General features: G+C 38.9%; 6 protein-coding genes, 1 non-coding gene and 2 pseudogenes across 14 annotated transcripts; 3 read left to right on the top strand and 6 right to left on the bottom strand.

Moving 5' to 3' along the window:
• Positions 1-11,372: 11,372 nt before the first annotated feature.
• LOC143854609 (HMG1/2-like protein) lies at positions 11,373-13,625 on the bottom strand. The gene is made up of 8 exons (XM_077364649.1): positions 13,484-13,625; positions 13,344-13,401; positions 12,391-12,507; positions 12,242-12,299; positions 12,127-12,171; positions 11,977-12,057; positions 11,784-11,873; positions 11,373-11,651 (listed from the first exon to the last, which is right to left on the bottom strand). The coding sequence occupies exons 2-8, from the start codon at positions 13,391-13,393 to the stop codon at positions 11,634-11,636; spliced, it is 459 nt and encodes a 152-aa protein (XP_077220764.1). The 5' UTR covers positions 13,394-13,401; positions 13,484-13,625; the 3' UTR covers positions 11,373-11,633.
• Positions 13,626-17,965: 4,340 nt separating this feature from the next.
• On the top strand, positions 17,966-18,037 carry TRNAT-CGU (transfer RNA threonine (anticodon CGU)). Its single transcript has one exon. It is a non-coding gene; the product is annotated as a tRNA-Thr (tRNA).
• Positions 18,038-22,216: 4,179 nt separating this feature from the next.
• On the bottom strand, positions 22,217-23,866 carry LOC143854536 (metallothionein-like protein 4B). The gene is made up of 2 exons (XM_077364554.1): positions 23,721-23,866; positions 22,217-22,636 (listed from the first exon to the last, which is right to left on the bottom strand). Exons 1-2 carry the CDS (start codon positions 23,804-23,806, stop codon positions 22,471-22,473), a joined length of 252 nt encoding a protein of 83 aa, XP_077220669.1. The 5' UTR covers positions 23,807-23,866; the 3' UTR covers positions 22,217-22,470.
• Positions 23,867-25,560: 1,694 nt separating this feature from the next.
• LOC143854571 (TRAF-like superfamily protein) lies at positions 25,561-32,963 on the bottom strand. The gene is made up of 3 exons (XM_077364602.1): positions 31,998-32,963; positions 28,198-29,134; positions 25,561-26,083 (listed from the first exon to the last, which is right to left on the bottom strand). The coding sequence occupies exons 2-3, from the start codon at positions 29,116-29,118 to the stop codon at positions 25,967-25,969; spliced, it is 1,038 nt and encodes a 345-aa protein (XP_077220717.1). The 5' UTR covers positions 29,119-29,134; positions 31,998-32,963; the 3' UTR covers positions 25,561-25,966.
• An 18,867-nt stretch (positions 32,964-51,830) lies between these two features.
• LOC143855002 (phosphatidylinositolglycan-like protein) lies at positions 51,831-62,165 on the top strand. Of its 2 annotated transcripts, none has more exons than XM_077365161.1 (6): positions 51,831-52,089; positions 58,108-58,330; positions 58,556-58,640; positions 59,655-59,709; positions 61,144-61,282; positions 61,799-62,165. In XM_077365161.1, the coding sequence occupies exons 2-6, from the start codon at positions 58,154-58,156 to the stop codon at positions 61,898-61,900; spliced, it is 558 nt and encodes a 185-aa protein (XP_077221276.1). In that variant the 5' UTR covers positions 51,831-52,089; positions 58,108-58,153; the 3' UTR covers positions 61,901-62,165. The 2 variants fall into 2 exon arrangements, with proteins under 2 accessions (XP_077221276.1, XP_077221277.1); XM_077365162.1 differs by lacking the exon at positions 51,831-52,089 and adding an exon at positions 52,511-52,658.
• Positions 62,166-64,503: 2,338 nt separating this feature from the next.
• MLH3 (MUTL protein homolog 3) lies at positions 64,504-88,719 on the bottom strand. Of its 6 annotated transcripts, XM_077363909.1 has the most exons (26): positions 88,583-88,719; positions 87,048-87,184; positions 86,309-86,360; positions 86,167-86,214; positions 85,305-85,459; positions 85,132-85,189; positions 81,309-81,366; positions 80,915-81,007; positions 80,629-80,794; positions 80,515-80,530; positions 80,215-80,438; positions 77,439-77,517; positions 77,246-77,320; positions 74,922-76,334; positions 74,724-74,820; positions 74,588-74,640; positions 74,396-74,487; positions 73,902-74,102; positions 70,689-70,733; positions 70,557-70,610; positions 70,007-70,113; positions 69,836-69,884; positions 67,357-67,416; positions 65,817-65,889; positions 65,596-65,681; positions 64,504-64,901 (listed from the first exon to the last, which is right to left on the bottom strand). In XM_077363909.1, exons 2-26 carry the CDS (start codon positions 87,171-87,173, stop codon positions 64,728-64,730), a joined length of 3,654 nt encoding a protein of 1,217 aa, XP_077220024.1. In that variant the 5' UTR covers positions 87,174-87,184; positions 88,583-88,719; the 3' UTR covers positions 64,504-64,727. The 6 variants fall into 6 exon arrangements, 5 of the variants coding, with proteins under 5 accessions (XP_077220024.1, XP_077220027.1, XP_077220026.1 ...); XM_077363912.1 differs by lacking the exon at positions 67,357-67,416; XM_077363911.1 differs by lacking the exon at positions 70,557-70,610.
• Positions 88,720-96,401: 7,682 nt separating this feature from the next.
• On the bottom strand, positions 96,402-102,492 carry LOC143854304 (uncharacterized). The gene is made up of 4 exons (XM_077364187.1): positions 102,199-102,492; positions 99,578-100,360; positions 97,530-97,577; positions 96,402-97,455 (listed from the first exon to the last, which is right to left on the bottom strand). The coding sequence occupies exons 1-4, from the start codon at positions 102,379-102,381 to the stop codon at positions 97,135-97,137; spliced, it is 1,335 nt and encodes a 444-aa protein (XP_077220302.1). The 5' UTR covers positions 102,382-102,492; the 3' UTR covers positions 96,402-97,134.
• Positions 102,493-103,767: 1,275 nt separating this feature from the next.
• LOC143854843 (uncharacterized) lies at positions 103,768-133,273 on the top strand (annotated as a pseudogene). Its single transcript, XR_013237603.1, has 13 exons — positions 103,768-104,296; positions 115,956-117,463; positions 118,869-119,084; positions 119,581-119,810; positions 121,329-121,403; positions 124,054-124,125; positions 127,512-127,610; positions 127,767-127,838; positions 127,938-128,052; positions 128,350-128,418; positions 129,293-129,620; positions 131,357-131,474; positions 132,329-133,273. The product of XR_013237603.1 is annotated as an uncharacterized LOC143854843 (transcript).
• A 4,113-nt stretch (positions 133,274-137,386) lies between these two features.
• On the bottom strand, positions 137,387-139,674 carry LOC143854842 (amino acid transporter AVT3C pseudogene; annotated as a pseudogene).
• Between the last annotated feature and the right edge of the window lie 4,505 nt (positions 139,675-144,179).

Raw genomic sequence — 144,179 nt, 5'->3', positions numbered from 1 at the left:
GCTTATTTAACTTCTAACTTCTAATGAATTTCTAATTTTCATTGGTTCTCCAATTTCTATTGGGTTTCAAATTTCCACCTACATCCCCTTAACCTTGCTTTATTATTTAGGGAACCAAATTCCCTCAACCATACTTTATTATTTAGGGAACCAAGGTGACAAGTTCATTTTTTAGAACACAATCAAATTCTCTTGTAAAAACAAATATGGCTTCCTTGTGAAACGGTGAGTTACTGAACCGAACTAATGAAACATACCCAACTGAACTAGCAAACTAAAACGAACCATAGAACTGAAAAACCAAACAAGGTTAATATCTAAGTAGTCAGACGCAAACCCAAAACTGAACCAAGCAAACCAATGACCCAGGTCACATAGTGGGATGTTGTTTTTTTACCTATCTGTTGGAGATGCTAATGGGGTGCAGGCGTTGGTGGCATCATCTTGGACTCAAATGGAAGGACCACTAATGTTTCAGGTTCGGCTGGAATTTGCAACTCTAACATGGCTGAAGCAAAAGCACTGCTATGGGGGTTTAATGGTATCTAAATGCTCGGCCTTGCCCACTAAACATTAAAGGAAACTCATCTAATGTCTGTCCAGGGCGACCGACAAAGCGAAAAGCCCATGGAAACTCTCCAACATCACTATATAAATTAGGGGCATGGCTCGGAAAGTTGAATCCCAAATTCAACATGTGAGGAGATCAGCAAATGAAAGCCAATGATTGGCATGTGGACCAATACGATGGTAATCTTCTAGGAATTGACATTTGTCATATGCTTCCTCCGAGCTAAGGCTACCATCACTTAGACCTTCCAAGATCTCAACTCTCTAGAGAATGTCCTCCCCTCTCTACTCCACATCTCCAAAACATTCTTTGCCCAAACTTTAAGTTTAGCTTTAATAAATCTAAGTTTCTGCCCAAAACTGAAAGGGGAGGTGCCCACGATCCCATCGTTAATATTTTAAACATGAACGAATTGTCAGAAGTGCTTTTCAATTCTGACATCAACCATGTTCTAGATCCAAGAACGCTTCTTAAGATTATTAGTATGTTGTTTGACCCAACCTATTATCACCCGCAAAGTCTTGACATTCATGAAATAATCAAATAATGATCATACAGAGTATTTCTTTTCTTTTCTTTTCTTTTTTCTTTTTGAAATGGTCATAGAGAGTATTTCTTACCATTTAGCTTGAACTCTCTAGCCTTAGGTTGAGAACCAAGTTTTTAAATCGACAAGAAATCCTTACAACAGTCCGAAAAGATGTTCAAACCTGTGAGCTTACCCAAAAACTTTTCAAAAATTGTTAAAGAATCCTCAATCTTCTTCTAATAAAAACCTGTGAGCTCTTTGGAACTGTCTTATACATGAGGATATCCCAATCTTCTGTCCTTTGTCCATGACTTAGCTCAATACCTGTACTGTTGAAGGACTAAACAAGTTGCTATCCCACCTGATGGAAATCAAAGTACGGAGAAAAGACAGAGAGATTACTTATGAAGAATCAAACAGGGTGAGAAAATTCGCAAGAAGAAATTTCAGAAGAGCAGTGACAAAAACCCTAGAAGAAGTGAACAATCTGCTATCAGATACAAAGGCATAAATGGAAATGATAATAACTCTAAATAAGAGGTTAATGAGACAGATCTGCCGTTGTCGGATTCCAAGTGTTAGGATTTCAGACCAGTTGCTGCTTCTGGTTCTCTGTTTCTAAAAGTTTTTGCTTCTGATTCTCTTGTTCATAGCTAAACTTATGTATGCCACTCTGAGTATTTTCAACAGTCCTAGATTAGAATTGACAGTGTCCAGTGTAGAAATCGAGCACAATTTCTAATTTCATCTCCTCTTTTTTTTTTAAACTATTAGTGATGTTTATAGTTAGAAAGCAAAAACAAAAATTACAGTAGAGCAAAGATATAAAGTTACAGTAACACCATTAACAGTGTGTTATTAGCTGTTGAATCGTAACCTCTCAGGATAAGGGCCTAAATAAGCTAATCCCTTTTCGCTGAATATAACAATCAGAAAAGACACAATGAAAAAAAGCCCCGTCCACGTAGAAAACCCATTGTTACTGTAGCCCATTCTGTTCAGTTATTGGAAATGGTCATAGCTCTCTCCTCTTCATCCCATCACTGCATCAATTACATCTACCCTGCATTGGATTTTCAGTTACTCCATTTACAACATTTTCTCGTTAACACATCGGCGGGCTCGAGATGGAGAGGTTGGATAAGATATTACTTATCTTAGGAATGCATCTGGATCCTTGTGAGCAGATCGTCTAACTGAAAGCTTAAGTTTTGGTTAGGCAGTATTTCCAACTAAAAGCTCTTTAGTTGTCCTGAGGTCTCAGAAGCTTAAAAACCTCAAGCCAATCCTCTGGAGCCATGAAACATTGAAACGGTTACATGGCAACATGTGGGAGTGAAAAATTTATAACCTCTAATGTTATGGGAGTTTCACCTTGATGATTTTGAATTGAAAATTTTGAAATGAAGGAGCTTACAAGATTGCTGGTTTGAGTGGCAGAGACTATCCCCAATGAATACAAGATTGCTGGGTTGCGAGGCAAAGACTAACCCCCATTTTAAAACCTCTAACAGCTTTAGTTTTTGGAGTAATTGGTTGTTTCACATGGTATTCCCTCACGGCAGGTATTGGGGGTTCAAAAACCCAACAACTCCTTGATATTAAAAATGCACAGATCTTGGGTTCGAAACCCAACAACTCCTTGATATTAAAAATGCACAGATCTTGGGTTCGAAACCCAACTCTTTAATTTTTAAAATCCAAAATCAACCCAAAAAGAGGGGCTACATGTGCCACATGGCCAACCCAAAAAAAAAAGAGGGGCCACACAGGCTACATGCACTCATGTGTACAACCCAAAAAAAAGAAGGGTCACATTTGAGGGGGAGTGTTGAAGTATAAATGATAAGCCTCAAGCTCGATGGTAAAGGCTTTGCTTTCCTACCTAGTGGTTAGAGATTCGATCCCAACTTACCTACCAAAAAAAATGTAGTATAAATGATTAAATTACACCAACACTAATAGCTTAAGCTTTTGGAGTAATTGTTTGTTACACAAAATTTATGTATTCAATCATCGAAAGAGTGGGGAGAGAGGTAGTCACCCTCGAAGAAGAGTTACATACTCTTACCAAGGCAATCCTAAGTAATCTCCCTAAATACTACGCCCATTCCTCTTCCATCGCCCTATCTTAATGAATTTTTAGAATTGAGCAGCTTAAAGTAATCACCTAAAGGAGGCATTAGCAACCGACAGTTAAAATTGAGAATAGAGTCGCAAAAGATAGGCTGATTCTGCCCAACGGAGGCCTACAAAGTTTACTAGGAAGTTTAGTGCTAGTTTTCTAGCTAAACTTCAAATTAGAGCCAGAAATGAGAAAAATATAAAATTCTGGTCAAATGAATGGTGCCCCAATAATCCTTTGGCAAGCAAAAGAAATTAAAGCAACATCATCCCGATTGAATCATAGTGCCTAGTTGACTATGGACTCAAATTGTTTAGATGGATTTTGTTAAACTATAATCTTGTCAAGTAAAATTCTTTAATCTCCATTCACTGCATATTTGGTTATAAATGAAAGCAATCTCTCTCCCTCTCTCACCAAGATAGCGATGCCGCTTTCATCGAGCGATCATACGCCTTTGATGTATCAATTTCATTGAAAAAATACCGTTGACCTTTTTCAATAATCCTTTTAAATGGAACACGATGTCAGTTTCACATGAGATTAACACTAATCTGAACAATCATAAGTCTTGATTGCGCATAAATTACCCCAAATGAGAGTGGGAATCGAAAGGCAGGAGCAGCCTCACTGCACAACCACTCTACATTCAACAGGAGTGGGAATCGAAACCCCTCCCACAAGAATGATGCGTGGTGTTAAGCCTAAAATCGGTAACAGGTACAGCAGTGATGTAAGAGCTGACAGCAGTGATGTAAGAGCTGAGCTGGATGACTAGGGGAGCTGAGTCCTGCTATGAGGGCTGAGTCCTGCACAAGGCAAGCGATGTCAGAAGACCAGACCGGGTTTTACTCCGGACAGGCTCTTCGACACTCAAGTCAGTATGAGCAGGAGTGAAGGGGAGATGTCTAAGAGTTTAGGGAGAGAAGGGATTTTCGCATTACCCATTGGTCTGAGCTTTGATCCTCTATTTATAGGAAAATCTGGTGAGGTGTCCTGGACAGGTGTCCAGGACAGGTGGCGGCCTGTGAGAGGCTGCAGCTCACCTACTCTGGGACAGGTGGCGGCTTGTGAGAGGCTGCAGCTCACCCACTCTAGGACAGGTGGCGGCCTATGAGAGGCTGGTGTTTTCACACCCCATCAGTTGCCCCCCAGTTTCCCAAGTCATTGAGAGACTTGGGAAAGTGTGATCAATCGATTCTCTTAACGGGTAGGCATTGTCTAGGAATGAGTCAGAAAACTAAGTTCAGAGATCCAGTCCGGAGTCCGGCTGGAAGTGGAGTCCGGAGATCCAGTCCGGAGTCCGGCTGGAAGTGGAGTCCGGAGGTCCAGTCCGGAGTCCGGCTGGAAGTGGAGTCTGGAGATCCAGTCCGGAGTCCGGCTGGAAATGGAGTCCGGAGGTCCAGTCCGGAGTCCGGCTGGAAGTGGAGTCCGGAGGTCCAATCCGGAGTCCGGCTGGAAGTTGAGTCCGGAGATCCAGTCCGGAGTTCGGCTGGAAGTGGAGTCTGGAGATCCAGTCCGGAGTCCGGCTGGAAGTTGAGTCCGGAGATCCAGTCCGGAGTTCGGCTGGAAGTGGAGTCTGGAGATCCAGTCCGGAGTCCGGCTGGAAATGGAGTCTGGTCGGCTGGAAGTGGAGTCCGGAGATCCAGTCCGGAGTCCGGAGATCCAGTCCGGAGTCCGGCTGGAAGTAGAGTCCGGAGGTCCAGTCCGGAGTCCGGCTGGAAGTGGAGTCTGGAGATCCAGTCCGGAGTCCGGCTGGAAATGGAGTCCGGAGATCCAGTCCGGAGTCCGGCTGGAAGTGGAGTCCGGAGGTCCAGTCCGGAGTCCGGCTGGAAATGGAGTCCGGAGATCCAGTCCGGAGTCCGGCTGGAAGTGGAGTCCGGAGGTCCAGTCCGGAGTCCGGCTGGAAGTGGAGTCTGGAGATCCAGTCCGGAGTCCGGCTGGAAATGGAGTCCGGAGGTCCAGTCCGGAGTCCGGCTGGAAATTGAGTCCGGAGATCCAGTCCGGAGTCCGGCTGGAAGTTGAGCCCGGAGATCCAGTCCGGAGATCCATTCCGGAGTCTGGCTGGAAGTTGAGTCCGGAGATCCAGTCCGGAGTCCGGCTGGAAGTTGAGTTCGGAGATCCAGTCCGGAGTCCGGCTGGAAGTGGAGTCCGGAGATCCAGTCCGAAGTCCGGCTGGAAGTGGAGTCCGGAGATCTAGTCCGGAGTCCGGCTGGAAGTTGAGTCCGGAGATCCAGTCCGGAGTCCGGCTGGAAGTTGAGCCCGGAGATCCAGTCCGGAGTCCGGCTGGAAGTGGAGTCCGGAGATCCAGTCCGGAGTCCGGCTGGAAGTGGAGTCCGGAGATCGAGTCCGGAGTCCGGCTGGAAGTTGAGCCCGGAGATCCAGTCCGGAGTCCGGCTGGAAGTTGAGCCCGGAGATCCAGTCCGGAGTCCGGCTGGAAGTTGAGTCCGGAGATCCAGTCCGGAGTCCGGCTGGAAGTTGAGTCCGGAGATCCAGTCCAGAGTCCGGCTGGAAGTTGAGTCTGGAGATCCAGTCCGGAGTCCGGCTGGAAGTTGAGTCCGGAGATCCAGTCCAGAGTCCGGCTGGAAGTTGAGTCCGGAGATCCAGTCCGGAGTTCGACTGGAGTTGAGTTCGGAAATCCAGTCCGGAGTCCGGCTAGTGTTGAGTCCGGAAGTCCAGTCCGGAGATCCAGTCCGGAGTTCGTCAGTCCGGCTGGAGAAGAACTGGATTTTGTCCTGTAGCGCTATCCAGTTCGGCTTGAGATGAACTGGATTTTGTCCTGTAGCGCTTTGCGATATATCCAGTTCGGCTTGAGATGAACTGGATTTTGTCCTGTAGCGCTTTGCGCTATATCCAGTTCGGCTTAAGATGAACTGGATTTTGTCCTGTAGCGCTTTGCGCTATATCCAGTTCGGCTTGAGATGAACTGGATTTTGTCCTGTAGCGCTTTGCGCCATATCTAGTTCGGCTTGAGATGAACTGGATTTTGTCCTGTAGCGCTTTGCGCTATATCCAGTTCGGATTGAGATGAACTGAATATAGCGCAATCAGCTAAAAGACGAAATTGAATTTTGTCTTGTAGCGAATCTCACCGAGTCCTGGTTGGCTTGAGATGAACTGGATTTTGTCCTGTAGCGCTATCCAGTTCGGCTTGAGATGAACTGGATTTTGTCCTGTAGCGCTTTGCGCTATATCCAGTTCGGCAGTCCGGTTGGAAATGAGTCCGGAGATCCAGTCCGGAGTTTGAGCCAGTCCGGCTGGAAATGAGTCCGGAGATCCAGTCTGGAGTTCGTCAGTTCGGCTTTTGGAGTAGTCCGGAGCTTATCAGTCCGGATTTTGTCAGTCCAGAGCTTGGAGCAGTCCGGATTTTAGGGCAGTCCGGAGCTTATCAGTCCAGATTTTGTCAGTCCGGAGCTTGGAGCAGTTCGGAGTTCGGCTTCTACCAGACTGATTCTGACGTTTTGTAGGACACGTCGTATTCAGTCCGGAGTTCGGAGTCCGTAGTTCGGCTTCGACCGGACTGATTCTGACGTTTTGTAGGACGCGTCGTATTCAGTCCGGAGTTCGGAGTTCGGCTTCGACCGGACTGATTCCGACGTTTCGTAGGACGCGTCGTATTCAGTCCGGAGTTCGGAGTTCGGAGTCCGGAGTTCGGCTTCGACCAGACTGATTCTGACGTTTTGTAGGACGCGTCGTATTCAGTCCGGAGTTCGGAGTACGGAGTTCGGAGTCCGGCTTCGACCGGACTGATTCTGACGTTTTGTAGGACGCGTCGTATTCAGTCCGGAATTCGGAGTACGGCTTGCACAGGACTGATTTTTTGTCGTCTTGCGCCCAGTCCGGTTCGGACCGGACTGCTTTTTGTCGTTTTGCTGAAACGCGTTATATCCAGTCCGGCTGGGGCCGGACTGATTTTTGTCGTCTTGCGCCCAGTCCGGTTCGGACCGGACTGCTTTTTGTCGTTTTGCTGAAACGCGTTATATCCAGTCCGGCTGGGGCCGGACTGAATTTTGTCCTGTAGCGAAACTCGTCATATCCAGTTCGGCCTGAGATGTTCTGAACGGCTTAGGATGACCAAGTTTTATTGAACTTGGGTTTCCGGGCAGCGAGTACCATAGTTTTAGCGAACTGGGTTTCCAGAGTACCCGAGTTTTAGTTAACTGGGTTTCCAAGCGGCGTTGGTTTTTGCGTCCGGGCTGGTTCCGGACCAGGAGTGAGCTCCCGATCTTTGCGGAGACGAGCCGTGGCGATCCAAGCAGCGAGTACCCAGTTTTAGCGAACTGGGTTTCCAGAGTACCCGAGTTTTATTGAACTGGGTTTCCAAAGAGTACCCAAGTTTTATGAACTGGGTTTCCAAAGAGTACCCAAGTTTTATGAACTGGGTTTCCAGAGGGTACCCAAGTTTTATGAACTGGGTTTCCAGAGAGTACCCAAGTTTTATGAACCGGGTTTCCAGAGAGTACCCAAGTTTTATGAACTGGGTTTCCAGATACAAGAGGGAGACTGAGTCTGCAAAAAGATTATATTATTCATATTAACATAAATTTAATTCACAAAATCACCTTTCATGCAGGACGATTTGACTTAGTGAGTTGGTGCTGAGTGCTGCTGCTGCTGAAAGAGGAGCCGATCAGAGCGACTTTCTCACTATCTTCTGGGCATAGCGGGATGGAGAGGAGGTCTTCAGTGGGTTGAGTCCCCTGAGCTCGTCCCTTACATCAAGCAGTTCGATTGGCAGTGATTCCACTGCATTTTTACCTTTGAGTGCCATCGCGTAGCACTCCCTGGATTGAGGTTGATCTCCTCGAACTTCATCCACGCCGTTGGGGGTTATGAACTTCATCTTTTGGTGATAAGCCGAAGGCACTGCACGAATCAGGTTCTGGCCAGGCCGTCCTAAGATAGCATTATAAACCGAAGTGGCCCTTACTACCAGAAAGTTGACCATGGCGAAAGCTTGACAAGGTGGGTCTCCGACAAGAACAGGGAGCTCGATCTGCCCCACCACTTTCACGACCTCTCCGGAGAAGCCAAATAAATCTGAGTTCGCCGGCTTCAGACGGTCGTCGCCTATCATCATTTTCTCAAAGGCGTGGTAGTATAGAATGTCCGCTGAACTCCCATTGTCTACGAGAATTTTCTTCACCTCCCAGTTGGCAACGAGCATGGTTAGAACCAGTGCATCGTCGTGGGGCAGGATAAGATTATCCAGATCTGCATCTGAGAAGGAGATCTCATTCTCCGTTCTCGTCTTTTTGCTGGTTGTGTGCACGGCGTTAAATCGCCGTGCATATGCTTTGCGAGCGGTAGAGGAGGTGCCCCCAGCGGCAGGCCCACCCATAATTGTACCGATGACCCCCCTTGGCTGAGATCGGGGTGCCTCAGGCTGCGCATTGGCCAGCTGAGGGGTGTTGTCCCGAGCAGGGGGCTGCTGTGATCTTCGAGGGCTGCGGCCCTGAGGGCTCTTTCCTCTGCGCTCTTGGTTGCGGCTGTCAGTTCAGATATACTTTTTCAAATAGCCCCGGCTGATGAGTTGCTCAATTTCCTGCTTGAGTTGCCAACAATCATCTCTGTCGTGGCCGTGGTCCTTGTGGAACCGACAGTACTTTGAAGGATCTCTCCTGTTTCCCTTGGAGATCATTATAGCAGGCCACTTCACGAACTCTTCTTCGCTAATCGCCGCCAGTATGTGCTTTCTGGAGGTGTTGAGAGGCGTGAAGTTTCTTCTCTTCTCTGAGGAGGCGGAGACTTCTCTCTCCTGGGAGGTTTATCCTCCCTGCGCTGCTTAGGGAGATTCTTCTCTTCAGAGGTTATCCTCCGATTTGAATTAAGAGCTGCCAGTGTTTCTTCCACCGTTATGTACTCTTCTGCCCCGGCCATAAGATCCGCTAGTGAGTGCGGATTTTGTCGAGCCACCGCTCGACGGAATTCATTAGACCTGGCGCCTGCGAGGAGCGCATTCATTGCTGCTGAGGGATCTAGATTTGGCACTTGAAGTGCCTCCCTGTTGAATCGGCGGACGAACACCTTCAGAGGCTCGTTATCGTCCTGTCACAAGGCCATCAGGGAAGCTGTTGTTTTCCTTGGCCTGCGGCTGCTCATGAAGTGGCGGACAAGATCCTCTCTAAAATCATCAAAATTGTTGATAGAGTTCGGTTTGATCCGGGAATACCAGTCTCTTGCCGCGCCATTCAGCGTCGTTGGAAACGCTCTGCAAAGAAAGCCATCGGAAGCTCCGTGGAGGAGCATAATTGTTCTGAACATTTCCAAGTGGTCCACGAGGTCTGTAGTGCCTTCATACTGAAGGACGGCGGGCATTTTAAACCCTCTGGGTGCTGGGGCACCCAGAACATCATCAGTGAATGGCGTCCTGGTTGAGAATGCCATGGAGACGGGCCGGCTCTGGTCCTTCGCCAGTTCCTCTATCCGATGATCCATCTCCTCCATTCTCTGTAGCAGCGGATCCGTCCTGTGGTCCAAGGACCTGATCCTTTCCACAGACTGGCTCGCCGCGGAGCCGGATTGGCTCTCCCGACTCATACGACGAGGTCGGCGCTTCGCTGGTGGCGCACGATCTTCATGAGCTCGGCGCCTCTGTGCGGAGGGGGAACGCGACCTTTCACGGTGATGAGGCTCTGTTTGGGCATGCCTCGTCACGGGGTGAGGGACTTATCTGGTGGAATGATGAGTTCGGCCCTCACCATGGTGTGATGACTCTCCCCTGTGGACGTCTGACCTTCCTTGGACAGATCACGGAGCCTCTGGGGGAGGTTGAGGGGGTACTTGAAGTAGTTGCTGGTACTGCCCAACGAGGGCTGTCGTCTGCTGAAATAGAGCTTGAACCTGCTCCGGGGTGGGCAAGGGATTCAGATGTTCTGAGCGAGCCGGGCTCTGGTCTGCTGTAGCAGAAGCTGCTACTACTAGTGATGCAATTCGCTCGCTCCGGGTCCTGCGGGGTAGCGCGGTTTGGGTAGTCCGCGCCCGCGCAGTAGGCATCTGCGTACTCTTGCGTCCTGCCATTTTTGTGAGTGGGATGTGTAAAGACAGCTTTTAGTTCTGGGGTCCCACGGATGACGCCAATCTGTTAAGCCTAAAATCGGTAACAGATACAGCAGTGATGTAAGAGCTGACAGCAGTGATGTAAGAGCTGAGCTGGATGACTAGGGGTGCTGAGTCCTGTTATGAGGGCTGAGTCCTGCACAAGGCAAGCGAGGTCAGAAGACCAGACCGGGTTTTACTCCGGACAGGCCCTTCGACACTCAAGTCAATATGAGCAGGAGTGAAGGGGAGATGTCTAAGAGTTTAGGGAGAGAAGGGATTTTCGCATTACCCATTGGTCTGAGCTTTGATCCTCTATTTATAGGAAAATCTGGTGAGATGTTCAGGACAGGTGGCGGCCTGTGAGAGGCTGCAGCTCACCTACTCTGAGACAGGTGGCGGCCTGTGAGAGGCTGCAGCTCACCTACTCTGGGACATGTGGCGGCCTGTGAGAGGCTGCAGCTCACCCACTCTAGGACAGGTGGCGGCCTGTGAGAGGCTGGTGTTTTCACACCCCATCACATGGCAAGAGTAGAGTAGAGAGGACTTCCACATTCCTCAGCAACATTCCTCTCTAAATAGCAAGGACAACCACTAGAGTTTGAGGAAGAGCTAAAGAGTTAGGAAATTGAATCAGAGGATGATATACAACTTTAATTATTAGTGTTTCTTAAGATACTTAATACTTCACTTTTCCTTAGACAATGCTTCCAAGGATAGGTCTTGTCTTTGTTCATCTGTATCCTATTCTTGTGATAGGGTTAGTATTTTGTATGGTGATGGAACTATCTTCTCATTCTAATAAACTGGCAGGGTTAAAAGAGAAGGTTGAATCCATCCCAATCATCAAGAGTTCAAGACCCAACCAAATAAACCTATTCCAAACAGACCCAACCAAATCACACTCCTCTAACATGGAAATTAGTTTGTGGGCAACAATCCTTCTCTATAGAAAATCGAAATTTTGTTAGGACCCTTTCCCCAGCTTCTCCTTTCCCGGTTCCAAGGAAAGAGAAGAGGCACAACAACCAAAAAGACTGGTACAGTAAAAAGAAAAATATTCATAAGCCACAACAAAGAAAACACATTAAACTACCACCAGAGAAAGAGGCAAAAACAAAAGGTAGTAGAGCTGAATCATTGAAACTTTAAGTACAAGGAAACTGTAAAGGCCGACAACTGATCGGCCATAGGAGGATTCTAGAAACATCTAGAAACCTCTTCAGACCCCCCAAAAAAAAAAAAACATATGTTTTTCAAGGTGAAATTAAAATGTCGATCCTAGAAACCTCCACAGCAGTGGCAAGAGCTCAGAAGTCAGAAGACTGCTTTCAAATTCAGAACTTTCCACCACCCTTTCCTGTAGGTTTCTACTCGTCATCTTCCTCCTGAAGAATACGAACAATTCAGAATAAATATCTCTTAAAGGTATTATTAAAAAAAAAAAAAGGTCAAAAACCCAGAAAGAAAATGTAAAGAGCGAGCTAGAAACAGCAAAAGGGTACTTTTTTTTTATATACCTCTGCACTCTCATCATCATCTTCATCATGTATCTCAGACTTGGACTTATCAGATTCCTCTTCATCTTCAGCATCATTTGGTCCTTCCGACTGATAAAATTTTTCAACAGAAAACAATAAATAAGGGAAATGGGTAGACGAAAATGGGGGAAAAAAAAAACTGAAGTTGAAGGGGAGGGGGGGGGGGGAATACTTGTTTTTTGTTATAAGCTGCAATGGTCTTGTTATACTCTGTCTTTTTCTTAGTAGCCTTTGCTACATAAGGTGCCTTGTCCTGAAATTAAAAAAAAATGAATTAATTGTTCGATTTTAAGAGATTAGAAACTAATGAAGAAATACTCACAGCTTCTGACATAGTTTTCCATTTATCACCAGCTGCTTTTCCGACCTAATTTTAAGAAAGAGATCAGTAAAAAAAACTTAAATACAATTAGGTATATCTAGGTGAGGAATATTACAGCAGCAACTGATTTGTTGTGAGGATTTTTTTCCTTGAACTGCTCTCTAAACTCCGCCCTTAATTTCCAAAAGAAATGAAACGAATCAGATGAACAGAGAAAAAATGTGAGAGAGAGAGAAAGAGTACTGCAGAAAAAACATAGCTTACATGAAGACGAAAAAGGCGCTAGGAGGCCTCTTAGGTTTGTTAGGATCCTTTCCAGCCTTCTCCTTCTTTGCAGGTTTTTTGCTCACCCGATCGCTCGCTTTCCTCTTCACGGAAAGCCTATAAATTATTTAAAAATATATTAGGAAAACAAAAATAATAAAATAAAATTTGCATTAGTTTCTGTAGTTCGGAATCGCTGACATCTACCACGGAGATGAAAAAACAAAATAAAATTAGGATTCGTTTCTCTAGTTCTGAAAACCTAAGATCTACACGGAGAAAAAAATGGAGAAAATAAGAAGTAAAAACACTCCGATTTAACGCAACGAGGTAAAAAAAATTGATTAAAAAATAAAATAAATAAAATAAAATCGACGTTATTTTTTCTAGTTCGGAAACTTTAAGATCTTACAGAGAGAAGAGAAAACAAAATTAAATTTACATTAGTTTGTCTAGTTCTGAAACGATAAGATCTACACGGGAGAAGAAAAAAAAAGGGAAAATAAGAAATAAAAACACTCCGATCGAACGGAAAGAGGTAGAAAAATGATTAAAAAACAAAATAAAATTTAACTTATTTTTTCTAGTTCGGAAACGCTGGGATCTACACAGAGAAGAAAAAACAAAATTAAATTTATATTAGTTTGTCTACTTCTAAAACGCTGAGATCTACAAGGAGAAGAAAAAAAATTGGAAAAATAAGAAAGAAAAACACACCGATCGGACGAAAAATGGTAAAAAAAAATGATAAAATAAAATTAACGTTATTTTTCTAGGTCGGAAACGCTAAGATCTACAAAGATAAGAAGAAGAAAAACAAAATAAAATTTACATTAGTTTCTCTACTTCTAAAACGCTAAGATCTACAAGGAGAAGAAAAAACAAAAAATAAAAACGCACAGATCGGACAGGAAAAAGGTCAAAAAAAAAGGAAAAACAGAATAAAAACTCACTTGCTATCGGCTTTTTTGGCTGTCTCGGCCTTAGATTTCGCACCTTTCATGGCAAGACCTGTCGAAAAATGATCAGATGAGTGAAAATCGATCGAAAAATCGGTTGAAAAAGAATAGATGACGAGGGAAAAGGAGCGTACCTAGGGTTAGGGTTTGAAGGGATAAAGAGAGAGAAGGGTTTTTTTTTTTGGTAGGTTGTGTGTGTGTGGAAATGAGGAGATAAGAAGAAGGCCAGAAGGGGTTTGTAGGGAAAACTAAAAGCTCAATAGCGAAAGAAAATGAAATCCGGGTTTGGGCGGGATTTGAAAATACATTGCCACGTCATCGATCCGTGTGATCTAATTTCATTCGCTCTCTTTCTCTCCTACTCTCCTCCTTTGTGTTTTCCTTTGGGTAGTCATGAATTCGCACCCCCTTTTGGATAATTCGCGCCCCTGTCAACGTGATTTAGCGTCAAAAAGCATCAAAGCCTGCCACAATTCACATTATGAAGGGGCTGAATTATCTTACAGGGGGTGCGAATTTATCATCTCCCTTTCGTTTTTGTGCTTGTTGTGTACTCTCTTCTTATGCATTGAAGAGGGCAGAGGAATCGCTTCTGATGGGCCTACTATAGCACGTTATGATCCTTTTAGCCTCCTCTTTTTTAAAATGACGGAAATATCCTTGAGTCGATGATTTTTATGTGACGATTTTTGCCCACGTTTTCATTAGGGTTGGGTATAAGAGTCATTTCACAATACCTTTCGGTCTCCTCTTGCATTGATTAGATACAACCTCCCTTACGACGGGACCCACTGTAATATCATTATATGATAGCTTTATCCCTCTCTTTTATTGGAATGTCGGATGTGTCCTCGATTTTTTGGGAATTTCTGGGTAGGACAATTTTGCCCGAGGGCTAGTGAGAAAATATGCGAAAGTGTATGGGTAGGATAGTCATTTAGGTAGTGGGTGAAAGTTATCAAAAGCTACTCGAGTGAAAAAACAATGGTGATGACTGATGAAGAGTAGTTAATGTATGTTATGCCTTGCTTAGGGATGAAGCACAAAAGATCTTCTTTGTTTTCTTCCACACATATTATTATGAGATACTTTATCATCAGAGTTCAATAAGATGCTTTTATTATTTTTGCCTAGTGTGACATCGGCTTGATCTGATCCGTTGATTTAGCGGGACTTATACATGGATATGCATGTAATTGATTGAACGATCAGGATCCTTTTACCAATGCGGGTGAAAGGATCATTCGATGAATGGTCAGGATCATGACATAGGTGAAGAACAAGTTACATGAGGAATAAATACCCTAATAGTAAGGCCACGAAATTTGGCTTCGAGCAGCACCCTTACTGAACTAGGGCGCCGTAGAATAGCCACCGAAGCTCCCTCGACTCTACTATTAGACTAAACTAGTATAGTCGGGGGAGAACTCATGATTCATCAGATGTATTTTATGAATGTCAACTAAATATTGTAAGTAAATTGATCTCAATTTTAATCATTTTGATAACTAGAGTTATTCTTTGATAAATAATCACTATGAGTCGGTCTCAATAGAATTCGATCGATCCTTTTTTGGTGTTGAGGTGGAGAATTGAACTAAGAATTCTCTTTCTTCATCGATAATCGAATCATGGTTTGTAATCAAGGATTCTATTTTCCCATCAATCCAATCATTGTTCACATTTTTTCCCTTTTCTTATCAATAAATAGATCTATTTACTTGTATGGCATCGATGTCTTGTGTTTTCTCAAACAAGTTGATTGGATTGAAGGGATTTGGTATGACACTTACGAGATTGGTGGTATCAATGAGATTGATATTTGAATGTTTCTTCTTAGAACTTACTGATTTAACCCCATAGGCCGGACAACAGTTATATTGAACAATCCATTCGGTGGACCCCAGTAAGTTATGCGATAAAAAACCACTTTGATCTAGGGGTGCGGGTCGGTGTTGGATCGGGTTGAGGCCAACCCTAACCCAACCTGAGCCTCGAGTTGAGGATGGTCAACCCTAACCCAACCCGCCTCTAAATCTCTCAACCCTAACCCAACCCATCTTACCTGAAATCGGTTCGGGTTGAGTCAGGCTGGTTTGGGTTCACCTTAGACCAAACAAAAAAAATACAATAATCCAAAGAAAATCAAGATAAAATTAGAGGATGGAGGTCGGGTTCGAGTCGGGTTGCCAAGGCCTCAACCCTAACCCAACCCAAAATTAAATCGGGTTGGCTTTTCCCAACCCCAAACCAACCCAACCCAAGCCAAAATCGGGTTGAGCCAGACCCAAGTTGCACCCTTACTTTGATCTTCTAATCCTGCAAATCGACGGACAAAACAAAGTGAATATGGACCATCTTCGACTAGTAATAAACGGATCAAATGGTTTTAAACATTTTTTGGGATGTGGGTCATACATAGTGGGACCTAGGGGTGCAACTCGGGTTGGGCGGGTCGGGTTTTGAAGAACCCTACCCTACCCGAGAAATATCTCGGGTTGGGTTTTTTTTCCGGAAAACTCACGATTCCCAAACCCGGCCCTACTCATGATAATTCTAGGGTTGGGTCGGGTTTTTCACGATGACGCATTGAATAAAAAAAAAACAAATCTTCACACCAAAAATCTCTGAATTTATGTAATCAAGTGTACAAATTTAAGAAAGAAACTATATTTCCACATCACAAACATGATCACCTCAATGAAAACAATTATATTAATATATTGAAAAATAATTTGCTATGCTATTCAAGAGAATTAAAAATGTCACAGTACACCTACATACACCTACATACGTCGGGTGGGACCATGCAAGTCAGGTAAAACCCGACCCAATTGCACTCCTAGTGGGACCCACAAGATAGCCATCATACATGAAAACCCCATTGGCTGGTGGCAGCATGCTTTTGAACATGTTAAAATTCCTCTATTTTAATGGAAGCCCAATTAAAGACACTCCGCATTTTGTCTATTGGCTTTGGTGAACAAGTACATATATATATATACGAATCCTTCTTGTCCTTAATAACTAATCCCATTTTGGTCTCACACTCTGTTTCCAAAAATCAAAACATACAGGGCCTAAGTGATAAAGGAGATAATAAATTTCTAGAAACAATGCTAGTTCTCAGTTTGAACAATAAGACAAGGGCGATGATTTTTTCGCCCCCACTGAAGGATATAGTGCCCCCCTTTTTAACGTGAATTGTGGCAGACTACGCTTTTTGACGTCAAATCATGTTAGAATCCTACTACTTTGATTCAAAAGGCGAACAGCCCCCCTTATAGTCGTATGGGGTGGGGTGCTTGTGGGAAGCTCTATGGATATGAGGAATTCCTCAAACAAAAGAAGGTCCGGTATTTGACGAAGATCTTTCTATCAATAGTTAGGAAAGGAATGAGTGTTCGATATAGCGGATAGGATCCAACTGCTCTCTCTCATAATGTATAGGCGATGCATAATCCTAAACGGGGACGGGGGTGAAAAAATCATCACCCTAAGACAAAAGAGATTACAAATTTATAGAGCATAATTAGAGCACCAACTGTGGCAAGATGAATTTTACTTCGCATTGGAGAGAAGGATAGTGAGGAATTGTTAAAGAAGTAAACCAAGGAAGCACATCATGATAAAAATCACCTTTTCCATTATGGAAGATAATCAAGGACAAAGTGAGACAGACGATTCCTCTAATGATGAAGCAGAAAACTTGTAAACGTGAAGATTCGGATATGGAGGAAGGAAACACAAGCAACCTCCGCCAAGCAAATTCTCTGGAACCCATCCATGATGAGAAGAGATGAAATACTAAATCAAAGAAGAGCTATGAAGCTGGGTCAAGAGATGATAGTCCCCTCCCATTAAGGGCAAACCACAAAAAATAGAGGACAAAACACAAAGAACAAATCACTAGAAGTTGAGGAAGAGCCACAGAATCAGGAATTGAGTCAGAAGATGATAGGCCTTCAGGAACATTAGGGCGTCAAAATCTTGTTATTTAGAGTTTTTCTTAGATCCTTTGAGTCATTTTTTTTTCCATATCCAAGGATAGAGATGATGATTTCCATTCCTATATGTATCATCTTTCTTTTCATTTAATAAACTAGTAGGGGTCTCTGTCGAACCCACCTTACCTCAAAAAAAAAAAAAAAAAAAAAAGTCACATGAATGCCATCAAATAACCACTATATCATGATATAAAAGGTTTGCATATGTCCATGTGAAAAGAGGAATTGAAAAAACTAGATAATTATGTGCAATATCATTTCTTTGCAGTGGCGGAGCCAGGATTTATTGATGAGGGGGGCAGGTTATACATAAGGCTGGGCACAATTGAGTTGGGTCTATAAAGGAGTTTGGCTCAACTCAAGAGGGGCAGCTGCCCCCCTTAAGCTACATGTAGCTCCGCCCCTGTTTCTTTGTGTTCTCTTGGGAGAAATTCACTACTATCTCTTGAATTCTCATCCGTAGGGTTTTTTATTTTTTGTTTGGGTTATGTAAGCTGGGATCCAAACCAGCGACCTCAAAGGTGGAGAAACAATGTATTGAACATTGAACTACAGGCCCGATCCGTCCGTAGGAGATTTATATATAATTAAAAAAGTCTTTGCTGCAAAGCTTCCGTAGCATAGTGGTAGTGCGTTCGCTTCGTAAGCGAAAGGTCGCGAGTTCGATCCTCGCCGGGAGCTTACACAATTTCTTTTGGAACTAAGTTCAACGAACACACACATCTATTTTCTCGTCCAGCACTGTCCAAACTGATATCTGCACCCCCTCTCTATATTTAAAGTCCTTTATATACTTTCCTGATAATCTGATATCCGTCCCACTCGTAGTATAACAGTCGGCCTGGGCCAACTGTCACACTTTCCAGCACTGTCGAAACTGATATCTGCAACCCCTTCTCTATATTGAAAGTCCTGTTTATCGTCCAACTCAGTATAACAATTAGCCAGAGCCAACCTAAGGGCTGCACATATGATGTTAATTTTGAAATCTGATTCCAACAATCCAAACACAACCATGTTTGGCGACCAGAAAATTATTTTTTCAATGAGTAGTTGGTGAGAAGTGGCTAAAAAACATAGGCAGACATGCGCTACAATTCTGATGGCTCCTTTTCTTTTGGAGCCTAGTGTAAAATGGAGGTAACATTCGTTTTACACTGAGCGGTGTCTGGTGTTAGGCTGCCAGAATTATTATTTTTTTCATGATAAATCGGTGCCTCCAAGTGGTGAGAGAAGGGTAGGGCAGTGGGAGAAGGAGAGAGATTTGAGAAGGCACGATTGAGAAGAGCCTGGGAAGTGTCTAAAAATCAGGAACAACTCGATCAAATTTCGAGTAAAGTTTTAGTTTCTTGATTTTTTTGCCACTTCCCATAGAGACTAGTTTCCATTTTATTTTTATGATTTTTAACCACTTCACCCACAACTCCACTTGGAGACCCCAATTTATCATGGTAGCCAAATGTGCCCTTGGAAAAGACAAATGAAAGCTTTGCCTGGTGAAAACAAAAAAACAAAAGGAGTTTGGATATCATTTCAATGACTGGTGAAAAAACTTATGTATCTTAAAAACCGGCCATGCAAATCCTAAACCGTATCTTTCATCTATACCTACCACAACAAAAGGCCCAAGCCAGGTTAGTATGTGGGCCAGTTCTTAAGCCCACATGACCTTGGCACCACACATAATTCCCCTTCTATACTGCCTACACTACATACATGTATCCATTAGGATCCCAACTCCGAAAATCTAGTTGAATCGGATCTGAGCAGAAGACGTTTTTCTTTGGATCCGAATGAGACATGCCTTTGTTGGGAAAAGCCCATGGATTGTAAACCAGCTGCCTAGAATCATACACAGTTCTAGTATAAAAGATTAAATAACACCATCTCCAACAACTTATGATTTTGGAGTAATTGGTTGTTTCATATGGTATTGGAGCAATTGAACAATTTTCCTAGGTTCACAACTCCTTGATAATAAAATTCCACATGTAATGGCCAATTCAAAAGAGGAGCCACATATAGACCAGCCCTAAAAAGAGGTGTCATACTGTCACGTGCCTAATTGGCCGTAACACATACAAACAAGAAACAGATAGAAATAGAGAAGGGAAAGAGGTTGATTTGAGGCAACCGGACCTCCTAATGGCTCGATTCGAGAGGAACCATGACTCTCCTAGAACAAAGTCTCCTTTGTGTTGTAAAATTATTCTCTTCTTCCCATTTCATAGAATTGCTACTACATAAATACAAGCAAGATGGAATCCTACATCACAAGCCCATTTTCCCACTAACAAGACACATCACAAATAACTAACCCCGCAACCCTAAACTACATACACACAACTACATAACTACTACGTACATTAAAACTACCCATAAACATAAGCACATATCATTCCTTCCCCCTTGCAACGACTTTGTCCTCAAGGTCGAATTATTGAATAAAATACTTTAATCCGCGGGGGTCCCAAATCGTAATGGACGTGATCATTCGAACTCCGCCTACAAATTCCATTGTGATCAAAGTTGGAAGGGAATAAGATTTTTCATGAAACCAATTCAAAATGATGAAATGATCAAGATGATCCTTGGTGGTGTCTTCAACAAAGCTATCTTTGTTGCTATCAATTATGGCATTTTTCTTCACATGAACATCAACACTTCCAAGGTTTACCTTTTCTCTGTCTTTATGCATTTCTTTGATCTCTTTGCTGATTTTTTCCCAGCCTTCTGCAAATCGCCGGTATTCTTTCATCATTTTCAAAAAAATCACTTTGAATTGCCGGAAATCATCGCACATAGATTCCAAAATCTCTGAAGGCGCAGCCATGGTGTAAGATCAACCTTCTCAAGATTCAACTTTTCTTCGTCTTTGCGAAATTCCTCAATCGTTCCGTTAATTTTGTTCAATCCCTCCAGAAATTGTCGTTGACCATCCATCAATTCCAAAACGAGTGCTTTGATCTTTCGAAAATCGTCATGCATTGAATCCAAAATCTCCCCTGTTATAGCGATGGCGCGGGATCTATGGCTTTGATACCAATTTGTTACATGCCTAATTGGTCGTAATACAAGCAAACAAACGAAAAATAGAAAAAGAGGAGGAGAGAGGTTGATTCGAGGCAACCGGACCTCCTAATGACTTAATTCGATAGGAACCATGACTCTCCTAGAACAAAGTCTCATTTGTGTTTTAAAAGTCTTCTCTTCTTCCCATTTCATAGAATTGCTACTACATAAATACAAGCAAGATGGAATGCCACATCACAAGCCCATTTACCCACTAACAAGACACATCACAAATAACTAACTCCACAACCCCAAACTACATACACACAACTACATAACTACTACGTACATTAAAACTACTCATAAACATAAGCACATATCACACACATGAGGGGAAGAGTTTAGCATAGAAGATTAAAAACTCTTATCTACATCAGCTTTAATCTTTTGGAGTAATTGGTTGTTTCACACTAGACAACTTGTGGAATAAAAACCTAAGAAACTGTACACTTCCAACGACTTATGGAATAAACTTAAGAAATTATTTACAAATATCTATAGGCTAATGATATTGGCACTATGATGTTTTGATAATTGCACTACTCATCTTGTTGTTTATTATTTAAACAGCTGTCAAAGGTTATCTTAGTTCCTTAAAAGCCTCAGTTAAGAAGCTGATAAAAAATATAAAAAAAAGTTGAGTTTTTGATATTTGCACTAAGCCTTGTCTTTTATTTATTTATAGAGCTGGCACAGGTTATCACAGTTCCCAAAAAGCTCTCACAGCTCAACTAAGCCTCTGTCCCAAACTAGTTGGTTCGGCGCTCTCACAACTCAACTAAGCCTTTGTCCCAAACTAGTTGGTTCGGCTAATGAATCCTTTAGATCTCACAGCTCAACTAAGCCTTCGTCCTAAACTAGTTCGTTCGGCTAATGAACCCTTTAGAAAATTTTCATGAAGAAGGTGAAAGGCTCTACCCGGCTCAAACTGACTTAGTCTAATCCTGACACTAGTTCGGTTCATCTACATGGATCATTTTCTTCCATTCTCTTCTATCCAAGGTCATGTTCCTAGCCATCAAGTCTTTTCTCACCTGTTTCTACGCAAGTTGTTTTCAATATGCCCCTACCTCTATTTACTCCATAAACTTGGCACGAGTCACTTCTTCTCAGTCTCACAAGAGCATCCAAAGGCCAACGTTGGATATACACAGACAATTTTAAATTGTCCTCTCATCTTCTCCTCAATTGGTGCCACCCCACCTTTTTTTACGAATGTCTTCATTTTTAATTCTATCTTGTGGCTGCACATCCATCTAAGCATTCGCATCCCCCTTACACTCATCTTATGCACATGCTGCTTCTTGGTAACCCAAGATTCTAAGCCGGGTAGAGCCTCAATTGGTGGCCTAAAAAGCTATGTTAAAAGGCATAATATGTACGAAAATACCTCATTTTATGCCTACTTTATGAGAAAAACAGAGCTCCAATTCTTAAAAACGAAAAAAAAAAAAAATACTCAAATAACGACCCGCTTTATATGCCTCTTGTATGAGAAGAAAAACTAGAGCTTGAATTCTTAAAAATGTAAAAATTCTTTAGTTTTTACCCTCAAAACTCAGGGTAAAAAACCATAGTCTTTAAAAATGTAAGGCGAAACACCATCTTTTATGCCTATATTTTCCCCTCTTATAATGCTTAAAAAGCAAAACATTAAAATGCTTAAAAATGTCTTACATTTTGTGCTTAAGGAAAAACCAAAGCTTAAAATGCTTAAAAATTCAAGGAACGCCATTTTTTTATACCTAGGTTTTTTATGAGTGGAAAAAAATAATCTAGGGCTTAAAATGCTTCAAAATGTAATGCCTTTAGTAGCTATACAGAAATTTACATTAGTTATATAACATCTACTGAGAAATTTACATAAGTTATGTAAATTTACAACCGAGGGAACCACATAAGCTTTCCCATTTTATTATTTACTATATTACAACACACAAACTCCACGGAGTTACTCACCGTAAACATTCTAAACGCACCATATGACTTAACAGCAAAACTATATGCTACGATTAACACTAGGTTATCTACGCACCCACTACTCACGTGGAGCATGGCACGCACGAGCATCCCTCGCCGCACTTGCAGAACGCCTTGCCTACACCGGTTGTCACCACCGCGGCGCACGTGCAAGGGTTGCACCCGCAATGGTCCCCACACATGCAGTACGCATGTTGTACTTCCACGTTTCCTCCGCGCGTGCTACACCTGCCACAATTTGTATACACCTGTTAAATGGTGTATATGCGAAATACAACCATCTGTTCACAATCGATGGGCAATTGGTGCATGTACATACACCATTGCGACAGATTGCAATCATTGCATATATACATCTTGGGTATGGCTATTACAAGCCCGTAAGTTTCAAAAAGTAGAGCACGACCCACCCCGTAGGATGATCCAAACCGTCCATTTGTTTGGCCACAACGTAAATAGATCGTGCCCCAAAAATCATTTCCATAGGATGATCCTAGCCCTCCGATCAACACAGCACATTACTCAATACGTCGGAGGGGAGGGCTAGGATCATCCAATGAAAATAATTTTTGGGGCACAATCTATTTACATTGTGGCCCAAGAAATGGACGATTTGGATCATCATGTGGAGAGGGTCGTACTGTACTTCTTGAAAATGCGGGCTTGTACGGCCGCCCATAATATAATTTCTCCTCACTATTATAATACCAAGTATAAATAAAGAGTGCCAATATCAAAACAAGGGTCTTAAGAGCTTTTTTGAGCGTTGGATATATATTTGTACCCCTCGGATCATGATCAAACTAGGATGGGAAGGTCACAACGATCTTACAACCAAAGGCCACCAAATGAACGGTTCAGATCAATTATAACCTACAATATCGTCACAAACCGCCTCAACAGATCACATGAAAGCCTAAATCATGGCGGGTCCCACATCAAGAAGCATTTCCAAGGGGTGATGATAAATTCGCACCCCTTTAAAGGAGGATATGGGGCAGGCTTTCACGTTAAAGGGCTGCGAATTTATCATCTTTCTGGGAACGGATATATTTGCCCCCAACCACCCAGACCACCTCATCCTAGCGTATTTATTAGTAGTCCTTTTTACACTACAAGGGGGTGTCCCGGGGAAGTAAAGGAGCAAATACATCATTTCCCTTCTATGAGCATAACGTGCTTCTGATGAAGGAGGAGGAGGCAAGATTAAATAAAGCTTTCAAAAAAGAGAGTTAAAACTCATATTTTATGCCCCATGATTTGATATGGGCACCCTCAAAGAAGTGATTTAAGAGAAAAGAATGAATCTAACTTGCAATTTTCGCCCCCTGGGCACGGGTAAGCGCACCCGCACGTCTCGTTGCAAACAGGAGCTTCTCCTCTGCCTGTATCAGCCATTTTCCGTTCCTTGCCGATATTTTACCCCTCTCGAATGTTGGTCTTCTTAAATAGAGATGAAAATCGTACCCATTTTCCGTATTCTCTTTACACGTGTCTTTTAAGTGCCACATAAGGATGCATTTCTTGCCACGTTGCACTAGTCGTGTCTTTCTACTAGGGAGCTCACTTTGTTTAATCTCTACCGTTGAAGAGAGCCACGTGGATGGCGAACTCGTATTAACCAAAGAACACATCACAAATTTTGGTGGCATCCAAAGAGGCCTTAGTTATTAGTTCTCAAAACTTTCATAATTTCAAAAATGTCTCCTTTGAATGTTTTTAAGACCATTTATCTGCTAATTAAGATTTATTTAAACTTAATCTTACTTGCAAGTTGCAAATGGGACATTAAGGTTGTGTTTGTGACACGTACAATTCCACTGACCTGTAAAAAGTGGGCTCAACCCTTGGGGATACGGTAATACTATCTGAGAAATTATTCCATCTCACGTACTCCCCCCCTTGATCCGGGAATAGCGATGAACCAAATGTCCTGTCCAAGCCAGGGAACTTACTCCGAAGAGTCCTGACAAGAATTAATAACTTATCTCGATCTGCCATGACGGTAATCGATCTTGTACCGTCTCTCTAGTTTACTTGATCTCTTATCGATCTTCTCTCTCTCTCTCTCTCTCTGGTTACTTAGATGGCAGTAGGGAGTAGAGACCAATATTGTTCCCCGGACTCTAATTGACTTAATACATTTAACCAACTACATTATCCAAATCTACTACCTACACTAATCATCCATATCTCAATGAGAATGAGTTGTACTGGTTACCCTAATACCCTTCAGTCATAACTTTGCTCAATGAATAACTTAAGTAATTTCACTCTTAATCTCATTCTTTAATCTAGACACTTGACCTTACAATGATTGCCCTCCTAAGATCTTACAAGGCAAGAGATTTTTCTTCTTTTTTAGGTGCAGTGGGAAAAGCTAAAAGATCCCAAAAATCTAGTAAAAGAATGAGATTCTTCGAAGCGATTCAGAGTCATTTGGAAGATTCCCACTAATGTGGTTCCGCCCATTTAATTGGGCCAGAACAAGAATTGAAATGCACCCTTAGACTCTTTGAATGCCATTTGCTATTAAGAGCATACAATGGAGCTCTGAATATCAGCTCTCTCAATATAGCCCACTTATCATCCCATGATTTTGCCCCTCAATTATCAAAGTATCATGTATATGAGATTATGAGGTAAGACTCCGAAATGATTGGGCGTACAACAATTGAAGGAACCAATTATACCGAATTTTCTCTTCATTCTTTACATACGCGTTCTGATTTTCTTCTCATTTGCAGTTTTTATTTGCCAAGGCCCTGTTTATCTTGGATTTTGAGAATCTGCGCCCAAAACAGATTATTGCACTCAAAATTTAAACGAAATCCAATAATCAGTTGGACATGCACAAGGGTTCTCAAAATCCAAAACAGATTAGGGCCTAAATGATATGATTTTTAAGCATCAATTATTAACATACAGCAGATAATTAAATCCACGAAAGAGCTCACACCCAAATACTAGTTGCAACAGATATGTAACAGAAAGTTTGAAACTTCTTAGCCCCTTGATTCAATCATCCCTAAAGATACGAAGGAACCCAAATCCGGAATCTCTTCTTTATGATGATAATGCCAAAATATTGAGGTCAACCTTGATCCTTCACAAATGAAGCTTTTCAGGAACATTGAACATGAAAGCTCCCATTAATCTGAATCAGGTAATGGATTATATATGGTGTTCATAAGGAAAAATAAGGTACAAGTAGCTCCTGACAATTACACAGAGCCATTAAATAAAACAAGAACTGGATGCAAACGTTATAACAGGAACCAAAGATAAGGGAAAATGAAGAAACTAACACATTTCATTGCCTCGAGGGAGATCGAGTTGTCTGCCTTTTTTCACAAGCTTATGACTTGGTTCGGGGTAAGTCCTACGCCCTTTTTTGTTTTAGATTTTGAGACCCGAGTTTAGTCCAAAACTGATTATTGGGCTCAAATTTACATTTAATTTTGATTCCAATAATCAATTTTGAACTCACAACCTGTTCTCAAAATCGAAAACAAACAGGGGCCTTAATAAGGGTTGACATGTTTACAGTGAACTTCTCTAACCATCCGTGCTGACGTCAATTTCCACTGTTTTTAACTTTGCTTCTTGCTCCTTTATCGCATGGGTCAAAGACCTCACATCCAGAGCTTCCGATAGCTGACTGTACGACGGTGACTGTAACAAAAGTGTAAAATTTTCAGTAGAGTTTTCAATGGTTTGAACCAGGTCTGATGGGAGATCATTATAAAAATGTCTGGCCATCCAGAATTCATGAATCATACAAAGGACCATGCAATGTGAATCTAGAAATGATTGAATCAGCTATGGTAACCACACATTTCTCGTTTATTCTTTATCCTTTCAATAGAACAAACAGCCGGAAGTAATTCTTTTGAGTTTCTCTAATATTGTGGTGCAAACCTAGGGGTTCGTTGGTGACTTTATGGTAATTTAGAAGCAATATATGGGTTCTAACTTCTAACTCGATAAAACATCAACATGTATTTCCAAATCAGCATAAAGAGATCATACAAAACCAAATACAACAAAGATGATCAAAGAAATGCTAAACTCGGGGATTTAACCATAAAAAAGAAATTAGATTCTCATCCAATAAGATTCCATATAATAATCCCAAGTGAAGAAAACAGTTCTCTAATGAATAAAAATTAGATCTCGGTCAGATTTGTCATACAAATCAGATCTAATAAAACACATAACTATGACCCAAACAAGGTCGAATAGGATAACAGAATAATGGGGTGAAGATAGGATTAGAGAGTACGATGTATGGGTGACAAGAATAGGGTTGGTTGGGTTAAATTAATGTGTGAAACTGATGTAAAAGGGGGTTGGTTATGAAGAAAGAGGAAACAAGAAGATTCAAGGAATGAAATTGGGGAAAAAATAAGCTATAGAAAGTAGAGGAGAAATAGAATCAGTAGCTAGGATGTACCTAGGATGGCGTGCTGGGCTTCATGCCTTAATCGTCAGTTGCCAGCAGCGTCTGATAGGCGAGAGAGAAAGCTAGAGTGGAGGAGCGAGGGATTGATTAGAGAGAGAGAGAGAGAGAGAGAGGCTCTTTTCAATATCACCAAAACTAGGAAGGAATCCTGGATGTATTATCAGATAATCATCATTTCATATTTTATATGGAAATCGAACTTCCTTCTGTCAACATGTTCCAATACTTCTACCATGGAAGTGAAAAATATGAACTTGAAAAGTCAAGAAAATGTAACTGAAAGACAAGAGATGTGTCTCTAATTTCTAAACTACCAGATCTACAATCATGTTTAGATTTTTGTTGTCGAGTTTATATAACATTTGCTTTGCACTTTCTACCGAAAGTGAGCTTTTTATTAGGTACTGAAAATATAAGATAACTTTATAAGGAATCCTGCATGTCAACCGAACTTCATTTCACACAACACCGGCCAATATGGTGTTGTATGAAACAGGGTTTATCAGATAATCATCATTTCATATTTTATATGGAAATCGAACTTCCTTCTGCTAACATGTTACAATACTTCTATTATGGAAGTAAAAAATATGAACTTGAAAAGCCAAGAAAATATAACTTATGGACAAGAGATGTGGTTCTAATTTCTTTTTCTTTTTTTAATGGTAATGAATCATTGATATGATAAAGAATATACAACACCAACCGAGGAGGTCAACGAAGAAAATACAGAGACAAGTAAAATAAAGGCATAAGCACAGAAAATACAAAAAACAACATCATGGAGGGAGGAAGTCAAAGAGTTCTAACTCCCTCCTTGCTACTCCTCTCTGCATCCGAATTTGCCGATCTTTTCACATGAAGGAAAGATACACCCGAATCCCCAACAAGATCCATCTCATTTCTAATTACTAAGCTACCAGATCCCAAATAATAGTGAGGGAGAGAGAAAAGGTGGAATCATAGTATGCAGGCCCCTATCCAGGGTACAAGTAACAGGATATAGGTTGCTTGTATCTGAACCGTGCTCACTTAGGGGCTCTTTGGATCTAGGATGATTTCACGGAAAAAAAATTCAGAACCAAGCAGGATTTGATTTTTCTTAAAAAGTAGGAAACATTTTTTATTCAGGAAAAAAAATTTTGTTAGAAAATAGGTCGGCCAAATAAATGAGGATTATAAACAAATGCAAAACATTTATTATACAAACCACAACTACATAGCATTCAGAGGATCTGCTAACATCAAAATCTGTTAAATAATGAGGTCACGTTGAAAATATAAACCACCAGCAAAAGTCAGAAAGCTAAACAAAACAACTCACCTTCTCCAGCAGTAGTAAATGTTGATTCAGATCCGCCTCCAAGTCTTTGTGAATTACATGGAGGACATATAACAGATGTGAACGAAGAAACTTCAAACAGTGCTGCTTGATGCTACAATGCGGAAAAGCAGAATGGCAACCCACTTGGTAGAAAGGGCAATTCACGAGTTTCATGGGGCAAACAGTTATGCAATGTCTATCCATCTCACGCCTCACAATGCTCTCGGAGCACTTCTGCTCACAAGGAAGAATCTTGAAAGGACAAAGCCCATCGTGCTTCTCCAAATGCAACGCACAAAAACTAGCACCACAGCCCTCGCTCGTGCAAATCAAAGACCTAAACTTGCACTGGCTTTTGTGCTCTGTGAGTGCTTCCACGGTTTCAAATTTCATTTCGCAGTGAAACATGCTTTTAAAATCTACATTTTTCAACAGAGTCTTTGCAATGCCTTCCCTTCTATCCATTGACCAAAACCCGTTTATTTCCATCTCTTGTACGAAGTCATCTATCTTGTCCTCTCTCTTTTCACTTAGTAACCACCCGGAAACGCGGCTAAACAAGTTCCTCTTCGAACTTGAAAAATCATCGACGAAATCTGAAACAATCTCAGTGGGATGATCAGAAGCTTCTGTATCATCACTACCTTGTTGGATCACAGTTTCCGCAACGTATGCTTCGCTTCTCTGGGTAAGATAGTTCACCATATCTGCTCTCATATCAACAGCCACCAAAGCGGGGCTCTTGAAGAGATCGCCAGTGGTGTTGTCAACACAAGCTGTGGCTAATCCTGGAAGCAAGACTTGTGCTATCTTATGCGCTAATTCTGTGTCGCAAAGATCGCAACAAAACAGTGGTCCACCATCCTTCACTGCCTCAACCTTGTTCTGATCAACTCCTACATCCAATATAGGAAGATCCATTCTTTCCTACCAAGACCTGTAAAAGGAACCCATATCACAGACAAGTTAAATACCTATCTAATAAAAGACAACCAACTTGCAGATTTTTAGGAAAGGACACAAACACAATCATCAGACCAAGTTCCCATCAAATTAAGGAGATTCAGAGAATAAATACAATTTTTTTAATAGAAGGCAGTCCCTCTGAAATTGATAGACGCTATTCTCCATAAAATTGATCCTGATTGGTTCGTTGTTGAGAAAAAAAATGACAATTCAAACTCCAAATTCAATTGCCCTTTAGATTATCAAGCAAATATCAGGGCATAAAAATCCTCGTACACAGAGCACAACCCACAATGCTGAAACATCTGTGTGGACCCCGATCCCGAGGACGGCGAGCGGCGATACGAGATCCCCGTCAATCCTCTGAGATCTTCACACGTGAAGGAGAGCTCTACCAAGGAACTCTCGAAATGATGCATCTCACAGCATGAGTGGCGATATAAATGAGATACCTCTTGATCCGGAGACAAAAGCCTCGAAACCAAGACGTACCTGAAGCAAAGAAAGAGTTGCCATCCAGGGAAGTCGGCCCTGGAACTCATAAAATAATCTGTCGCAACTGATAACCAGAGATACAAAAGGTCCGTGCCTGATGACGAATGGGGAAGGTGTTAGGCGCCCCCAATTCGCCCAAGTGCAAGCACCTGGTCTCTTATGCCATTTATTATTAAGTTTGAAGAGTTTTGGGCGAAAATCAGATGAAATGGGAACAAATATCCCCGAGAAAATGTCTATCTAAGCATGCATGACCCGAGAATGGGCAAAAGAAAATTAACATCAAAATCCTAACTCATCGCATCTAGAAAAGCAGTAACATCCGCATGCACAGCTACAGCTAAGCAAGTAATATAGCAGATATGATAAGCAGGAAAGCAGTAAATAACTAGAGCTAAGCATATGATCATGATAAGTAAGCAGATAAATGCTACAGCTAAGCATGTAAATAAACATGTGAAACTGTACAAAAGACGAGCTAAAAGATGCTAGAAAATAGTAATGAATCACATGCTAACAAAGTAAGCAAGCTAAAAGTAACACATAATAAACCAAAGACAAACACACGATAAGCTAAAAGATGCAAGGAAATAAAGGAATCAGAAAATCGACGGTATGCGAGAACCAAAAATGCGAGGGAAAAGAAAATGGGACATACGATAGACTCAGGGAGCGATTCTAAAGGAATCGAGCTCAGTGATCCTGATCCGGTAAAGATCGGACAAGTCTCGCTGTCGTCATAGCCTATCGATGGGCTCAGCGAGGACAATCCCTGTGAAGGGGCCACGCTACGTCGTCACCCGTCCCAAAACCCGATAAAACATCGAAAATCGATGAAAATCGAAAAACCACGATCAAGATCGGAAATGGAATGAAAAAGGGGTTCTGAATGACTTGGCAATCACCATCCTTGCCCATTTTGGTTTTTGATTTGAAAGGTTTGAAAATATTTTATTTAAAAGGTTTGAAAGATTTTTTAGAAAAGTTTGACTGAACTCGGGATGAGGATCCCAAGCTGCCTACGTACCCTGTGGAAAGGGATCAAGCTAACGTAATTCGAAACAGCTTTTCGAAATACGCTTTGAGTGTTTTTTTTATGTTTTTTGTTGTTTTTGGATTTTTGTTGTTTTGTATTTTTATGAGTTTTTGTTTATCCATTTTGATTGAGAAGGGGGTTTTGGCTCAAGAGATTGTCGTCCGTTGTCACCTAAACCCGAGAGAAGTGTTCCCAAAATCGGTAGGATTCCGAAATGCAAAAAATATCGCAAGGAACGTGAAGAGAGTAGTCCCGAAGGAAGAAGAAACCCCTAGCCCTGGGAAAAACCCTAAGACATGAGAATAGACAAGAGAGGGAAGAACAACCCTGAAGGAGGAAAGAACCCCTAACTCTATGAAAGCTCTAGGACAGAAAGAAGACAGAAGGAGAAGGGGTTGGAGGTCATATAAGCACATGAAGTGGCATGCAAACTAAGCGAAACAGGGTACAGAGCGTGAGGGGTAGTGAATGCTACAATCTTTTACTCAAATAAGATTATGGATCACTATATTCTGGCTGAATCCTATGAATCACATGTGAGGATCAGCCACAATCAGGTATTGAGACACTGAGCTTAAGGAATAGAACAACAAAACAAACCAATTACAGGGAATAGGTTGGGCACGAAAGATACTAATAAAATGAAGGTCGGGAGGATCAACCAAAACAGATATATGATATGCAGTTGCCAAATATAAGAATGACCCTCCCACTATCCAAAGAGATCAAATCAAGTACTGATCTGCTTTGACAAATACATCTACCATGCCTCACTCTGATTAGAACAGAAAAGCTATTACAGTTCCTTACAATGAAGACACTACCTTCAACATGCATTCCAATATAGACCAAAGGGTAGGTAATGTAATCTAGATTAAGAAATGTAAATCTACCATTAAGAAGAATATAAGCTAAACAAAATCAAGAATCGAATTTTGCTAATGTGCCATACATCATCAAAGCAAAACCGAGGCCAGTAGCTGAATCACATTGCTTTATTCCTCAAATACATACATCAGGAATACTCCAGGAAATTCCAATAATTCCGGCATTCATCAAACATGATGGTTTTGAGATCAAACCCAAAAGAGACATTAGAAGCCAGAGGAGTCCCTTCACTAATCTATATCTAGGATTTAGGTAGTATCCAAACCCCTGAATCTCTATAATAGAACAGTGAGGGATGCAATGAATTAGATGATTATCTCGATCTATGTTAATTTCAAACAAAATGACACTCACATGATCCTATCCCACACAATCTATTCATTGATCATGGTTAAAGAGAGAGAAAGATGATTACCTGGGTTGAGGGCCGTCAGTTGCAATTGCCGAGCTTTTGTCGATCTCCGACGATCAGCCACCAACGTTGTTTTCCGACGAATCACCGCAATTGAAACCCTCAACTAATGAATGCCGGATGATGGTGTGCGCGATCAGATTCCAACAAGAATTGCCGAAAGTTGCAGAGGATTTGGGATTGCCGGAAAGTACAGGGGGCGTCGGAAAAACAGGTTAGAGGTATATATGTTTATAGAAAAAATGAAGTGGGTTTGGTTGTTGGGCTGTTGGGAATTGTTTTATAGAAATAGGCTTACAGAGAAATGACATGGGTTCGATTTTTTTGGGCTGTTGGACATGAGATGAGGTTCGGATGTGGGTGGGTTTGTGAGAGGGGGTAGTGTTGGGCGGAAATGGAGGAAAATTGAAGTGGGTTTGATATGGAGATGATGGCTGAGGTAGTGGGAAGAAGATGAAGATGGACGTTGAGATGGGTTTGGGTCAGAGGCAAGGTGGGGTCGAGCTTTAAAGGTGGCCGGAGCCCGTAGTGGTGGAGATGGCTGATGTGGGTTTTGATGTCGGAGCTGATGGTGTAGGTGATGGCGAAAACGAAGGGGTAGTGGCTGAGATGGTGGAATCCGGTGGGCGGCGGATCTGGTGGAGGAGATCCGGCGGGCGAAAATGGTGGCTCTGATGTGGGTTTGTAATAATAAAAATTAAAAAATCAAGGGAAGAAATAATGGTGGCTGATGGAAGGGGTTGTAAAAATCAAAGATGGAAGTGGGTTTTGGAGGTGAGGGTGGAGGTAGAAGAAGGTGGATTTTGATGGTGGCTGTGGAATGGGGTTGAAGATGGTGGTGATGGTGGTAGAGTTCGTGTTGAGTGGGTCGGGGGAGCTCGCCGGTGGTGAAGGTTTGGCCGGAAAAAATGGCATGAGCCCGGCGAAAAAATGGTCGAAACCCCACCTCTCTCTCTCTCTCTCTCTCTCTCTCTCTCTCTCTCTCTCTGTTTTTTTCTGTTTTCTTGCTAATGAAGAAAACTAGTTCGTTGGGTTTTTCTAAAACGGCAAATAATATATTCGAACCCTCTTTCCTCCCAGGGACAGCCACTACTAGTACATTGCATGACTATTTTTTATACTACAGGGGGTGTCTAGGCTAGAAAATGGGTAATCAAAAAGGGAAATGATAAGTTTGACCTTGTTTTTCCCTTTGTATTTTCCACTTTAATTAGCCTATGGGCTGATACCGGCACTCCTTTACTTCAATAATGCACTCCCCTTCTGCTTGGTTTTGAGATTAAAAATACAGAGTGGGGCGCAACTTGGGTCAAATTTTCGGCGATTCGGGTTCATTTTGTACTACGGGATTTAATTTTAGAAAATTCAGGATCTGTCTCAGGAACTTGAAACATGACTTTGGGAAATTCTGAATTAGATTTCGGGGCTCGGATTTCGGGATCCTTATTCGATTTTGGGATTTTAGGGTCCGGTCAAAATGGGGTGTCTACAATCTGACCCTACCCTTAATACACCTGTAATATCAGTCTCTCCTTGATCTACTTCTCGAACTGCCACGAACGATCCGATCGCCGCAGACCCGCAAGTTGAACCGATTCCTTCAAAATGCGCAAAGGGAAGTTGAAGAACTTTTCTTCAAATATATATATATATATATATATATATATATATATATATATATATATAGAGCGAGAGAGAAAGAGAGAGAGAGAGAGAGAGACACACACACACACACATTGGGATGGGAATTTGAATTTTCTTGATGGAGCTTAAGTTTTCTCAAGACAACTTGAACTAAAATTGAAAAACTAGGAGATAAAGAGAGAAAACTTGAGAGGAGAAGAGAGATAGTCTTGGATGTTTCTCCAAGAAGGGAGCACGAATTTTTCAGCCTTTTTTCCAACCTCCAAAACTTGCTATGATGGTTTATATAGAGTCGGTTTCCTAGTTTAATAAATTCCTAAAGTTTTTCTCACAATTTGACTCAAATTGGGAAAACTAGTTAAGTAGACTTTCAATATTGGAAACCAACACAAAGTGGAAGCTATGGAGGTTTCCTACTATCATTGGGCATGTTCCTAACCTTGGAAAAACGTGGTTTGCTTGGGTTGGGCGTTTTTGCATGTGGGGCCCACCCTGATGTAAGTGCATTCCCGCTACAAAGTTGCTGGCCAAATTTCGACTTCATTTTTGGACTATTAGATGGACGAATTTGGAAAAATCATAAACCACAAAGTTGTAGCCCTTTGAAAGTTCTTCGAAACGAGTACTTACACACATTTTGGCTAAAAGTTCAAAAAATTATGATTGTTTTAGTAAAACGAGTCCATAAGCTAAAGAGACACTTGTTATTTAATTTTTCTAATTAAATAAACATATTTCCTCCCATCCAATGGAATAAAAGCTCCATCCATAATATTCTGTAATTCCCAAAATACCCCTAAGATAACAATTAACTCTTTAGGTATTTCAAATGCGTCGTACGGTATATATACACCAAATGAACTACATAAATCTTTTCCCTCGCATCAAATATGACGAATCTAGTTCTAGTAAATGCGGGACCCCTATCCAGAGGATATAAATTTGTCATTCGAGTTGTGAGTGGGATCGTTGCAGGGATCCGACGGTTGAACCCGCAGCCCTAAAGATGGGCCCCACTGCGATCTTGCTCCATAGTTAACAACTACAATCGCATTAGGTCAGTGGCCTCCATCGAGACGTAACCCTGAAGATGACCATCAATTCATCATACCCCTAATCACATCTAATATGTGTAAGACCTTTCTCTATTCCTCATCTACTAAGTTGGGTCCTACGGGGGGTGGACAACTACTACCCCCTGGACCCACTCGTGGTATACCTTCCAGTCAAGCAGTTAGGGCCCGCAAATGCATTTGCAAAATCATTTCAAAAACATGTTCTAATAAAACATTTGATAAACCATTTATTAAATCTACTTGGCCAAGCTATCTTTATAGGCCTACTGCTCTGACCGAAACTGTAGATGATATCCCCTTAAATAGGGGCAAAGAATTCCATGCCGAGTATCTCTAGTAGCCTCGTGGGTTTATCCAAGACTCAAGTACTACCCTCTGATGACCCATAGAAGGACCATGGTTAGATAGACAAGAATCTAGGTTAGGCCCACAGACCAATATGACTCCTCAGGTCTAAGGACATGTAAATGGTCCTGTCTGGTAGAATAGCCTTACTAACTCCTGTCCACAAGTTATTCTAGTTTGATCTTGTTCGGTGTGTGATCCTATCGTCACACCCACTCTTCTTGCTTAGAGTTTACTACCCAAGTGACTGAGATAAGCCACTCCACTCCACGTGCATGTAGGCAAGACTAGTGTTGGTTGTGTACAGGTGGAGGTGTCCAGTTTCAACCCCAATCATGAACATTTAAGGTCTGCAAAGAACTGGGATACCATATCTTCCTGCTCCCTAGGATTTGTGAATCCTTGAGCATGGTATTCCTACTTTGCTACTTAAGGACGAATATGTGACGAATAACAAGCACATCACACATATTCAATCATATATTACCCATTAGATGTCAAGAAATTAAACCTTTGTTAATATTAATGTGACAAGATATACGAAATGTACAGGCTTTTAGGGCATTAACTCTAACATGAAATGCCCGCATTCAAGAAAACAACAACAATAAAATCGCCAAATTAAATCACCCAATACATAAGGCGTGTCATTGAATTTACCCCGAGAAATTCAAATTTGGGGCACAACCCAGGATTGTAACAAGTCAGTTCCTCAATTTTTTAAGAGAGAAGAGAATCTTCCATGTATTTCCTCATGATAAGAAGAGGGTTTTTCAATATTGGAACAGCGCTTCAACATGAACTTTAATGGCTCGAAGCTTTTGGATGTAAGAACTAAGTTTTTGTCCTCTACCCATCTAAAGCATCTTATAGCTCCATGAGAACACAGCTATGGACCTTACAAGAGAAAAGTATGATTTATTTACCACAAAAAAGGATAATTTCCCTTTTTTTTGTGGGGGTGGGGTTGGTTCCATGAGATGCATTGTCACACATATCGTTCTCCGGGTACAAAAGAGAAATACCTTAATGCGACCTCCAAATAGAAGAGAGATGATGCATGGGACTATAAATCCGGTGAGGATGTGGTCACTGTCACAAGCTCCGATAAGTTGCACAATCAAAAAATGGTCTACCCTCCTTCACTGCATCAACTTTGTTCTATCGAGTCCTATATCCAATATAAGAAGATCCATTCTTTCCTATCGACACCTGTAAAAGGAACCCAAATCACAGACAAGTTAAATATCGAACTAATAAAAGACAGCCAACTTGCAGATTTTGAGGAACCAACATGAACACAATTCACCAAATCCAAGTTCCCATAAGGAGATTCAGATAATTAATCCAAATTTTTTAATAGAAGGCAGTGCCCTATATTTCGGAAGATCCTATAGTCAATAAAATTGATCCCCATCACTTCATTGTTAAAAAAAATATATTGACAATTCAAACTCCAAATTCAATTGGCCATTAGATTACCAAAAAAATCAGGGGATAAAAATCCTCATACTCAAAGCACAATCCACAATGCTGAAACATCTGACCCCACGCCTAAATTACACATGATCGTGTAATAATCAATCACTACTAGAAACACATACATAAAAATGACTGAAAATCCTCGCATTCAAGAAAACAACAACAATAGAATTGTTTGCTACGTGCCTAGATGGATCCCACTAGGGTGAAATAAATCAGATCTTCAATGACCTGACTATAAGATTACTTGGATGATATGTTAGATATGTAGAGTAGATTAAGCAACTAGGATTGATTAGGTTAATCTTTATTTAGTTGTTTCCATTCTTATCTTTCTATGTTTATCCTTGAATGTTTTATATAAACACTCATTAGTTTCTTTGTAATTGAATGAAGAATTTTATCCCAGAAATTGTGTTTTTGCATTGCACACAGAGAGGACTGACCCTTCCCTCGAAGCGGGGTCAAGAGGCTGATCTTCCCTCTAAGAAGATCAATTCCGTTGTGAACCCATTTAGCTTCGTAACACGAGTCATTCTAATTTGGGTGAGTCCTTGAATTTCCCTCAAGAAATTCGAATTTATGACACAGCCCTGGATCCTAAACAACCCAATTCCCCAATTTTTTAATAAAGAAGAGGAACTTCTTCCCCGCGAAAAACCAAGGCTTTTCAATATTGGATCTACAGAGCTTAATGAAGAAAAGTATCATTTATTTAGCAAAAAAGGGATAATTTTCATGTTTTTTTAGCTTTCATGACATACAGTTAATCTCAAAAAAAATATATAGAGAGAGAGAAATGGTATAGAAGGAAGATAGAAGGGATTTACATGTGTATTCATACAATGAGAGAATGGTAAAGAAGGAATATAGAAGGAATTTACATGCATTGTCACATATCGTTCTTGCCATTCAGAAAAAAAGAGAGTAAAAGGTCGTTCTTCAGATACAATGGATAAAAAATACCTTAATGAGACAAACGGATACAAAAGAGAAGAATCAGTGGGCTAGGATGCGATCTACGGCGAGAATTCCGGTGAGTCGCCGGAATCAGACAAGAGAGATGAGGGTCATAGAGACAAAGATGGTTTTGTGTTAAATAGAAAATCTCTGATTAGAAGGGGTTCATTTTAATATGTACGCCCCCACACCCACAATAGAACATTAGAACTTTTCATGGCATCTCTCATTTTAACCTGTCGGAGAAACCAAGAACGTGACGAAATCCATGATATTGACTTAATTAGGTTACTGATATTGGCACTACAATGTTTTGGTAAATGCACAAACTCTGCATGTCTTTTGTTTTTAATTGCCTTAGAGCTTTCCGGGCATTGTAAAGAGTATAAAAACCTTTGACAGCTCTTCGAATATAAAGACAATAAGAGATGGTGCAATTATCAAAACACGGTAGTGCCAATATCAGTAGGCTTAATTAGTGGACGATGATAACTTCGTCCCTTTTTTGAGTTTTTCTACACCACTATAAATGCACTTTGCTGAAATCAGCCAATAGGGGCGCCTCCAAAGCTGGTTTCTGCAAGGGCGCCCTTCATTCTATCATTCCTATCTTTTATTTTTTTTCAATTTAATTTATTTTTATTTTTATTAGCTACACACAACACCTAACATCGGAAAAAATATAAACACACCCTCTTGAAGGGTTGGTGATTTGGGCTTTCGTGGGCTATTAGCATTGCCTATGCTAATGAGAAGGAGGTAAGAGTGGTTCTGATTTGGATGCCGGAATTTTTTTGGTTCTTGGGACTTTTGTGGAATTTCCGCAGGAAACCCGCGTTCGGTCGAAATCGCTTGAACCAAAGAAATATCCAACCCTTTTGAACCCACGCCCACCTAGAAAGTCCTTCTGGTGAACAAGGAAAGGTTCGAGACAAAAGCAGAACGAAAAGAGAAAAAAAATGGAGTCTGAAGACCCGTTAGATTGAAAACCCGCAAGGGCTATCTAAGCAAAAGTTAGGGTCATTCACTTGCTAAGTTGAAAACCCGAAAGGGCGGCTTAGGCAAAAATCAAGGTGTGAGCCTGCTGGATTAAAAACTCGCAAGAGCAATTCAGGCAAAAATTAAGGCAAGCGGTCCACTGGATTGAAAACCTGGAAAGGCAATCTGGTCAGCGGTAATGACTTCCTGCAAGGAGTGAATCAATGAGGCAAAGACAGAATCTCCAACCAGGGCAAAATCTTGGAATCCAAGTAGCGCCGATAGGCTTACTTTGAAACTCCTCTAAACTAGGGGCATTGAAACCGAGCAATCCGAAAGGAGATAATAATCATGACGGAAATACCGAAAGAGGAGATTAATGCCTCTTGACACGGTAATCGAAATACTCTGAAAGTGGCTAGGTCATACCCTTAAGAAATAACACATAAGATCAAAGGGTGAGTCAAAAGTAATTTGAGTCCCTAGAGCAGTAGGAGTTTTCTTTGGTTGAGTCCTTTGAAATCTATTCTTCTTTTTGTTCGTTTTCCCTTTCCTTCGAAGTTAAAGTTATTGGCGTTGGAAGAATGGAAACATGCCCTCAAAAAAAAAAAAAATGAGTCGAGTCTCTAGAGTAATAGTTTTCTTTGGTTGAGTTCTTTGAAATTCGTTTCTCTTATTTTATTTGTTGTCATTTCCCTTCGAAGTCAAAGTCATTGGCGTTGGAAGAGTGGCAGCATGCTAAAATAAAAAAATAAAAAAATCATCAGAGTCAGTCCTGGTTTAGGTATTGGAAGGGGCAAGAGACATCCTAGTCAAACCTACCAAAAACCTTAAGCTTCCAGAAGCGAGCAATGCCAGAAGGAGACTCTCAGACTCAGCCATCATGGTGATTGTCCTACTCTCTCCATTCAAAAAAAAAAAAAAAAAACCTTTGCAACCTCAAGCCTTCATGAAGCAAAGCATCTTTTCTTCGACCATCATTGTTCCGCCTCCTTAAGACCCTTGTCATGGAAATACAATACACTAGGGGCATCTTTTATGACTTGCGTCATAAAAGATGTCAAGCACACAAAGATAATCCAATGTCTCCAGCAAGTTGAGATGAGAGAAGCTCGAGCACATCTCGAGTCAAACCTCCAAATTCCCTGGCTGAGCCTACTCTACTCCATAGTCAGCTCATCGGCAAAGCTAGTCCCCAATGGAGTCTAGCATCTATTTCCCAGAGAGTCCGCTGGCAGCTGCTCAAAGCATTCAATCCCCAGCAGAATCCAATTCTTTAAAAAATGGTCAATATCCAAAATTCCAACAAATCATGTGAGTCCCGTCCTCAGCAAGGAACTCGCACTCCCTTTTTCTCGGCAAGAGACAAAGCAATTCTCAAGGGGATCAATCTGAATCAATCAATTGATCCAAATCAATCAATCAATCCAGTAAGCGTATCAAAAAAAAAAAAAAAGGTTTCCGCTTCTTTGGATAGACAAAGTAATCTCCAAAGAAATCAATCCAAATCAATCAATTCAAATCAATCAATCAATCAAGAGCATGAGAGTATCAATCTTTTCATAAGAGTTTTACTCATCGATCAAATTTTCATTGCTTGTTACTGCGTGAGGGTTCCGCATAACAAAGTTTTCCCCTTTGATTAGTGCGTGAGGGTTCCGCCTAATTAAAGTTCACCTTTTGTTACTGTGTGAGGGTTCCACATAACAAATTTTCATTGCTTGTTACTGCGTGAGGGTTCCGCATAACAAAGTTTTTCCCTTTGATTAGTGCGTGAGGGTTCCGCCTAATTAAATTTCACCTTTTGTTACTGTGTGAGGGTCCACATAACAAATTTTCATCGCTTGTTACTGCGTGAGGGTTCCGCATAACAATGCTTTCCCTTTTGATTAGTGCGTGAGGGTTCCGCCTAATTAAATTTCACCTTTTGTTACTGTGTGAGGGTTCCACATAACAAATTTTCATCGCTTGTTACTTCGTGAGGGTTCCGAATAACAAAGCTTTCCCTTTTGATTAGTGCGTGAGGGTTCCGCCTAATTAAATTCCACCTTTTGTTACTATGAGAGCATCTAAGCCCGTTCTCGTACGGCATCTAAGCTCGTCTCATACGGCATCCAAGCCCGTTCTCATACGGCATCTAAGCCCGTTTCATACGGCATCTAAGCCCGTCTCATACGGCATCCAAGCTTGTCTCATACGGCATCTAAGCCCGTCTCATACGGCATTTTCATACGGCATCTAAGCCCGTTTCATACGGCATCTAAACCCATTTTCATACGGCATCCAAGCCCGTTCTCATACGGCATCTAAGCCCGTCCTCATACGGCATCCAAGCCCGTTTCTACACGGCATCCAAGCGCGTTTCTACACGGCATCCAAGCCCGTTCTCACACGGCGTCTAAGCCCGTTCTCACACGGCATCCAAGCCCGTTTCATACGGCATCTAAGCTCTTCTCGTACGGCATCCAAGCCCCTTCTCATACGGCATCTAAGCCCGTTCTCGCACGGCATCCACCATCCTGAGGCATCCTTTCCAAAGTCCCCTGTGGCATCCTTTCCAGAGTCCCCCGAGACATCCCTTCTTTCTAAAGACCCCCGAGGCATCCATCCTTTCCAAAGTCCCCCGCGGCATCCCATTTGTGTAAGACCCCATAAGCATCTGATCCTTCCCAGAGTTCAATCGTCGTAAAATCATTTTCTTTATGTTTTCCTTCTTTAACCAAATTTTCGGGGCAGGTCAAAATACGTCGTCCTTTTGGCTTTGGCATTCGTGCGACAAGCACCCTCTGCCAAAGAGGGGCATCTGTAGACACCCCATTTTGACCTAGCCCCAATTTCCCAAAATTTGAATAGAAATCCCGAAATCGAGAAAATTCTCGAAATCTGAGTCCTGAAACCAAATTTAGAGTCTCCCATAATCAAATTTCAAGTTCCTAAATTGAACCCCGAATTCCCAAAGAATCGAGCCTTAAAACGCGATACCCGTGAGTTTTGGTATTAACACTCTCCCATTTGTACCGCATAAGATCCAAATAGCATTTTTGCTAGCCCACCTTGTTTCTCGTCTCGGTGTTTAAAAAAATCATCAATGGTCATCCCTGTTCCCAAGGTGCCCTGTAAGAGGATTACATGAAGAAAAGACAAGTTTGCAAAAATTAAGCATGTATGTGTCAATATAATTTCCCTAGTTAGGCAAGAAAAATGGGGTGGATTAGCAAGAAAGGGAGTTCTAGTATCAGTTCTCATTTGCAAAGAAAAGAAAAGAAGAAACCATTTTCTCTACCCTGAGCCACTCCCCTGGTTGTGTAAAAGAGTGGTCACAGAAAAGAAAAGAAAAGAAAAGAAAAGAAGAAACCATTTTCTCTACCCTGAGCCACTCCCCTGGTTGTGTAAAAGAGTGGTCACAAATACACTTGAGAAGGGCTGTACCAGGGAGAATGGTTGGGGGGGTGCAAATCTATCACTTCCCTTTACAAACCCCCCGTCGAACTAGGGTGTGCAAAGGGGGGATCGCGGGGGACCTCATTCTTTTTTGCAGCCGCAAGAATAGCAGAGAGGGAGGAGCGGGAGGAGCGGCCACCACCACCTTCGCTCAACCACCTCTAGCCACCACCACTTCGAAAACCCAGGCCGCCTCCCCCTCCTCCATTACCGGAGCCAATCTCCACCGAACCACCACTCCCACCTTCTCCAACCAAATCCCCACCTCCGGCAACCCTGCTGCCACCATCGCCATCTTCCCACCCCCCCCATCGCCACCTCCACCGACGACCATCCTCCTCCACAACCTATTTTTCTTTTTTGTATTTACAAACCCTCTTCCACCACCACCGTCATCCACCACCACCATCCTCTCATCCAAACGGCCATCGTCATCCAACCTCATCTCCTTAAACCCCAAAATCCGACCCTACCCTTGCCGGAATCCGGCCTCAAACCTGAAACCCAAAACCCATCTCCAACCTCTTCTTCACAGCCACAACCCATAGCCACCACCTTCGGCCTCCCTCAAACCCTCTTTTTCTTTCTTTAAAAAAGAAAAAGAAAAAAGAAAAACAGAGCAAGAGAGAGAGAGAGAGAGAGAGAGAGGGGTTTTGCAGGTTCTCCTCTCCGGCAATCTCACCGGAACTCCGGCCGTGCCACCACCGCCCACAACCATCAACTCCGGTCATCTCTTCACCACCATCAAACCCTCCATTTTTAACCCCATCTGAGCATCGAACCCTATTTCAACCAAACCCTCTTCAAATCAAAACCCACTTCAAACCATCTTCCCTGTAACCCTCGACCATTCACGTTTTTTTTTACCATCGTTTTCTTTAACTTTTGAAACCCTCCATTTTTGCAAGGAAAAGAAAAAGAGAAAGGAGAAGGGTTGCTCGGTTTTTATTGTTGGAGAGGCTTTGGATTTTATTTTTTTTGGGGGGAGCAACACAGTAGAGAGGGAGAAGAGCAGGGAGCAGAGGAGTAAAGGGAGCTTCATTTGGGGGCAGCCACATAGGGAAAGAGATAGAGAGAGGGAGGACCGAATCCAGTCATTTTCTCTGGTAGATTTTGCCAAAATCCGTCAACTCTCAAGCTGATATTGAGGATGTTGAAGGTGTGAAGCAACAGGTTTCATTCCCTTTTGTTGATCCGTGAGTAGATATCCTCTCACAAGGCAGATATATCAGGTAATTGCCTAATCCTTTTCAGAGCTAGATTTTGCATCACAATGTTTTGATAATTGCACCAAGTCATATTAAACCTCGGTAATGTTAATATCAAGACAAGAATGCTAATAACATAATTTTCAAAACATGGTTGTGTTAATGTTGTTTCCCCAAGGTATATGCGGCTGATATTTGTATGATTCGGTGGGTATACCTTGTTTTGGGGAGTGCGCCAAACTCAGTTAGAATTACCTCGTCCAATAAGAGCACTAAGCTTATTTGTCCCCTGTCAGAATGCTTATGGCTCATTTGTCTTGTTTTGGGTTCCACTTGTCTAGTTCCTGCTCTAATGTCAATCAGGGAATTTCAATTACTAGTGTCTCAAGACTTGCCACCTTCGTTTATACCGAGTATCTCAGTCAATGCATTCTAAACGAGAATACTTACTATGTTTGTTGGAATATCTCTTATACTTGGCAAAAGAAGAAATTGTCGAATTACATCTCTGTCCGTGTTGTCTCTCCACTTGATCATGATGTAATCTATAGAACAACTCATTGTAGCCTTTTCATTCACGTTCTACATGCCCCAGGCGATGACGGAATGATTCTTGAGCCATCCCTTTACCATTCTTGTCCTCATACTAGGATTTCTCATGGGGTTTACGGATTCTCCCTGTGTGGAGCCTTTGCTTCTTATAGGGTTCAGGGTTCAACCTTGTCTTCTTCTTTGGGTTTACTTTGCACGTTCCTTGGGATTCTCTTTGCATTTCGGGATCCCCATCGATTTCGAGAACATTGGTCGGGTTTAGGCGACGACGGACGGCAACCTCCTGAGCCAAAACCCCTTTCAATCAAAAGGGATAAAAATACAAAAACAACAAAAACATCAAAAAACACTCAAAACGTTTTTCGAAAAGCTGTTTCGAACTACGTTGGCTTGATTCCTTTCCACAGGGTACGTTCTAGCTTGGGATTCTCGTCCCAAGTTCAGTCAAACTTTTCAATAAAATCATTTAAACCCTTCAAAAAAATAATTTCAGCATCTAAAAATATCTTTCAAGCTTTTCTCAAAAATACAAAAATCAAAATGGGCAAGGATGATGATTGTCAGGTCACTCGGAGCCTTCCTTTCATTTCATTTCCGATTTTGATCGTGGTTTTTCCGGTTTTATCGGTTTTCCGACGTATTATCGGGTTTTGGGACGGGCGACGACGTAGCGTGGCCCCTTCGCAGGGATTGTCCTCGCTGAGCCGAACGATAGGCTATGACGATCGTGAGACTTATCCGATCTTTAGCGGATCAGGATCGCTGAGCTTGATTCATTTGAATCGCTCCCTGAGCCTATCGTACGCTCCCTTTTCTTTTCCCTGACATTCTCAGTCCTCATGTACCGTTGATTTTCCGATTCATTTCTTTCCCTGTATCTTTTAGCTCATTGTGTGTTCATCTTTGACTTCTTATGTGCTACTGTTAGCTTGCTTACTTTCCTAGCATGAGATTGATTATTATTTTCTTAGCATTATCTCTTACATAGGCTCGCATGCTAGTGTGTTTATCCTATTGCTTTGGTTGTTTACTGCTGTGCTTATCTGTCCTCTCACCTGCTTAGTTGTAACATTTATTCATCTTATCTTGATTATCTGCTTAGCTGTAGCTATACGTGTGGATATTAATGCTTTCCTAGATGTGATGGGTTAGGATTAGATGCGGTGAGTTAGGATTTGGATGTTTATTTTCTTTTGCCCATCCCCGAGTTATGCATGCTTAGATAGACATTTTCTCGGGGATACTCGTACCCATTTCACATGATTTTAGCCCAAAACTCTTCAAAATTAATTAAAAATGGTATAAGAGACCAGGTGCTTGCACTTGGGCGAATTGGGGGCGCTTAACACCTTCCCCATTCGTCATCAGGCACGGACTTTTGTATCTCTGGTTATCCGTTGCAACAGAGTATTTCATGGGATCCAAGGCCTACTTCCTTGGATGGCGACTCTTCTTTGTTATAGGTACACCTTGGTTCCGGGCTAGTCCGTGAATCGAGAGGTATCTCATTTCTATCGCCACCCATGTTGTGAGTGGCACAATTTCGAGAGTTCCTTGGTAGAGCTCTCTTTCACATTGTGGAGATCTTAGAGGATTGACGTGGGATCTCTTGTCCCTTGCCCATTCGTCCTCTGGATCGGGGGTCCACAAGTCCTAATTGGTATACATGAATTGAAAGAGAGCAAAGGTTGACATGGGTGAAATTGAGTGTGCCTGGGGATATTTTTCTCCGGTGGGATGGAGATGAGTAGAGGGTAAGATGGATGACAAAGCCTAAAATAGAAAAATTTCTTTAATAAATTCTCCCAAAATCTCCTGGAATGAAAGAAAAAGATCAATTTCTTTTTAATGCCAAAAAGCAGCTAGATAAATGTAAACAAACACTCAGGCATCAATAATGAGCAAATGTTGCCCTTAATTACCTCTGAAACTGACATTGATAGCATGAATCAGAAGGCATCAACATTGAATTGGAAAAAACCCCCATAGAGAGCAGGTTAAAAAAACCATTAAAAACCTCATGGCCTCGATTTCTCCTTTGAATCGGGGAAAAACCCACTAAAAGCCGGATTAAGAGCAGTGGGAAAACCATTAAAACCCCATTAAGAACAGGTATTACTGGAAAAAAAACTCAACCTTTTCTTCTTTGGAGGAGGTATCGATTTCACTGTTGAATCGAAAGGGCGACACCGGTGGATGGGCGGTAGGCACTGATCTCTTAGGTTTCAAGATGGGAAGGGTTGCCGCTGCGTACGGGATGGTTTTGAGAATACTTGTGGTATGGGACCTTTGACACAAAATGTTGTTCAATAGAGAAGAAATCGGGCGGGAATGGCGGCACGCCGGACGGAGCTGTTAATGCAATATGGAAAATTTCAGAGAAATGGAGAAGATGGGTTTTTCTCTTTTTCCGTATTGGCGAGATGGGTTTTGCCACACTTGACTCCTTGAGTATCGCAAGAAGTGATCTTGTGTCTGTGCGTATAACAAAAATATCGCGAGATATGCGTATCGCGAGATTTTCTAATAGATTTGTGTTGTGAATGGCGAGATGTGATAGGTTTTTAATTATTATTTTTTATTTTTTTATAGGTTTTTCCCTAATTTCTCTTTCTTTCTTTTTTTTGGGTTTTTTATGAATTTTAGAAAATACAAAATAGATGTGAGGAGAAAGGGGAGGCTGACACGTAGGTGTGAACAGTGAAAAGCCCTTCCCTCTTTATAGTAGTAGAAGACTAGTAAAAAACGTCGTGCGATGCACGGGCCGACAAAGAACTCTTCAGACCACATCATAGGTTGATCCAAACCGTCCATGTGATGGAACACAACATAAATAGGTTCTGCCCCAAAAATCATTTCCATAAGCTGATCCTAGCCGTCCAATCTATAGAGGAACATTCAATGCAAAATTTTATTTCATACAACAAAATTTTCATCTAGCATTCGGTACAAAATCCAATGTCATAATGTGTCAGCGAAGGAGCTGAGTGTTTTGCGAAGGATTACTTCGGGTGTTTTGCAATGTGGAGGGTGCATAACCCATGTTAATTGCAGCTCACATCGCGTCACATGTCAGCAGCCATATGCCGAGGCTTGATTGAACTACTAATTCAAGAAGAAGTAATTAAAAACCTGGAGAAAAACAAAGCCAAAGAAACACAACATGGCAAACTCTAATTTTAGCATAAGTACTTCAACCCAATTTTTGCATCAGTACCTCAACCCTTAAAATGTACGGTATGGCCCGTACCATAGGATCATCAAACCGTCCATTAGATGGGCCACTGCTTAAATAGGTTGTGCCCCAAGAATAATGTTCATAGGTTGATCTGAACCCTCTGATCTATAGAGGGTTATAGGTTGATCCAAACCGTCCATGTGATGGAACACAACATCAATCGGTTGTGCCTACCCAACCCGATTTTCAATTCGGGTTGATTTTTCCCAGCCCCACCGAATCCGACCCGCGTGGGAACATCCACGTAACAACGATGGTTTCAAATTATGTATAGTGCTAAAGTCCTCAGTACCATAATTTTCATCTAGCATTCGATACAAAATCCAATGTCATAATGTTTAGCAATGTGGAGGGTGCATACCCCATGTTAATTGCAGCTCACATCGCGTCACATGTCAGCATCCGTATGCCAAGGCCTGTTTGGGCTACTAATTGAAGAAGAAGCAATTAAAAACCTGGAGAAAAATAATGCCAAAGAAACACAACATGGCAAACTCCAATTTTAGCATCAGTACCTCAACCCAATCGTACGCAACCCGATTGTCAATTCGGGTTGAGTTTTTCCAACCCAACCCAACCCGATTTGCGAAAAAGCTTAATCCGACCCAACCCAAATTCGGGTTGAACCTGACCCGCGTGGGAACATATGATTTCAAATTATATATAGTGCTAATGTCCTCACTACCATCTTTTACCGTATTTTGATGATCACACTCCTCACTTTATTAAAATGTACGGTACGACCCGTACCATAGGATCATCCAAACCATCCATTAGATGGGCCACTGCCTAAATAGGTTGTGCCCCAAAAACTAATTTTCATAGGTTGATCCGAAACCTCCGATCTATAGAGGGTTATAGGTTGATCCAAACCGTCCATGTGATGGAACACAACATCAATCGGTTGTGCCTACCCAACCCGATTGTCAATTCGGGTTGATTTTTCCCAACCTTCAGATTAAGAGGTTGTGGCCATTCTTGTATTGCCCTTACCTTGTCTGGATCTGGTTGAACCGCAACACCCGAGACCAAATGTCCCAAATAATCAATTTTGTGTTGACAAAATTGACACTTCGACATTTTGGCAAACAGGTTGTTGGAAGATAAACAATGCAAAACAGAAGTTAAATGCTGAATATGATCTTCAAAAGCTCTACTATAAACAAGTATATCATCGAAGAAAACTATGACAAAATGACGAAGGAATGGTTTAAAGATAGTGTTCATAGTATTCTGAAAAGTAGATGGGGCATTTGATAGCCCAAAAGGCATAACTAGAAACTCGTAGTGCCCTTCATGGGTCCGAAACGCTGTCTTAGAACAATCCTCTAGCCTCATTCTTATCTGATGATATCTGGATCGTAAATCCAATTTAGAAAACACCATGGATCCATGTAATTCATCCATAAGCTCGTCAATCGTTGGTATTGGAAATTGATCCTTAACTGTGATTGAATTCAAAGCTCTATAATCGACACAAAAACGCCATGTTTGATCTTTCTTTTTAACCAGTAGAACAGGGGATGAATAAGGACTGTGGCTAGGAACAATGAGACCGCTCTGAAGCATTTCCTTTACTAATCGTTTGATTTCATTTTTTTGGAAATGGGGGTAGCGATATGGTTTAACATTAACAGGATTTGATCCAGGGATGAGGTGGATTTGATGGTCCCCAACACGGTGTGGTGGTAGCCCAGATGGAGATTGAAAAACTTGATGAAATTGCCTCAAAAGGTCAGCAACAGCAACTGGTAAATTGCTTGGGATATCAATGGGTTGAAGCTCTAAATGTAAAAAACTCGCATGTGTCTCATCAACGCAGAGGAGAGTGAAATATGAAGCTATGGCGTTGCTCTTGGTGAGACCTTTCAAGTGACTGGCCTTTAAGGGATGCCTAATTTGCGAAAAAGCTTAATCCGACCCAACCCAAATTCGGGTTGAACCCGACCCGCGTGGGAACATCCAAGTAACAACGATGGTTTCAAATTATATATAGTGCTAATATCCTCACTACCATCTTTTATCATGGCACTACTGACCATATTTTGATGATCGCAGTCCTCACTTTATTAAAATGTACTGTATGGCCCGTACCATAGGTTCATCCAAACCGTCCATTAGATGGGCCACTGCCTAAATAGGTTGTGCCCCAAAAACCAATTTTCATAGGTTGATCCGAACCGTCCGATCTATAGAGGGTTGTAGGTTGATCCAAACCGTCCATGTGATGGAACACAACATCAATCGGTTGTGCCTACCCAACCCGATTTTCAATTCGGGTTGATTTTTCCCAACCCAATCCAAGCCAATTTGCGAAAAAGCTTAACCCATCTTTTATGATGGCACTACTGACTGTATTTTGATGATCGCACTCCTCACTTTATTAAAATGTATAGTGTGGCCCGTACCATACGATCATCCAAACCGTCCATTAGATGGACCACTGCCTAAATAGGTTGTGCCCCAAAAACAAATTTTCATAGGTTGATCCGAACCGTCCGATCTATAGAGGGTTATAGGTTGATCCAAACCGTCTATGTGATGGAACTTAACATCAATCGGTTGTGCCTACCCAACCCGATTTTCAATTCGGGTTGATTTTTCCCAACCCAACCCAAGTCGATTTGCGAAAAATCTTAACCCGACCCGGCCCAACCGAATCCGACCCGCGTGGGAACATCCACGTGACAACAATGGTTTCAAATTATGTATAGTGCTAAAGTCCTCACTATCATATTTTTTAATGGCACTACTGACCATATTTTGATGATCGCACTCCTCACTTTATTAAAATGTACGGTATGGTCCGTACTATAGGATCATCCAAACCGTCCATTAAATGGGCCACTGCCGAAATAGGTTGTGCCCCAAAAATATTTTTCATAGGTTGATCCGCACCCTCCGATCGATAGAGGGTTATAGGTTGATTCAAACCGTCCATGTGATGGAACACAACATCAATCGGTTGTGCCCGTAAAATCATCTCCACAAGTTGATCCTAGCCCTCCAATCGATATAGGCTGATCCTAACCTTCCAACCGATAGAGGTTCCAATAATTGTTGTTCCTCTTCAGGTGCCCAGAATCCGTCAATATTTTGCAAGTGTCCTGCATTAGTAATATACCGTAGTTTTTCCGTCATTGTGATATGTCTATACCTCTTCTTCGTAGTTTTTTGCTGTAATTGTCATAGATAGGTACCCGTGTCGGTAATTTTCGTATGAAATTGACGATTTTAGCCTCAAATAATTTGTCATAGATATAGATGTTTTACAGCATCAAAGGGGTTAATGGTAAAAGAGTAATGCTGATGTGTAAAGCTGATATAAAAAGCAAGCAATTTCTCGTGAGAAAAAAAGAATTTTCCAAAAATTCAAAAAATCCTTCCCTTTTCTCTCCAGCTGCCACCTCAACAGTGAATAGTAAAACCTCCATCTAGCTATATTATAATAGATAACTGATAAGGCCATTCAAAAAAAATAAAATAATAGAAGAAATCAAACTAAATAAGGAATGATAGAATAAAGGATGCCCCTATTGGTTGATTTCAGCAAAGTGCCTTTATGGTGGCCCAAAAAAAAGTGTATGGCGCAAAAAAAGTGAAAATGGCTTTGACTTTGTTGAAATCAACCAATAGGGGCACCATTGAAGCTGATTTTTGCAAGGGTGCCACTTCATTCTATCATTCTTCAATAAAAGATTAGGGAGACTAAACTCAACTCACTCAATTAAGCCTTTGTCCCAAACTAGTTGGGGTCGCCTGATGAATCCTTTAGAAAATTTTCATAAAGAAGGTAAAAGGATTTACCCGGCTCAGATTGACTAAGTCTAATCCTGACACGAGTTGGGTTCATATGCATGAATCATTTTCTTCCATTCTTTCCTATCGAAGGTCATGTTCTCTTTTCCTAGCTCTCAAGTCTTTCCTAACTGTTTCTACCAAAGTCGTTTTTGGTCTGCTCCTACGTCTTTTTACTCCATCAACTTGGCACGAGTCACTTCTTCTCACCGGAGCATCCAAAGGCCTACGTTGGATATGCTCAAACCATCTTAAGCGGTGCTCTCTCATCTTCTCCTCAATTGATGCCACCCCCACTTTTTTTACGGTTGTCTTCATTTTTAATTCGATCTAACATTGTGTGGCCGCACATCCATCTAAGCATTCGCATCTCTGCTACACTCATCTTATGCACATGTTACTTCTTGGTGGCCCAACATTCTGAGCCGTACATGGCTGGCCACATAGCTGTCTTATAAAACTTTCCATTCAACTTGGTAGGTATTTTACAGTTGCACAGAACTTCTAAAGCATACTTCCACTTCAACCAACTTGCTCTTATTTTGTGGTTAACATCCTCTTCAATTTCTCCTTGTGGAGGATTAAACGAAGATAGCAAAAGATATCCCTCTTAGGTACCTCTTGTCCAGTTATATTTACTACATCCTCGCCCCGACTCCTCACATTACTAAAATTGCACTCCATATACTCTGTCTTAGTCCTGTTTAGTCTAAAACCTCTGGATTCTAAAGTAGTTAACTCTAACTTAGCATCAATCACTTCATCCTCATATAGGATTGAATCAAGATAGCGAAAGATATCCCTCTTACGTATTTCTTGTCCAGTCATATTTACTACATCTTCATCCCGCCTCTTTACAATACTAAAGTTGCACTCCCTAGATGTTTGATCTAGGGAGAAATCATTAAAAATATTTTCCATGGAAAGTAATATTCTATGTAAAAAAAATTCACAAAAGTATGCCAAATGCTGGAAAATTATTTGTTGAGGCCGATTCCCCTGCATCGCGATGCAGTGTAACAAGGTTTGTCGCCCATGTATGAGCCGTCGGATTGCTTATACGGACGAGATTAAAAGTAGTTAAAAACGCTTAGAATAGGTAGCTGGTAACCCTCTTCCTCTTCCTCGTCCTTTCCCATTATTATTCAGGGCGAGATGATCGCCATCGCCTTCGCCATCGCAATCCAAATCCAGTTATATTGAAAAATGAAAGTTGCCATTTTTAACGGAGAATTTTTCTCTGGTTTCTTCTACTCATCGATTTTTAATATGGTATGGAATGAAAATCAGCTGAAAGTGGGAGAAACGCAAGATACAAGCCATCGCCATTGAACCTTGGTTTCAATTCTCTCTTAGAGAAAGTAGCAGATCAAGTAAGTTGATTTACATCCTTCTTGTTATGAAAACCATCTAAGCTCTATTCTCTTCCTGTAAATATCTTCTTTTCCTAATATTTTCTTCATGAAAAAACCTGTTATGTTCTGAAATTGTTCTCGACTTTAGGATTTGATGATAAATTCGCCCCTTTTCATTACTTGGATTTTGTTTTTCTTCATTCTGATAGCATCTTCTAGGGTTTTTTTTTCGTTTTCCTTCTAAAGTGTCGTTGGTGAAGCTGTTGAGCCCGCATTTTTGAAGAGAGAGGAAAATTCCAGCGAAGCACAGATGTCCCTGTTTTCTTGTACCGAATAGAATAATAGGAAAGGAAGAGGAAGAGGAAGAGGGTTACCGGCTACCTATTCTAAGCGTTTTTAACTACTTTTAATCTCGTCCGTATAACCAATCCGACGGCTCATACATGGGGTTCCATACAGTGTAAAATCTTCATTTCAAATCAGCCAAGTCCATGCAATCAAACAAAAGCTAGGCCTCTGATTTCTTTCAAATGCCATTTCCTCCTCAAACCATTTCTAGGGTTTCTCCTGCTCCTAAACAGAACCAGGTACCCTTCCCTTCTCCTCTTCTCCTCCATTTCCTCAACTATTTTTCCATAATAGACTTTTCTAAGAACTCTTCAAATCTCTAAAAACCATAAGTCAATCAATCAAAACCCTATTTCGAGTCTAGGAACTTCTCCCAATCTGTAAAACACACCAAACTATCACCAATTTAAGAAGAACTCCCCGTTAAAATTGCATCGAGATTAGGGCCATAAATAGAGGGATTTTCCTTCAGAAATCCAGTGGAAAAACTGCAGTACAATCTGCCCTACTATGCATTTGTTACGTGCATCGGTGGATAGATGGGTCCCACTCAGGGTAGAATTAATAAATTAGTTTAGATGTTTGTGGAGTTTTTTCTCTAGTTGTTTGTTATGAATTGGAGTTTCAAAGACAAGTGAGTTTTGGAGGAAGTATAAAGTTAGTTTTATATTTGGTATAAATAACATGTAAGTAGCATTTTTTCAAAGGAATGAAGAAATATACCCTGAAAATTTGTGTTTTGCACACAAAGGAGGACTGACTCTTCCCTCGAAGTAGGTCTAGAGACACCAAACCTCTCATCCTAAGAGTTCTTCCAAGCAAGCCATTAGACTTGGGCTTTTGCCATTTGTGTAATAAATTTTGGATTTCTGTTTTACAAGATTCCATTAATTCTTGAATCATTTGGATTGGTTTAGCTTGAAGAATTTTTGTCTTCAAAGAATACGGAAATAAGGAATTGGTATTTCCAAACTTTTGCAAAAATCACAGCTTGATTTTTTCAAAGAAATGTTTTATAAAACAATAAAATTCAATAAAAATAAATTCTCAAAATAAAAAAATAAAAATTCAATACATGTTTCTTTTCTTGGTTTTACAGCTGATCTTCTTTCTAAGAAAATCAATCACGTTGCAAACTGATTTGGGTCCGTACAGTATTTAACAACAGAGATCCTTGTGGAAGTAGAAAATAGAGGGAATATAGGTGGAGAAAGTTATGGTTTCTTTCTTTAGTTGGGCGATTAAACAGCTAGGAATCGTAAAAGACCTTCGGAGTTTATAATAGAATTGTCAAGGCTCTATGCAGGTGGGAATTCTTTAGTTTCATGGATGAATTCTTCCATCAAATGAAGGATGAAGGGATAAACCCAAAAGCGGAGACCTTGTTAGTTGTAATTGATAGTCTTGTTAGGGCTTGTCATGTGTTGAAAGCAATTGAAATGTTTGGAAGATTAGAAGAGTTCAAGTGGAAATGCGATTGTAAATCTTTTCATGTGCTGGTCTCATTTTAGAACTGCAAATTCGTTTTTTATTGCAATGAAAGTGATGATAACCTCTAATACTACTAAGTATACTGTAATTATTGGTGCGTGGTCAAAGTTAAGGCAGAGTGGCCGAAGTGGAGAGGTAATGGAAAGCAATGATATCTGATGGATTAAATCTAAATCCTGATGCTGAAACATTTTAGTTATCTTATTGAGGTTTAAGGAAGACCTAGTCGAATTGATGATGCCATTGATGTCATTGAAAAGATGGAGAAAGGCCGTGCCATTGACACTGTTACAATGCAATGATTTCTAATTTTATTTCAGATGGAGATTTTGATGAATGTATGAAATATTATGATGGAATGTCAGGAAAGAACTGTGCAACCGATATGGATACTTACCCCAAACTTATTAATGCTTTTCTCGAGGTAGGAAAGATGGGTGATGCACTCAAAATGTTTGATGAGATGTTGAGTAGAGAGATATTTCCTAATACCCTTTATCAAACCTTTGTGTAGCTTTGGTCCACCTTACGTTGCTATAATGTTTTGCGAGAAGGCAAGGGAAAGCAGGATGCTGAATATCATCCAAAGCTTTTGCTTATGTAACTCAAGATTTGGGAAGTGTGGAATGGTATTAAAGTCCAAGAGACGATGGATGAGAGTGGTTATTCTTCTGATATGAAGGTTTATGAGTATGTTGTCAATGGACTTTGCAATGCAGGAAAGCTGGAAAACGGCATATTTGTCATGGATGCATTGCACAACGACCTTTGTCCTAGCAAGGTCACGAGCAAGTTTAAATGTCGAACAACAAGCTACCGAATGCAAGTAGAGAAGGCCTATACGCTCTTTCTGAAGGTTAAAGCTGTCCGTTGCAGTGAAAATGCAGAGGTTTTGGCTTGCCAAAGGCTGTCATTTTTTAACTTATGTTCATTGGCTGAAGAATGCAGGAAGCTTGAGTATGCCTTGCTAGCTTTTTCCACATAAAGTTATTGATTTGCAACATAGAATCTGAAAGCATGCTATACCTATTATTTTGGAATGTTTACAAGGTGTGCAGGGCAGTCCCTACCATGTTTCCTATCGCACTAAGTTGAATAGAATATTGCCTAAAGATCCTTTAAAATTGGATATACCATTTCCTGAATGTGCGGGTTTTGGGAGATATTCTAGACATAGTAAAATGTTTTCAGGGTATATAAGAAAAAGTTTCTCATATTAAACAAACTTTTTTGAGGCATTCATGGACCAGTTTCCTTCTTTTTTCTTGAAAAACAGATACAAGAGTCAATTTCTCATTCTAAACTTTCTAGGTGTATAGAAATAATTCTATCATTCTAAAGAAGCGTTATATGGGGCATATAGAAACAAATTTTTTTTTTCTAAAATACTGACATATAATTCAGTAATATTTCTTAGCTAATATGAATTATAATGTAATTTAACATGTCTATCTATCTATATGTATGTATATATATTCACCAACTAGTTTTGGTACTTCCCACCATTTTCTTTGTTTGGAACCTTGTACTAACCAATGATTTTTTTTTTCGAACAAAAGATATGATGCTAACTACAAAAATAGGCTTGATCACTACCATCCCTGTTCGCATCGGGTGCAACTAACCCTTCCCTATTTGAATGCTTATTCTGGAAGAGAAGAGAAACCAGTTAGAACAGTTTCTTTCCTTCTCTCTGTAATTGAACACAACTTTTTTCCTTTTCTTTTTTGCCACGTCAGTTCCTCGGGTTTTCTGACCTTAGGAACACAACTGAACAGAGCCTACGAGACTACTCTAGCTTAACCCTATTAAATCCCCCTTGATGGTTGTCATAACACCGGGCATTTGTACCATAGGGATGAAACATTTGGTATTATGCAACTTAATCGTTCACTTTTATGCATAAATCCAGTGAACTCACTGTTTTCTCATGACACAGTTTGCATAAAAGCTTCAATGAAGCAAGTTGTGATGCAGATATTAGGATTTATTTCCGCATTATTTAGTTTCTAGTATTTTTATTTCCATGTTATTAGTTTCTAGGATTTTATTTTCCATGTTACTTTTAGGAATTCTTATTTTAGTAGGTTTCTATCTTTCAGCCTCTTTACAGCTTATTTTATAACTTTGATTAATAATACAATTGATTGAGAGGTTCTCCCCCAGATTTCTATTATTCTCTCTTTTCTTCTACTTCTCTTCTCCATTTCTTCTTCTACTTCTCCCTAATTTCGTCTCTTCTTCTGGTTATTTTTCGTCTCTTCTTCCCATATTCTTCTAATTCTATCCCCTTTCGTCTATTTCTCTCCCCTTTCCGCAATTTTTCTTCATGGTGCTGCATCAATTTGGTATCAAAGCAAAAGATCCAAGATTACGAAGATATTTTTATGGGTATGACGAAGATATTTGGAACATCGTCACTACCGCTATTATGAGGATGCATGTCTACAGTGGATCTATGCTCTAGACGCATATCATGAGTCATGTTGCTATGATCACCGCAAGACTCTCTCTCGAGCCAGAGATACTGTACTACGACAAATCCAGTTTTTCTGGCTAGAGATTATGAGGGCGCATCAAATTGCAGGTGCACCTCCATTCAGTCGATGGGAGGAGATCCGTTCTGAGTTTATGAGAAATTATGCATATCAGTATGTACAGGGATTGAAATGTGAGCGAGCCGCATATAAAGAAAGATTGATGCGTGAAGAAGCCGCAGGCAACCTTGGAAATGATAGCGCGTGACTTGCATGAGAGGAATTTGGTACGCGAACGTGAAGCTGCAGCCCGCCGCGAAGCTGAAGTCTTCGTTTGCTTTGAACGAAACATCACAGCCCGTCATTCACGAGAGACCGATATTGAAGCAACGACGATATTTGCTAACACTATTGACAAGCCCGACACAGCTAATGCTATTGGTCTGACAGATGACATTGTGGATGAGACCATTATAGTTGTTAAGTCCTTGATTATGTCAGATATGAGTCCATGATAACAGATACTGCGTCAGAGATCTCCGATATAGAGCCAACGAGTCCAGTGATTGTTGAGGTCGACGTCGATGAGCATGTTGATTTAGAGATTTGCACAGGGCCGATTGCCGAGCATCTAGAGAGAGATCTTGACACTTCCACAGTAGAGGCAGTTATTGTGACAGAGCCATGTGAGGCTGATCCTTTGACAGAGTCGACCGACCACCGTTATGAGTCAGAGGCGAGTGACCTGACATATGAGCCATCACATGAGATGGATAATCAAGAGTATATTGTTGAGGATTGCTCTTTTTTGAGTCGATTGAGCAGATTGTCGAAATTTGTGTTGACACAGAGGACCTTGTTACGCAGATTGATCAGAAGGTCTTATCATTTACAGAGATTGGTTCAGCTGGACAAGATGAGACTGCAGATGAGAGTATTATGGGAAAGTTTTGCCGATGCTTGCTAGAGATTGACCATGTAAAGCAGGGATTGATGCTACCCATGACCATCACTCAAGTACAGGAGGAGTACGTTGCTATATTCCCTGCCACATTACTTGTCAGCAGAGGTTCGTTTCTTTATGGTTCTTCATGGATGATGTCTTCTCTATCACTACGCTCGCATTCCATACCGCTTTCACATATATCACGAGCATTGTACGGCATTCCAGAGTTCAACGGATTACGACTCATACTGCTTCAGTGGATTGTCTACGTATTTGATCCAGGTGGACTAGAACTCAAGGTCGAGTTCTTTTCAAGCGGGGGAGAATGATGCAGATATTATGATTTATTTTCACATTATTTAGTTTCTAGTATTTTTATTTCCATGTTATTAGTTTATAGAATTTTATTTTCCATGTTATTTTTAGGAATTCTTATTTTAGTAGGTTTCCATCTTTTAGGTTGTTTATTTGCCTATATATAGGCCTCTTTACAGCTTATTTTGTAACTTTGATGAATAATATACAATTGATTGAGAGCTTATCCCCCAGATTTCTATTCTTCTCTCTTTTCTTCTACTTCTCTTCTCCTATTATTCTTCTACTTCTCCCTAATTTCGTCTCTTCTTCTGGTTATTTTCGTCTCTTCTTCCCCTATTCTTCTAATTCTATCCCCTTTCGTCTATTTCTCTCCCATTTTCTCAATTTTTTTTCACGGTGCTGCATCAAGTTGTGAAGAGAACAATAACTTGGAGTTCGTTTCTATTTTTGATGCAGGTTTACCTGGTGATTGGCCAGTATCTTTTGTTTCAACACGTCTAGCATGCCTGTTGCCCCTCTCTCCAACAGCAGATATACTTATATTCATGATGTCTGTGAAGGACCTCAGGGAGTTGATGTTCACCATATTTTTGTCCGAAATAATAATGCAAGGAATTTCTTACTGTACCCCATCGTCCTTCTCTTGGTGGCATATTCCTGTCATCTATTGCTGGTGAAGGTAATTAAATGGTCTCTCTTTTTCTTCATCCTAGTTACATTTCAAGGTTGATATATGAGGATACTTTTTGAATGAATAAGGGCCTTTTTCTGTACAGCTGGTATTTGGAATTGGCTTTTACGATAGGGGTCGAGCTGTTAATGTGTAATTTTCACCTGCATGCTGAGGTATTAAGTTACTGTTATTGGAATGCTATGTCTAACATTGTATCTTGGTGAATAACAGGAGTTACTAGATATTAGTTTCATTTGGAGCACTCTCCTTGTTGTCTTCCTTGTGAAATCCTTCCATTGGAATTCCATTAAGAAAGGTGAGATGCTCAGAATTATGGTTAATGTGTCACTTCGATGATCTTCTAATATCTTGCTGGGGTTGAATATTTCGTGTTGTCCCATATTTATTGGCAAACAAACTCTGTTTCCCATGCTTTGGCTAATGGGGTGATGGGTTATCCAAATTCCAAACTTTGGAGTCATTTTCTCAGTAATGAATGTAGTCTGTAGTCTGTTCTGGTTTTACCTCTTTTTACTTATTAATTTGAGAATATAGTTTCTCTTTCTAATAGAAGAAAATTCATTGCATATTTTGATTAGTAAAATGTACAGCTGATATTTCTTTCAATTTGTTGGTATAAACCCAATGTGGCAGCGGCTCTCATTCTGTTTGCATTTTCATGTTGATTATTTTTCCACAAGGTGTATTCTCTGCGGTCTATTATATTGATGTCTGATATGCTTTTCTTTGCGTACTCTTAACATGCTGATTTATTTTGTGGCTTTAGTCCCATTTTGGTCTTATGTGAAAAATGTCCATATGTGAAATTTCTATGGCAGTGGACTTCATTTTCCTATAGATGTCTGTTTCACATAGCTTGTTGAGCACACCATAGTAATCGGACATACACTCATTAATATACTTCTAAATATATTATTTATAAAATAACTAAATAGATATTCCACTTGCTGCATATTTTGGGGCTGCTATGTCTAAGCTCGTATTTGTGTTCAACAAGCAAAAATGCATCTCAATCTAAGATGGGATTTTTCACCTGAGGTCTTAAAACAAATATGCTGAAACCATGTGTCTTAATTGAACCCACTTTAAACCAATTTTAGACGACTATTCGCCTCTTGGATCTTATTTCCCTTTACAATTTTGTTCATGATTATTTTCATCTCCGCTCAAGCATGCATGTTCTTGGAAATTACCTCCAAATGCCTCATCCCTTTCCTCCCTTGAGCATTCTTTTTCTTTTTTATTGTAGTTTCTTTGTCAAGCATCCATTCTTTTAAATAATGATTTTTTTTGTTCTTGAATCATACAGAGTCTGTGGTGATCTTGCCAGCATTTGGAGTGCAACTTGAAACACACTATAGGAGGTGAATTTTCCTTTGAGAGTTCTAAAATGCATCAAGAGTGACCTGGGATGCACTCTTGCAAAGTATACAATAGACTATGCTGAAGTATTTTCATCCCAAATTTTGTCTGGTTCAAACAAGTAGAGGATTAATTAGTACTTAGTTTGCCATTAAAAAAAAGTACTTTGTTCACAAACGAATATGTTTCTTTTGTTTTTTTGGTTAGTAAGTTGGATTGAACCTCTGACCTGAAGGTTGGAGAACAAAGCCTTACCCAACCGGGCTAGAGGTTCAACCCAATGTGTTTCTTTTGTTTCTATGAGAAAATATGTGATTTAGGATTTTAGCTGCACATGGTTCATAACTTTATGCTAACTTGGCGAATCTATGCTATGGGGTGAGAGCTTGGATGATTTGGCAGATTCATGCTTCCGTATTGATTGATTGATACATTTTGAACATATCTACAAATAGGTGTCATGTTGTTATTTAATATAGTTGTCATGTTGTAAGTGTTGTTATTTACACTTATGAATTGCTATTAAAACTTGGATGTCTTTGCTGAGTCACAATACTCGATATGAATGATCCATGAATCACTTCTCTGACAATTTCACAATGAAATCGCTTTTGAGATTTCACAAAATTTATGGATTTTGTACTAGAACATATTTCCGCTAATATCATCATCCATACTTTTATTCTACAGTGCAATTTTGCAGATTGGGACACAGCCCAATCAAAGATGTAACTACGGTCCTAATAAACTTTAGTCATAAATTTCTTCTCATTAATTTACTTGTAACAATAAAAATGGAAAAGATGAAACCACTACCTTGATATATTAGAGTCGTAAACCTCAACGGGGCCATTTGGATACACGGATTTTAGAATCCTGGATTTCCTCAAAATGCTGGATGGGAGACAAGAGAAGGAGAGTTTTCTACTTTTCTGATTTCTCGCCCTTCTAGTGCTTTCCGTCGAGTGAGAGAGTAGGAGATCATCCCGTGTTTCCAGGTTGAGATTTCTAGAACCTGAATTTCTTACTTAAAATCCAGGATAATGGATTGTAAAATCCAGAATTTTACACCGCTTTTAAACTAAAACCTGGATTCTAAAATCCGCGTATCCAAACAACCCCCAAGTATCTAACTTTTATTCCATCTGTGTCATATGCTACAGTCGTTTTGAGACTCTTTTACTTAGTAATATATTATCTATTTCCTCCCCCCAAAAAATCTGTTTCATATGCCATCTTATTACCCATTGATTTGTTTTGTGTTTTGGTAAAACTTGGTTCAAATTGGATCTGTACCCGCATGTTTGGAATTTTGAATATTGTAGACTGCAAAGTGTTAGATAGTTCCACAGTTGCAAACTTGCAGTTGCATTTATGTATTTAAAGCTCTCTTCATCATAGGCTCATAATTATTCTCGCTTTTTTTTTTGGTGCAGTGGGAGAGTTAAGCGCCGTTTTGTTCCCATTGGCAAGATTCTGAAACCTGTGTTGAATGAGTGTGTGACCCCTGTTACTTGTTATTGGAGCCTGGCTTTGATAATACACGGTGAAGCAGAGCTGATGTTAATTTTTCAGGTAAAGTTTGGATGCCTTCTGTCCTGTTTTGGTGTTGTTGGGTTGAAAATCAATCAGGGGTTGATCCAGTAGGTCAATAATAAGTGATCCAAACCCAGCCTTTGTACCAATTGTAATGGAAAAATAAGGTAAAAAAGAGTGAAAATCAGCATGTGGTAGTTGATGTTTGTGCCAATTATAATAGAGAATAAGGTAAAAAGAGTGAAAATTAGCGTGTGGTCATCGAAACAACGTGGGTTTCCACGTTCGTGGTTTCAGGCCATCATCACTGGTTTTATTCACTCTATCCACTTGTAAATTGGTAGGAAGACTGAAACTTGGTGCCTTAGTTCAAACCACTCAAAACTGTACCACCATTTGGAAAAAAAAACTCGTAAATGTACACTAGTCCTTGTTGGCATGGCAATGTATGCACTGAAATAGTGAGTGGAAGGACGACTTGAAAAAAGGACGAGGAGAGGATTAATGGTGGATTGAGTAACCTTTTGTCTTACTGAGCTCAAATTCACTGTGCAGGAATTACGACCGCCGGTGAAAATGATGGTTCCTGTATGGAAGGCATTGTGTTCTGCTATGGAGAGTAAAGAATGTGCAGATAGAGTACAAGAAGCTGGTTAGTAAGGTTGGGTGGTTTTGGTTGAAGAGCTGTTATCTTCTACCACATTGAATATACAATCAGCTGAGGATGCTGATATAAAGTTTGTTCAGGTGTGTGAGCTGAAGGGGTCAGTTTTTGTGGAGGAATGTAACATTAAAAAAAGGTTTGTGAGCTAAAAGCCTAAAAGCCGTCATGGGAGCTGATCAATGACATGTTACAGTAATCAGTAGAATGCTTCTTGCTTACCAACTGAAGTTTATTCTATAAATACAATGTTTTTGGCTACTGATATTTGCACTATCTTGTTTCTATAATTAGACGAACTCACCTTGTCTTGTCCTTTTTAATCGGCTGCTGAGAGCTTTTGGGATCTTTAATAGCTTTTGAGAGCTGATTAAATAATAAAAGACAAGGTGAGTATGTCTTATTATCAAAAAAATGGTAGTGGGAATATCAGTAGAGGGGTTGGACTTGTAGCGCAAGGGTTGAGGCTTTGTATCTCAACCTTGAGGTCACAGGTTCGATCTCAGTTTGCCTACAAAAAAACAGCCTTTTTTTTGGTGTGCCTAAGAAAAAGGGAAATGATATTTGATAATGGCACTCATAACTTTACTAGAAGAATCATTCAACAAAAAAAAAAAAAAAACTTTATTAGAAGATTTTCCTGATTGGTTGTTGATAGCTTTGATGTAAGTATGTAACAGTCCTTCTGTAGCTAATTAGAGGTGTAAATGATGAGAGGGGCGCCATTACAAAAAGGATGTACATATCATTTCCCTCTTAAAATTGACAAGGCATACAGAGAAAGGTGTTCTGGTTCTTTGGATTCTTTGAGGGGCAGATCTTTGCAGGGTCCATCCATTAGGGGGCCTACCAGATTAATGGTTCGGATCATCAGGAAGGTAGGCTATCCTTGGGTATAAAATGAGTTCTTCCTTGTGCGGCGTAGATTGGATTGGGCCTAGCAGGTGTGTCTGGGACCAGGCTACAAATATGGGCAAAAGCCCATCTAAATCTAAATTAGGCTGAAAAGGTCCACCATAGTGATTAGCTGGCCCAATTAGCCATGTGCCGGACCAGCCCATGTGCAACACTACCCTCTACTTTCCAACCATGGTTTGAAATTTCGGTTTCGGCATAGATTTCGGACCTAGCGAAAACCGAAATTTCCGCCAAAATTCCAAAATTTTGGCCGAAATTCAGTACAGACGAACGAAATTTTGATTTTTGGGACTGAAATGTGGTACAGGAATAAAATTTTGCCGAAATTGCCAAAATTTCCTAAATCCGAAATTTGGTAAGTTTCGGCCATTTCGGTTTCAGTACGTTTCGGCGTCGGTCTCGAATCCAAAATTTCGGTCCGAATTTTTGAATTTCGGTCCAAATTTTTGAATTTCGGTTGAAATTTAAAACCATGTTTCCAACTCAAGTGCCTCTTTAATAGTTCGTTGAGAGAGAGAGAGAGAGAGAGAGAGTTGATCTCTTGGTGGGCCATAGTCCAAAAAATCTCACTCATTGGACAGAAACAATCATTTACTATGGAGTTTCATTTTACCATGGAATGTTGATTGAACCCACATTGTAAGTGGGATTGAACCCACATTCTAAGTGGTTGAAACACAAAGCACCTTCCTAAGCCACAATTTTTAAACTTTGGTGTATCCACTGGATGAATGGATAGTGAGATGGGACAAGCATTACAACAAATAGATTATAATGTCCATATCTTATGACCCTAAGTGGTTTTGAGGGCCTGGACAAATGTGTTCCATCAGTGTTGGGTCTTTTGGCATACTGGTTAGGTACCTAACACTGTATAAGGGGGTGCTACAATATAAAAGTGAACCCCCGATGATGCCCGAAGATCAATCTATAATAAGATATAGGAAGAATATAAATGGAGAAGCAAAAGCACAAAGCCGCAAACAATTTATTTGATTCAATACAAAGGATGAGATACAGAATTTCATCTTAAAGACATTTGTTCTTGACAAACGGTAGAAAAAAAACCAATTGTTACCTTCAGAACTAGCACAAAAAGCCTTTTACCTCTCCACTATTTACTACCAAGAGAACCGCAAGACACCATACATAAAGACGACACCCAAAAAGAACTTTTGGAACCCTTTAAATAAGTTCCAAATGCAACATGAAAACTCTTTTTTCTTAGAAAATTAAAACATAAAAATGCCTCTAAATAAGTGATTTAAAAGTAATAGCACAGTTAATTTTGATAAGAAATTTTTACCATTTAAATATATAAAAGATTTTGAAACTGTCAAAGGACTTTTCTTTGTCAAATGGTGAAAGAAGTATCACTATTTCTTTGTATCCACACAGTTTTGAGCAATTAACAAATTACTTTGAAGTTTAGAAACTTTTTTGTCACAGTAATTTTGAGCTAATCTGAGCACTTTTGTAGAAAACGATCTAATCGCTCATGTATTATACCTAAAAGTTAAATTTTTGTTTTTCTTTTTTTTCCCCTTCTGGTAAAACCCTTACATTACTGTCGAATCATATCAAACAACAAAACATTCTAAAGATTTTTTTTTAAAATAATTTAATGGGTCAAATATATCTCAAGGGAAACTTGGAATCTATGGCAGGTGTAAATGCAATGTTCAAGTCAATTCCAAATCCAATTGATCGCTTATCATTACAGAAATATGATCACAATCCACAATAAACAAATGGAGATCGGCCATTAAACTACTACTAGTGACTAAGCAATATCATTTTACAAAGAATTAAAAGAATGCATTGACAATGAACAGAGGAATACAAGCTTAGTAAATGAAAACCAATGGATTATTCAATGAAGGCAACTTTAGTTCATCAGGTACCTTAATCACTAGCTGAGATCAAGCGCTGTTTTGCACGTTCAAGTGTGGGCCTATGTTGGCGCAGTCCGTGCCATGCCTCAGTCGAACCACCATTTTGTAACCCGAGCTTGGCCAACTGATTGTGCAATGCCTCCAAGTTGACAAGAGGAACAGTGGTTGGTCGCCCATGAGCACACTGCAACACGATCCACTTTCTGTTACCGGAAGATTTTCAAGAAAAACCTATGTTACAAATATTGTTCTTGGGGATTTCTCGGCAAGGGGAAATCTCGGGATATATTACTTTTTATATATTTTTTGGGTTTATATTGGGAGAAAATGATAAAATAAAATAATAAATATATAATTTAAGAAAATGATATTATCGTAGTAACTGATTAGATGAAAATATCGCTATATTTTAAAAATCTCAGTATTATTTCGGGATTTTGTTATTTTATCAAAATATTGAGATAAAATTGCTATATTTTGAAAATATCGGAGATATTTGTGACATAGCTTAAAACTAGGAACAGTTGTCTGATGAGTCATGTCTAAGTCACCTAGATGGAATATCCAAGAAAACCTAAATCGCTTCAAAATCACGTCCTGCGTAAAATAGTGAGGAGGGAAATGAAATCTCCCCCACCTCCCCGCGGCCCACCTCCTCTGACGGATAAAATCACCACAAACCCCCCCCCCCAAAAAAAAAAACGTTATTAATTAAGTTTTAAAGGCAAAGAACGTTAAAGGGGGTGAATTTATCCTCAAGCAGTGACTCATTCTCACAGAAACCGTTAAACCAGGGGATTTTATACGTTTTAGAGAAGGAGGTGGGGGGGAGATGGCGGGAGAGGATATCATATCCCTATTGAGAATCAAAGACTTACTTGGAAACAAAGTGAGGTCTGCCTCAGTTCTTCGACAATGAGTGAACATTCTGAAGGTAACAAGGAGTCTCCAAACATGATTGCACCTTTATTCACAATATTAGATAACACAAACAGGCAAAGTATCTTAAAGCTTTCTCTTTAAACCATTTCAAAAAAAAAAAAAAGCTTTCTCTTTAAATGCCAAAAATATGAGATTTGATTAAACACTGTCTTCCTACCTCGACATGCCTTAAAATTGAGAATTCGAAGAACAGCAGGTGGCATAGATGATGAACCATCTGTCTCGGAAAGCTGATTAATGTCACAATAGTGAAGTCAGGACAATGTAGAAGTAGATGATACTAAAGTTGAAAGAAACAAAAGAACTAGAAAAAGCTTACAATCGGCATGACTGGATAGCAGAAAAAGACATAGGAACAAAGACTAATGCATTCACATATTTGCACACGTGGGAAGCATCAATTTTTGCATATACGTGCGCAGATAGACGTGCCAAAATTAGAAAGGACAGATTTTCAGGTAGTATGTCATTAAAACACAAAGTCAAGATTTCATTGATAGTTCAACAATTCATTACCACACATGCAATGTAAAATGAAAAATCATCTTCAACTTGATAATTTTCCAAACATCTTCAATATACGATTTAAACCATCAGATGAAAGCAGATCTTGATTGCATGTAGCTCAGTTGTCTAAAGAACATGACATGCATTACCTTATGTATAAGTTCTACATCTGAGAATCTCTTGCAGTCAAATTCTATGTAAGCTTTGCGAGATTTCACATTTATTTGGTCTTTCATATGATACAGAATTTTATCCAATCCAATTCCGATTTATAGTGTGGTTAACCATGTCCAGATTTGCATTGACTCATACTACACAGTTCAAATAGTATAATCTCTGTTTAAAGACACCCCAAGTCAGGCGAGTTGACTCCTTTTTACCCTGGCCGAGTTCTCGTCTGATTCCATGTTTTTCCCTACGAAGTCAATCAAAACCTCATTTGATTCACCCAAGTTAATGAATAGTTAACCACTTCAATCAATGACTTGGCCAAGTCAAGTCATTTTCACCTTGGTGGTCAAGTTTTTGTCCGAATCTGAGTTTTTAAACATTGGGTACAATATAATCTTTGGCTCTTGAATATTGTTTAAATGAGATGTAGGTATATTTACGAGAGAGAGAGAGAGAGAGAGAGAGAGAGAGAGAGAGAGAGAGAGAGAGAGAGAGAGAGACGGGGGTGTGTTGTGTGGGAAGATTTTCTTGTAGGGAAGAAACCGGGTGCGTTGTGTGGAAAGATTTTCTAGCAGGGAATGGTTTCTTCTTGATCTTTAGTGGCATTAGAGAGATTGTAAGTATAAAAGCATATCCATATACCATTAGGGTACTTCACCCATTTTGTCTTGTTTTGAGTTTTGTGAATGTGCCAGGTCACAATTATGTCATAAGGTCATTCTGGTCATATAATTATGGAAGTTCACAAATCAAACACCTCCATCCACTCCTCAGCCAGGAACATTGCCATTTTCATGAAGTTGTTGGCAGTGCAGTTTTCTCTTGACCTCAAGGACTGTACGTGTCGAGAGATTCACTTATTTTGACTTTCCCTTGATATTAAATAACACAATTTGAAAACATATAGATATCATTATATCAATAAAAATGCCCAACAAAAATAGATAATCACAGCACAATACATTTCAATCGAAAGAAAAGAAAGAAAATGTGGAGACAAGGAGAGTGATTTGTCTTGCCTGCTCAAGAAATTCTACAAGATCTTTGTCAGACAAATTGATCCCTAAAATACAAGGTACCTGTGTGACCAGTTAAAAATGCAAAAGACAAGATCATGCTTAGAACAACAACATGAAAAAGCAAGTGTCCATTGCATTCCCAAAATTTCCCACATAAATGTTCTATTTCTGAGTGAATCTGTATACAAATTGGACTCAAACAAGAAGACCTAAAATGGAGATCAAGAATCTTTTCACAAATTTTGATTCTTATACTGATACTGACATCAAGTATATGGTGGAATTATGCATTATACACTCTGAGGGAATGGGGTTCAACTTCAACCAAACAGGAACAGTCTGTGCTAGAGCAATAAATCTAACTTTATAAACAGTTGATGTATGTAGTGAATATTCCAAATAAAGAATGAAGCTCAAGAACTCTTTTGTTTTTTGGAAATGGTGTGAAGCTCAAGAACTTTTTTTATAAGTTTTTGTGTTAGACAGAATCTGAACTGTCTTGTAAGGGTATTTTAGCCTTCAATTATAAGCTATAATGTGTACATTTTAGTGTAAAGTGTGAATATGAAAAAGGATGGCATGTCATGCCTTTACTTTTGTAAGCTGTAACATGCACATTTATTGAGTATTCTTAGGTGTGGACACATCATGCAAATATCCCTTCATGCATGGTACTGTACATGTACTTTTATCTGAAAAAGTTTCAATCTAAATCACCGGAGTAAATTCTTCAAGTTATCCTTTGTTACCATTTTCCACAGAAATGAACTGTCCAAGCTCACAATACTAAAACTAGTGGATGGAAAATGAAAGGGAACATATTGCTTAGAAGCTGCTATTTGTTGCAAGAGAAGCTAAAATTGGATATTGCAGAAACAATCCCCACAAAAAAGTATATAATTAGGTAGGCGGGATCATCTGACCATAAAAAGGCAATATATCCCAACTTTATTGGGAGTAACAAACTAAACTGGGACGGTAAATTACCAAGAAAAATAAATGACATTGGCTTGGATTGTCTTGTTATTCCCTAGCTTCGTAAGCTTGCCATCAAATTCCAACTCTTTATAGCACATAATTTTCAAAATCCTAAGCGATTCTGTAATTTTACAGCAAAAACAGCTAGAGATTTGTAGAAATCAAGGAATGTTTCTACAATCATTCAAAAAAAAAAAAAAAAAAAATATATATATATATATATATATATATATATGAGGAAACTGTTGGTGCGCTTAAGCTCACCAAACTTATGGTGAGCTTAAGCGCCCAATCACATGGGGGCCCACTTTGTTAGGATGATCCAAAGCATTCATTTGAAAGTCCCTTACATAGATGGGGGGTGTACCAAAAATCAGCTCCATAGGATCATCCTAACCCCTCCATTTGTGGACAACAAAAATGGACAGACACAAATCTGCCCCATTTTTGTCCTCCACAAATGGAGGGGTTAGGATGATCCTATGGAGCTGATTTTTGGTACACCCCCTATCTATGATAAGGTCTTGCAAATGAATGGTTTGGATAACCACAGAACATGTGGGACCCATGTGATTGGGGAGCTTAAGCGCACCATAAGTTTGGTGCGCTTAAGCTCACCAACAGTTTCCTCTCTCTCTCTCTCTCTCTCTCTCTCTCTCTCTCTCTCTCTCTATATATATATATATATATATATATATATATATATATATATATATATATATATATATATATATATTTGCTATTTTCTCCAGCATTTAAGGTTATCCCGTCTGATCGGCATCTTCCAAAGTGTACCATGGGAATTTTGGCCTTTCCCTACAACTTGTTATTTTCTGCTCATCACACTTCTCTGTATCTTTCCTGTCATGTATTTATAAGGATAATGTCAAAATAGGTGATGGTTCATTTACTTTTATTTCATGGAAGGACACCCTTAAGGCATTTTCTTCTTTGACATTATCTTTTGTTCTAATGAAAGCCATTCAAAAAAAAAAAACATTATCTTTTGTTCTTTATGTTCTATCTTGATCTTCTAATCTTTTATCCATGAACAGGCATGCATTGCAAAGAGATGGGGATGGAAGCAAGATACATAAAGCGTTAGCATAGAGGTAATATGAAGATGAGAGAATGGTAACTTACGATAGGGTTAAGACAGTTTCTCAAATCATTGGATTTTTTTTAAATGATCAACTGGGAATGTAATGTCCATATTTCAACCTCCCACCCATGATGGAGTTGACGATAACCAAAGAGATTAGCCTGGTTCTACAGAGCAGATGGATATACAATGCCATAAAAATTCTAAACCATACAAACTAATACATGAAATGGGAGAATATAGCATGTGCTAGAACTGTATCCTCTAGTTAAACAGACATTTTCCCGTCCACAACCATGTGATGGCATAAAGGTATTGGAGTTGATAGTGACCATATAGAACAAAAGACTAAATGTAATGAAAATTAACAATATATAAAGAGAAGTGGTGTGTTTTTACAGCAACAAGAGCAACAGTAAATGGCCGCCTATGTAGAAGTTTCAGGTTCCTGCATATGAGCAAATAAAAAACTTAGTTTGAAAATTGCCAGCTGCTACATCAAAATTTTGTTATATCTGTCAAGCAATCCATGAACAAAAGAATATCCAGAGGAAGCATGGTTAAAATTACTTAGTAAAGGACTCTGAGCCCTGAGCATGGACATTGCAGATCCATCCCCAATTCTTTATCTGCTCGGCATAGTTTTGCAGTAACTGGAACTCAATCTCAGGTAGGACCTGATGTTTCAAATTTTAAAAGAAGGGATTAATGTCACAGTACTATTCCATGACCTTTCAAAAAAATGTCGCAGTACTATCCCAGAGACTTCGTGCAGGCTTAAAGCTGTCATTAAGACCAATAAGAATTCTTGGAGACAGAATTCCATGTGTAATTGCTAACCCACGTTAAAATTCCACGTGCAATGGCTAACCCAAAAGAGGGGCCATGTGCCACGTGAAGGCCAACCCTAAAAAAGAGGGGCCACAAGTGAGGGGGAGTGTTAAAGTATAAAAGATTAAAAAAATTCCTCGTGTAATGGCTAACCCAAAAGAGGGGCCATGTGCCACGTGTATGCCAACCCTAAAAAAGGGGGGCCACACGTGAGGGGGAGTGTTAAAGTATAAAAGATTAAATAACGCCTTCTCCGACAGCTTAAGCTTTTGGAGTAACATGGACATACCAACTCGTGCTCCGAATCCAAATGAGCAATTCTGTTCACTTCGCCAGATAATACCTAAGATTTTTGACAGCCCAATGAGCCACTAGAAATAAGTAATCATATGGATTTCAAATTGGAAAAGGTACATATTACCTTTCGACGCAGTTCTTCCAAACGTATCCGTTCATCTGCAGCATGCTATAAAACAGGACCTTGTGTTAGTCAGCGTTATTATGCTTGCAAAATCATACAAACGGCTATATCAAGGGGACAAAAATCAAGCTCCTGATACTGCCCATCCATCGTAAGCAAGCTTATATGGAACTAAAAAAATTCTTATTTGATGAACTTACAGTAATTTTACCAGGAGAAATTTCAAGTATCAATAATCAAGTATCTCAAAAGATTAAAATGATTAGGAATGATCCACTCATACTAAAACTGGAGAAGGAACGGAAGAATCAAAAGCCAGATTCTAGAGTAATCACTCATAATTGGAAAAATGACACATAAAGCTATGTATCATAACAAAATGCCATATAAGGATATGTAACTTGAAAATTGACAGAATAAGTTATCAAAATAGTTTGACCGGTCTTATTTTGGGAGGACTCACATCTTGAACACAAAAATAATCATTTTAAAACCCCCTACCAAATATCATATGTTTTAAAAAATTAAAGCTTTAATTAGCATTCGGAGTGTCATTAAATGACTAAACACACTTTTATTACCATTTCACCTCTTTAGTTTTTTGCATAAAGCATTAAAGTTAGATGTAACACCAATCATTATATATATATATATATATATATATATATATATATATATATATATATATATATATATATATATATATATATATATTTTTTTTTTTATTTTTTTTTTATTTTTTATTTTTGAAATGGACAGCAATTATTATATTTAATATAAAGAAAAATAACTTTTGATTAAAGAGGCAATGTGGTGAACCCAAATGATAGTCCTATGAACTGTTCACCCAACATTGCTTTTGTGCCACGGGTAGCCCTAGGTGGGTCCCGCCAAATGGACGATACAGATCAATCAAAGATATGGGCATGTAGCACTGACTTTGATTAATCAACTTCGTCCATGGGGTGCAACTTGGGTCAGGACAGGTTGAGAATTTACTTAAAAATGAATTCGAATCAACAAGACCCAACCCGATTTTATGGTAAAATCTCAACCCAATTTGCACCACTATTCGTCCATATGGTTCCCTGAAGTGGATGGACCACAGCACAGCCTCGTGCCCTTCTGCTGTCCAACCAATGGACTTTGCTTTGTTGAATGTGAGCTTGAACATAGTGTTTTTTACCATCCTTTTCTAGGCCAACAATCAGATGGGACCCACCTTGCATTGCCCATGGCCCAGCTACTCTAGGACACCATATAGATGATGTTGATTGATGAAAGTTGAAGCCAAATTATATACCCTCCATTGATCAATCCGAATTTTCCCCCCAGTTACCACCACCTCACCATGACACAACAGTCATTCTAGGTTAAGAATCCTTCCTATCACGGTTCATCACAATGTAAAAAATATTGAATCTTAAATTAATATTATTCCTAATATTATATATAAAATCAGCATTTCCTTCTAAAGTAATGCTTTATCTAAAAGAATAAAGAGGAGAAATAATGATAGAAAGGTGTGTTAATCATTAAAGAAACTTCCAACCTAATTAAATTATTATTTTTTGAATGGTGGCCTAATTAAATTATTAGCTTTTAAGATGTAAAATATTTTGGTAAGGGGATTTATAAAGCAATATACATGCCCAAAATAGGACGGGATACCCTTTTTTTTACTCTAACAAACTACTCTAATAATGAGCTATGATTCACTCCTTGTGGGAAAAAAAACACTATTTTGATTTGTCAATTTGCAAAGTCAATACCGTTTTATGGCATGTTGCTAGAGTAGATGGATTTATATGTCATGTTCCCTTCATAATGCTATGTTATAAGAAAATCTAACATAGAAATGAATAATGAAGAACAAAAGAGATTTGTCTTGGGATTCTCATATAAGCTACTTTCACAGAATATACCATCTAGAAACTACAAACTAAAAATGAAGAAAGCATGTGTCAAAAATCCAAGAGCATTGTGAAAGAATCTATGATTCAGCCGACACTTTGAATTTATTGATGACACAAGTGTCGTGTCGTGTCCGACACGACACTCTCGTCCACACGTGTCGACACTCCTTTAGACACTTTTAAATGTACTACTAGAAATGTTAGCAACTTTAGTAACTTTATATATATGTATGTGTATGAGCGTGTCGCTATATCTAGAGTTTTAGGGTTTGTCCTGTCAGATACGTCGTATCTGTGTTGAAACTCAGCACAGAAATTTGTGTCCACAAACGATGATTATATGTACTTTCTATTTTAGCCGTGTCCCCGTTTCTAAATTTTAGGAGTTTGCCGTGTCCAACACTCTGTGTCCGTGTCGACATGCGACACTCGTGTCATTGTCCACAAATCATAGGAAAGAACCAATTACTCCAAAATCTTAAGCTGTTAGAGTTGGTGTTATTTAATCATTAATACTTCAACACTCCCTCTCATGTGTGGCCCCCCTCTTTTGTTTTTTTGGGTTGGCCTTACACGTGGACTTTTGATATCAAGGAGTTGTGAGTTTTGAACCCAGAACCTTTCGCTCTAATACCATGTGAAACAATCAATTACTCCAAAAGCTTAAGCTGTTAGAGTTGGTGTTATTTAATCATTTATACTTCAACAAGCATTATACCAAAAGTATGCAGTTTTCCATTGAAACAGCAGTACAAAATTATAAATCTATAACCAAGTAGGACATATGTAAAGCATGCATGCAGAGTGCTTAGCCACCAAGTCATTAAGATTCCAAATCATTAAGATAATTGATTGCCATCCCAGATCACATGCATTATTTTTTCCCCGTAGATACATCACATGAATTAATATATAAAATCACTAAAATCATTTTTCAGAGGCAACATGGGAACCTACAAATCAGCGTGACTGCAGTTAGAAAGCAGCAGTTCTTTAAGTTTATCATCTTTGAGCAAAATAATGCATGAGGAAAGCTAACATCTTTGAGCAAAATAAAACAAAATAATAAGCATACCCAATCAACAAAGAAAATGATTTCCTTTTACATCTCCCTCCCTCCCTCCCTCCCTCCCTCTCTCTCTCTCTCTCTCTCTCTCTCTCTCTCTCTCTCTCTCTCTCTCTCTCTCTCTCTCTCTCTCTCTCTCTCTCTCTCTCTTTTATCATTTCAATTGTTATTACGATCCATTTGATTGACTTATTAGTCCATGAAATCATATGACTGCGATTCATTATATACCTGATCAACAATAGCAAGGTTTGTGCCTGCTAAGATAGGAATAAATTTTTTATCCAGTTGTGGGAGAACTTTTGCACTCTCAAGGCAATCCTTATTGATAGATTCCGGAACTAACGAACCTCCAGCAAGATGCAACAACCCAGAAGAAATGTCAAGTATATCATCCTCGTGATCAGGCAAGATATTTGATTTATATTCATCCTAAAAATATGGGACAAGTCACTGATCAGAATATGACGGCCAAAAAAATTATTAATCCTCTCCTACAAAAATGTATCAAGGAATGGGTTCATTTGTAGTTGATGGAACCATGGTTTTAAATTTCGGCCGAAATACCGAAATTTAAGATTTCAGTTGGGACCAAAACTGAAACCACCAAAATCCAAAATTTCGGCTACAGTCCGAAATTTCGGCACATTAATGAAATTTGCTCTTTTTTTACAGTATTTCGGCCAGGCCCGAAACTGAAAATTTAAACATTGGATGGAACATACATTATTTATGTACCCAACTGTAGCCTGTGGGTCACCATTCCGCCACTTGGTCAGATTATTTCCTGGATCTTCCAAGTCACAGGAGACACGGTCTGCAAGGGCAAGGTAGTACAACATTTTCAAAATGGATGCTTGATAAATAGTACCCATATATTATCTTCAACTACATTGGTATTATAAATCTGAACCCACCACTCTTTTGCATCTCATTCATGTTGTGTTTTTTGAATGCCTCTTTCTCCATCCTGAATAAAAGATCAGGATGAGTGAATTAAAAAATGCACTTCGCACGTTTATACTGCATCAAAGCCATAAACAAATGTAACACCTCAAACATGGGAGAGAATCCTTGGCTAGAATTGGCTCACGATATAGCTGAGATACACCACAAGATTGTGATGAATCCTTAAACCTGTAATTAGTTGCTGCACAAGACCAACATAAGCAGTGTCATAAAGCACCTAGCAACAGTTATTTTATTGACACAAATGAGGGGTTGTGGGTTGTGTTAATACAAAAGGCAAACCTGGTAAAGTTCTAACATTATGGCAGAACTGATCATTAGGTTTTTCTGCTGTGCTGGTTAAAGAGTGATCTGAGCCGGAGAACTTGCTCTTGCGTTTGTAAAATGGTGGAGCTGAACAACTTCGTTTTGACCTTATCTTGGGATTTTCGTACCGTCCACAAATTTGAAATTCCAGTTCATCACTCCGGTTTTTGTTTGTCTTATTAAAATTCGGTGAAGGAATGTGGCATGCAGGTATTGCATAATTATCAGTATTGCCTTTGTTAGAACAACTCAAAAACATCCAATCTGTTCCATGATCTAACTTATTAAAATAATCACCTTTTCCAAAGATGATCTCATCTGAATGAAAAGTCGTGTGCACATCTCTCTCAGGACTGAAACAATTTTTGTATTCTATTTCAGTGTTTGTACAAATTGAGGTGGGATAACCATTTTTACTGAACTTATTTTCATCAGTATAACATCTCAAAAATTCATCATTTAATTCTCCATCAGTAGGATACCGAGAACTGTCACTTCTGCAAGACCTAAAATTCTTTTCAGTTGCATAATTGTTTCCAAATTCTTCTTTCAAAATCGCTGGACCAGGCAGAGAAAACGGGGATTCAAAACACCACTCAGAACTTGCAGAATGACAATCGGAGCCCCTTTCTCCAACTTTTACAAGTGACTCATTCTGAAGACCACATTCTTTAGTGAAGTGTGTTTCTTTACAAGGATGGGGATCTATGAAATCACTTGAAAACACATCTAACTCTGTAGATGTCTGGCATTTTCTTATGATGGGCTGAGAACTCCCTTTACCATAATCAGGATCTACGAAATCAATGAAGGACAGATTGTTTCCCATTAAAGGACATTCACTAAAACTGGGTTTATCATTTTTTAAGCCAAAGTGATCGTATGTCGCTATGCTCCCTATTGACCCTTCACTCAAGTTTGAATCAATGTCAAATGACCAATCCCCCAATCCTGGACCTAAAATAACATCCTCCATATCATCCTCAGCAGCCCACCTCACTGTTAGTTTCTTTGACAATAAATGATCTTCCACTGGAAAAAGATCAATGTCAGGTGACCTCAGGTGAATGTCGCTCTTTGGACGAACTATCCGACAATGTTCGACATCAGAAATATCCCACGTATCAGGTGTCATGATACAGGGGGAGAAGTCATTTTGACGGGCATGCCCAGTCTTACTTTTGCATCCTTTATGCCCAGCAGTATTAGGGTGGGGTTCACTAGATGACCCTTTAAGTTTCTTCTGATGGGATATCAAGCCAATATCTGCTAATGGCATCTCCAGCGAACTAGTAGATGGGCCAAGAGACAAAGATTTTTTATAACATTGGATCTTTCCTTTCTTCATTGCAACTTCAGACCCCCCAGGTAGATCTCCAGCAGATATGTCTGGCACCGAACAATTTCAAAAAATGTTAGCTCCATTAATCCAAGATAACCACACTGCTATGGTAGTGCAGGTTATACAATAGAATCTCCAAGAAAACATTTAATTGAAGACCACCAATTATTTCTTGTCTAAAATATCTGAGAAGAGACAAATAGCAAAATCTCTAGTTATTAATTGAGTTTGTTTAGTATCTGCATTTTTGTATAGAAGTATCACAATGAGAAAGGGAGAGAATTTTTAGAGAATTTACATAATTCTCATTGTGCTCATTGTGTCAACATGACCAAAAAAAAAAACTGTATAATTACAGAATATCAATAAAAGATTTTAAAATACCCTAATTTATATGCACTCAACAAAGGACTGGGTCAATAAGAAATAAAACAAATACATAAAATGGTAGAACCATCACGTACAAACATATAATGATAGCCCTCAGTCAGAGAGTTCATCAACAAGTAGCTGATGTCGTATGGAAGCAACAGCCATGCTGAACAAGTTATTTGTCTGATGGTCAGTGGAAATATGTGGAAGGATAATGATGCCTTGATTAAGTTTTTCATAAACAAGATGGAACTTTATTTTTAGTTTGCTCGTGTAAAGCTGGTTGGTACCAATCGCAGTGGGGCTCGTAATTTTCAGCACAAAAAGATAGACGGAACTCACGAAAGTTGAGATTCTACAATTCTGGCGAAAAGTGATGTAAATAGCATCTTCTGGGATAAAAAAAAATCCAGAAAGAAAAAAATTTAAAAAAAAATTGGCTGAAATTTCGGCCGAAATTACCAAAATTTTGGAATTTCGGCTGAAATCTTGGACCTACACCGAAACAAGGTACTTTCATAGTCGGTCCTGGCCGAAATTTTAAACCTTGGTTACATGACCAACAAAAAAAATGTACAGAAGATACCTTGTAATGGAATGTCATCTTCCTTCCGCAATCCACCTTTTCCAGGTATAACATCTTCATTCCCATGAAGTTCTCCTATAGAAGAACTTTGAAAGTAAGACTTCAAGTATAAAAGACTTAAAGTTAAAAGAAAATGGTTTCTGTAAAACTTGAGAAGTGCTCAATTCAGTACTGACTGTCACGTAAATTTAACCTTGCAAGAAAGGAGTTGAAATTCGGCTCCAAAAGTGCCTGACAGCTTGCTCAACAAAGGAAAGCACTGGTGACCAATCCTGCAAAAAAAAATCCCAATTATTACTAAAGAAAACCCAAATTTACCTGAATAGGCTACATACATGTGATAACCAGATAAATTGAAAAAAGATTACAGTTGCATGAGAAGTAAAACAATACTAGAAAAAGGATTTAAGTTCCTGACAGAGCAAATCCATAAAAGACATTTCTCTTTATTAAATACTCCTGGCAGGGACACTAGTTCTTCTTCACAGGAACGTCTACCACGTTGATAGTAAAAAGGCTCAACATATCCTTTGGTAGTCCATTTGCTTGTAAAATGTGTCTCGTCTTTTACATTCTCCCAAAATTTCCTTCAGACCTCCCAAATGATATTTGAAAAGACTTTGGTCAAGAGAGAGAACCCATAAAGATCATTCTTGAGTTCTGATTTTTAAGGTAAAAATTCAATTGCATTCATTTTGTTGTGATTCAAAAAACAAAAAAAATTTGAACTAGGGTTATCTTTCAATGTAGGATCATGTTCTTGAAAATCTGAATCTCATCACCATACATCATGGCCATCAAGAAGAAATATATGTGCAGAGATGTCAAGCGAGAATCCCAAACCAATGAAACAATTTTCTCTTGAAAAAACATGGAAGCCTAGAGAATTCTTAGGGGTGAGGAAGAAAGAAATTTCAAGGTAGGACCTGAAATAATTTTTAGGAAGGAAAAATTGGTGTAACTTTGCTTCTCAAGACCGTAATATTACCAACAAATAATAATTACAAAAAATAGGAACACAAAAAGATGCATCATACGACACCAGAACTTAGCAATATGGCATTGATACCTTTGGTATCTCCCTGTATATGCCGAGTCATCTGACAGTCATCTCACCGAGAGAAACAAAACTATTGGTATAGTTAGTATGACTTTCACCATTGTGGAAAACTACATATAAATGGTCATTTGACCTTTAAAGGCATCTAATTATTTAGTATATTATTTTGAATGTACTATTGTTATATATAATCTCTTGGTGTTGATTAAAGGATTTATATGTTTTCAGAATTTTAAAGATTTATATGTTCCTAGCTACGATGTGGGTGCTATGGAAAGAAAGAAATGCCTTTTATCTTTAGTAAAGTGATTGCCTCAACTATATCGTGGGTAAAAACATTGCCTGATTTCAGATTTGTATCAGTATATGATTTATGCAATGGATGGAAAGTAATATGCGATGGAAATACTAATCAACCTAAAGTAATTCAAGCATGGTTACTTCCTTCTCAAGGGTCCCTCAAGTTGAACTTTAATGGATCAAGTATGGGGAATCCGGGGCCTTCTGACATTGGAGGTCTTCTAAGGAATGAAGAGGGGGAGGTGATTTGGGCATTCAGAGGACCAATTGGGGTAGGAGATGCAAATGAGACAGAAGTAAAGGTCGTTCATCAAGCAACTTCAGAATGTGGATCTGGACAAGGTTGTGGAGGAAGGGGACTCTCTCAATGTCATTAGATGGCTGAGTGGCTCAAAAGTGGCACCTTGGAGGTTTGCATCCTTATTTGACGAGATTCAGGACATAATTGGTGTGGCATCCATATCCTTTAGCCATGTGAGGCGATCAGTAGGTTAGCTAGAGAGGGGTTTTCCAAAGAGGAGCTCGAGTTCTTTGACTTCTTCACTCCCTAGTTTTTATAATTGTTGTACTCCCGATCATATTCTTGTTTTGTTTGCTTTCTCGTGTATCCTCAGGGACCTTCTCGGTCTCTGTTCTTCTCAATGAAATCTTTTTACCATTCAAAAACAAAACAAAAAAAAAAGATTTTTATGTTCTCAGAAAAATTCGAACCCATTTTTATTTTCTTTTATTGTTGCATCTTTTGTTGATTGTTGCTTTATTATAAGTCAATTGGACAAGCAATACATGTACTCCTTTATTGTTAGCCTAAGATATTCGAAAAGTTGTGTACGCCCCAACATGTTGCGTCCAACATACTATGATATAATACCGATACTCCTACTCAGATACTTGAATACTTACTAGATATTTCTGTTAGTAAAAATAAGTACAATGTTTGGAACATGTCAATCTCGTCGAATTAACTATAATACATTTTAATTTGTAGTCATAAATTTGCAGTTATGATTTTGACATCTCTTATAGATGATATTTTAAATTTATTGCTTGCAATTTTCTCTCACATTTTCCATTACTAGTATCTCCTTTTATGGCTTATCACATTCATACATAAGAAAATTCTGTGGCCATCGAAAGTTGGACGAACGGAAGTGTCATGAATTTTGTGATGCAGCCCATTCGGAAAATTTCTTGTTAGTATGGTGTGTAAAACCTTCCATTTGTGCCTCTCTCATTAGTAAATCCAAAAACCATAAAAAATAATTTAATATCTGATCAAAAAGAAAAAAATAAGAACGAAAAATGGTATCAATATAATATCCTTCCAACAGATTCCAATTTCCAAGTGTTGTTTTGTATGGTTTCTAACTATTCGAATTACGACCATGCTTCATAACCTATGAAGGTCCTAAGTGGATAATTTGGTATCTGAATAAAAGCAGCTCTGGCGCTATCTTTGATCCTATGTATGTGGTCAAAGCTTTTTTGAGATCCACCGAAAAACTGGCCCTCTAAGATGGGTTAAGGGTTCTTTTAAAAAGTACATTCACAAAATCAACACAAAAATTAAAATTATAAACTAAGGCAAAAGAAAAGAAGAGAGTACCACCTTGAATTCTGCAACCGTCTTTAATGGTTCAAAAGTTATATCATAGCCAGATTGAGGGCAATATAAGTTCAGCATATATGCTGGATATGATTGTGTCCTCTGTCTTTTTCCATTCTGGAACTCAGGTTCACTATTCCCGGGAGACAAAGAGAATAGAAAATTAGCGGTCAAATTATTAAGCAATTTATGGATTGGGCCCTTGCAAACAAAGCGTGAGTTGATATCTGAAAATGTGAAGGTCACAAAAGAAATCTATAGACCAAAAAATACAAGAATAAAGATATACAAAGCAGTGGATACAGACATATTGGAAATCCTGCAAAAAATAAAGCGTGTTTTAATGAAAACAGGAATATGATAAAGTAGCCAGTATGCAAATTACAGGTAACTCATTTCCTAATGAACCATGTCTACCTTTGTGGAAAACGTATGAGCAGGACCAGATAAGTACCCAGAAAGCTTTAATGCTCCCACTGAAAAATTTACTCCGTGTAGAGAACTAGAGACCTCGTTCCCAAAGCAACTAGTGACTAGAGGCAAAGGAGATGGGGAAGGAAGTGTGCAGAGCAACTCATCCTCACTGCTTTCAGAAATAGCAACATGTAAATAAATAGGCATGTGAATGATTATTATTATATTTTTGAATGGTAAATAGGCATATGAATGGTGCCTCCAACTTGCTATCGAAACAAGAAATTACCTCTCAATATCAACGATTTTGAATGAAATCTGTGGGTAAACAAGTGCAGTACGAAGTACACATTTCTTAACAGAATGCAACACCTTTTTGGGGCTTCCATGACAAATACATGAGTGAATAACAACCAAGTCAAATTAACATGAGGCACAATTTAGAATATAAGCAAATGATGTAAATAGGTGAGAGCAATCACAAGCTTCTACACAATAAGGCCTTGTTCGTTTAAGATTATGACAACTGATTGCGAGTCCAAAACCAATTTTTGGAATCAAAATTATGTTAAATTTTGAGTCCAATAATTAGTTTTGGACTCACAATCGGTTATTATAATCTTAAATGAACAGGGTGTAAGAAAAATAATAATTAGGTAGCGAATCTTAGATAAATGGAGAACCTGGACTGCATACACTTCCTTCTAACTGGTTGGTTGTAAAATAAATCACGAACAATGACTGCAACAAAGCAGGGCTTTTCTTACAAAATGCACCAAATACTTTCGCATGCTAATCATGGAGGAAAATAAGGGGAAAAAACAATAAGACATTTCTAAAAATATATAACAGGAGACACTTTCTCTAATAAAAGTATAAAAATCATATCCAGAATGATCAAAATCACATTGTAGTAGCAGTCGGCATAGGTTCCTAAGCAGTTCCATAGGTAGCATACTTTTACATTTCAGACCCATATCCCGATCGAGACCCGTTAACTATGTGATTTTTTTGCTTCTTTATTACATTTTTTTAGAGACTTGAAACTTTTTAGTTAGTTGATTTATTAATTTCACATATCTTGGTTCTGATGGTCAACTGTGAATCTCTTTTGCCCGCTCAAAGGCATTTTCTACTAGGAAGGAACTAAGCCTTTCATAAAAAGTTCTAGGAAGTTGCTTTAGTCTATATAGGTGGACTAGGATAGTTAAAATCTTCAAATTGTGATAGCTTATTGATTAGGTGGACTGAGATCCAGCCCTTCCCGTGGACCCATAAACACTATTACCACCAATAATATATTTAAAACATCATATCCAGAATGATCAAAATCATATTAAAAATCAGATTATTGAAAATCATCAAATAGATGCAACAGCATATTTATATAAGATTTGGAACCAACAACATTATGCGGAGAGATACCTAGCAAATTGATCTCCAACCCAAACAGACAAATTTTGCGGTTCTTCCTGTTCTTGAAGTTATTTTTTCAACCTATCTTATAAGTTTTATCTTCCCTCACCGAGTGACTTCTTTCCTCATAGTCTGCTACGATGCTACCTACGAAGTTGTACAGAAAGATTGATCTCACACATCGTTACAAAATTTTGATTCAGGAAAATTTTGGCGAGATAATTATTTAAAAACTCAGGTACAATTCAGGCAATTTTATATATAGGTATATAAAGATCATATAGACAGTCTAACATCATTGTTAAGCAATAATACCTTTTTTCAAGCTGTAACTTATAAGTCATTAGTTAGATTTTATATATGTATAATCATGCAACACTGAAACGGCACGCACTATGCATGAATAGAGGGATAGTTGAATCCTCAATATGAAGTGACCATCATATGGAGCCCACCATGGCTTTCCCTTTGGCAATTAATGTTAATGAAAGGCTGGTGCTAATTATTTTACCAGTGGCTTGTGAACGAACAGTTAAACAAAGTCTCCTAAGTTTAGTAGGTGTTAATATAGGAAGTGGGTTTTCTAATGAGTTTGTAGGCTTTATTCATTTTTAATTAAGAGGTTAGTTACTTGTCGCCTCAGAGAAGGGTCCAATGTTAAATGTGTGTTGAAATACCTAGAGCTGGAATCCCGAAAAGGCTAAAAAATCTAAAGAGATGATGAATTTCCAAATTTACCCACATTTTCAAACAACTAAAGTTTCTAAAACAGCCACTCAAAGCCATTTCCAAAACACCCCCAGTCTATTTGTCACATAGGACACCCAGTCAGCCTTCAACAAATCCAGAGTGCTCAAGTGTAGGCCCCACCAAACCATTTTGCATCATTACCCAGCCGTTAGTCCAATGGGCTGGCAATTCGTTTAAAATGGCCTCTGATCGGCTGTCAATTAATTAGGATCTAGATTTTGTTTCCCAAATTAAAGTTTATCTTATCCCATTTCAAACTCATTTTTCACTGGACATCCATCTCTTGCGGCAAAGAGATAAGAATGAACCAAAACTAGAGTTTATTGGCTAAAAACTAACATTTTAAATCTCACACCGCAGTTCTAGGTAAACAGACTCAGATAGATCCATACCATCGTTTTCAACCTTCAGCCAAGTTATAGCATAAATTCAAACTTCCAAAAATTTTAGTCCCACAATGAAAAAAAGTCCATCCTTCTCCAAGAACCTTCAGCCTCTATAAGGAGACCCTCTCCAGGAATCTAAACACACAGCATTCTCCCATCTTAAGCGTTTGCAGAAAAACTTGAATCCTCAAGTGTAATTCATTAGCAACTCAAAACTTTTCAAAGTCATACAGAAGGAAGAGTTGAGGATTCCCTGCACAGGCTCACACTTTGAGAGGTGAGTGGTATAAGTTATTTTACTACTTTCATTAACTAAGAGATAATCCTCCTATTACTGGAGTGGTGGGCCACTCCTGCTTTTCGTGTTTACCACTGATGACATTTCCTTATTTTAGGACGTTATCGCAAAAGACGATGACTCTTGGAAGGAAAGAGAAGGCAATTGACAACCTCAGGCCTTGCTCGCAAAGACCATCCACCTTTAGCATTTGGTACTGAGGAGAGTCGGCCATTAAGCACAGTGATGAAGATAATAGGCCAATAAGTGGCATATTTGCCCATTAGGATTTATATTTCCATGTTATTTTAGTTTCTAGGAATTTTATTTCAATATTTACTTTTTAGGGATTATTAAATTATGCAGTTTCCTTATTTTAAAGACTCCTAATTGCCTATATATAGGCCTTATGTAGTAGAGATTATGAACTTTGATTGATATTGAATAAAGATTCTTCTCCCTCTAATTCTGGTTTTCTTCTTCCTCTTCTGAGTTCTTCTCCTCTCCCTAAATTCGTCTATTCTTCCCTTCTTCTTCTACTTCTCCCTAAATTCGTCTCTTCTTCAGGTTATTTTCGTCTCTTCTTCCCCTATTCTTCTAATTCTATCCCCTTTCATCTATTTCTCTCTTCTTTTCTTCACGGTGCTGCATCACACAGACCCAAGCTAAGCAAGAGATGGAAAAGCATACTTTGATTTCCCAAACTGGGATAAGTAAGATTAGAAGAGATATCAAATCCCGAAAGCACCTAGTGAACTCAGATTTTGAATGGGAAACCCACTCTATTTAGTTGACCTAGAGAAACGAGCAGGTAGCGCTTGATCTGAAGCAATGAAATCCTCCTCTGCCGACCCGAAGCTAAAATGAAGGAAGACACGGAGCTTTAAATCATCTTGGATTTTGTGAATCAGTTGTAGTTGCGTCCTTGCTTGATCCCATCTTTGTTAGAAGAGACTGCTCAGGTTTGGAGCCCGTTTTCTAAGCAAGCTTTAAAGCCCTTACTAGATAGCGGTAGCGGCATATTATACTAGATCCGTAACCTATAGCATCATTCGTGGAGCTAGCAGAAGATTTTTTAACACCCGTACCTTAGTTTGAATTCTTTTCGTCTTATTCGTGCTAGGGTAGTTTCTTTTCCCGCCTTCCATAGTATTTGCATGCCTACATAGTTTATTTTGCTTTACTGTCAATGGTTCCTTTTCATGCCTTTCACTTCAAGTAGAAGTTGCTTTTATTAAGTAGTCGTCGGACTTTTGTGTTCTCTTCTTCTCCCCACCCCCACCCCACCCTTTTTTTCCTCGAAAAACTATATTAACATTGATTAGAGTTCTTCCAATTGGAGTTCACAGTTACAATTTAAATGTCCTTTACCAGGAAGTAAAACAATTGACAGTTATAATTTAAGTGATATATGATTTACATGCATACCATCTGTTTGTACAATCTTTTTACCTTAAAGTGGTTAGTATCTCATGCCTACAAGGTCATTGCCATTCTAGTGTACCTGTTCTTCATTGTTGAGAACTGCTACATTCTCACAATTTCATTTGTTTGCAAAACCCTAGAGCTGAAATTCTTCTACTCTCTCAAACATTGAATACTACAAATGATTGCTAATTAAATAGCAAATCAAATAAAACAGATTCGGCAATGAATTTTATGCGCACAGCGTGTTACCTGTGGTGCCAGCATCTTGCCTATGATCATCAATTCCAAGAAACAAACATTTGCTACCCTGATAAAGGAACAGAAGCCACCCAAAGTTAAACATTTTATCAGAATACCTATCAAGATTATATAGAATTGTTTTTAGACAAAAGTAAATTCAGTAACTAGAGAACAATGCATGCCTTTATGACTTTGCGATAACCATTTGGCCTCCCACGAGCTTTTGTTACAACTTCTAACAAGGAGACGTCAGAAAGGGAACCCAATGCCTCTCCCCTAAAACCAAAGCTTTCAATACCAGCATCCATTTCAGATAAGCAGTGAAGTTTCGATGTGGCTGTTCACATATCAAATATAATCTGGGAGTTATGAACATTGACCAAGTTCATTAAATTACCTTCTCAAACAGAGGATGACCATTATCTAAATATAATCTGGGATTTTGCACACCACACACACATACACATATACACACAACTCACCAAAACCTTCCTCCATGGAGAAGCAGCCAACAATAAAATCATGGAAAGCAATATGAGTACAGTTGATCAAGCACCACAGGGTAAGGCCTCATGTATGATTGGCTATACATGTTGTTGATTCAAATAGAGCAGTGTATCCAAATAGAGCGGCAACAAACATCTAATAACTTCAATATTGGAAGAAAGCAGGTAGCAAACCATACTTCTTTGACAAATTAGAGAAGCATTGAAACTTTGAAGCATCCATCAAAATCGAAGCAAATAGCAAAAACAGTAAATTTCAGAGCAAAAAAATCATGATTAATCAGGTTTTGGTCCAGAAAAAACAGAAAAAAGAAAGAGTACTACGAAAATAGAGCACCAAAAATTTGGAGATTGAAAATTTGAGTTTACTTCAGCTTCAACTTAAAGAAGAAAAAGAGAAAAAAAATGTTAAGGAATGTATATAAATATAAATTGCATTCTTGTAATATTATGCAATAGCTGTAAAACACAGTAATATAGATTGCTAAGAGTGTGACTGACTGACTGGACAAAGTGAAACACATAGTTAAATAAATACCATATTTTTCCCCCAAGAGAACCAATCCATCACGTGAAACACCACATCCTGCAAGCATGCATACAAAATGGAACATAGTAAGTGGGAACTAAATTTAAGAGTGCCATAATATACAAACCAAATAAGTGAAATTATTACTCACCATCATCCTCTACTTTAACATAGCATGCCCCAACACCTACAGAGACATGTACCTGACACAACAAATCATAATCAGTTACAGAATTTGAAAAATAAAATAAAGAACCGAACATAAATGGATGGAGTATATATGTAAACTGCTAGAAGAAAACCGAACTAAACCAGTCAAAAAAAAGGAAAAAAGAAAAAGAAAACCGAACTAGAGTTTGCCAGCATGATTTGCCGTTGCATTACCTGAATTGATAAAACACAAAAAAACCTCAAAAAAAAAAGCACCCGCATGAAAAATGATCTTTTTTCTTTACAAAAACATTGTAACCAGCCACATTTATAGTATTAGACCCTCCAGTGCTTTTTCATAGAAATCATTATTGGACTTAAATTTTTTTAATGCAAAAGGTATTATAGGGCCAAAAACCGTGCATTATGGGAATGAAAACCATGTGTGCATAATGAGCAATCCCACACAAGATAAAAAGAATAGTTATATGGAAGAAGATGATGCTTGGATTGAGCATGGTATCTTGATAGGTGTTGAGTTTGTAAACTATCTCCTAATGTAGTTGCTAGTTTGTGGGTCATAGCTGTGGGTCATAGGAAAGTACTAGTCATTTATATGTTTGAGGTCCTATGAGCAAAAGAATGAACTAAAGGCAACAACAAAAATGACTAGCTTGATTAAATTTAAGCATGCAGACAGATCAAAAGACCTTTGAACAGGGAGAGATCAATCTTATTACCTTCGAAGCACCTGCGTCCACACTATTAAATACCAATTCCTCAACAACTCTTGTCAAGTCAAACAGAAAAATGCACGAACGCAAGGAACTATGAACAGCTCTTGGCAAGCGCTTAATGCTCCTCATTCACACCAAAGCTGAAAGCATACATAAATTTGAAAACTATGAACAGCTATTAGCAAGTGCTTAATGCTCCTCATTCGCCCCAAAGCTGAAAGCATAACCAAATTTTGAATAGATACAATTATAAGCAAGAGTGAGAAGCAATTTCAACCTAAATGATAAATGCTTTCCCCACATTGAAACCAAGTATATGTGCACAGAACCTCAAATATGTGTACTATGGTTGGCAAAACAACTAATGAAAGATATCTTAAGATAATTGAGCCTTAAACATTATACAAAAATATTATACCTACAAGTTCAGCCATGTAACTGTAGCTCCATCCCTAAGAATATGTTAGATATGATCTGTGGATACCAAACTAAACTGGCAATGTAATGACAGCAAATAACAGTAATGTGAGACTCTTGCAGCTAAGAAACGACCTTTATTGATTTGGTTCTTCAATAACTCTTAAATGCTATCTAAAGCAGGCTCCCTTTATTCATTTTCTTTTACTATGATTTGTCCAGGGATACTTGGATCTTTTATGCATCTTAGTTCTGAATTTCAGACATGTTTACTTTGTTTTATGATATGATTCAAAAATAATTTAAAAAAAATAAAAAAATGAAGTTGATTTCTTTGATTCAATGAGCATGTATTTCTTTATTCTCTAAAGACTAACTTGCTTCTGTAAGAAATGTCATGAGTGTCCCATCAGAGTACACGACAACTTTGAGTAGCCAAAAGAAAATGTTAATTACAACATTGAAGTTCTTGGGACCCTATGTTCCTACGTTTTCTTAGGCAAACTGAAGACAACTCATATTCTCAACAATATCTTTCATATTGAACATATCATCAGTAATTGCAAAATTTATTTGATTTTGAAATACACATTGCCCAATATATCCACAGCAAAGTTAGCTCAATGAACAACAAGCAATTGCAAGCTGCAACATGAACAGATGCTCTTCGCATATAACATGCATGTCCGCCCATAACCCAGAAATTGAATCCAGTTTCATAATCATCCAACAATTCAAACACGCCTACATAAATTAAAACCAATTCTCCTCAATAAACAACAATAATTTTACAATGAAATATACACAGTAGATGAGCTCTGACTGGGTTTCATACACATTATGCAGCAGAGAGAGAGAGAGAGAGTCATATCAGAAACCCTAGAAAATCTCCCAAATTCGAAGAATTAAAGATGCAGTCATATGAAGAATCAAAGAAAAGGTGAATTGAAAAGGAGATTTGAGGAGTCAAATCAAATAAACCCTAGAAACCCTAAATAAACCCTAAAAACACGCAATTCCGGAAAAAAAAACCAGGAAAAAGATGAACGATTCGAGGATAGAAAAAAGAGAAATTCAAAGGTAAAAGAATGCGGATAGTAGTAGAACTGGGTTTTGCTTACCTGACTAGATGACAACAAAATTGCAAAATGCATGGGTCAGGATTCTAGGGTTTTAAACCCGTTATGGAGCAAAGAAAGCTTTTCATTTCAGCGAGTTTTGAAAGCTGACAAAAAAGGCGGTTTAATTTGCTGAGTAGCGCCAGAGAGACAGTTAACCCGTGCATTCTCTATGGCTCTGTTCACTTGCCTTCTTGAGAAATGAAAGGAGAAGAAAGTAAGCCAAATTTTCCCGTGATCGGATATGATTTGACATTTTCCGTTGTTCACTTGTTTTCTCGGAAAAGCATAATTACACAAGTGGAAAATATAAATAATAACGTGGAAAACTAACTTTCTTGCACTTTTCCTCTAAATTTTCTCACCAAAAGGGTGAGAAAATCACTTTCCTGAGAAAACCACTTTGCCTTCATACTTTCTTTTCTTTTCTCGGCTAAGTGAACAACGGAATTTTCTCACAAAAAGAATTTTCTCACAGTTTCTTTTCCTTTCTTTTCCAGTTTTCCTCGTCAGATTCTTTTCCTTTCTTTTCTTTTCTTGCAGCTAGAAAACAAGTGAACAGAGCCTATATACTAAAATGCCTCCTGGAATCGGGCGCTGAAATGGGGTAGCTATTCGGAAGTAACACGGGGCGGGAATTAGAGGGGTCTCAAAATGCCGGAGTCTATTTCCCACCGGTGGTATTCTGATTCCGCCCTGGTTGAAGTGAGATCCATGTTTCAATAGCCGCACAAACGCAGCTTGTCTTTTCTTTTTAATTGGCTTATGAGAGCTTTTTTGGAACTGTAATAATCTTTGACAGCTGTTTAAAAAATAAAGAAGAGATGAGTTAGTGCAATTATCAAAACATGGTAGTGCGTACCAAAATTTTATTATAATTTTAAATAATACTTTTTATTTTAGTTTTTATGAAAATTTTCTAAGGATTCATTAGCCGACCCCAACTAGTTTGGGACAAAGGCTTTAGTTGTAATTGTAACTATTTGTAACTAACTTTTAATTTTAGTTTTTCCATTCAGTAGATAAGGGTTCGAGATAGGAATCGGAATAGGATGCTGATTCTCGTACTAATTCCGACAATCCAAATGCAAGTGTTAGGATCATACTATGGCCCCACTTGTTGGGTTTAAGTGTTAGGATCATCCTATGACCCCACTTTTTGGGATATTGTCTATCTACAGTGGAGAACAACAAATGAATGATTTAGATCATCCATTCATGTGGGCCCAATCCATCCAACATATAAAAACTGATCAACACAATGGGATGCAGATAGACCTGGCAAACGCGCGGGGCGGGCCTGGTTTGACCCGGCCGGTACTGTTCCGGGTCAAAACGACCTGGAAAACTTTACAGGTCACTAAGTTTGGACCCGTACCCAGCCCGCGGGTCACCCGTTTTTTTTTTTTCTTTTTTTAAGAATTTGTTGTATTCATATTTTTTTTGCAATCCCGTGAACGGTTTTGGATCTAAGCGGTTTCGAAAAACTATATTTCCACCTCCTGTTTATTGTGCCTCTTTTAGGTCCCACGGTCTCTAATTTATGGCTCAAAATTTACTAATCAAATTATTTTGTCTGAATAAAGTGCGTAAACAAATTTAAATAAGAGGGAAAATGGTCCACATTGAGCAGTAAAAAACCCGATTGAATGGTGGAGATCATCTGATGCATTGTGAGTTTTTAACCAATAAGAGATAGGGCCCACCAGATGGACGGTTTGGATTGATCACATCGGAATATAGTGTAGATAAAAGCACATTAATTCATTCATCTTACCAAATGGAGCCTACTATCTAAATTTTTATTTCCTTCATTGGGCCACCTCACCACGAGGATAGAAATCCTTGGATAAGTTGTTCTTGGTATTGACTATCTACTGGGATAACTTTATCTTGGAATTATCTTCTATGTTGTTTACCAATTTCGTTTATCTCTAAGGCTCTATTCACTTGCGTTCCCGGGAAAGCAAATCCCTAGAAACAGACTCCTTTTTTCTTGACAAGACCTTGATAAGACATAATTCTGGTGTTCACTTGCTTTCCTGAGAAAATGACAAGCCTGGGTAGAATATGTCAAATAATGACATGGAATTGCCAAAAATGACGTGGCAATGTCTCTTTTCTCACTAGTGTGGGAAACCAAATCCCATTATTTTGGTCGGATTTGCTTTCCCGGGAAAACTAGTGATAAAAGGTGGGCAAGCAGTTTCTCGGAAAACATTTTCCTGCATAGATCCTGCGCACGTGAACAGGCGTGGGAAACCTTTTCCTACACAGTTTCCCGGGAAAGAATTTCTTTTCCTAATGCCATGTCAGAATCCTGGGAAACGATTTCTTTTCCTTTCCCGGGAAAACAAGTGAACAGAGCCTAAGAAGAAAGATAATCAATGTGAAGAAAGGATGGCAGTCTATCTCTATCCATATGATAAAACCATTAAGGTGATGGAAGGATGTTTTTATACTGTTCAAAGGTGGTGTTTTTTTCTTCTTGTCCTCACCTCATTTTGTACAAAAAGTAGTCAAATTGGTGGGCCCCACTTTCAACATTTCAACCATGAAGAATCATTTTCAAGGATGTATCAAACTATCAATCATCCAATATAGTCAATTGCACTGGATTATGAGTTGTTCGATCTTAATCAAACGGTTGTCACTCAATTGTTATCTCATCACGTAAAAACATACGAGGGTTATTTCACCAAAATACTCTCCTTTCAAAGAAAATGGTCAAATTATCCTTATCTCATAGGCTCTGTTCGGAAAGCAAATCCCTGGAAAACAGCTTATTTTTTCCTTGACAAGAACCTTGATAAGACAGAATTCTGGTGTTCGCTTGCTTTCCAGGGAAAATAGAATTACACATGTGAAATATTTGCAAAAAAGCAAAAAATGACATGGAAAAGCCCATTTTCCCACCATTTAGGGATTTTATTTCCGACTAAAAACACACGGATTTCGTTTCCCTGGAAACCTTTTCCAACTCAAGTGAACATTCTAGAGAAACTTTTTCCTGCACAGATTCCCTGGATTTTTTTTCCTAATGCCACGTCAGATTCCCGGGAAACATTTTCTTTTCCTTTCCAGGGAAAACAAGTATAGAATGACCAAAAGACATAGCCCATGGAAAATGACAAAAATATCCTTACATCATAAAATTACCCGAGTACCTCTATCCCTTAGTAAATGACCAAGATCTCTCTAATACCTATGAGATTTTTGGGGTATTTTGATTATTTTCTATGAGATAGGGGTACTCTGGTGAAGTTATATGAAATACGGGTGTTTTGCCTATTTTTAGATGGGATTTGTTAAATGCAAGGCAATTTTGCATAAACCAATTTCGCATCTGGCTTTTGCATGTGAGAACAACCACCTCGTATGAATTAATTGATTGAGACAAAATCTGCCAAAAAAGTCAACTTGTGTGGCTTTCTCACGTGCAAAAGCCAGCTGCGAAATGGCTTTCCACGAAATTGCCTAGCATTTAACAATGAGGTATGAACATTTTGGTCATTCATGAGTTAGGGGTATTCCGGTCATTTTTCATGGGATAGGAGTATTTTGGCTATTTTGGTGTTTTGGTCTTTTGTAAAATACATGAATATTTTTGTCATTTATGAAATGAGGTTTTTATTTGGTCATTTTTCTATCGGACAATGGTATTTTGGTTATTTTATGAAATATATGCGGTGTGGCTTCTAGGATTTTATTTTCCATTTTTCTCCTAGGTAGGTGAAGTTCTATCTCTCATCTATAATTTCAGTTTCCCTCATTTTCTAGGTTAAAGTCACCAGTTAAGATTGTTTAAAAACTTTATATGGAGGGCAGTTGTTCAACAAATGTTGAATAAGTGAGGATATGTTTGTAAGTTGGATTTAAGATTCATTGTAGGTGAACCATCACTTTGCCCTTTTGAGTGTAAGATGGGGGAAAAAAAAAAACCATGACATGAGTGGCCCTATTAATTGATGGGTTATGCCCATAAAATCTCCCAATTAGATGATTTTCAGTGTTTGATTGCTGGGTTTAGATGATTTTTCCCCCTTGAATGTATATTATTGACTATGTTTGCTTTTGGGGATGGATAGAACGACCATATTTTGATAATGGCACTACTCTACTTAAGATGCTATCATGATGGGGGTTGAACCCCTAGCTCAATTGGTTAAGGCTTCTGCAATCTTGAGGTGAGAGGTTCAAAATCAATCCCACCTTACCCATGAAAAAAAGAAAGAAAGATCCAACTAGACATGGCGTAAAACAAATTGAGCAGTGTCATTGTCAAAATATGGTAGAACCAGCATGTTGGATCTCAAAATAGAACCGAAACTTTAAAATGATATAGCTACATTGTTTTTAAATATTTAGTAGTTGTCGGGAAATTTATATGTATAAGATATTTAACAGTTAAAGGAAACTTTATTGAGGGCCACCCAATTTTTCCCCTTATATATGAGAAGTGCAAATGAATAGATGGTCTGGCAAACATGAAGGGTGCTCTAGCATAGGTCGTCCTAGCTTGGTGTCCTCAAATATTTTTCCAATTACACATAGACATTTAATAGCTAAGCACAACAATGAACCGCGGCGGCCGATCTAAGATCAGGGGGGAGATCCTCAGTTGAGTATAAATTTTAGGAACCTCTAGTGCGTAAAGCGCGGTTGTTATGAAATTATCGTAAACATTTACATTCATAAGATTTTAAATAACGTACATTGTGGGCTTCCCAAGTTTTTTAATTATATATAAGAAGAAGAAGTCTAAACTGAAGGGAGCCCTTGCAAAAAAGAGGTGAAAGGGCTCTCCTATTGGCTAGGTGTGTAGCCAATAGGAGAGCTCTTTCACCAATAGGAGAGCCCTTTCACCTCTTTTTTGCAAGTGCTCCCTTCAGTCTAGAATTCCCCATATAATAAAATCGACGATTTATATTCGTATAGCGAGCTTTAAAGATGGGTTTATTTGACCAAGGTTTTAGGGCCATTCAATTATGTCAAGACTACTTATATTAGTCTAGACATGTAGTCATTCAACATTAATTTCAACGGATTTGTTTATGTAAATGTGACACGCAGGCGGCTTAGTGTCACTTTTCTTAGTATTTTTGTAAGAAAATAACCTTTGAATATGACTGAGATATTTATTTTGAATTTCCTTTTATATAGGTAAGTCGTCTTCTTTCCGAGAGATTTTGGATGTTTGCATGTATGTAGTAAGACTAGGGTGACCCCAAGGTTATTTAAAACATTATAAATGTAAATTTTCACTTAGCTATTAGATTTATATCTATCTAATTATCTATATTTATGATTAAATAGCACCAACTCTAACAACTTAAGCTTTTGGAGTAATTGGTTGTTTTTACATTGTGTAACTCCTCGATATTAAAAATACACGGCCAACCCAAAAGAGGGTCTACAAATGCCACGTGTACGACGAACCCAAAAAAAAAAGGAGCTACAAGTGAGGCGAAGTGTTGAAGTATAAATTATTAAATAACACCGACTCTAACTGCTTAAGATTTTGGAGTAATTGGTTGTTTTTCACAAGTAGAGTGATATTTACGCTCCTTTTGGTCACCAGGGACACCCAGCGCCAGTGTATCAATGACTCAAGGGGGGCTAATGTACTTGATGTCAGAAGAATCTAGTGGGTTTGATTGCCATGGACACTGGCACTGGGTGTCCCTCATGATCAGAAGGGGCACTAATATCACTTCCCTTTTCATAATATTATTTAGGGAAATGATATATTCGCCCCTCTTTCTTCCCCGGGCCACCCCCTTGTAGTGGAAAAGTGTAGTCTTAAACAAACTACAGGGGGCTGGTCCAAGAAAGAAAATGAGGTGAATATATCAGTTCCCTTGTTAAGATCATACCTTAATAATTACTGTTTGGATAGTAAACTCATTAATTCAAGCTCCCGTCTCCTACCTTCTCAATTTTTATCTCACAAATACTGTCGTCACAAAGCACACTTCTTTTGCAGGGCGTGCCATTTTCTTGTCATGTTCTAAGTAAATAATATTTAGAGGTAACCAAAGAGGCCCTAAAGTCCTAAACTATCAACTTTCAATATTTGAGAATACATTATCCTTGCAATTCAAATTCCTATGGTTAGATTATGATCAAAAGATGAAAAATGTATCTAATAAAATGGAATCCAATATGTCTGCCACTGATTGAAGGGGGTTTAGGCCATGTTTGGCCACTATGAAAATTCGTTGGCTACTGATGTTGGCACTACCATGTTTTATAATTGCACTAACTCAGCTTGTCTTTTATTATTTTACACAGCTGTCAAAACTTATTACAGTTCCCAAAAAGCTCTCCGAGGTCAATTAAAAGGAAAAGACAATCTGAGTTTGTGTAATTATTAAAACATGGTAGCGCCAATATCAATAGCCTTTTCCAGGGAATATTAGTTTACAAAATGGGTGTGGGTGAGGAGAAGGTGAGAAGTGGTTTAAAGTAATGGGAAAAAAATTAATATTTTCTGTGTTTTTTTAGCAACTTATCAACTTCTCCTCACTTGTCCTCCACTCCCTTTCCCACCCTCCCTACCAGTTGAAAAACTAAATTTCCATGAAAAAAATATTCATGGTTGCGAAACATGGCCTGAGGAATTAAAAATCTCATGAAAATCAATCTCGTTTTTACTAGGATGCTCCCTCCAAGAAATTCTGTTCTTCCTGTTTAGCCCGCTCTGAAGTTCGGAGAATAATTTTTTAATTGCTTTTAATCTAGAAATGAATAACCCCTAATCAGGCCCAGCCCAATTACATGGTAAATTTTGGGTCCATCTGGCTCATTGGTGGGAGGATTAAGCACTAGTAGTAGTGAGACCCTACTTTGACATGAAGTCCACATGAATCTTGTTGGACCTAATGGGTAACTAAAGACAACAGGAGATATCATCCAAGTAAATAATACTATAGGAGTGTGAATCTTTTCATTGATTTTGTCAAAAAAGAATAAGCACCAGGGCCCTGTTGGAATTGCAAGATAAACATTTCTGACAGAATTTTTTTTCTTAGGAATTTGTTTGTCTTTCCACAGTTTATAGGGAAATGGCATGCTTATGGTTAATTTAGAGGGATATTATCACAAATTGAAGGCCCCTTTAAGTAAAAGTTGAATAGGGTTGGCTCAAGTCATCCTTTTTAGTGTGTTAAAAAAGTAAGAAATTTTAGAATCTTTACTTTCCAAACTTTTCCAGAAAATTCCTGCAATACAATGAAGATAAAGCACTAAGGCCATATTTGGATTGCAAGAAAAACATTTCTTACCATTCAACAAAAAAAACATTTCTTTGGGAAATTTTTTTTCTTTCCATAATTTAGATGGAAATGATATAATTATGTTTAATTTATGGTTAATTTAGAGGATATCATCATAAATTAAAGGTCCTTCTAAATAAAAATTAAGTAGGGTTGGTTCGAGGTATCTTTTCTTGTGCAAAAAACTAGGAATTTTTAGAAGAGGAAGTCTAAACTGAAGGGAGCCATTGAAAAAAGAGGTGAAAGGGCTCCTCCATTGGCTGCACATCACCATCATGAAAAGCCGTTTTTTTGCAAGGGCTCCCTTCAGTTTAGACTTCTTCTTTTTTTCATTTCCAGTCTTTTCCAAAAAATTCTTGCAATCCAAACACCTAAGAGAAGGCATACTGCGCCACAAATGCACATGGATCTAGTTGCTGATGCAGAGTTGAATTAGAGACACTGGGAGACATTAATCCTATAAAATTTTAGACTTGGGTATGGCAAACTGAAAGCAACAAGTTGAGAGATGGAGCTCCATGCTGCCAAGCCATGTACAAATTCGATGAAAAAAATAAACTATTAGATGCCATTAAAGTCAGTTTTAAAAATAAAAGATCTCCATGAGCTCAAGTTTGGGAAAGGAACAAAGGAAATTTCCACCTTATCAGTTTGAAATAATGCTTACAAGTGCTAAAAGAGTTACCAGAATGAAGTCTCTCACAAGTAAAGTATCTCTGTGATGATGAACTTGCACAACCACACTAAAAGTGCAGCACTAAATTCATAGAAAGCTGAGACATCCACGCCAGGGTTTCTCTTTCTAAAAAGCAAAAGTTTCCCACTGCCCACATGGGTTCTCCTCAGACAAGCCCAAACAGTGGCAATACCAGTGGCAATACTTTATAGCTGAGCTCTCATTTATTTTCAAAAGGTCCCATGAAAGGTATGCATTGCCTTTTAAATGCCAATGAAAGCATGTTGTGAAACTCACCTACATATCCTTCCTTAAGACTCAATCTGATATATACCCATCTTCAATCCTCTGGTATTTTAAATCACGATGTCTCAAGTCCATCGACACTGTTGTAGGCCAATCTTTTGGGTAATTCATCCATTAAAGCATCTCTTTAAGTAAACTTTTTCCCAAGTGTTCCAATAGTATTCATAATTATAAACTTCTAACAAATCAAATGAATCTTATTGAATTTTACACCCGTAGGATAAATCAGAAACACAACCCAAATTGGAGAGGAGATTTTTAAAGGGTGGAACATGCCAAAACCTCCAATCCAACCTTCATTTGGCCACCTTAACCTGCATCCTGCTCATCCCGACCTCCAACTTTACAACACCCACGTCTTTCTTTTCATCATTTGGCTTCGGATTTCTGATTTTGAGCCACGGGTGTTGCAAGCACTGTGCTGCTGTTGGACGCATCTCTGGTGTAAAATCGAGAAGGGGGCGCAGAAAATCTGCAAACTCCTTTGCATCGGAGTCGGAGATTTTGTATTTATCAACTAGAAGCCGATCTAGTGGCCAATATTTCAGCCTTCTGATCCTTTTCAAGTCTCCGTGTCTGTCAAACAAATCCTTCGATCGAGATCCCCCAATAGCAACCTGTTCAGAATATGTGAAAGGAATATGATATTAGGTTATCATAAGAGATTGGAAGAACAAAAAAATGACATCACCTTTCGAGGCATCTTTCCAAGGAGTTCCATCATCAGAGCCAAGTGATCCTGAAACCAATACCTTATCAGCCAGGTGAATTAATGCAAGGACAAATTCAAAATCATATAAGATTTTGTGTATATAATCATATTAGCAACAGCAAAACAATTTAAAAAGTCCAGGTATTGCCAGAGAACTGTTAGTTCAGAAGTCTGGGTCATAGAAATGGTCATCCGTAGATATTTGACAATAAGAATTGCATACCTATTCACAACAACTAGAGTGCGTGTTTGGCATATAAGAAAGGGGGAATGAATACTATAATCATTTCACGAAGACATGGGCAAAACCAAACATTCCAAATCATGTTCTCCAGGACGTCATTACCAATAACTTACCAGAGAATTTCATGTGTTTTGCAGGACAAGTGAAGGTAAAAATAAAACAAACAAGAAGAAATTTAATTTCTCACTCCATTAGGTACTTATTCAATCAACTGAAGAAACATCATACAGTCATTAACAACACGCAATGCCATCTTAGAGACTAATCATTGATATATCGGAAAAACTCATCTGTATTTCACAAAATTCAATCAGAAAATCGAGAGTTATGTAAGGCCATCCTGGGTACAAATTCAGATGAGTTTTATCGTATATCATAAAGACTCAAGCAAATGAAAATTTCATAACTTTGTTGTTCTAAGCACTGTTTAAAAACTCCTTGACTCGACAAGGAACTCGCCCGAGTCGACTCCTTTTTGCCTTGGCCACATTCCACGTTGCACTACATCCGCATTCCTCATTTTGCCCTACGGAATCAATAAACTCCTTTGACTCTCCCGAGTTACGACCGCGTCAACTGCGTCAACCGTGTTCTTGGCCGCGTCTGCGCCGAGTCGACGAGGATTTTTCTTGGCCGCATTCCGCGTCACATCCGCGTTTTTAAACACTGGTTCTGAGCCATCAAAATTAATAATTTACAGGATAAAATGACAATCATTGACCCATAATTCATACAGAATCAATAATGTCGCTATTTATCAGACAATTTGTCATCAACAATTTATGGAAAAAATATATCAGTTTTCCATATTCTCTCTTTCTTTCTCTATGGTTTTATCAAGAAAGAAAATACCTAATCAGAGACATATTAAATTTTTTTAAGCAATGATCATGTTCATTTCCACATTCATGCAGTTCAGTAACTAACTACTTATTGGAGCATCTTCTACTAGCTTTAAAAAAAAAAATAAGGGTTCATTTGCAGTCATTCCGAGAAAAAAGAATTTGCCAATCAAAGAGAGATTTTACCATCTTCTCATGGTTGATCTCGAGTATTACACTAATCACACACTTCAGGACCTGACTACTCACAAGAAAAAAATAATTTGCCAATCAAGATTTTTCTCTCTTTATGATTTTATCAAGAAACAAAATGACTAATCAGAGGCATTTTACAATTTTGTAATCAATGATCAGGGTCATTTCCATAATCTGCAGTTCAGTAACTAACTACTTATTGGAGCTTCTGTGAAACAACCAATTTACTCCAAAAGCTTAAGCTGTTAGAGTTGGTGTTTTTTAATCATTTATACCAACATTCCCCCCTCATGTGTGGCCCCTCTTTTTTGGGTTGGCTGTACACGTGGCCCATGTGCCACCTCTTTTGGGTTGGTCGTACACATGGATTTTTAATATCAAGGAGTTGTTGGGTTTTGAACCCAGGACGTGCCATGAGGCATTAACTCTAATACCATGTGACACAACCAATTACTATTAAAGCTTAAGCTGTTAGAGTTGGTGTTATTTAATCATTTATACCAACAACATCGTCTCCTAGCATGAAAAAAAAAGAGTTCATTTTCAGTCATTCCAGGAAAAAGATATTAGCCCATCAAAGAGAGATTCTACCATCTTCTTATCATTGATCGTGGGTGTTTCACTAATCACACACTTCAAGAAATGACTAATCACAATAGCATTTATTGTCAAAAGTAGAATAAACACATGATTCTATTTTTTAAGGAACAGATAATGATATAAGAAAGAAACAAGGAACTTCTTACCTCATCTTCATCAAACCCCTGGCCACTCTTCGGAACAAAAAGCATGTCACCCGTTGCAAGCTCAAAAGCAATGCAAGCAAAAGACCAAATATCAGCAGAAAAAGAGAAACCGGACCCAATAATAACCTCTGGTGTTCTATACTGCCTAGTCTGAATATCATCTGTGAATTTCTTATCAACCCAACATGCATTCCCAAAATCAACAATCTTGCACCTCAGATCAATTCCTTCTAAGTTCTGTCGTCGCTGTTGTGAAATCCCCTCCATTGATTCTCTGCTCCTTGAGATCTTTGCCACTGCCCTCTTTGCCTTTTTCTTCAGCTTTTTCTCATCTATATTTGTCACAACTCCCCCATTTGGATTCCCCTCAGGCCTCTCGAGAATTGGAGAAACACCAGAACGAATTGGATCCTTCGCAGGATTGATGGTGGACACAAGAAGAACATTTTCTGGCTTTAAATCTGAGTGAACTATACGGAGTTCTCGGTGCAAGTAATCGAGACCCAACAAGATCCAACTACAGATCTCCCTAACTTTATTCAATTCGAGGCCTTTGTAACGATTGTGTTTTATTAAGCGGAGTAAACTGTCTCCGAGGAACTCACTGACCAGGCAGATATGCTGCCCATTAGGACCATAATGCTTAAAGTGGTCGAGCAATCGGATAATGCATTTGGAATTTGTGGGATCTCCTTTGGCAATTGTGGAGAGAACCTCAATCTCATGAAGAGCAGCTTCGGCGAATTCGGCTGCACTCTTCTGGATTTTAAGAGCGACAAATCTCTGCAAAAGGAAGTAAAGAGTGACGATTATTATGTGCCTAGTGTAGATTTAGCAGTTCATTGGCCAGTCCTCCTTTGTGTACAAAAATACAAATTTTGGGATAAATTTCTTCATTTATTATAGAGAAGCTAATGAGTGTTTATATTACAAAGAAGCTAATGAGTGTTTACACTCATTACCTTGCCTATAGTAAACAAAGAAATTTATCCCATAAATTGTGTTTTTGCAATATAAACACGCATTAGTCCTTTGTGTGCAAAAACACAATTTGTGGGATAATTTTCTTCATTTATTATAGAGAAGTTAATGTGTTTATATTACAGAGAAGCTAATGAGTGTTTATTAAGCACTCATTAGCTTCTCTGTAGTAAGCAAAGAAATTTATCCCATAAATTGTGTTTTTGCAATATAAACACTCATTGGCTTCTCTGTAATAAATGAGGAAAGTTATCCCGGGAATTGTGCTTTTGCAATATAAACACTCATTAGCTTCTCTGTAATAAATGAAGAAATTTATCCCACAAATTGTATTTTTGCAATAAAAACACAAATCCCAGAAATTGTGTTTTTGCAATATAAACACTCATTGGCTTCTCTGTAATAAATGAAGAAATTTATCCTGGAAATTGTGTTTTTGCAATATAAACACTAATAAATGAGAAGCTAATGCGTGTTTATATTACAGAGAAGCTGATTGGTGCTTAAAGAAACTTAATGCGTGTTTATATGTGTGTTTATAAACACTCGTGTTTATATGCGTGTTTATAAGCTAATGGCTGTTTATATGCGTGTTTATAAACACTCATTAGCTTCTCTGTAGCAAATAAAGAAATTTATCCCAGAAATTGTGTTTATGCAATATAAACACTCATTAGCTTCTCTGTAATAAATGAAGAAATTTATCCCATAATTGTATTTTTTGCACACAGAGGAGGACTGTCCCTTCCCTCCAAGTGTGCCAAGAGGCTGATCTTCCCTCTAAGAAGAGCAATCACGTTGCAAACTGATTTGGGTTTATAACATGATGTTCTTCAAAATGGGAAATTGTAAAAGAAAAATGCATAGAAGGATGGGGAAAAACAGTACTTCTGAGTAAGGGATGCAAAGGAAAGTTGAAAAATGCATCTCTTGGATGGAAAAGAGACCAAAGAAAAAAAAAGGGATAAAAGAAAGATAAGATGAAAGAAAGATGAGAAAATTCACATAGATCTCTAAAGGAAAAGACAGCCCTTTAAAGGAGGGGGGACATGAGAATAGGAAACGATGGAAAAATGATAAATTTGTTGGGAATCCAAGCAAATTTCAGCTTAAAAAGAAAATTCAATATACTTAAAGGTATATCAGTAACGAAAAATGAATGATAAATTTCATGGGAATTCAAGCAAATTTCAGCTTAAAAAGAAAAATTAAATGACAAAAAGGTATATCAGGAACAGAATATGAATAAAAAAAGGACAAATTGTGATAAATTTAAATTTCATGGGAATTCAAGCAAATTTCAGATTAAAAAGAAATTCAAAATGCTAAAAGGGTAAATCAGAAACAAAAATGAATACAAAATCGAAAATTTCACCATCCGAAAGCAATGATCCAGATCAATCTAGGACAAAAAGAAATAAATGAGAAAAACCAATAAGAAAAAAAAACTGATTTCAAATCCACAAATCAAAGAAAATACTAGATCTTCCACATAAGACAACGATCAGATCAAACGAATCGATCCAAATAAAGAAAACCCAGATCAGTAACAGGTCGATAGATACATAAAATGAATGAAATAAAAAGAAAGAGAACCCAATAAAGGAAAGAGCAAAAAAAGAAAGGGGGAAGAACCATACAGAGAATCGTGTATCGTAGGCTAACCAAACGGTGGAAAAATGTCCCCAACCGAGTTTTCTTTGTGCAACATATCTCCCTCCATTAAAAAAATCGCCTAATCTAACAGCATGGTATCCTCCTTTTCTGTATGCTTCGAACCCTTCATCTTCTTCCTCAGAGGCTGATGATGAAGAGCAAGACATATCTCTCTCTCTCTCTGTTTGTTGATTGGTCGTTTGTTTACTTTGTTTGAGGGTTTTTTGTTTTGTTGTGAGAGATTTATAATTTCCTACACCTGAGAAGGAGACTGTTTTTCAGGGTATGTGCTTCCTCTTTTTTTCTTCGTTTCTTACTAACGTGCGCCTCGTGGGCCTCATCTATGAGATAGTCTTGACATATGGGCCCACGTATTTGATGTTAGAATGACCTGGGTCCTTCATCCAATGGCCCAGATTTGTCCTTTTGGGTCCACCCCATTTGATGTTATCATGATATGGGTCCTCATCCAATGGCCCAGGTTTCTTACTAACATCCACCATTTATGAGGGAGATGGTGTTGACATAGGCCCACCTATTTGATATTATCATGATCTGGGTCCTTCATCCAGTGTCCCAGATTTGTCCTTATGGCCCCACCCATTTGATATTATCATCTGGATCCTTCTAGTTTTTATACAGTGAAAATATTTTTCAAAAAAGTACTATACGTGGGCCACATCGTAAATAGGTTGTGCCCAAAAAATAATTTCCATAGGATGATCCTTGCCCTTTGATACATATAGAGGAGCTGCATATTATGGAAACAACTATAGATAGGAGGGTTGGAATCAACGCATGGAAATGATTTATGGGGCACAACCTATTTACGGTGTGGTCCATCAAATGGACGGTTTGGATCATCCTATGATGTGAGCAGTATAGTAGGCTTGCACCATGTAAAATCTCGGATTCTTCATCCAATGGCCCAGATTTCTTACTTACATGTGCCTGGTGTGCCCCATCTATGAGAGAGATGTCCCCTGATCTCAGTAATGTAAATGGGATCAGATTAGTCTTCTCACAGTAAATCATCCCCTCAAGTTAAAATAGTCAAAATATTGATTAATGGCTGATTAAAATGGTTAGTCTGGGTGTTCCAGCGGGCATGCTCGTGTAAGATGCCGCCCTTATTATTATCAAAATTATCAAAAAATATTTGTAACAACCTTACGAGTAAATTTCCGACATAGTGAGTCTGTCTCATTATCAAAAGGAAATGTTATCAGCACTATTTTATTTTGATGATCGCACTCCCCCCTTTATTAAAAGTACAGGCCTGCACCATAAGATGATCTAAACCGTCCATTAGATGGGCCGTAGTCTAAATAGGATCAACCCTCTAACATTCAGATCGGAGGGTTAGGATCACCTATGAAAATAGTTTCTGGGGCACAACCAATTTAGGTTCAGTTTTAATAAAATGTGAGTGCGATCATCAAAATACAGTAGTAGTGCTGATAACATTTACCCATAAAAAAAAACAACATTTCCATATCAAAATTATCAAAACATTGTAGTAGGTAATGAGAGTGGCCTTACTTTATTTCGCCCAATATTAAATTTCGGACTTGAAATTTTTTGTAACAGACAGAGTAGGTTAGTTTATCTATCTCAACATTTAATTCCAATTCCATCCTCTCTTCCAGTTCTAGACTCCACGAGAGAGAGAGAGAGATGGTAAACCCCCACGAACATTTAGATCCCACGAAGAAAACCCGTTTCTCAGTTTCTCCCCCCGTTCCTCCATCGCTCAGATCTTCAAAACCCTCCTCCATCGTTTCCAGCCCTTGATTCGAGGGTTTTGAATTTCCCTCTTTTCAAATCCATTAGATGCCTCCTTTGCTTCAGTCATTTGAGGTTCAGAAACTAGTTTTCGAATCATTTGACGGTCCGATCTGCAAATTACCGCGAATTTTGATCCAATTGTGATCTAGAGTGGCGCAAGGCCAAGTCCCCAACATGGAGATTTTCGATGGGTATTTTCGAAGAGCAGATTTGGATCAGGATGGGAGGATAAGTGGGAATGAAGCGGTAGCGTTCTTTCAAGGATCCAATTTACCTAAACACATCCTTGCTCAGGTTTTTATGATGCCCTATTCCTCTTAAAATGTCTCTTGTTTTGATTATATGGGTGTTTTGATTGTCTGGGTATCCATATAGACATTGTTTTTTTGGGAATCACTTGTTGCGAATTTGCTTGTTAGATTAGAAGTTTGGGCTAGTAGAAATTCTAATTCTATGCTCTTATGGGTAGTTCTTGACTTAATTGTCAAGGTATCAGCATGGTTTTAAATTTCCACTGAAATCAAAACGAATGATACCGTAATTGGAGGATATTATAACCGAAATACATTTTGAAATCAAAATTGTAAGTGCATTAGGGGTATGCTACATCGGTATGTATTACACAATTATATTGATATGAATTGCATGTGAAATGTGGTATATGTATTATCTATAAATATTTATATGAAATGCATGTAAAATGTGTTATTCGCTGAATTATCAGACATGTGCAACAATGCATGTCGCTAGGTGTTCGATGTTATTAAGCCATTATGGATGGCTGTCTTTAGGGGTGTAAACGAGCCGAGCCGAGGTTGGCCAGGCTCGGCTCGGCTCGGGCTCGAATCAGGCTCGGGCTCAAATCAGGCTCGGGTCGGCTAGGCTCGCGAGCCTTACCGATCTTTTTTTCACACCCCTCATCTTCCCTGGACAGCCCTATATAGTGTAATTTCACTACTTTTTTTACACTATGGGGGTGGTCCAAGTAACAAATGGGGTTCCTAAAATGAAGTGACATATTTTGCCTCCCCCTTTTACTCCCTAGACAACCCTTTTAGTGTATATATTAATATATAATATATATATTTAAATATATTAAATTCTTAACGAGCCTTAACGAGCCGAGCCGAGCCTGGCCTAAATCGGGCTCGGCTCGTTAAGCTTAACGAGCCTGGAGAGCCGGCTCGGCTCGGCTCGTTAAGGATTCGAGCCGAGCTCGAGCCGAGCTTTTTTCGAGCCGAGCTCGAGCGAGCTTTTTTCGAGCCGACCCTTAGCTGTCTTGCTTCTGTGATGGTTTCTAAGTGCGTTTTTCTACTTATTCTAGCATTTCCTAAATTTTCATCTTAAAATTCAATCATTTGCGTATGTTTCGAGACGTTTCTGTGATTTTACATGATTTATACTGAATTTTTCAATCAAAACCAAAATTTTCCATTTTTGTGGAGACCGAAATCAAATCCGAAACCGAAATTTAAAGCCTTGGGTATCGGTCGATGGCCTATTCGCAACATGGTGATTTATTCATTTCATTCTGTTTATATTTGTACGGTTGGGCATGCATGAATTAACTTATTAGCACTTGAAGCATTTGGGCTCATCAAATTTTATATTTTATTACAAGTGAAAATTTTAAGACAGCTTTGTTGTATGGCCGAATTAGATGATTAGGATGGGAGACAATGGCATAAACATTTTCCCCTCTCACTAGGTTCTAGTATGCACTCACTGCTAGTTCCTCGGTGGATCTTTTTAGTCTCACACCCGTTAGATTCCTCGGGGCTTACCAATACCGTCCATCCCACTAGAAGGTGATGAAAAACAAGGAAACTTAGTTATCGATTCCGTTTCGTTCCGTTTTGATCGGTGGAACAGAATGTTCTGGTGTTTCGGCTATTTAGGAAGCGTTTTGTTTTGGAAAAGATGCTACAACCAGAGTTTTTTTAATAGTTAAAACTTAAAAAATCTAAGAAAATGAAAAATTGCTAGAAAATATAAGAAACTATCATACGAACCAAATTTAACTAAAAAAACACATTTATTACTTAAACATTAAATTTATTGTTTTACATAAATAAAAGAAAGAAATTTAATAAGGTTTAGATGGTTTTATATAAAGTTTAGGTGGGTTTATATAGTGTTTTCATGTTCGGAGAGGAAAAATGATGGAAAATACCCTTCAAACGGCTAAAGAGTCGTTAAGGGGCGAAACTGTTTTTTTTTTCTTCTAAAAAATGAGTGCTTCGGCCGAAACAGATGAATCAGGGATGAAACGGAACGAAACAAGGACGAAACGAAATGAAATTCTGGCCGAAACGGAACAGAAAGTGTTTCCGTTCCATTTTTTGGATCTGGCCAAAACGTTTTGACCGTTTCGACTGAAATGATATGAAATTGATAACCATTTTCTTTATCAAGCTCTGTTTATGTTATGGGAATAATTCTTCACGTGTTGAAGAATTCTAAGGCATTGGGGTTGGTGATTTGTCTAGAGTTCGGATAGGCTTTGTTGGAATCCTACCAATCTCTGTTCTTTTTGTAGCTATGAGTGGATTTTTGGTAGGTCTATTATAACATGCAGCACCCATTCTTTTGTAAGTATGAAATGATTTTTTTGAACCGGTATATCCTACCAACCTCCGTTCTTTTTGTAAGGAGGTGATGCTTTTTGTTCAGGTATATCCTGCCATTCCTTTTGTAAGTATGACCGTGTCAATCTTTTTTTTTAAACTGACAAATATATATATATATATATATATATATATATATATATATATATGAGGAAACTGTTGGTGAGCTTAAGCTCACCAAACTTATGGTGAGCTAGCTTGCCCAATCACATGGGTCCCACATTTTGGGGAGTGATCCAAACCATTCATTTGCAAGGCCTTATCATAGATAGGGGGTGTACCAAAAATCAGCTCCATAGGATCATCCTAACCCCTCAATTTGTGGAGGACAAAAATGGGGCAGATTTGTTTCTGTCCATTTTTGTCCTCCACAAATGGAGGGGTTAGGATGATCCTATGGAGCTGATTTTTGGTACACCCCCCATCTATGTAAGGGACTTTCAAATGAATGCTTTGGATCATCCTAACAAAGTGGGCCCCCATGTGATTGGGCAAGCTACCTCACCATAAGTTTGGTGAGCTTAAGCTCACCAACAGTTTCCTCATATATATATATATGAGGAATAAGAGTGCGCTCGACCGCACCAATTTTAGGTGCGGTCGAGGGCCAAAAACTCATGTGGGCCCACATTGTTAGGATGGCCCAAAGCATTCATTTGCAAGACCCCATCATAGATAGGGTGTGTACAAAAAATCAGCTCCATAGGATCATCCTAACCCATCCAAAAGTGGAGGGCAAAATGGACAGACACTGTTTGCCACAAATCTGCCCATTTTTGCCCTCCACTTTTGGAGGGTTTAGGATGATCCAATGGAGCTGATTTTTTGTACACACCCTATCTATGATGGGGCCTTGCAAATGAATGGTTTCGATCACTACAAAAAGTGTGGTACCCATGTGTTTAGGCCCTCGACCGCACACTCTTATTCCTCTCTCTCTCTCTCTCTCTCTATATATATATATATATATATATATATATATATATATATATATATATATATTGATAGGGAAAAGTGAGCGTAATCGGTCGAGTAGATGAGCTTATCTACTTGGTCGGCTAAAAACAATGGTGGCCCACATTTTTTGGGTGATCCAAACCATTCATTTGAAAGGTCCTTACCTAGATAGGTGTCCACAAAAAATAGCCCCATAGGATCATCCTAACCCATCCAACAGTCGAGGGGAAAATGGGCAGATTTGTGGACAAACTATGTCTGTCCATTTTCCTCCACATTTGGATGGGTTAGGATGATCCTATGAGGCTGATTTTTTGTGGACACCCTATCTAGGTAAGGACCTTTCAAATGAAGGGTTTGGATCACCCAAAAATGTGGGCGCCCACTATTTTTAGCCGACCGAGTAGATAAGCTTATTTACTCGACCGAGTACGCGCACTTTTCCGATATTGATATTCCATTCAAAGATTACATAAAGAGTAGACCAGGAGTCTCTCATGAATACATCATATGATGAAAAACTATTCAAAAACTATCCCATTTACATTCCCCCAAAAGATGAAAAACTATCCACAAGTAGCATTCCAAAAAAGATGAAAAACAATCCAAAAGTAAGGCATCGAAATAAACCGTTGCGATCTTCGTCGAAGATCTTGACTAGAGCACCTATAGTAGCATTTAAAAAAAACATGTGCGGTCTTCCGCGAAGATCATGAAGAAAATACCTTCTCTGTCAATCTACTCATCCTCATCCTGGTCCACTTTTGATTTTATGGTTTTTTTTTAAAAGCAAAGCGTAGTCGACTCTGGAATCGGTTTTGTAACTACTGTTTTGATCAACGTCGACTCAAGAATCGCCTCTAACAATACTGGCCGCTTGCGTCAGCAATAGTTTTTTTGGAAAAAAGGGAAAGGGAGTCGACTCAGGCATTGACTTTGAAACTACTGTTTTAATCCAAGTCGAATCCAGAGTTGACTTTGAAGCTATTGGCTGCTTGCAACAACAAGACTTTGATGCCCAAAAATGCGAAGGAGAGTCGACTCTGGCGTTGGCTTTTAGACTACTGTCTTGGTCGAAGTCGATTTTAGAGTCGACTTCTAAGCTACTGTTAGGTTATGGGGGACTTTGGAGTCGACTCCCAACCTTCTATCGAATTTTATATACCTGATACCTAAACAAAAGCCTTTTGAGCCGACTCTGTATTCGACTCAGGGGAAAAAAATTCAGTTACAAATTCAGTTACATTATCAAAATCCCTGTCAGTTACAAACTCCCTTACATATCATCCTAAATTGCATTTCATATACCTGAAAAGAAAACAATAAACTTCGAATTTCCATGTACATTCAATTACATTAAAAAACTACAGAAATTATAGTAGTGATTCATCTGTTCCTTTCATCTACATTCAATTACAGAAAACAATCAACGACATTTCCTTTCCTGGCAAAGTCCTATATAGTGACACACCCTCTAAATATTCATCGAGTAGATTTGTTCCCATAGCAGTAATATCAGCCTGCCTGAAGTCAAAACTTTCATTTCTGTTCAGGAAATCCATTTCTTTAATAACAAATAGCCCACAATCAAAGCTGCAAGAAAAGAAGACTACACGAAGTTAGAACTGAACATATTTCAAAGTTATAGGGTCAGTTCAAATTAGTTTACATCACCCGTTTTTTTTAATGGGCCGATGAGGAGCTTCATCCACTTGAAATGCACTCATATTTACTTTTTTCATTTCCTTGAAGAACTTCTGAAGGTAATGAACCTGCGAAGCATCAATCAATACGTAAGGGTTTTAAAATAAACAAGATATTAAAGTAAGTCTCTAGTACTTACCACAGGCATCACCATCACAAAATATGTTGCGTGTTCAAGAGAATTGTAAACTATGAAGCATTCCTTAACCATATCCAATTCTAGCAGGATCCAATGCTTCGAGACATTCATGAGAATGATGACTCTTCTTATATCTGAAGGTGGGATTTCCTGTAGACGTTGAACGTTTTTTACAACCGTCTCGGGACAGGCATAGCTGTTGTCGGATATACATTGTTGTACAACGAAAAGGAACAATAACACAGTATGCAATTTCAGAAATAGAATCTAGGAATATATATCGATTTAGTCTTACGTATAAATGGGTAGAAATGGCAATGCATACCCATCTTTCTTCTTTTGTACATGTATCTTCATCCCTCTTGTTTATATAATATGTTAAACGTTGATAACCTACTAAATAAGATATATGCCAGTAGATTAGATTTAAAAGTAACAGTCAATGTCAGGCCAGTTAAGTTAATTTAATGTCTGACTTTTGGGAGAATTTAACCACCCTCGAAGTTTCAAGATGGTCTCGATGTTTTCCTTGAACATGTAATAGCTTAAATTTTCAACGACCTTGTCACTGCAACACAACCATATGAGTAGTATTATGAGATGTTGATGCATTGGATAAAGTTGTTGATGCATGGCATAAAGTTGTAAGGAAGCTTACCAATGAGAAAGCGCCCCAATAGCTTTGATTTTATTTCTAGGATGAGAGGGGTTGAGGGTTTTTTGAGTTTTTTTGGATTTTTTGTTGTTGTGTTGTATGAGGAGGTAGAGGGTCCTATTTATAGGCTCAGGGAGGGGTATTTTGGGAACAACAAAGGGTTGATGGGTTGTAGGGCTATGATCGGATGGTTTTGATCTAAGGGCCTTGATGGTTTGGTTTTGATCTAAGGGCCTTGATGGTTTGGTTTTGATGTGATAGGATCAAAAGAGAGGGTGTTGGGTTGTGGTTGGCTAGGAAGGGATAGTCTTGCCACCTAACCCCCAGTTGGTTTGAATTGAATGGTGGAGATGGGATCATCAAGAAAAGGGTGATTTTTGATGGCCTAAGACAAGGATGTTAGGTACTAAACCTAGTGATATTATGGATCCAAATGTCAAATTGTTGAAGAATCAGGGGAGAGCTATTTGAGGACCCTCATTGATTTTGACGTCTTGCAGTGAGTGTAGTGAGTCAATTTATTTACGCTCCTTGGGTTCTCATTATAATGCAATTTGTAGAATTTTAAGATATCTACATGGTGGTATAAGTCGAGGAATTATTTTCAAGCCAAACAACCGCTTAAGTGTTGACAGATTTTGTAATGCTAATTGGGAAGGTATTATACCTTTGATGGAGGAAATTTGGTGATATGGAAAAGTAAGAAACAAGGTGTTATTGCTAAATAAGATCAAAGCTATTAGGGCAATTTCTGATTGGTAAGCTTCTTTACAACTTTATGCCATGCATCAACAACTTTATTTATTGTAGCAACAGCTCCTAACTCTATTCATATGGTTGTGTTGCAGTGACAAGGTCGTTGAAAGTTTAAGCTATTACATGTGCAAGGAAGACATCGAGACAATCTTGAAATATCGAGGGTGGTTAAGTTCTCCCGTAAGTCAGACATTAAATTAACTTAACTGCCATGACATTGACTGTTACTTTTAAATCTAATCTACTGACATACGTCTTATTTAGTAGGTTATCAACGTTTACACTGATTATATAAACAAGAGGGATGAAGATACATGTACAAAAGAAGAAAGATGGGCATGCGTTGCCATTTCTACCCATTTATACGTAAGACTAAATCGATATATATTCCTTGATTCTATTTATAAAATTGCATACTGTGTCATTGTTCCTTTTCGTTGTACAGCAATGTATATCCGACAACAGCTATGCCTGTCCTGAGACAATTGTCAAATACGTTCAATGTCTACAGGAAATCCCACCTTCAGATATAAGAAGATTCCTCATTCCCATGAATGTCCCCAAGCATTGGATCCTGGTAGAATTGGTTATGGTTAAGGAATGCTTCATAGTTTACAATTCTCTTGAACACGCAATATATTTTGCGATGGCGATGCCCGTGGTAAGTACTAAAGACTTATTTTAATATCTTGTTTATTTTAAAACCCTTACGTACTGATCGATGCTTCACAGGTTCATTACCTTTAGAAGTTCCTCAAGGAAACGAAAAATATAGATATAAGTGCATTTCAAGTGGATGAACCTGCTCATCGACCCATTCAAAAAAACGGGTGATGTAAACTAATTTGAACTGGTTCCTATAACTTTGAAATATGTTCAGTTCTAACTTCGTGTAGTCTTCCTTTCTTGCAGCTTTGACTGTAGGCTTTTTGTTATTAAAGAAATGGATTGCCTGAGCAAAGATGAAAGTTTTGACTTCAAGCAGGCTGATATTATTGCGATAAGAACAACTCTAGTCGATGAATTCTTAAAGGGTATGTATGGGCGTGTTAGTATATAGGACTTTGCCAACATTATAGATGGAAAGGAAATGTCGTTGATTGTTTTCACTTTTCAGTAATTGAATGTAGATGAAAGGAACATATGAATCACTACTTTAATTTCTATAATTTTTTAATGTAACTGAATGTATATGAAAATTCGAAGTTCATTGTTTACTTTTCAGGTATATGAAATTCAACAGAGTATGATATTTAAGAGAGTTTGTAATTGACAGGGATTTTGATAATGTAACTGAATTTTTTTCCCTGAGTAAAATACAGAGTCGACTCTAAAGGCTTCTGTTTAGCTATCAGGTATATGAAATTCGACAGAAGATTGGGAGTTGACTCCAGAGTCCCCCATAATCTAACAGTAGCTTAAAAGTCGACTCTGAAATCGACATCGACCAAGACAGTAGTCTGAAAGCCAACGCTAGAGTCGACTCTTCGTTGCATTTTTGGGCATCAAAGGCAGCTAGTAGCTTCAAAGTTGACTCTGGAATCGACTTGGATCAAAACAGTAGTTTCAAAGTCGACGCCAGAGTCGACTCCCTTTCCCTTTTTTTTTTTCCAAAAAAACCTTGCTGACGCAAGCGGCCAGTATTGTTAGAGGCGACTCTAGAGTCGACGTTGATCAAAACAGTAGTAGAAAACCGAATCCATATTCGACTCTGCTTTGCTTCTTTTTTTTAAGAAGAAAAAAAACCCTAGAATCGAAAGCGACCTCCTATTTAAGTTCGTCTTCCACACTCGCCAAACCAAATCGTCGAGTAGAAAGCCTCAAAACTTAAGGGAAAGGAGAAAATCGCCTCAAACCCCCAAACCCTCAAAAGCCACTACCCTCCATCCACTCCTCCACCATGGCCCCCCAAAAACGGGAAGGGAAAGGGCAGCCTTCTACGCATTCGAAAGTCGGAGGGAGAAAGCGGGGTTCTCAAGCTCAATCACGTTTCTTTATAAACGACGAAGCGAAAAGGCTCTACCATGAACTAGGGTTTCGCGAGATCTTATCCGGACGGTATGTAAATATTCCCGCATTGCATCGTTATGAAATCAGTCCCTTTTTTATTTTCAAGGTTAGAGCTCTATATTAGCTTTGAAGAAACCGATTTATCCGGACTTGATACATTTGCTTTATGCCCATCTTTCTGATGACTTTTCGACCCTTAAGTCCAATGTAAACTCCATTCTCATTAAACTGAGTAGGCAACTCTTCTGTGAAATCATGGACATCGAAGACTGGTGAACTTGTTTATTTTTGGGCCGAAGACCTAACTGGAAATTATGGTCTTAATGAAGCTATTATTTATCCTCTATTTGTATAGATTATGATCCTGAACTTGATGTTCGTTCACAACACCTCAAACACACGGCTCGAATACTTCACAAAATCCTTGCCCACAACCTTACTACTCCTCGTTTGGAACCTTTGACGTCGTGCGCCCTTTCGAAGCCTTCATCCTCTATTTCCTCATTACCCATCAAAAAATCAATGTTGCCAACATAATATTCTGTTACATGAGTGAAGTCATAGGTTGAAATAGAACGTCTCTACCTTTCGGTATGATCCTTACTTGCATATTTGAGCACTTTCAAGTACCCCTTCACGACAAAGTTACAAAGGATCCATCCCCTCCTATTGATGTTGCGTCACTGAAGAAGATGAAACTTGGTCTACTTGCCGCTCCTCAAGGGTAAGGTGTCACCGAAGAGTTCATCATGTAGCAGTTCTTCCCGCTTGAGAACACAATGTGGTGCTTACACGAATGACTGTTTAGGACAACAAGATTGCCGCCATAGAGAATGTACTCGTTCAGTGGAGGAAAGACTGCGATGAAGCGGACCGGATGAGGATGAGTAGATTGACAGAGAAGGTGTTTTTTTCATGATTTTCGCGGAAGACGGCACATGTTTTTTTTTAAATGCTACTATGGGTGCTCTAGTAAAGATCTTCGACAAAGATAGCAACGGTTTATTTCAATGTCTTACTCATCTTTTTTGGAATGCTACTTTTGGATTGTTTTTGGAAAGTTTTTCATCTTTTGGGGGAATGTAAATGGAATAGCTTTTGAATAGTTTTTCATCATGTGACGTATTCATGAGGGACTCTTGGTCCACTCTTCATGTAATCTTCGTATGGAATATCAATATATATATATATATGAGTTAAGTGAAGCTATATGAGTTAAGTGAAGCTACACATACGTGTAGCTAACTTAGCTACACCGACGGCTTAAATTACAGTGGGCCCACATTATTTGGGTGATCCAAACCATTCATTTGATAGGACCTCACATTGATAGGGTGTGCCCAAAAAATTAGCTCCATTGGATGATCTCAACCCTTCAAACTGTGGAGGCAAAAATGGACAGATTTGTGAAGGTTTTTACACGTCCATTTTTGCCTCCATAAATCGTAGGGTTGGGATGATCCTATGGAGCTGATTTTTTGGGCACACCCTATCTATATGAGGGCCCATCAAATGAATGGTTTGCATCACCCAAACAATGTGGGGCCCACTGTATTTTAAGCCGTCGGTGTAGCTAAGTTAGCTACACGTATGTGTAGCTACACTTTTCTCTCTCTCTCTCTCTCTCTCTCTCTCTCTCTCTCTCTATATATATATATATATATATATATATATATATATATATATATATATATATATATATATCAGTTTTAAAGAAAAGATTGACACAGTCATACTTACAAAAGGAATGGCGGGATATACCCGAACAGAAAGCAACACCTCCTTACTAAAAGAACGGAAGTTGGCAGGATATACCGGTTCAAAAAAATCATTTCATACTTACAAAAAGAATGGGTGTTACGTGTTATAACTTATAACTTATAACAGACCTACCAAAAATCCTCTCATAGCTACAACAAGAACGGAGGTTAGCAGGATATACCGGACCTACAAAAATATTTATTGGCAGCATATACTGGACCTGCGTGTGTATTGGCAGGATATACCGGACCTGCATGTTCAATTCATTGGATTGGATTCCATCTAGTTTATATTCTTTACGTGTCGAGATTTTGTTGTTTTATCAAAACATCGTTATATTTTGAAAATGTCAGAGATATTTGTGACATTGGCAATTATCTCTTTCTGTAAGCATGTAGAAAATTCCAAGAGATGGGCTCTTGCTGGTTCTGAAATTATCACCCACATTGTTATACCATCCAAGGAAAGTCGTCCTGGTTTGAGAGGGTTAGTAGTGCACTTCTCAAATCACTTTCAATAATAGTATTGTCATTGTCTTAGATATTTACATTCAGCCTACTCATATTTTAAAAAAAAATGGTCAAGGTTGAAGTTTGAATCCCTGGCCTCCATGTTATATACACAAGGGAATCACCACGAGACTTCAAGCAACTTCATGAAGTTGAGCATGAAACTAAGTATGAAGTCATATGTACATACATTGTTTCTTCTTCTTCATCATCATCACCTCCTTCTTTTCTTGATGCATACATATTTTGAACTTGTCTAATGTTCATGTGACTGAAGTGAGGGAAACTATTAAAAAGCCCAAAAGGCTAACTGTGTAAGCAATGGAATCCATAGAGTGGAAAGGAGTCAAACCCATCATTAGTGTCTAAAACAGGAGGTCTTAAACTCCATCAAGATAGGTTTTACCTTGATAGTGGGTATTAACCCTACTTCATTCCCTAGCAAATCATGTTGGCTGAGTATCTAATAAAGGAAGAGGGCATTTACATTGAAAATCAAGACTCAGTGTAAAAAATTCTCACATTTATATTTGTTGTTTTAGTTTTGAACTTTTACAAAACTTCTCGTCTTCTGGACCTGATCAACAAAGGAAGTGTACTAAAGTTTTTGCGTTTTTTTTTTCTCGAATCTTATTCATGTGAAGTGCTTCATAGATCTTTTTAATGCAGAGAGAGAGAGAGAGAGAGAGAGAGAGAGAGAGAGAGAGAGAGAGAGAGAGAGACCTAGATATACTTAGTGTTTAGTGTTTTGCCTTTGACCGTGAGAGGGTTATTTTAGTGACTTCTTGTTGTTGCTGCTTTTGTTGAATTATAATGTCTTTCTGGTTGTTTGCAGATATGGATGCATGCTGATCACAACCGGATTGGTTTCCTTGGTCGGGCAGAGTTCTATAATGCGTTGAAACTTATTACAGTGGCACAAAGTGGGAGAGAACTATCACCTGATATTGTGAAGGCGGCCTTATTTGGTCCAGCTGCTGCGAAAATTCCGGCTCCTCAGATAAATTCAGGGCCCACACCTACACCTCAGGTAAATTCGATGCCACTACCTGGCCCTCAGATGGGTGCCGTGGCACCCACTGCACATCAAAATCTTGGCTTCAGAGGTCCACAGGTTGTTCCAAATGCAGGTATGAACCAGCAGTTTTTCCCCTCACCAGACAATCAGTTCATGAGGCCGCCTCAAGCCACGCACAGTGCTTCTTCACTTCCAATGCAGAGTGCTAGTCAAGGATTGGGCAGTATGGCAGGTCCACGCCCTCCAAACCCGGTTGTATCTAATATCTCAACTGGGTTGGGTGCGAGGCCGAGTGGGATGTCAATGTGGTCAACTTCACAAACCCCCCAATAGAGGGACTAGTCCTCCCTCCATGATACAAGATGGGTTTGGATTAGCACCCTCTGGTCCCACACCTTCATTACCACCTGTATATCAAAATCTTGGCTTCAGAGGTCCACAGGTTGTTCCAAATGCGGGTATGAACCAGCAGTTTTTCCCCTCGCCAGACAATCAGTTCATGAGGCCGCCTCAAGCCACGCACAGTGCTTCTTCACTTCCAATGCAGAGTGCTAGTCAAGGATTGGGCAGTATGGCGGGACCACGCCCTCCTAACCCGGTTGGATCTAATATCTCAACTGGGTTGGGTGCGAGGCCGAGTGGGATGTCAATGGGGGCAACTTCACAAACCCCCAATAGAGGGACTAGTCCTCTCTCCATGATACAAGATGGGTTTGGATTAGCACCCTCTGGTCCCACACCTTCATTACCACCTAGACCACAAGCATCAGCTGGAGTAAAATCACAAGATCTAGTCTTTTCGTCACTCCAACCCACAGCTAAGGATTCTAAGGCGTTGCCTGTCTCTGGAAATGGTTTTTCTTCTGACTCAATTTTTGGAGAGGATGTCTTCTCTGCGACTCCGTCTCAGCCAAAGCAAGATTTTTCTACATTGACGTTTTCTTCAAGTAACATATCTAACTCATCTGCCACTGTCGTCCCAGTAACTACTGGGCCTCAACCTCCAGTTAAGCAGGGCGCACTTGATCCTTTGAGTACATTGACAACAACGTCAATCGGTACTAACAAGCTTCAACAGACTCCGTCACTGGTTAAACAGAACCAACTTGACGCAATTCACAGTACGCCAGGATTAGCTGGATCTGGTGTTTCAGTTGGGGCTGTTGATACTAGTTCTAGCCAGTCCCAGATTCCATGGCCTAGGATCACTCAATCTGATATTCAAAAGTATACTAAGGTATTTGTGACGGTAGACACAGACAGAGATGGGAAAATTGCCGGTGATCAGGCACGGAATCTTTTCTTGAGTTGGAGACTGCCCAGAGGTATTTGTTGCTTTATTCTAAATGTAGCTTTTTACGAGCTTTTCTTAAAGTGAAAATTTTGATTTGATGAAAAAATGTACCCTTCCAACTAATTCTTTAAGGTTGCCAGTAAAATTTAAAACCTAGGAAGTTTTTAGTAAAATTTTCGTCCCATCCCATGTTTGGTTGCCTTTAAGCACTAGAATTTTTTTAATCCCACTCTTGTAATGATTGCTTATGAGTATGACATGGACTCCTTGTCCCCTCTTTTTCTTTCCTAGGGAATGATGTCCTCTCTCTTTCTCTCTCTTCCCTCTCTCTCCTCCCTTCCCATATTTGGTAATTAAACCCCTAAATTTTGGCGGGAATTTAAAGAATTGTAGGGGAAAAAAAAACCTAGCAAATACCGTTGACTTAACTGTTGGGATTAAAAAGCTCCTAGGATAAAATTTTTACTAGCAACCAAACAGAGCATAAAAGATTGTACATTGAATGTGCTACACTTACCATGTGATGTTATTATCAACTATGTCACAAGCATGGTTTTAAATTTCGACCAAAATCCGAAATTTCGGCTTTCGGTCGAGACCGAAACCGAAATCGGGTAAACCCGAAACGTTACAAAATTTTGGTTGAAATTTCGAAAAAGAATATCACCAAAAAATCAGGATTTTATTCATTATAAAATATTTACCCGAAATTTTGTACGCGATAAAATATTGCTTTATTCGATTTCGTTGGATTTCGTCCGAAATTTCAAAATTTCGGTGAGGACCGAAACGCATTACAAAACCGAAATTTGAAACCATGGTTTCTGTGAGAACCGAAACACATTACGAAACTGAAATTTGAAACCATGGTCACAAGTATCTCCGATGTTTTCAAAATATCGCGTTTTTATTTCGGCATTTTGATAAAACGACAAAGTCCAGAAACAATCTCGAGATATTAAAAAATATAGTGATATTTTAATGTTTATCATAAAATGTCACGATAATATCACGATATTATCCCGACATTTATGTGATATTTTTTATTTTTATTTTTTATATTTTAAAATAATTTTATTTTTAGCATTTTTTCCTGATATAAACCCAAAAAAATAAAAAAAATTAATATATCCTGGTATTTTCCCTCGCCGAGAAATTCCTGAGAACGATATTTGTGACATAGATCATCAATACTTGAAGTTGAGATGTCTCCTTTTATTTTCTTCAATGTTTGCTTTTTCTTTTTTCGTCTTCAGTCTTCCATGTTGCTTGAACTTTGAGACTATCACATAGTACTTTGTTGTTCTTCCCGTTTATTCTCAATAATATATATTTGGGATGTCAGTAATTATGTATCTCTAGATTTAGTTTCTCAACACTGTCATCACATCAAATTATGGTATTCTCATAATGCAATTTCTATCTGCACTTGACAGAGGTCTTAAAGCAGGTGTGGGACATATCTGACCAGGATAATGATAGCATGCTTTCACTGAGAGAGTTCTGTACTGCACTCTATCTGATGGAGCGCTACAGAGAAGGGCGTCCTCTTCCTGCAGTTCTCCCAAGCGGTATTGGCTTTGATGAGTTGTTCCCTACAGCAGTTCAACCCGCAACTGCGTATCACAGTGCAGCTTGGCAGCCCTCTCCTGGTATTTTCCGGACAAATAATTATCGTTGTTTTTTCTTTTTTCATATACCCCCTTTTTTATGGGTACTTGCTTATAAAAATCTAAACCACTTTGCGGGGATCTTTGTTCTTTCTTGTTGTATCAGTTCTAGCTTTACCTTTCTCAAGATGCTTCTGTTAAAGTATAAAACATTAAATAACTCCAACTCCAACACCTTAAGCTTTTAGAGTAATTGGTCGTTTGACACGGTATCAGAGCAAAGGTGCCCGGGCTCAAAACTCCTTGATATTAAAAAAATCCACTTGTAATGGCCAACCCAAAAGAGGGGCCACGTGTGCCACGTGTGCCACATGTAGGCCAACCCTAAAAAAGAGGGGCCACATGTGAGGGGGAGTGTTGAAGTATAAAAGAGTAAATAATGCCAACTCCAACAGCTTAAGCTTTTGGAGTAATTGGTCGTTTGACAGCTGCTTGTTCTTGATTTCTGATTTTTGTTTTGCTCTTTTCTTTTTATTAGGTTTCCCACAACGGCAAGGAATCCCTGGAACGCTACCTATAACGCCTGCAACTGGGTCACAAACGCTTGCACAAGTTCCAGTCCCTCCCCAGGCTGATGGTGCAGGTCAGTCCATGCCGCAGAAGTCTAGAGTGCCGATTTTGGAAAAGTACCTTGTAAACCAGCTCAGTAAGGAGGAGCAGAGTGCACTAAACTCAAAGTTCCAAGAGGCAACAGAGGCAGACAAAAAGGTACTTTCTTTTGACTCATCGCTTTTTTTCTTAGCATTCTTTCCTTTCATGTTTTCAATTCCAGCTATGGGTTTTTCGTACTGCACTGACATTTGGAGGCTCTCATGTGTTCGTACTTGTTTCCTGATTGTTTAGGTGTATATGATCGTGTTGCAAGACCATGTATTCTATACTTTCTGTTCTTTTTTGCACTTGATCTTTTACTACTTTGGACTGTTTTTTTATTTTTTTGGTCTTATGTATTTCTTTTTGTTTTTTTAATGGTTGGTCTTATGTATTTCTATAAACTAAAATTCTCATGTTTGGACTGCTAGTTAGTATATTTAAGAAATTCTTTGAAATTATGTATTGCCTAAGCTAAGATACTTGTAAACAACCAGGTCTTTGTTTGTTGAATCAGACAGCTTTAGCCTAGACAATACTTAGTGATGTCACCCACTATTCAGCGCCAGACACTTAATTCTCAAAAAAGATAGAAGATTCGACACTTGATTACAGTCTATTAGTCTAACCTTTCTAATCATACTAGACGTTGCTCCCTAGCCTTCAGTTGCCGTTTTTTTAAATGGAAACAAAATGATTCCGTAGAAGATTTTTTTTTTTTTTTTTTTCACTTGCCGTTTACTTTCTATTTTTTTTCTCTCTTTCACAGTTTCTTATGGCTCTGTTTCTTTCAATGTAAAATAAGCATCAAACAGATTTTACACCCAATTTTCCATTTAAAAGTGTTTGTAAAATTTGTTTTATGCTCCATTTTGTGCCGAAAGAAGCAGCCTATAGAGAATTATTTTCATTTCGGAGTTGATTGTTGTAGTACTTTCGTTTTTTAAATCTTTTGTTCCTTCTGTATTCCTATTAACCAAAATTCTCATGTTTTAGGTGGTATCTAGATTATTAATTTCTTGCAACTGTGACTGCTACTTATTTACTTTTCATATTTATTTATTTATTTTCTTTGTTGGTGTCTTGGGTCCTTACCAGTAATCTATAGTTCTTTTACTGGCTTAATTTAGCAAATTAAAATGTTTTTTCTGTAAGATAGCTAAATACATGCCATCCAAAAAAAAAGATAGCTAAATACTCCAGGCATGAACTGTCAATTCTACTATATTCCGCTTCTTTTTATTGTTTGGAGACAACTTTCCTGTCACTGAACCTACATGACATTTCTTAAAGATGTTATGCTTCCTAACTCTAGTACATAACTGTTAATTGCTTCATCATTTTTCTCTTTTTTTTTTATTTTTCTTTTCAAGAAGAGGATTGTGTTCAAGGAAAATGTCTCTAACTGAAATTCTTGGGAATATTCAATGTCTAAACATTTGCATCATTTGGTGATGATTTTCTAAGCCAAACATTATTGTTTTATTGTTTAGTGAGCACTTTTCCTTAGGGAATGATACATGCGTTCATGTATTTCATTACTGTTCTTACCTTTTCCAAGTTTTCCTTTTGTGTCCATTGAAAGTTCTCATCATGGAATGAAACCTGACCGACCGATTTTTTTGTAAACGAAAGGTTGAAGAATTAGAGAAGGAAATTCTTGATTCTAAAGAGAAGATGGAATTCTACCGCACTAAGATGCAAGAACTTGTGAGTGGATTTCTTTTATTGTTTTGAACATTTCATTGCTACACACATTTTGCAGTGAATTTCTTATTGTTTATTATAAGCAGTTCTCTGTGTTACCCTTAAGTTTTGATTAATATGGCCCATAGAGTATCTCTGTGATCATTAAAATCACCTGATATTTTAGAGAATGAGACATGTTGCTGTTTGCTTGAAGTTCTTACTTTTTTTTTTGGCTATGACTAGTACGCTACGTCTTTAAGAGATTCTGCGCCGGCTATTCATGGACACATGCCATATAATACTTATTAATTTATTATAACAACTATACCCAATCTTTTTTTATATATTATTTATAGGACAAACGGTATGAACATTTATCTCTCCCAAACATGGCTCAAAGGGTCGGCACATATCTATTAAGAGCTGAAAGAGAAAGAATCTTCATAATGTTCTCTTGTTTTCTCGATCCTTCATCTCTGGGGTAAAGGTGTAGGACATAGGGTTTGTATTTAGGATTTAATGGGTTTTGATATATTTTTGTTTTTATTGGGTTGAGCATTCGTCTTAGTTGGAAGGTACTACATTGCAACCATGAGGTTGTGGGTTCAAGCCAGCTCACTTACGAAAAAGGACTGGTTATGGCCATGAAACCCGTCGAGTTGGTTGCCACTGCCTCTAACAAACCGAAAGTCTTTATACAACTGCTTATTATGCTCGATGGTAAGGCATCATGTCTTCCTATTAGCTCTACTTATCTAATTCTAATCATACGATTTTTTTAGGTAAGTGATATATCCGCCCCTTTTGATTACTTGGGACACACAGCAGCAGTGCACGTGGCAATCAGCGCCATTGAATCCTTTTAAGGTGAAGTATACCTGCCCCTCTGCAGTCATGGATATACTGCTGCTGGGTGTCCCAAGTAATCAAAAGGGGCGGATATACCACTTCCCTTTCTTTTTTGTATCTACGTCTTTATTTTCTAACACTGCATGTGTACAAAATCTATTGATCTTATAATAACATATCTTTCAATGTTTTAAGATTTAGCTGCATGGATGTGTTTGTTTATTGAGTTTCACATGTTTTTATTTGACACTTGCTTGTTCTACATTGATGCTGTGTCTTGAGTTTCATAGATTTGGCCCAGGTTTTAAATATCAGTTTCAGTTTCGGTTGCGATTTCTGTCGGCGTAGAAACGAAAACATTTCAGTTTCGGTCGGAAATTTTGATGAAGATCTTGTAAATTTACAGAAACGCAGGGAAACATATGCAAATAATGGACATTTAAGATGAAACTTCAAAAAGTGCTAAAATAAGCGCAAATACATACTAAAAAATCATAACGTAAACAAAAAAAAAACACCCATAATGGTTTAACACCTTCAAAAACCTAGTGACATGCGATGTCGATTATTCAGTGCTACCACATTTCACATGTAATTCATATAAATATTTATGCATAATACATACACCGTAGTTCCTATTCAATTCATATAAATATAAGTATGTAACACATCTTGGTATGATATAAGCTTTGGTTTGGCTATGTTTTTCTTTTTCTACAATTGTTCCGATGGGGACGGAGTCGAAAACATTTTGGTCGTCTCTTGTCGGTTTCGGTGGAAATTTAAAACAATGGATTTGGGAAAGAAACTAGGGCTCGCTGTTTTGTTCCTCGTCATAATTTGAAGGTTGATTTCAGTGCATATCCAGATATGGGTCCTATTTGCGTCTACATTTACTGGATATTGGCTCTAATGACAGAAGAGTTTTGAAGGGTGTTGGCCCAACATGGTATAGAAATTGGGAGAGCATCATACCTGATTATTTACTAGGGAGAGTAACAGTGCAATTCTGATAGGGATTGACCCTATAACTCAATGGTCAAGGCATTGTTCTTCAAAGTGGAGGTCTAAGGTTTAATCCCGGCTTATGTATGAAAAAAATGCATGATATACCTCTCATATTTTCCATTTCAAAAAACAAAAAAAAAACAGTGCAATTCTGATAGTGCCTCCTAACACGGTCAGGTTTAATTTTGATGATAGTTATTTGCATGATGTGGGTTCCGCTGGGGTGAGTGCTTTTACTTGCGCTAAAAGTTTATATTTGAAAGTAGTTTTCTGCTCCTCTGGGTTGATGGACTCAATGAAGCCAAAATGAGAGCTTGCTTACCAGCCTCCTCATCCTCTTCAATGAGTTGGATGACAGGATTTGGGTTGAAATTGATTCCTCAAGCGCAATTGCTTTTGGCCCTTGGATATTGGTACACATTATTGGTGAAGGTTTGGATCTATGTACACGGGTTGATTTTCCTTTTTTTCATACATTGAGAGAGCTAATGAGGTGGCAAGACTCTTTAGTTAGAACTTTAGATTAGAGACTTGCTTGGTGTGTGCGATCTGTCCTTTTTTTTATGATTCTCCTTTGGCAACTGATATTCACACCACCATGTTCTGATAATGAGCTGAACTCACCTTGTCTTTTATTATTTGACCACTTTCTGTGCATGATTGGGCATGACTCAAGGATACCCAGCTGCTATATGTGCTTGTACCCATTGCTTTACAATTCTAAATATATGGAGCTTCGCGAGCAAGGACTTGTATTTCATGTTGAGGCGAAATATTCTTCGAATGATTGTTTAGTTCTTTCTTTTGGTATCAGGTTTTATACAAGAGCAGGTGTGACAATCGACTTAATGAGATTACTGAAAGATCATCTGCTGATAGACGCGAGGTACTGTTATTTATTCCTAGTTCTATCATTCATCTCTCTTGGCAGTTCTTTTGTTTTGGCCCAATGGGAATAATATGTATTCTAGATATTTTATGTATTGATATTCTTTCTTACTTGATATTTATCTAAGTTTTTAAATTGTGGAGTTTTCAATTTGAAAATTTTCAGTATTGAAGTCGTAGGAGTAATTTTATATCGAGACATGATGTTCCTGTTGAGTGCCATTCGAGAAAAAAAAATGATGATCCTGTTGAGTGTTTGTTGATTGTGATAGTCTATGCTCAATAATGCATGTTGAGAATTGAGACCGGTTTTCAGAGCTACTTATTAGCACTTTTTGGTTTGGTATGTTTGTACTTTGTAGTTGTTAGAAATGGGGATAGTTAGAGAGGAAGAAGAAGAAGAAGAAGGGAGAGGATGGAGAGTCTCCACTTAGGAGCTCTCTCATGTAATATGATGTATATATAGGACAAAGACTACAATACCCCTCATCATACACATAATACCTAAACTATCCTTACATACTCTTCAATACTTCCCCTCAAGTTGGAGTGTACATACTATGGAACTTCAGCTTGGTATAAAGAAAACTACAATACCCATACAAACAACTATAAAACCCATATAACAAAAATGATTATCACTCATACACACAGCCAGCTTGGTACAACATTCCCCCTCAAGCTGGTGAATACATAGTGAAATACATAATAAAAAAGGGACAATGGCCACAACGAGATCAACGGCCACCAAAACAACGAGCTCCCCCTGAATTAGCACTACAGTCAGGGTGATCACCACAGAGCCTCCCCCTGAATCAGAGCACGGCTATCAAAATTGCACGCCAATAACGATCAAACGGAGGTGCCTCGGCAGGGAAATAGCAACAAAGCACAAACAAAATACGCACACCAAAGGCGCGTACACAAGCAATGACGAAGCACAAGTAGAGATAAGGTTAACAACACATCGCAAGTAGAAGAAAAGTCCAATCACAAAAAAGGTGAGAGGAACCAACAAAAGGGAGATAGAAAATCATCGCACAACAATAGCCAACCAACGACGCCCACACATCACATCGCCTGGAGAAACAACAAAGCTGAAAGCAACGTTAATGACCGGGCATTTAGCCACCAACAACGTGGATTGCAACGCAAACCACAACGACTACAAGGAATGCGTAAAACTACGTAAGGCTACTACACACGTGTAGAAGCACCAACAAGGTGGATTGCAATGCGAACCACTACAACAACAACAAAGGTGTAAAACTATGCCAAGCAACTACACTTACCATGTAGAATCATCAAAAAACACGACTCGCAAAGCAAGATCAGCAACAACTCCAAGCGTGGAAGGAACTATCCAAGTCCAACAACGCGAAGAACCAACCAACCAACCAAGTAGACTACGAACAAAGAATGGTGAAGAAAACACATGCGAAAATGACAACACGACCACACTTCATCCTAGGAACAAGATGAGGCCTTCAACACTCCCCCTCAAGTTGCAACGAAAAGAACAACTTTAAGGCACAACACCTCTCGGACATTTCACCAAACACTTGGTGTGCACCTTTGAGATCAAAATAAAGGCCATGAAATACAACGAATATAGTTAAGGAAAACAAAGAGTAGGATGGAGTGGACGGGGGGATGAGACTCAATAAAGAAAAAAAATGAAAGGATTTAGACCATAAAGAAAGGGATTTAGAGAACTGAAAAGAACTCAAGAAGGAACTAAAATGGAGGAAAAAAAAGGATTGATGGATTGAGAACAAGAAAGGAACAAGAAAAGAAGACAAGGAATGGATTTAGGGCCAAAAAAAGAAAAGGATTTATGGATGTAGAACAAGAAAGAAATAAATGGATGGAGAAAAGAAAGGATCTTTTTGTGGTTTTTGTTTTGTTTTGGAGGGATGGATTTACAAATGGTATTTACAAGAAAGGGTGGGGTTTAGGAACTCACAAGAAGAGAAGGGTTAGGGATTAGGGATTAGGGGTTAGGGTTAGGGTTTCATGGATTTAGGGTGTGGGGCTCACAGATTTAGGGTTGGGGTAAGGTAATGGATGTAGGGTTTAGGGATGCAGTAAGGAGGATGAACCCAAAAGGGGTTTTGGGAAAATCATGGAGGAGGGAGTCTCGTTTCGTCGCGTCTTCAGATGGTTGGGGTGTGTGTGGGTGTGTGGTGGGGGGTCTCATGTCTTGTCTCATCGCGTCTTCAGGATTCCATGTAAGAATGAGATTAGGGAAGAGAGAGAAACGTGAATGAGAGATGGTGATGAGAAAAACTCTTCTTTTTCTGTTTTTTCTAACTGGCCCCTAGGATCTTAGCTCTGATACCATGTTGGAAATGGGGATAAGGTTAGAGAGGAAGAAGAAGAGGAATGGAGAGGATGGAGAGTCTCCACTTAAGAGCTCTATCATGTAATATGATGTATATATAGGCCCAACTAGGGCAACATGTGTACAAAGACTACAATACCCCTCATCATACACATAATACCTAAACTACCCTTACATACTCTTCAACAGTAGTAAAGCATAATATACAATTATGGTGAACCTTCTTCAATTTTAGCCATTCCAAAAAAAAAAAAAAAAACAATCATTTTCCGAAAAATCATCATGAGGCGATAATATTTTTTTGTATATTTGGAATGTCTAATTAAATCTGTTGCCATTCCCACATTTTTATTTTATTAGGGGCTTTAGGGAATTTCATTTACTGCAATCCAATGTTGATCCCCGTTGACGTGATCTTAAAGAGTCAATTCTTGGTGTACCTAGTTAATATTGATAGAGGTGCACTCAAGTTTAGTGCACGCCAAAATTGACTAGTTTCCTGCAAATTTCAATGTGCTCATCCAACTTTTGGTTTTTTTTATTGGTTTTTTTAGTGGCAAAAAAAAGCTGTTCAAATGGTGGAGTCCCCAATGTTTTGAAATTTGTATCAGAAATCTTCTACAAAGGATTAGCCACATTCAGATCTCATGGGTTCCCCCGCTTTGGCTTCTCCATCCTCTCCAGCTTTGCTTTCAAAACCTCCTCTTACTGCCACCACCAACTATTACAACCACAATTCAGCTATGACTCTGATCACTTTTGTACTATTTGAAGTTGTCTTAAATTTTGAGTCTACATTGTTGACATAGATGCAATCACTAAATAAGTTAATTTCCATATTATCATCAAATACAATTGCACGCATTGGTTTTTTGTTGAAAACCATGTTTTATAGATTTTATTACATAGGATGCATATGTAAAATTATAAGTTTTCATTTTATTGATTTTTTATTTTATTTTGTGTAAATACTTCAATTATTTTGGAGTTACAATAAACTGTATCTTCTTCTCCTTGACTGTTGCTTGGCTAATTCTCAGGCTGAATCACTGGCTAAGAAGTATGAAGAGAAGTACAAGCAAGTTGGAGACGTAGCCTCTAAATTAACCATTGAAGAGGCAACATTTCGTGATATTCAGGTACTTGGACCATTTTTGTTTCCTGGGTTGACAACAGAAATATTGTTTATGCACGAGCAGGCTTTTAGTGAAGTTGTGTAAACTTGTTTTTTATTGTGCTTTTCTAAATTTTCTGGAAGCGAATCTTTAGTTAAATTCTATCTGATGCACTCTTAGGAGAGGAAAATGGAGTTATATAATGCAATTGTTAAAATGGAACAAGGTGGAAGTGCTGATGGCTTGCTTCAGGTAAATGGTGATTACGCAAAGTTGGTAGGTGCTATCTGTAACCTTTTTTTTGGCCTATATGTAACCAGTTTAACTCCACTTCAATGCTGACCTTTCCAGGTTCGTGCTGACCGGATACAATCAGATCTTGAGGATCTTGTGAACGGTTTAAGTGAACGTTGCAAGAAATACGGATTACGTGCTAAGCCAACTGCACTGATTGAGCTACCTTTCGGTACCTTCAATTCCATAGTAACTTTCTATTTTTGTTTTCTAGTCCCCATTTAATACTTTATACTCTACTAAATGGATTAACTTTGCACCTAGTAGATATTCATTTCTACAATGGATCTTTTCTTTGAACTTAATCTGTTCTAGACTTAAACTTTTTCTAAAATGGGCTTTTTTCCCCATATTATACATCATATGCATTTCCTTTACCTTCCTGTTTTTCCTGTCTTTTCAAATTGAATCTTTACCTACTCATTTTGCCTGTTTTCTAACACATTATTTGCAATGCCTTTCAATTAAGGCTGGCAACCTGGCATTCAACAGGGAGCAGCTGACTGGGATGAAGATTGGGATAAGTTTGAAGAGGAGGGTATGTTAAAATGATTATCATACTACCATTAAAAATGATTATCATACTGGCTACATGTTTATATGGTACTAATGCTCTCTAAAATTTTGTTCACATATGTCTTAGTTGAACCTGCCTATGATATTCCCACTAATAGGGATGTAACACGGGCCAAATGCATCTTTGAATATACACTTAGCTTTGTGATTATCGGAAATCAGTAGCTACACTTTTGACTTCTGTAGTTCAGTGGGGAACAGTATCTGCCTTTTTTTTCATTATTTCTGTCCATCTGTTTCATACCTTTGTAAAAAGTGGGTGAAGGAAAGAGAGATGGGAGAGTCTGCACATATAAAATGCCCTTAGTCACTATTCACTAATAATGTTTCCTCTAACACTCCCCCTCAAGCTGAAGTGGAACTCTTCACCCTTATACCCTTAAACTCAACTTCGATGGCACTTCTTTGGATAGACCGGGCCCAACGGGTATTGGGAGTGGTTAGAAATTAACTTGTGGAGGTGGTGCTTTCCTTGCTTCTCGTTCCAACCTCGCCGGTCCATGGTTGCTGGGTCCATGGAGATTAGATGGGGTTATTGTATGGTTTGTCTTTTCATTTTCTTATATTCCTCGCAGTGCTACCGAGCGTGCAGACTTCCTAGCTAAAGGGGGGCGCCAATAGAGACTTGTTGTTTGTGTGACAGTCCCTGCCCCTTTGTAATTTTGTTTTTTGCCTTTGTTTTGATTATTTTATGTCAGTCTCAAAAAACGTCACTAGCATTTATGATATTTGCTCTTTAACTAAATACAACACAAAATGCTAGTTGCTCTTATAGAAATCTTTTATCAAAGATCTGCTATCTCCAGAATAGATTGATGTATATTTTCCAATTTCAGGTTTCATGGTTGTCAAAGAGCTTACTGTTGATGTGGAAAATGTTGTGCTTCCTCCAAAGCCGCCCAAGTCTACTTCTCTTTGGAATGATAAAGCTCCTACAGATGCCTCTTCAACAGTTGCAGATGTGTCACCATCGAATGCTGATAATAAGTTCGAGAAACCTTCGAGTACAGGCGATCGAGTCACTGAGAGTGGTCCGACATATGCCCCAAGTGAATATGATTTAGTTAGAAGCCCACCTGAGAGTCCATCTCAAGAATTTCCTGGTTCACAATTTGGGAATAATTCTGGTGCAGATGCTTCACCCTATGGCAAAGAAAGTCATAGGTATGAGGAAACAATTCTGGTGTTACTTTCTTGCATTACTTGTGTCATGCCCCAATTTTATCGTTCCTCTTTTCTATTAATGAGTGTCAAATAGGACACGACCTTTGTGAGTATTTTTGTTTTTTTCCATTGACTTCACTGAACTATTTATTGTAACTATAAGTTCTCCACTGTTGGGTTCTATTATTTTCTCTTTTCTATTATTTTCCTCCTTTATCCTGTCCCATGCCAGGATAAAGGACGAGGGTTGGCGTCAGATTGGCAGCCGGCCGTAAACTTTGCCACTCTTCTATGAAATGAATCCTATAGAAAATTGAAATTTTTCTAAAGGATTCATTTAGCCGACCCCAACTAGTTTGGGACAAAGGCTTTGTTGAGTTGAGTTGTTTCTCTAGTCAGCCAGTTAAAATTTCAGCTGTCATCACATATTAAGTGTGACGATCTTGTATTTTGTACCTGAGAACATTCTGAAGTTCACTTCCCTATAAACCTTTCCATGGCAATGTCCTTTACTTTCAATTTTTCTTCCCTTTTCTGAAAGAGCAAACACCGTCTGCATAAAACTATCTGAATATTTTGTGATCTTGTTTCGTTCTCGCAAAAAGAAAAAAAGAGCATTGCCTTGTTAAAGACAAAACCAGCCTTTGCAAAGGAAATGATTGTATTCTTGAGGTTGAGTATGTTTTTAAACTGAATCTTAATACCTAATTTTTATTTTCTCTTGATTCCCAGAAAATCACCGAGATATGCCTAGGTTTTTAATCATCCAAATTCAAACAATGTTACTGGAAACATTCCTAGTATTCCAAAATGACCCAACTCCTGTTAAAATCACCTTATGATGCTTACATAACAACTCAACTCAACTAAGCCTTTGTCCCAAACTAGTTGGGGTTGGCTAATGAATCCTTTAGAAAAATTTCATGAAGAAGGTGAAAGGATCTACCCGGCTCAAATTGACGAAGTCTAATCCTAACACTAGTTGGGTTCGTCTACATGTATCATTTTCTTCCATTCTATCCTATCCAAGGTCGTGCTCTCTGTTATGTTCCTAGCCCTCAAGTCTTTCCTCACTGTTTCTACCCAAGTTGTTTTTCGGTCTGCCCCTACCTCTTTTTACTCCTCCAACTTGGCACAAGTCACTTCTTCTCACCGGAGCATCCAAAGGCCTATGTTGGATATGCCCAAACCATCTTAAGCGGTGCTCTCTCATCTTCTTCTCAATTGGCGCCACCCCCACCTTTTGACAGATATCTTCTTTTTCAATTCGATCTAACCTTGTGTGGCCGCACATCCATCTAAACATTCGCATCTCCGCTACACTCATCTTATGTTTACATATCATATTATTTTAAAATCTCCATTAAGGAAACGATATCCACACTTCCTTGTTTTGATAATGTCAGTCCTCATTTCATTAGACACTTTTTTGATTGACTGTTGATTGCCTTTTCGAAACTGTAACAGCGAATAAAAAGAGGATTGTCATTATTAATATAAGGAAATGCAAATATCATTTCCCTTATATAAACTTTTAGTAGGTGTCTAATTGCATTTCTGATAGAAGGTAGTGTCGATGGATGGAGACTGAAATTTCAGACTAATTGGTCATTTCTTGAAAAATCATGGCTCACATTCTTCTTCATATTCTGCTTTGTGAAGTGGATGCATAATATTAGGACTTTATATCAATCATTTTTCTGGAAATTTTAATTTCTTATCAATTGTTTATGCAGTGATCATGGTGGTTCTGAATCCTCTTTGTTCGGGGACAAATATGTTGATGACCCTTCCTGGGGTCCAACCTTCGACGCTAATGATGATACGGATTCAATATGGGGCTTTAACACTAAGGTAAACCGAACACCCTCACATTCACTCAATCAAATGGATATGCTACTTTTCCTCTTTGCTGATGATTTTTGCCTTCCTATTTGATACATTTCTCTTTACCTCACAGCAGAATCACACAAAAGCCCCTCTCTTTTTTTTAACCAGGAATTTATCTAGGAACCAGGGGCGGCACCTTAAATTTTATTAATAGGAATAAAAGATACAAGAGGATGGCATAAAACCTTGCCTCTAACCCATAATACAAGAGAAATATAACAATGACCCCTTTACTCACCACAAAAAAGTAGTAAAAAACTAAACATTATTTCTTACGAATATAAGGAATACACATTTGGCCGCATCTCGCAGCTCCTCTTGAGTCCTTTGGAAGGCTGGCCCAATCCCATAGATAGAGTTGATGCCAATATCGCATGCATAATTAGCCAAGCTGTCTACAACAAGATTACCTTCCCTGCAAATATGAGTAATAGAAAAATCCATAGAAGATATTATATCCCGTATTTCTTTTAATATATAATGAATGTGCCATGGGGATCTGGTTTTACCTTTAATGATGTTTACAAGTACTTGGCTATCAGATTCAACCCATATTTTTTTATACCTAGGGTCGCACTATAACAAAGACCATCTCTCATAGCTCTAGCTTCAGCCATCATATTAGTATTCCAACCGTAGAAGTAAGAGAATGCAAATCTTACCTTGCTCTTGTTATCTCTGATAGCCAAGTACTATAATGAAGATCATCACATATAAAAAAAACCATATTTTTTTACACTAGGGTTGCACTATAACGAAGACCACACACAAAAGCCCCTCTTATTTGTTTTCACTCTAAAATTTATATTCCGATGCAGGAGTCTGATCATGAGAGCAGACAACATTCTCTCTTTGGGTCAGGTGAATTGGGTCTGAATCCAATTAGAACAGACTCATCACATGCTGATAGCATGTTCCCAAAGAAGGAAAAGAGCTCATTTTTTGCAGATTCTGTTCCTGGCACTCCACTGTTCAACTCTGGCTCCCCACTAAGGTACAGTCATGGGTCAGAGGATCACTCCTTTGACAATTCCTCAAGGATTGATTCCTTCAGCATGCACGACAGTGGATTGTTTGGCCCACGTGAGAGCCTTGCAAGATTCGATTCCATTCGTAGCAATGCAGAGCATGAGAGCCTTGCGAGATTCGATTCCATTCGTAGCACTGGAGACCAGTCTCAGGGATTCGCGTCCTTTGATGACACAGATCCTTTTGGCTTAAGTGGGCCATTCAAATCTTTGGAAAATCAAACACCTAGGCGGGGTTCTGATAGTTGGAGCGCTTTCTAGCAGGTAATTCACTATCAGAGTTGTGTATTATGGCTTCATAATGGATATGTTCATGTGGGTATGATGGCCAGTTTTTGTGTGCTATTATCTGCGATGTTCTGTTGTTTGTATTCTTAGGATTTTTTTTTTGTATGTCTGCAGATCTGATTTTTTCGCTTGTCTATTTTGCATCAGGATGGATCTTTTTATCTTTTTTTTTTCGTTTTCCTCATCTCATTTGATTTCATCCTACTGAATATTCTTTATTAGCCTAGATTCCTAATTATTTGTGATCTAAGAGTTGAAAGAGTTTGGTTTTTGTGGTTTCTCACTCCCAAAGTTTGTATAGCTATGGATACACAAAAAAGCATGTGTAATTTCTGTATTGTGTGCACTGAAGACACTCTCATCAAGGTGATAGTAGGAAACATTTTAATTAATGAAGTTCACGGCCATTTCCATTGAGTAAAATCTTCATTTTTACTCTGCTGCTTACCTCCTTTCGCATTGAGTAAAATCTTCCATTGTCCATTGAGTTCACGGATATGTGATTATTCATATCCGGGACCTCCTTTGGCATTTCAATGAATGGCGCATCACTCATATATGGCGTGAAGGTAACTCTGCTGCTGACCTCTTTTCCAAGAGATCATTCCCATGGAAAGGTTGCCCCACCCAAGTGCTGTTTGCTCCCCCCCCTTCTTCTCTCGGCCGTTGACGAAGACCGAAATGGAACTCTGTTTTTAAGATTGTAAGCATTAGTTGCAATTTTCATTTCTTCTTGTTTTAGCTCTTAAGGCCCTCCTGATGTTCTTGTTTATTCATCTATGAACCTGGTAGGGGTCTTGCCTAACCTCAGCTTACCCATCAGGAAAAAAAAATCTTCATTTTTGTTTTGTCTCTCCTACCCTTTGATTTGATCGAGTAAAATCTTGTTTTTCTTTGATTGATTGATTACATATAAAATCTGTCACACATCGGAGGGATCTGCGTTGATTGTTCTTTTCCATCACATGTTTTCTGTGCCTGTGATTTGCATGGGTTGAGTTACATTTTGTTGTTTACATGCATCAAATGGCTGTCATTTTGTGGCTACTCACTGGATTGTTCAGCTTTGACTAAAATAACCAAGATTTCAATGGGATCAAATGCTTGCCATAATTTAATTACCCTGCTTGCCTTTTGAAAGGTAAATGATAAATGCGCCCCTTTTCATCACTTGGGACACCCAGCTGAATTGTACGTGGCAATAAGGTCACTTCATTCCTTCTGACGTGAAGTACATCAGCCCCTTTGCAGTCATAGATACACTGGAGCTGGGTGTTCCTAGTAATGAAAAGGCGCTCATTTATCATTTCCCGTTTGGAATCAGGTGTTTATACTCTATACATCATTATTCAGTGTATAGCGTAATAGCTTTTGTTTGGTTTGTCAAGATTCAAGATATCTACACCTGAGGAAGAAAGAATGGACGGTGGCTGATAGACTATGAGAATTCAAGGAAAAATAATGATAGGATCTCTATTTTGGGAAGTTTGGTGTGTGTGGAACGCTAAACTGAAGGGCACCCTTGCAGCAACCCAGGCACAACGGCATCCCATTGTGAATGATACATGCAAAAATGTGATGAGTGATGTGGATCTGATGGGACACCCTTGTGGCTGAGTTTTTATAAGGGTTCACTTGTGGCTAGGTTTTTACGAGGGCGCACTTCAGTTTAGCATGTTACCTTTTATATGATATGAGATTGGGTAATGTATCTTTCATATTGGTTTTTAATTCGTTGGCCAATATTTTGCAATACTACATGAAGGAACCTTTCCCTGTAAACTCTCAGCCAATAATTTTTTTGTCTTTTCCGGGGAAAAAAAAAAAGACTTCATTTTCCACATCAGGCAAACGAAAGGGACTGAAAACGCAAACAAAAGGGAATGACAATGATGTGCAAGGGGGTGGAAATATCATTTGCCTTATGTCTAAAATAACATAGTTTAAACTCTAATAATTGCTTACCACCACAAATTTTGGATAGTGAAGAAAGGAAGGATTGATTTGACCCACTAACATAAACTTCATACTCGAAGGAATCAAACATTCTATCAAAACCTGACTATTGAGTCTTCACTTTCTTTTGGCCTTGGGAGGCGTGGTTTTTCTTATCTTGTGGCGTTTTCTTATCTTTCTTTTGGTCTTGGTTGGCGTGGGTGCATTTATCTTTTGTTATCTTTTTCTTTGGCCCATTGTGGGCATGGGCGAGGTAGATGTGTTTCTCCAGTATCTTTCTTTCCTTGACCCCGACAGGAGGACATGCAGGTGTCAACGGATCCACTTCGGATTGGATCCACCTATGTCATAGTCACAATCCATTCAAATCTCTTACAGGATGTTCGTAGTATTCTTCGGATTGTACTTTCCATGTCTCTGTCACGATCCATTTCAAATTGGACCATCCATCGGAGTGTCCTAATATGCCCTACTTACATTTTGGGCAAGTGCGAGTCGTCAGTGGGCTGGGGACTTAGTAGGACAATGGTCAGTGGGCTAAGCCAAAACAAGGCATATGGCTTATTTTTTCCAAAATAACACTTAAAAGTTCTAAAAAAAGTTACGGTATTTTTGTAAAATAGTATAATAAAATTGGATTTAGGACTGTCCCAGGGGCTTTTGTTAGTTGTCTGAATCCGATAAGTAATAATTTTGGATCCTATGGTCACGACATGTGTCCGTGGATTATGGTAACACGTCTAGATCCTGTCCGTTAAAGTTCGGATTCAGACGGTCCATCGGACCAACTAGGTCCATTGACACCCCTTCATAGAACCCTATATCATTTACTTTTTCCATATAAAATTTATCTTCCCATTAAAAAAAATAGTAGTAATATTTGTGTATAGAATTGACTGGCCCAATGTGCACCGAGGTCAGCTGATCTCCTATGGCGTGTTTGGTTGCCTTTTTGGTGGAAGAAAAGTTGGCTATTGCTGGTATTTGAAACCCCAAGCACAATCTGGATGCATTTTAAGAGAAGAAAGTCTTTTTGACTACTGGGCTTGTCGGGTGAATGGCAACGAAAATAAAGCGGATTGAAAATCCTCTGAAACAAAGGTTTTTTTGGAGAGGAGTAGTGGAAGTTAGAGTTGAAACGACATCTATCTACCCAAAAAACACATTTATTACAAAAAGTCTACTTTTTTTTCTCTTCAAATACAAACAATCAAACGGCATTTATTGCAAGAAGACTTTAAACTTCTAGGGTTCTCCCTTACATCTCCACGCTGACCAAACATCACTTTTAAACCACTCACTTTTGACCTCCATTTCCCGCATCTTCCGTTTGACTGAACGCTTTTCTTCCATCTATCTCCCACCTTCGTGCAGCAACCAAACATGCCATAAGCTTTTACAGTTACCAACTGAACGCTTCACAACTATCTCACACCAAAATTCAATTTAAAGACTAACAACATATCATTCCTTTACGAAGCATAATTTCAAAACTCCCCCGAGTCATTTTGGATTCCCCAGGATCCACTCTCTATTGGCGTGTTTGGTTGCTGCACCAGGGTGGAAGATAGATGGAAGAAGCAGTCAAACGGAAGATGCAGGGAATGGAAGTCAAAAGGAAAATAAAGTCGGCAGTGAAAAAGTGTTGTTTGGTTAGCGTGGAGATGTAAGGGAGAACGCTGGAAGTTTAAAGTCTTTTTGCAATAAATGATGTTTGGTTGGTTGTATTTGAAGAGAAGAAAAATAGACTTTTTGCAATAAATGCATTTTTTGGGCAGATAGATGTCGTTTCAAATCCAACTTCCACTATTCCTCTAAAAAAAACCTTCGTTTTAGAGGATTTTCAATCGGCTTTATTTCGTTGCCACGTCACCCGACCAATGCCCGACAAGCCCAGTAGTCAAAAAGGCTTTCTTCTCTTAAAATGCATCCAAATGGTGGGGCTTCAAATACCAGCAATAGCCAACCTTTCTTCCACCAAAAAGGCAACCAAACACGCCATTTTAGAATCAACATTTTTTCCTTCAAAGTCAATCAAAACTCCTTTGACTCTCCCAAGTTATGTTTGCATCAACCAAGTACTTAGCTATGTCATTCCGAGTCGACTAGGCTTTGCTTTGGCCGCATTTTGACCCGCATCCAGGTTTTGCATCCATGTTTTGAAACACTGGTATGAAGAGCTCTTCTACAGTAACTTTTTCAAGAATTTTCATTGAGCTAGGAAGAGATTATTTCATCGCAAAGAGATTATTTCATTGTACCTGGCATAAAACTCTTGGATTTACATAACTCGTGGACAAAACAAGAAAAACTTTAATCACTACAATACCCTTATCTCACACCAAATTTTTATCAGCCTATCTTGAAAAAAAATCTTGATAGGCAAATACATTTATAAATTACACAGAGATATGGCTATCCAATATAATATAAACAGCAACATGAAATTAAAGGCTTGCAATAACATCACTGAAGATTAGTGAATGTGGATTTATATGTAAAAAGAGAAAAGAAGCATGAAACATGAGCACACAAAAAAAAGCATCCACCCATGTTCCTCCATAAACAAACCAACGATAACCCTAGAAAAAATTGAATAAATGCTCCAAAAAACAAAGAAAAATATCATCAAACAATCAATTAAAATAACAAGTCACACCAACCATTGATAGTACATGTGGTAAAATAATTATAGCAATATGAGCATCCGGGGGTTTTTTCTGTGGTTCTTTATGGGGTTGGGGTTTGTGTTTTATGCCTTTGAAGGGCTTGGTATGGTGTCTCAGATAAAAATAATTTTGGGAAGATATTGGGTTTTTCTATGGGTTTAATTTCTTTGATTTATGCCTCATTTGGGACTCTGGGTTGTGGGGAAGAAACTAAGGATAGGGGTCGGTTGAGTGCTTTGGTTCAATTGGGTTTTGTGTGAATTTGTTTTTCACTTTCCCTTTAATGATGAATCCGGTTCATGAGGTTGTGGAGAGTAGGTTTTGTGATGGGAGGTTTTCATTGTGGTTGAGGAGGGTTGTGGTTTTGGGGGTGAGTCTTGTGGCCTTTTGGTGCCTAATTTTGTTGATTTCTTATCATTGGTGTGGAGTAGTGTTTGTATTGTTTTAGGGTTTAGCTTGCCTTTACTGTTCCATTTGATGGTATTCAAGAGGGAGATGAATTGGAGATGGATGATTTTGGATGGAGGGATAGTTGTTTTAGGGTTCTCTGGCACCTTATCTTCTTTGATGGAGATTTCCTTATTGAAGGGATGAAAATCTTTTATGTATTACTAGAGGAATGATAGATGCGAGGGAGTCATTGGATAAAGACCTAAAAAAGGGCCTTGATTGGTTCCACATCATTGAGTGTAACAGTTTAAAATCAGTTGAAAGGGCTCCCTTCCAACACATATTTCAAAAGATTTTCATCCATACAGAGGAAATCTCCATCAGAGATGATAAGGTGCCAAAGAATCCCAAAACCACTCCAAAACAACTTTCCCTCCATCCTAAATCACCCATTTCCAATCCATCTCCCTTTTGAATACCAACAAATGGAACACTGAAGGCAAGACAACCCTAAAACAATACAAACACTACTCCCTACCAATGACAAGAAATCGGCAAAATTAGGAACCAAAAGCGCCACAAGACTCTCCCCCATAACCAGAACCCACCTCAACCACCCTCCATCACAAAACCTACTCTCCACAACCTCATGAACCAGATTCATCATCAAAGGCACACAAACCCAATTGAACCAAAGCACACAACCAACCCCTACCCAAATTTGTAGTAATTATATCCTTAGTTTCTTCCCCAAATGCAAAAGTAACCCAGAGCCCCAAATGAGGCATAAATCAAAGATATAAAATCCATAGAGAAACCCAATATTTTCCCAAAATTCTTTTTATCAGATGTCTAAGATTCTAAAGGCAACACCATACCAACCCCTTCAAAGGCATAAACACAAACCCCAACCCCATAAAGAACCATAGAAAAACCCCCAAATGCCCCAAAACTCTCATTTCCCTTTAAAAAAATCATCACATCCTGCACCATTACAACACCCATTGCTCCTCAATCAACAAAATCAGCAAAAAAACTCAAAGCAGAGAGATGGGTCAGCATCCTAATCGAATTTAAACCCAATTGGAAGGGGGAAATCCCCCAAATGTAGAGGGGTTTAGGCTGAAATTTCAACCCCAAAATTTGAGGAATTTCAAAATTAAAGAGATTGGCTAAGGTATTGGCTATAAAAATGAGATAACTCACACATAACCCAGCTTGGCTTAGGACTATCATGGCGTCAACGGCGAACTTTCCCAGCAGGGCCGCACACTATGAAACCCTCACCAAATGAGGTGGTGATTTTGGAGAATCCATCTTTTTCGAGTTTTCGCCTTGTGAACACAAGGAGCATCATGCAATGGTATGTGAGAATTGAGACTAATGTGATCATTCGAATTCCAAAAAGCCATCCTGTTTTTTTGAATGTGTAAAGGAGGCCTAGGACGCCTGCACCTACAACGGCTACAAAGACGTTCACGAAGGTTTTGGATTGGGATGAGAGGTTGGGGGGTTTGGTGAGAAGAGGGGTGGTTTCTCTTGGGAGATTGAGGGGGTGGAAAGAGGAATTTGATTGTTTTTCAAAGCCCATGTTGGGGTTTGGTTATTGGTTCTTGTTTTGTTGTAAGATAGGCAGAGAGAAATAGGTGGAGGAAGTGTAGGATCTGGGTTTTGTTGCATGGAGAGGGAGAGGGAGAGGGAGAGGGAGCGGGAGATAGAGAACTAAATGTCAAATGGGTTGATTTGGATACCAAGGTTTGTCTGGGATTGCTCTTCTACCTGGAGATTTGGGAATTTTTGTTGGCTCCTTATATTGGCACTACCATGTTTTGATAATTGCACGAACTCTGATTGTCTTTTATCATTTAAAAAGCCACCAAAAGTTATTACAGTTCCTCTCATGCAGCAGCCGGCCCCCGAAATGCCTTCTGTGATGGTCCTTATCAAATCTGTTTTTTTTTTTTTAAAGGTTTATTGTGGCATGTTTTCTTTGAATGGGGGTTGCAAATCGAAATACAGAGGAAGTGATATCAGCCCTCCCTGGTTTCAATAATGCTAGTTTGTACCTTTTAATTTCTAATCAACTTCTAAAGGCAGCTACAATACAACTTCCGAGAAGGGAAGTGATACATTAGATAAGTTTTCTTCCCCGGGCAACACCCTTGTAGTGTATTGTGAGTCTGTTGCCACTCTTTTTACACAAGAAGGGGTAGCCCACGAAGAAAGGGGGCTTAATATATCTTTTCCCTTGTCCCAGATGCTTTCAATAATCAATCATGATAGTGGTTTAAATGGAGTGCTGAAATACAAGTATGGCAACCCAAGAGGAGGGGTGAATTGGCTAATTAAAACTTTTGGCTTAATTAGGTGGATTATTAAAATTAATTTATGAATTAAGCACTAATTAATCTAACCTTTGTTCAAATAACTAAGATAATGAAATTAGGGTTTAGATATTCCTATCATGTGCATTTACTAACCCTTGTTCAATTAAGCATAAACATATAAGAAATGCTAGAGATTACCAATCACCGATGTGCAAAGGGAATGAGAAGAAGAAGCGACCACAAGGAACATAAGATTTATAGTGGTTCGGTCTATCACAAGACCTACTCCACTCTTTCAAGTTTATCTCTTTGAGGACTCCACTAAAGGTAAGATTTTTCAATGGCGAATCTCCAAGCCGTACAAGTACATTCTCCAACTCCGAGGGAACAAACCCTTTTATGCATGAAGCTCTGGCGATAACACTCCCTCTTACACCGGATTCACCTTTGTTACCGGGCCGAATCCGAGACCCTCAATACAATGAAGAACAAGAAGAAAAACTCTCAAAGCCTCTTAATAGGCAGATTACAAAAATGATAGCTCTCAAATTCTCTCCAAAAGATAGTAAAGATAAAGCCTATGGAGGTCCTCTTGATAAATGAAAATGCACAAATCAAAGCTCAAAGAGGAAAAATTAAAAACTTTTAGATTTGAAGGTGTAAGCTCACAAAGATATGAAAATAATCTTTCAAAATGTTGTTTAGTTGGTATATGATAGGGTATAAATAGCCCATGAAGAAATATGACCGTTTTGGGGTAAAATCGTAAAAAACTGGCTTAGAAAAATTTAGTCGTTTGAGCCTCAACGGCTACTTTTCGATACCGGCGCGGTCAATCCAGGTGTCGCAGTCGCTCGCCCTATCGGGGCGCTCTCTCTTTTATTTTGAAATTCTTATCGTCGCGGTTGACCGAGCTTTTCGCGGTAGCGCGCCGAGAGCAACCTGAACATTTTTATTTTTGTCCAGATTCCTATCCGCTGTCGGCCAACCCTATGACGGTCGACGGGCCCGACCATGCTGGATTGTTTCTAAAATTCCAAAAACACATTCGCGGTCGCCTGGGACGTCCCGGTCGACCAGCCCACTAAGTTTCGGTAGGTGGTGGATTTCCAGCCATCTTACCCCGGTAAACCGGCCATGCTTTGAAATCTCAGTTTTAAATATAAAATTTTAGGGACTTGGGCCATGGTTTTTAGGCTTTTGTCCAAGGTTCTCTAACAAATTTTGGGGAGTGTTGATGATTTTCATAGAAGTTAAATTTAATTGTGAAAATTATTTGAAAACCTTTGAAGGTGCAAATACATTTAAAACAAGAGGACTCCAAATACAATAAAAAAAAAGATAAAACCTTGAGTTTTCTTGGATTGCTTGGCTTCTCCATACTTTCTTGGACAACTTGAACTTTCGAGTGAACTCTTCGGCTTGCTTTGGCTCTTGTGACATCCTCCATTCCTTGAGCATGTTGAATGGTCCATGAGGTGTCCCTAATGCTTGTTCAACTCCAAGCTTCTACTGGCACTTGCTAGGCATGCTTGTGGGATCTTTAACTTGAGCTCTTTGACTTTAACATCTTCCAAGGATGATGTCTCCACTATATGTGCAAGCTCTTTGGTTCCTTTGTGCATGTTGATCCTAAAGCCATGTGTTGTGTTGAGTTGTGTAATGGTGATATGACATGTCAAGTTCTTGTCTAAGGCACAACACTCAAAGACAACACATTAGTCCATAAAGACTAGGGTAGCAACTTGGGTTAGGTTTTACCCGACCCGCATCAGCCCGACCTGAAAATCCCATGGGTCGGGTTCAAGGATATGGGTTCTCGAGTAAGGTTGGGTTTGATGTTAAAAAACCTGCCTTATTCTCGGGTAGGGTCGGGCTTAGAGACAAAAACCTAAAAACCCAAAAAAAAAAACACGATGTTTTCTTCATTTTATTGCTCTTTATATTTATAAAGGCTATACAAGCAAGAAAATAGAAACCTGCCCTACGTCATACGCGTCAAATTTTCCCTTTCCTAACCCTCTCCCTTGTCTACCTTTCCTGGCCTCTCTCTTTGCCATGTTAGCTCTCTAAAAACCAGCAACTCTTGCCAGGGGTCTACATGCACCGTCCTTTCACAACAAAGCATTGGAGTTTTTAACTGCAAAATTGCAAACCATTCTGAATTGGAAAACCTTCGTTGCCTCAATTTCTGGGTTAGCATCAAGGTTGCCAGATCGGGAATCGAAATGGGAATCAAAAGCGGAAATCGAAGGCTCCTAGGGAAGAATCCTACTCAAGGTTGCCAGAGCAGGAATCGAAAGCGGGAATCGAAGCGGGAATTGAAGGCTCCCAGGGAAGAATCCTGCTTCCTTGGCTAGCATAGTCCATCTGCAGTGGGGATTTTTCAATTGGAAAAGCTCTGTTCGATGAAGAAATCTCAAATCTCTCTCTCATCTTCGTCCCTCTATCTAACTCTCTCCTATCCGGATTTCGTGGAGCATTTGGGCGCATCAAAGATTCATGGAATGTCTAGGTTTTCCCCCTCTTCCTTTTCTTATTCTCCCCTTTTTATTGTTCTTAGGTTTTCTTTCAAACCTGACTTATATTTCATATATGTAATAGCAATTTTGTGAATCAATATGATGGTATTTGCAAATCAATCTTGGTATGTAGATAACTAGTCAATCTTGGTATGTAGATAACTAGTATCCTTATCTGAAAGAGGTATCTTCATTGACATTGAAATTGGCAATCATTATTTTATACACTGAGAAATCTTTAAACACTACTGTTCCATTTTGGTGATTGAGGAAATACATATCAAAACTGTAAATAATGCAAACAACCTGTTTAAATCACTTCTTTGCATTTGTTTTTCACGGGCTACTAATATTTTTGAGGATATGGTTACACATGGTTAATTCAATAGGTTTAAATCAGGTTTAAAGCAGATTAGGGTTAAATCAACAATTTGGAATAGAAAAGAAGTACTTTTGTATGAGGCTCAATGCGACGATGTAGAAAAAACCGGCGAGAAACTATCTTGGGTAGGGTCGGGCTCATCAATAGTGGGTTTTCCCAAAAAAAACCCAACCCGAGATAGTTTCTCGAATAGGGTAGGGTTCTAGAAAATCCGACCCACTCGACCCAAGTTGCAACCCTAATAAAGACTAATCAATTTTAGGTTTGCTAGCATCAAAACAAGAAGGTAGAGGTGAATGATTGAACTCATGAGAACCCTTGGGCTAACAAGTGCAAAACGAGGGTGTGTGGAAGTGGACTTTGTGTTGGGCATCCATATCAGCCTCCTATGCTAACCATAATTCTAGGGCATTTGAAAGTGAATCCCTAATCGGGATTGGCTACACTAATTGTACATACACAGGACTGATACGAGGGATAGTATTTGACTTATGATTACTATAACTCTAGGTATTATATACTTGTCCACAAGTTATTCTAATACAAATGATCTCGTCTAGTATGTAAACTCTTTTACAGCACTCATTTTGCTAGCTTATGATCTCCACCCTAATGACTGGATTGGTCACCATACTCTTTTGCAGAGATTGGACTTGTCAATGGATACAACACCTTATCAGCTAAAACTATGTTGGTAATGAGCACATCTCCTAGGTTGATGATATCTTGTATCACATGATACTTTCGAATAACATATTTGGATGACCATTTGTTTGTTGATCCCCACCGTAGATATGCCATGCCCCCCAAAGTTTTCTAAATAGGATGATCTGAACATCCAACATATTGGTTACAATATGGATGGCTCAGAAAGTTAAAAAATGGTGGTACAGAAATCTTCCCTTATCGAAAGTTAGGATCATGCTAGGAGATCATTTTTGGGCCCACAAACCTATCCACATCATTGGTGGAGGCCAGTATATGAATGGTTTAGATCATCCAAATATGTGGGTCCCACTTGTAAGCCTTTCCCTTGTGACAATCCTAATTGGTGGTCTGAAGATCCACGTTTAGAAAGATAAAAACCAATCATGGCTCAATGGGATC

Source organism: Tasmannia lanceolata, unplaced genomic scaffold (genome assembly GCF_043159265.1).
Source record: "Tasmannia lanceolata isolate RefF3 unplaced genomic scaffold, GAP_Taslan_0.1 ptg000020l, whole genome shotgun sequence".
Classification (NCBI taxonomy): Eukaryota; Viridiplantae; Streptophyta; class Magnoliopsida; order Canellales; family Winteraceae; genus Tasmannia; species Tasmannia lanceolata.
The sequence above is the reverse complement of the archived record's forward strand: the minus strand, read 5'-3'. Positions and strand labels throughout refer to the sequence as shown.

Coding starts and splice junctions, on each gene's coding strand:
- LOC143854609 (XM_077364649.1), bottom strand. CDS start 13,393: ATGAAAGGTGCGAAATCTAAGGCCGAGACAGCCAAAAAAGCCGATAGC. Junction 12,508..13,343: donor GCCAAAAAAGCCGATAGCAA/GTGAGTTTTTAT, acceptor AATAATTTATAG/GCTTTCCGTGAAGAGGAAAG. Junction 12,300..12,390: donor AGCGCCTTTTTCGTCTTCAT/GTAAGCTATGTT, acceptor TTGGAAATTAAG/GGCGGAGTTTAGAGAGCAGT.
- LOC143854536 (XM_077364554.1), bottom strand. CDS start 23,806: ATGGCTGATACAGGCAGAGGAGAAGCTCCTGTTTGCAACGAGACGTGC. Junction 22,637..23,720: donor CCAGGGGGCGAAAATTGCAA/GTTAGATTCATT, acceptor AAATTGTGGCAG/GTGTAGCACGCGCGGAGGAA.
- LOC143854571 (XM_077364602.1), bottom strand. CDS start 29,118: ATGGATCTTCCTATATTGGATGTAGGAGTTGATCAGAACAAGGTTGAG. Junction 26,084..28,197: donor ATTTACTACTGCTGGAGAAG/GTGAGTTGTTTT, acceptor CTTTTGTTACAG/TCACCGTCGTACAGTCAGCT.
- LOC143855002 (XM_077365161.1), top strand. CDS start 58,154: ATGCCTGTTGCCCCTCTCTCCAACAGCAGATATACTTATATTCATGAT. Junction 58,641..59,654: donor TTGGAATTCCATTAAGAAAG/GTGAGATGCTCA, acceptor TGAATCATACAG/AGTCTGTGGTGATCTTGCCA. Junction 61,283..61,798: donor AGCTGATGTTAATTTTTCAG/GTAAAGTTTGGA, acceptor TTCACTGTGCAG/GAATTACGACCGCCGGTGAA.
- MLH3 (XM_077363909.1), bottom strand. CDS start 87,173: ATGAGGAGCATTAAGCGCTTGCCAAGAGCTGTTCATAGTTCCTTGCGT. Junction 74,641..74,723: donor GATTCTCTCCCATGTTTGAG/GTGTTACATTTG, acceptor TCTTTTATTCAG/GATGGAGAAAGAGGCATTCA. Junction 70,114..70,556: donor TGGATTCGGAGCACGAGTTG/GTATGTCCATGT, acceptor TTGAAACATCAG/GTCCTACCTGAGATTGAGTT.
- LOC143854304 (XM_077364187.1), bottom strand. CDS start 102,381: ATGTCTTGCTCTTCATCATCAGCCTCTGAGGAAGAAGATGAAGGGTTC. Junction 100,361..102,198: donor CCTACGATACACGATTCTCT/GTATGGTTCTTC, acceptor TTCCTTTTGCAG/AGATTTGTCGCTCTTAAAAT. Junction 97,578..99,577: donor AGGGGTTTGATGAAGATGAG/GTAAGAAGTTCC, acceptor TATTGGTTTCAG/GATCACTTGGCTCTGATGAT.